General features: G+C 53.0%; 4 protein-coding genes and 1 pseudogene across 18 annotated transcripts; 3 read left to right on the top strand and 2 right to left on the bottom strand.

Annotated features, from left to right (window-relative positions):
* Positions 1–10,398: 10,398 nt before the first annotated feature.
* On the bottom strand, positions 10,399–15,180 carry LOC119517407 (annotated as a pseudogene).
* Positions 15,181–22,811: 7,631 nt separating this feature from the next.
* LOC119517198 (collagen alpha-1(I) chain-like) lies at positions 22,812–24,874 on the top strand. The gene is made up of 3 exons (XM_037813767.1): positions 22,812–22,957; positions 23,048–24,177; positions 24,288–24,874. Exons 1-3 carry the CDS (start codon positions 22,812–22,814, stop codon positions 24,872–24,874), a joined length of 1,863 nt encoding a protein of 620 aa, XP_037669695.1.
* On the top strand, positions 24,310–74,657 carry SUN1 (Sad1 and UNC84 domain containing 1). 9 transcript variants are annotated; one of them, XM_037814039.1, is made up of 23 exons: positions 24,312–24,404; positions 35,526–35,622; positions 40,916–41,104; positions 42,523–42,707; positions 43,785–43,811; positions 43,918–44,103; positions 47,769–47,966; positions 48,461–48,544; positions 48,796–48,906; positions 50,154–50,252; positions 50,792–50,885; positions 51,420–51,478; positions 51,602–51,747; positions 52,125–52,364; positions 56,506–56,592; positions 59,139–59,182; positions 60,493–60,604; positions 62,128–62,385; positions 62,902–62,986; positions 65,465–65,580; positions 70,789–70,956; positions 72,426–72,518; positions 72,857–74,657. In XM_037814039.1, the coding sequence occupies exons 2-23, from the start codon at positions 35,546–35,548 to the stop codon at positions 72,968–72,970; spliced, it is 2,772 nt and encodes a 923-aa protein (XP_037669967.1). In that variant the 5' UTR covers positions 24,312–24,404; positions 35,526–35,545; the 3' UTR covers positions 72,971–74,657. The 9 variants fall into 9 exon arrangements, with proteins under 9 accessions (XP_037669970.1, XP_037669969.1, XP_037669967.1 ...); XM_037814037.1 differs by having other exon boundaries at positions 24,313–24,404; positions 60,493–60,625; XM_037814038.1 differs by lacking the exon at positions 24,312–24,404 and adding an exon at positions 33,240–33,641 and having other exon boundaries at positions 60,493–60,625.
* A 2,626-nt stretch (positions 74,658–77,283) lies between these two features.
* GET4 (guided entry of tail-anchored proteins factor 4) lies at positions 77,284–91,767 on the top strand. Of its 5 annotated transcripts, XM_037814086.1 has the most exons (10): positions 81,828–82,018; positions 82,376–82,620; positions 84,138–84,216; positions 84,346–84,427; positions 84,998–85,147; positions 86,974–87,112; positions 88,372–88,512; positions 88,613–88,688; positions 88,776–88,848; positions 90,718–91,767. In XM_037814086.1, the coding sequence occupies exons 2-10, from the start codon at positions 82,517–82,519 to the stop codon at positions 90,804–90,806; spliced, it is 933 nt and encodes a 310-aa protein (XP_037670014.1). In that variant the 5' UTR covers positions 81,828–82,018; positions 82,376–82,516; the 3' UTR covers positions 90,807–91,767. The 5 variants fall into 5 exon arrangements, with proteins under 5 accessions (XP_037670012.1, XP_037670011.1, XP_037670015.1 ...); XM_037814084.1 differs by lacking the exons at positions 81,828–82,018; positions 82,376–82,620 and adding an exon at positions 77,284–77,503 and having other exon boundaries at positions 84,349–84,427; XM_037814083.1 differs by lacking the exons at positions 81,828–82,018; positions 82,376–82,620 and adding an exon at positions 77,284–77,503.
* A 1,450-nt stretch (positions 91,768–93,217) lies between these two features.
* ADAP1 (ArfGAP with dual PH domains 1) lies at positions 93,218–101,222 on the bottom strand. 3 transcript variants are annotated; one of them, XM_037814080.1, is made up of 7 exons: positions 99,638–101,222; positions 98,658–98,804; positions 94,847–94,930; positions 94,597–94,659; positions 94,342–94,413; positions 93,987–94,083; positions 93,218–93,921 (listed from the first exon to the last, which is right to left on the bottom strand). In XM_037814080.1, exons 1-7 carry the CDS (start codon positions 100,052–100,054, stop codon positions 93,893–93,895), a joined length of 909 nt encoding a protein of 302 aa, XP_037670008.1. In that variant the 5' UTR covers positions 100,055–101,222; the 3' UTR covers positions 93,218–93,892. The 3 variants fall into 3 exon arrangements, with proteins under 3 accessions (XP_037670008.1, XP_037670007.1, XP_037670006.1); XM_037814079.1 differs by having other exon boundaries at positions 93,987–94,215; positions 94,847–94,876; positions 99,638–101,211; XM_037814078.1 differs by having other exon boundaries at positions 93,987–94,215; positions 99,638–101,193.
* Between the last annotated feature and the right edge of the window lie 2,998 nt (positions 101,223–104,220).

Raw genomic sequence — 104,220 nt, 5'->3', positions numbered from 1 at the left:
CAAGTTGCGAGACCCCCTCCCCCAAAGCCCGAGCTGCAAAGCCTCGTGGTGCCAGAGAGAAGCTCCCTCCCAGCAGGCGAATACGGCTCAGCTGAGCTCCAACTGGGGTTTTAAGTAGCGAGTGTGAACTGCTCACTACAGGTACGCATCCCCAAAAAAACAGACAGAGGCTTTGGGTGACAACTGACCTGGGAGAGCCGGAGGGTTGCCTTGGACTGGGTCTGAAGGGGACTATCTGTTTCTTTTTTGGCTCAGTGGAGAAAGCCCCAGTCATTTTCAGTTTCCAGGGCTGTGACTCGGGGAAGGGTGGAGACAGCACAAGCAGAGAGCGAGACCATTGAAATGCTAATGACCTCCACCTGGGGGGTCTGTCTTCTCTAGGAGGAAAGGGGTGGGGCCCTTTCCATTCAGAACCAGACCCCAGAGCCTGGGGGAACACGGCCATACCTCCTCACACCAGTCAAGAATTATAGGCTAACAGGCATCACCTGCTGGGCAGAAAAGCACAGTGACCCGAGGCATCAAAGGCTGGAGCAATTTTCTAAGACACACCCACAGGGAAACCAGATACTGAATATGTCTTCCCTCTGGGACCTGAGCCTGTTCTGGTCTGGGAAAACCTGCTTTGGATAACCAAGGAAACCATGCCTAGACAACAGAAAATTACAACCTACACTAAGAAAAACAAAGTTATGGCCCAGTCAAAGGAACAAACATACACTTCAACTGAGATACAGGAATTTAAACAACTAATGCTAAATCAATTCAAAAAGTTTAGAGAAGATATTGCAAAAGAGATAGAGGCTGTAAAGGAAGCACTGGTCATGTATACGGCAGAAATCAAAAGTTCAAAAAACCTACTAGTAGAATCTATGGAAATGAAAGGCACAACACAAGAGATGAAAGACACAATGGAAACATACAACAGCAGATCTCAAGAGGCAGAAGAAAACACTCAGGAACTGGAGAACAAAACACCTGAAAGCCTACACGCAAAGGAGCAGATGGAGAAAAGAATGAAAAAATATGAGCAACGTCTCCGGGAACTCAAGGATGAAACAAAGTACACTAATGTACGTATCATTGGTGTCCCAGAAGGAAAAGAGAAGGGAAAGGGGGCAGAAGCAATAATAGAGGAAATAATTAATGAAAATTTCCCATCTCTTATGAAAGACATAAAATTACAGATCCAAGAAGCGCAGCGTACTCCAAACAGAAGAGATATGAAGAAGCCTACGCCAAGACACTTAATAATCAGATTATCAAATGTCAAAGACAAAGAGAGAATCCTGAAAGCAGCAAGAGAAAAGCGATCCATTACATACAAAGGAAGCTTCATAAGACTATGTGCGGATCTCTCAGCAGAAACCATGGAGGCAAGAAGGAAGTGGTGTGATATATTTAAGATACTGAAAGAGTAAAACCGCCAACCAAGAATCCTGTATCCAGCAAAGTTGTCCTTCAAATATGAGGGAGAGCTCAAAATATTTTCTGACAAACAGACAATGAGAGACTTTGTGAACAAGACAGCTGTCCTACAGGAAATACTAAAGGGAGCACTACAGGGTGATAGAAGACAGGAGTGTGTGGTTTGGAACACAATTTTGGGAGATGGTAGCACAACAATGTAAGTACACTGAACAAAGGTAACTATGAATACGGTTGAGAGAGGAAGGTGGGGAGCATGTGAGACACCACAAGAAAGGAGGAAAGATAAAGACTGGGACTGTGTAACTTGGTGAAATCTAGAGTATTCAACAATTGTGATAAAATGTACAAATATGTTCTTTTACGAGGGAGAACAAGCAAATGTCAACCTTGCAAGGTGTTAAAAATGGGGAGGCATTGGGGGAGGGATGCAATCAGCATAAACTAGACACTGTAACTAATAGAATCATTGTATTATGCTTCCTTTAATGTAACAAAGGTGATATACCAAGGTGAATGCAGATAAGGGGGGGGTAGGGGAGGCATGTTAGACACTTGACATTGGTGGTATTGTCTGATTCTTGATTCTACTTTGATTTAAGGTTATTTTTCCTTTTGCTGCTTCCTAGCTGTCATTTTTTTTTCCTCTTTCTTTTGCCTCTCTACCTTCTTTGACTCTCCCTCCTGCCTTGTGGAAGAAATGTAGATGCTCTTATATAGATAACGGTGAAGGTGGTGAACACATAAATGTATGACCATGCAGAGAACCATCGATTATTTACTTGGGATGGAATGTATGGTGAGTGAACAAAACCATATTAAAAAAAATGGGTTGATGACAAAACCTCGAGGGCAATATACTGAGTGAAATAAGCCAGACACATTAGGACAATTATTGCAGGGTCTCACTGATAGGAATTAATTACAATATGTAAACTCATAGACATGAAATATAAGGTACCAAGATATAGGACGAGGCTTAAGAATGGGGAGTGGTTGCTTAGTATGAGCAGAATGTTCAATTAGGATGAACCTAAATGTTTGGAAATGAACAGGGGTGTTGGTAGCAAGATGTGAGAATAACTAACAGCGCCGAATGGTGTGTGAATGAGGTGGAAAGGGGAAGCTCAGAGTCATATATGTCACCAGAAGGAAAGTTGGAGGTCAAAAGATGGGAATGTATAAAACTGAATCCTATGGTGGGCAATGTCCATGATCAGCTGTACAAATACTAGAAATCACATCATGAACCAGAACAAATGTATGACAATACAATTAGAAGTTAAAAATAGAGGGGCATATAAGGAAGAACTATATTTCTATTACAAACTATATACTACAGTTAGTAGTATTTCAACATTTTTTTCATAGACAGTAACAAATGTACTATATCAATACTACGAGTCAACAATTAAGGGGGGTGGTTAGGGATAGGGGATTAGAGTTTCCTTTTCTTTTTTTCTTTTTTCATTTTTCACTTTATTTCTTGTCTGGAGTAATGAAAAGTTTCTAAAAATTGAACAAAAATTAAGTGTGATGGATGCACAGCTGTATGAGGGTACCCAGGGGCAAGTGATTGTACACTTTAGATCTTTGGATAATTGTATGGTATCTGAACAATCGCAATAAAAATGAAAAAAAATAAATAAGACACTTAATCTAATAAAATAAGTGACAACACTGAAAAAAAAAACAAAACATAAAAGAGCATAAAGTCCTCGAGCTTTGGGCTCTCAAACGCCCACAGACCCGATCGCATCTACGGGATGAGCGTCACCAAGACCCGCGGGCGCTACGTCTCCCTCCCAGCACGGCTTTGGCGAGACGGAGGCCATTGTGGGGCTGGCCCCGATGCTGCGCTGGCTCCTGGCACTGGCCAGTCCTCCCCACGCCCTCTCCTGCCCCCACCGCGGGCCTTGGCCCAGGCCCCCCGGCTCATCGGGCCTCCTTGGTGCAAAGGAATCACCTTCCTTGGCAGTTGGCGTCTGTCCTTTCGTTGTCGGCTCACAGCTACTCAAACACTGTTCTGTGCCGACTCGCAGGCCTCAAAACCCCGAAGCCCTGCTCCCCACAAGCCCCACAGCCAGTGGACCCTCGGTAGGTGTGTGATATCCCCAAAGGTGAGCCTCAAAGTTAAACTTCAAAAATTTTAACTTCCATCGCCTCAGAACAGAGTCCGTACCCTCAGAGCTCGCCGGGCCGGGGAGCCACAGGCCGCCCCGTCCCTGCTGGTTTTCCGGAGGCTGGCATTTCCTCCCACTGGCCTGTCTGGGGGACACAGGCCGTCCTGTGCCAAGAGCCGTGAGACATTCCTTCCTCGGACCCAGCAGTCCCCCTTCCAGGAATTCATGTTAAGGAAACGGGAGGAGCCGAGGGCAAAGGTGAGCGCTGGAGGGTGTCTCGGCAGAGCCGGCCGGGAGCCTCTGGGGCGTCCGCGGGGTGACTGCCAGCCACACGGAAGCGGGAAGGGGCTGATTCACAGAACGCGGGGTGCAACTCCACAAACACGTCACAGTACTGGGGGGCCCTCCCTGCACCCCAGGACGAGGCAGCCTGCTCCTGAGCACTTGCAGGTCGCGAGGGGAGCAGCGTGTGACTGAGCAGCAACGTGAGAAAGGCCGAGGCCACCTCACCCTGATCACAAGAACTAGCCTGGACGTGGCAACCTACTTGGAGCTAAGACGGAAACACGGGCAGTCGCAGAAGAGACGGTCCCCGAGACGATCCCCCAGCCCCAGCAGCAGAGAAGCAGCGTCGAGGGGCCGTGCCAGCGTCGTGTGGAAGACACAGCACCATCTTCTCGGGCTCAGTTCAGTTGGACCCGCCAGAAGCCGGCCCGTCCCCTCCCGAAGACGAGACGCACAGGTTGTCGAGACGACCCCGTCACGCTTCCAGGCTGCCCCACAGCAGGAGCTGCAGAAACTTCTTCCTAATGCTCCTGAACACCCAGAAACAGGGCGAGAGCCGAGGAAAGAGGCCACCAGAAGCTGGAGATCCCACACGCCCCAGCTGGCCCGTCCCCGACCCCTGGCCCACTCTGCATGGAGCCGACCTGCGTTCCCAGTGAGGGTCCTGGTCCCGGTTCCGGAGGGGGTCGGACACCCTCGTGCACACACTGGGAGCTGGTACATCTGGCCCCACCTGTCTGGAGGTGCCCAAGGGACTCGCCTGCCCCCAGGGCTCTGGGAAGCTGCCAGGTGGAGCTGCCTGGGGCAGGGGTCGCAGCTGCAGGAAAAGCAGGGCCTGGGATAGCAAGGAGGCTGTGTCCTAGGCTACAGGGGACATTTGGAACCCTGTAAATGGGAAATTCTCAGCCAAAAGCACATGCCCAAGGCATGATTCCTGATCAGGAGGACCAGGGAGGCTCCTATGCTTTGGCCTGGAGCTATTCTCTAAACCCGTCGTATGGATAAGCTCCGACGGAGAGCCCCACTGGTGAGCTGCAAAGACTGGGAAAAGATGTGGGGTTTTGTGTTTTTTTTTCCTTTTTTTTTTTTTTTTTGTTAGCTTTTGGCATTCAAGGAAAGCTCTGTCACAACGCTAGCTGGATACAAGCTTAAGTAAAAATGCCTCAGAGTATAAATTCCAGCAATGTTCTAGTTTGCTAATGCTGCAGAATGCAAAACACCAGAGATGGACTGGCTTTTATAAAGGGGGTTTATTTGGTTACACAGTTACAGTCTTAAGGCCATAAAGTGTCCAAGGTAACACATCAGTAATCAGGTACCTTCACTGGAGGATGGCAAATGGCGTCCGGAAAACCTCTGTTAGCTGGGAAGGCATGTGGCTGGTGTCTGCTTCAAAGTTCTGGTTTCAAAATGGCTTTCTCCCACGACGTTCCTCTCTAGCAAGCTTGCTCCTCTTCAAAACGTCACTCACAGCTGCACTCCATTTTCTCTCCTTGAGCCAGCTCATCTATATGGCTCCACTGATCAAGGCCCACCCCTAATGGGTGGGGCCATGCATCCATGGGAGTATCCCACCAGAGTCACCACCCACAGCTGGGTGGGGCGCATCTCCATTCAAACAACCTAATCCAAACGGTCCAACTTAATCCCCACTATTATGCTTGCCCCACAAGATTGCATCAAAGAATATGGCTTTTTCTGGGGGACATAATACATTCAAACCGGCACAAGCAATAACACATTAAAATATCAGAAATTCCAGGTTTCAACAAAAGACTACAAAGCACACAAAGGAAGCAGAAAGCGATAGCTCAGGCGAGGGAGAATATTAAAGCTTCACAACCACTGGGGAGGCCCAGGCCTCGGACATTCCAGGCAAAGACTTTAAATAAATAGCCCTCAACAAGCCCAAAGAGCTAAAGGAAAATATGAACAAAGAATTGAAGGACATCAGGAAAACATAGATGAATACAAAGAGAATGTCGATAGAGAGATGGAAATTATGAAAAGGAACCAAACAGAGCTGAAGACCACAGTTACAGGAATTTACAAATTCCCTAGAGGGGTTCAAGAGCAGATTGAAGCTGGCAGAAGAGACTCAGTGACCGTGAAGATAAGACAATTGAAATTATCCAGGCCGAGGAGAAGGAAGAAAGAATGAAGAAAAGTGAACAGAGCCCGAGGGACCTGTGGGACACCACATCCAGTGCACCCGTGTGTGCAGGGAGTCCTGAAAGAAGAAAGAGAGCATGAATATACACGTCCATCATCCTCAACAGACTCCAAACAGGATAAACCCAAACAGACCCACACTGCAGCGTATTACAATAAACTACTGGCCACCAGAGGTAAAGAGGATTCTAAACGCTGCAGGAGAGAAGCAATGTGTCTCTTACAAGGGAGCCCCAATAAGATTAAATGCCAACTTCTCATCGGAAACTGTGGAGACAAGAAGGCAGTGGCAGGACATATTTAAAGTGCTGAAAGCAAAAAATTGCCAACCAAGAACTCTATATCCAGCAAAATTGTCTTTCAACAGTGAGGGTGGGATCAGGACATTCCCAAATAAACAGAAGCGGAGGGACTTTGTCACCACCAGACCAGCCCCACAAGAAATGCTAAAGGGAGCTCAGCAGGTTGAAAGGAAAGGACACTAGACAACAGATCGAAGCCGCATGAAGAAGTAAAGGTTTCCGGTAAAGACAATGACGGTGGCGTGCTGGAGCTCTCCGTATGGGGGTTGTACTATTTTTTGCAGCTGTCCCGTAAGTTCGAAATTATTTCAAAATAAAAAGTTAAAGACAGTTATAAAAATATAAAATATTAGAAAGTAAACAATTAAAGATGATTAGTGGTTATCTTTTATGGCTCACTAAGCGATGATTTAAATTTTTGTTAGGTTGTCGCCCTTTGATGCTGAGCCGTTTCACCTTTTTTTCCACACTGGCCTTGTTCTGCCTGTGAAATGGGAAGATCACGAAAGCCTAGGAGCAGCTGCTGCGGATCGTCTGCCCCCAGGACCTCCCAGCCCGAGATGGGCCCACCCTGACCCCTCGGCTTCCCCTCCCGAGCGCCCCGGCCTTTCCCGGGCTGGGTCCTGGTCCCAGCAGGCAGGCGACCCCGGGCCGGCGGCCACAGCCCAGGGCCCACCTTGCCCTCTCATCTCAGCCCAGGCACACACGGGGCCTCTGGATATTCTGACTTTTCAAGAGAAGCTGGAGATCCATAATTTCTAAAATATAAAATCTCAATCTCCACATATTGACAACTAATTCATATTTCCTTGAAACATGATGCAGGACCCAACAAAACACGCCCCGGCCCACGTCCAGTCCCAGCTGCTGGGCAGAAGCTCGGGGGTCAGCAGACGGCCCGAGGATCCAGCGGCCAGAAACCCCTTCCCTTCCCTCCAGGGGCTTCCAGGCTGGTGCTGGGAGGCGGAGAGGCGGGTCAGCCAGGCTGAGCTCCCGGGTTAGAGCCAGGCCGGGAGGGGCAAAAAGCCACCTGAGCTGACCTGGATTTTAAGGGCCCGGCTGCAGCCCCCTGATGGGGAGGGCCTGGGCCCCATGGGAGCAAGGGACCGTCGGGCTTTGGCCGGGCCGCTCGGAGGTGGTGCGTGGAGCCCCGATGCGGACGAGCAGGGGCCGCCGAGGTTCCGGCTGCGGGAGCTGCAGGAGGGTGGCTTCTGAGAGGGGGACACTGGGAGTCGCCAGCTCTGAGGCCCGGGTTAGAGGGGTGAGGGACCCACAGGGGATGCAAAGGAGCCTGGGGCCCGGGGGACCCAGGGACAGGCGGGCGGCAGGGCCAGCTGCGGGTCAAGGGGCGATGAGGCCAGGGGACGGACTGCAGCAAGCGGGCAGGATGGGTCCGGGGGGAAGGAGAGGAGAGGGGAAGGGCCAGGGGTCCCGACAATTCTTTCCAGCAGTTGTGCTGCCCAGAGGAGAAATGCAGTGGGCGGCAGCTGGAGACTGGGTTGAGGAGGGTTTTCTTTCTAGGGTGCACACTGTTTTACTTAGCCAAGAATGGGGAGGGAGGAGCTGTCTGCAGCAGGTCTGTCCAACAACCCAAAGAGGGGGCCCCAGGACCTGGCTCGATGTAGCTGAGGCAAGGCTGCCCCGGGTCAGGTGGGCCCCGAGCCCAGGGGGAGGCAGGGAGAGGCCACGTGGCCACACCAAGGAGCACCCGGGAGTGCCCAGGACACCTGGGAGCCCGGAGAAGCTGGAAGGAGCCCAGGGGCTCCCCACACACTGGCTGGGATCCTGCCCTGCAGAGCTGCTGCAGGACAGAGAACAGGTGCCTGCAGTTTGCAGCCCCCCGCCCCAGGCTCTGCTCAGCAACCTGTAGTTCAGCTGTGGGGTGAAGCACTCACGACCCGTCAAGGAGAAGGCCCCCTGGAGGGTGCAAAGCCTGAAGGGGAAGCAGGTGGAAGCAGGGGAGATGGCAGGCACCCCCCAAGCTGGCAGGCACCCCCCCGGCAGAGGGACACAGGACGGCCCCGTGGTCTCGTGCACATAGCACACATTCACATTTTAGCCACGTGCACCGTGCCACCGGAACCCTTTCTTGACCCCAGAAGGAACCAAGGAGGGGTCTGTTGCATGTGTGAGCTTTTTTTTTTTATTTTTTAAATTCAGTTTTATTGCGATATATTCACACACCATACAGTCATCCAAAGTGTACAATCAGTTGTTCACCATACCATCATGTAGTTGTGCATTCATCACCCTGATCTGTTTTTTGAACATTTTCCTTGTACCAGAAAAAGTGAAAATAAGAATAAAAAATAAAGAACACCCAAAACACCCCCCCACCCTATTTTTCATTTAGTTTTTTGTCCCCATTTTTCTCCTTATCCATCCATACATTGGATAAAGGGGGTGTTATCCACAGGGTTTTCACAATCACACTGTCACCCCTTGTAATCTACATTATTATATAATCGTCTTCAGGAGTCCAGACTGCTGGGTTGGAGTTTGGTGGTTTCAGGTATTTACTTCTAGCTATTCCAATACATTAAAGCCTAAGAGGTGTTATCTATATAGTGCATAAGAATGTCCTCCAGAGTGACCTCTCGACTCCATTTGAAATCTCTCAGCCACTGAAAGTATTTCGTCTCATTTTGCATCCCCCTTTTGGTCAAGAAGATACTCTCAATCCCACGATGCTGGGTCCAGATTCATCCCTGGGAGTCATATCCTGCATTACCAGGGAGATTTACACCCCTGGGAGTCGGGTCCCATGTAGGGGGGAGGGCAGTGAGTTCACCTGCTGAGGTGGCTCAGTTAGAGAGAGAGAGAGGGCCACATCTGAGCAACAAAGAGGTACTCAGGGAGACTCTCAGGCACAATTACCAGCAGGTTTAGCCTCTCCTTTGCAGCAACAAGCTTCACAGAGGGCTCAGCACATGAAACCGCCAGTTCTCAGTGTTCGTGAGAACATCAGCAACCATCCAGGTGAGGAAGCCCAACACCTCTGCATTTTCCCCCAGCTCCTCTGGGGGGCCCTGCATATATATTTTTATTCTCTGTCCAAATTACTTTGGGATGTGTCGCTATTTGACGCTAACCTAGGCAAACCTACCAGGTCACACTTCCTATTAAAAGTTTCATGTAATTATGGAATTTGAACGAACTGTGCAAGTTAAATTGTTTAGGAAATATAGATCTTGTACCAACTAAATATCTCTTCCCTTGGTCTCACATGGCATTTGAAGTTTTAAAGCACAGTCAGTATTGTCCTTTACCCTTTGGCCCGATTTGCCCTACTCCTAACCGCATCCGCTTCATCCATATCTCTATTTGAAATCTGGACTCTTTTTCAGCTTTTTATAACAGTTGCTGTATGTGCTAATACTGACTTTCATAGCTGCCGAGCTCTAGTTCTGAGTGTCAGGTGTCACACAGACACCCAAAGTTCCCAGGATCAATCAGGTCATACACAAAGGTATCAGCATCTCGGAATCTGGAGATAGCCGTTACAATTCAGGAATAGACGTGACTGCTGTAAGAGCTTACAATGTAGGGACCGTTACAATAATCGCTCCCCTGATAAGCTGTGCTCTAAGGTCCAATTCTGAGTTTACACGTTGTAGTTAGTCCATATTGGTGAGGCATTATAGTGTTTGCCTTTGTTTCTGGCGTAGTTCACTCAAAATGCTGTCTGAAGGTTCCATTCACCTTGTGTCTCACAGCTTCACTCCTTCTCACAGTAGCTCAGCATTTCCTTGTACACGCACACCACAGCTCACCGTTCTGTTCCTCAGTCAGTGCACCCTTAAGCCACCTCCACCCACTGCAAATGACGAATACGGCCGCCATGAACACCAGTGTGCAAATGTTTGTTCATGTCGCTGCTCTCAGATCCTCCAAGTAAATGCTCCTAATGAGGCTGCAGGACCTTATGGCCCCCACATGCTCAGCTTCGTGAGGAACCATGATGTATGGGTTTTTTTTTAAGGAATGGTTCTTAAAATTAAGAAAGGGCCTTGCAGAAGGTCACACACATTTTGGCAGTACCTTGATCAACACCACAGTTTATTTGCAAACACAATAATGAAATCAACTTGACAATGCTTTCATCCATTTTATTGTATAATGTTAACATCGTACCAGAAAACAATCCACTGCACTCACAGTTTGTGGACTTTAAAACCTTTAAATACAAATATTTGAAACACCGAACATAAAGCAGAAATGTGAATGGCAGAGGAAACTGAAAACAGTAACAGAAACCAACATTCCCCCAAAAAACAAATATAAAATCATCTAGTTACATATTTTTAAAGAATATACCCAGGAAATCAGATGACCATTTTTTAAACAAGTGACATAAAGTTGTATTTCTTTAGACCCACTTAGGAGGAAAATGGTACCACGCTACTATCCCTGTCGTTCCTGACGTTTGTCCTTCCTTCTCTCTGGTTTAAGCTACAGTAGAATGGGGACAGGTCAGCACAAAGCCAAATGGAATCACTTCCAATTTCACCCAAAAAATCGGACAAACATTTTTGAATGAATCTTCTTTGGCAAATAACAAGGTCTATATTTTAAATTTACCTTTTCGTTGAATTGAATCAACACTTCTAAGATGTAAGAGCTGCATCTCTACGTGAGTCAGTGTAAACCAACGGAAGCACCACGTGGGCAGCAGCGTTTCACGTTTGCGACCAGCTCTGAAGACGCAGAGCCCCTCCTCCGGGGTCTCCTGGGAACCAGACAGTTGATGTTTCCTCGTTCACACAAGAAACCAGAGTCTACTGCATGTTTTTTAGTACTTTCCCTAGAATTCATGATCATTATCAGTTTCTATTTTTTCCTCCTTTATCTCTGAAGGGAAATAAAGCAGCAAGTCGCTCCCATATTTTAAGCTTTAAATTCACTAGCAACTGGGCTCACTGCCAACAACCACAAATACTCAAGTCTGTATTAGCGCACTTGTCATTCCAGCGAGCTTGGATTAATGCGTGAATAAATAAAACAAGTACAACTAATTCAAACAAAGGAAATGCAGATGAGATTAAAGGGTCCTGATCAAATGAAGTACTTCACAACTTTCACTTGAAAGACTGTAAAAATTACATAACCCAATGGCGCTAGGAATGTACAATATCAATTATTGGAAAAATAAATGAATGACTCACAGCCATAGAAATTATTTTAATATTAGTATGTATTTTTCCTTTTGTAGTCAAACATTTATAACATATACTTGGTTTCTACCTCATATAAGACTAAGGAGAAAACTAGAAGTTTACTGCATTTACCCCCCGACACACACAGCACTGACTGTGCCACAGGCAACCGGGCCTGAAACACCAAACCCCACGGCCAGGCCACGGTACTGAAAGCCTGGTGACGGTCGTGGTTTTAAGGCGGCATATATTTCCAGAAAAATGTTAAATGCACAAATAGGTCTAAGAATAACAAAAAAGCATCAGCAAAAATGTTTAGGTTATAACATTCCCAAATTTTCTAATGCTTTAAGTGTTTTCAATATATGTTGTTTGACCAGTGTGTTTACAGTTTAAACCAGTAACTGATTACCCTCTAGAGGAGCTAAACTAAATTATAACACTTCACAAACTTCCTAAGGAAGGTAACTTTAAAAATCTAAAAAGTGATTCCAATTATTCTAATTAACATTTGAGATACCAAAAGAATCAATGACTTGAAATGCACTTTGAAATTATTCAATTTTTCGTGATCACTTTTCTCCAAAACTATTCACATACATTTAAGATGCAGAATGCTTAAGAATATATCTTCAAAGTTGGTTTATCACAGAGCCTTTAGATCAGAAGACATACCCTTAATGCTTCTAATATGCAATTCTAACCTAATATCAGAATCCTTGGTTTGAAAACATCAGATTCAATTTCAAAACAATTCATTGGTGCAGCTACTAAACAAAAAATAAAATCAGTGTGAAAATATGCAGCAGTGCAGATACTAGGGTGGAAAAACATTCTATTTTCCCATAAAGACTTGATGAAAATATAAAGCCGAAAGTGAGTGACAACCAAAGTCCATGTATTAACCTTGTTTAAAAATAGGATGTTTTCCAAAGCTTCTTAGGAGATGCCAGTGAATTGTTATAGTCTGAATTAAGACCTTATAACACCAGGTTAAGTGATCAATGACTGTGCTGATCTACATAATTTGCAATCCTCCACAGGGTACTTAATGCTCCATCACATCATCTCTCAGTCCTGGATTTTGTTGTTTTTACAGTTTTGCTACTTTCAGTATCAAGAAGCCTTTTTAGAGGAAGAGTTCCCTCTCTTCCCATGATCCCCTAAAGTATAGGTAACAAAATATAAAATTAAACAAGATTTACAGTTGGTAAACTAACATATAAAATTACCATTGCAGTCTTCATAGTGACTGCATGTAAACATAATAGTCATCATAAAGCCTGTAAAGGATATCCTCAGGTTTATGTGGATTGTCTAAAGGTAAAATAAAAATAAAAATAAAAATAAAAAAAAAATACAGGGCTGGCTGCTAAAAAGCTCTTTGTTGCATAAGGACTTGCAATAATGAGCAAAACTTCAGAAAACATTAACATGTTCCCCAAAGTTTTAACATCATTTAAACACGAACTGCACTGCCACAGAGGCTGGCACTGTAAAGCTAACGCTAAGAAAGAAAAAAGGCAGAACGTGTGGGCAACAAATGGCATAACCAAATTATTGCCAATGGAGATTAGCAATAAGAAATGGGGAGTGACTGTCCGCTCCGTTCTGCTATGATACCATCTTTAAAAATTAAATTCTTTGCAGGAATGGAGGTCCCATATGGGCACAAGATGACTGTGGCAGCAAACTGCAAAAGCTGGCCTCTTTGTGAACATCCAGTCTTGAAGCACCTCCTGGAACGAGTGAACACAGTTAAGGACTTGCAGAGAGTTTTCTACTGGAATGCAAGAGGCTCTGAAGGCTTGCTTTTCTGCAATGGCTACATGTAGTGATTTTCCTACGAACTTCCCGGTTTCATTCAGAACTAACAGTGGCTTCCAAAGCACAGTTCAAGAGGAGCCCGGTCTCCCTCTGCTGTGGAAACGGAGTTTCGCTTTGTTGTGAATCCAGAGTTGCTTCCTCAACGACGGTTTCAAATGACTCGGTGCTCCCATCGACAGCCGAGCCAGAAGCCAAGCCAGGTTCCCCTCCGGCGTCGAAGGCATCACTGGGTTTTCTGTTTCCAGGCTGACTAGAAGCATCCAACATGGCGATACATCCACAGAAAGGCTGCAAGGTCACTTTGTTCCTTAACATTTGCAATGCTTTATGAACACTGTATCAACGCGAGGGAACTTTCCTTGTCGTTCAGTTCCACCAAATGGAAACGGTCCCTGGACAGTTTCTCTACCCCACGCAGACCGTGCCCCTGGATTGGAACTGCAGAACGTGCTAAAACCTCGCGCAACATCGTGAGCACATGGGAAGCAGGAGCTGCCCAGGATCACGACCCCAAGACATTTAGTGACCGATGATAACCCTGGAATATATCTGGCAGTTCGTGAGGTCTTGTAACTTTGGACAGTGAGAGAGATGGTGGCCCATGTCCAGGGACATGATAAACGTACAGTTCAAACTGGGAAGAACTGACTTCCGGAGGGGCTGGTCCGATATGCTGCAGGCTGCAGCTGCCGATGGGCCGGAGCTCACTGGTGAGAGGAGCCACAGAAAGCAGCAGGGGGTAATTTTTGTTTAGAACTCCGCTGCAAGGTGCAGCGTCCAAACTAAGAAAGCTTTCACAGCGTAAGAGATCCAGAGGAAAACCGTAATTGGGTTGGTCTGGCTGTGCAGTTTGTGCAACTAGATCTTTACTATGACGCAGAAACAGTGTTGTTTCTCAGAGTAAGTGCGTGATCAAACCATCCGTGTGCTTCTCCCTGCCAGTGCTCCGAACCTTCCCTTAGGTCTACTAGGAACCTGTCCAGAGTCTGAGTTTGCCAACTTCAGACGTTGTGACTGATGACGTTTCAAGTTGGGGGAAAGATTTCCCATCATTAAAAAGGCAGTAAGAGTTGGGTCACGTAGGAACACAATACGCTTTGTATAGGCTGTAGGTAGACTTGAAGTGCTAATGCCGGCTGTGTCAGTTTTAGCAGCTGACGAAGCTCCTAGTACAGGACCCCTACTTCCGCCCCACCCCACAATAGGAGCCTCTTCTGTGGATCTAAAGTAATCTTTACTCTGTTTACTGAGGGAACATTCCTCCACGATGAGTGAAGTTGATCCAAATTTACTGCTTGTCCCTTCTTATGGGCAAAGTCCAACTGGCAATACATTGAAACAGCACTCCTAACCACAGCTAAGCCCATCTCGAGCACATCTGCAAGCTCTGCAGCATTAGTGTGCACATTGATTGAAACAAGTATTTTATACTTTCAAAATAATCACCTTGCACTCGATTCATCACAAAACCTTCACGAGGAGGAGGTGCTCTCCAACTGTCATCAGAAGCAAGTCCTTTGTTACGTGCACTATGTACTGCCTTGTAATCGAGTGGTCCAGAGAGCTGAGGCCTGGAATTGACAGTCTTATCAACAGCAAGTTTCTCAGGCAAAGTCACAGCTTCACATCATCTCCTGTAACACCCACCTACCTCTCCACCGGCTTTATTGATAAACCATCACGGGCTGTTTTCTGTCTGAAAAATCTTTTGACAATCTACGCTGATTCATAAGATCAATGTCCTGGTTTCTTCCTATGCCAAGTGCGGGACACTGATTACGTGCTTCAACTTGGCGGGCCTGGGCTGGGGGACCGGATCCACCCCTGGGGAGGGTAGTGGGCACGGGCGACAGCGCCCTCTACAGCCCCCCGGGCCTGGGAAAGTGAGGCCGGAGGCAGGCCCCATTTCCTCACCCAAAATACACCACTGTTAGGGGAGGCTTGCCGGAGGGAACCGCCTTTTCCCCACCCCCTTATCTTGCCCAGACACTCCCCGTTGCCGGTGCAACTCCCATTACCACCAGTGCGCATACATTGTTGCCAGACACCGTTACCGGAGCAACTCTCGCCCCTTTTCAATCAACCTCCGCGCTCTCTCAGAACCAATCCAAGCCTTTAACCCCTACAGCTACCCCGCCCTCTAAACCGCCCGATATAAGCTTGTACTCTCCCCTAATAAACTCTCTCTCTCTTGGTTTTCTTCATCCTAAAAGAAACATGTCCCGCCTGTTCCTTTCTCGCCGCCCTCCATACTTTGCACGCCTCCCGCCGGGGACCTGGCCAAGTCCCCCGCCTCGCCCTCGCCTCCGGGAAAGAGCCCCCGCCGCCGGTACCCTCGGAGCAATCCTGGGAGCCTAGGATTTAGCAACCGGCCGCCACCCTCCCCCAGACGAGTCAACTGCGACCGCAACTGGCGCCCAATGTGGGGCCCCTGGAATTAAAAGTCCTCTCCACGCAGCGGTCCAGTGAAACCACCCGCTCGCCCGGACGCCTCTCCAGCTCCCCTTCTCCTCGCCTGCAAGGTAAGGGCCGCCTCTCCCTCGCCGCCCCGCGGAGCCGCCTCTCCCTCGCCGCTCCACGTCCGGAGCCGCCTCTCCCACGCTGCTCCGCGCCCGGGCCGCTCTTCCCTTCCCGCGTTAACCTAACTCTTACCCCCGACTACCTTTCGTCTTCTCTTCCTATGTCCCCCCATTCCTCCTAACACTCTTCCTCCAGTAGCTTTCCCTCTTCCCCTCCATTACTTTGCTGTGGTCCTCTGTGTCTTTGTTTCTTTGTTTAGCGCGGTGTGCCTCTTTGCAACCGCCCCCCCCCCCCCGAACTGCTCTCGCTACTAGAGGGTCCTGCCTTCTATTCTCACCGTCTCCTTCGGCCTCGCGGCCACGGTTTACCTCATTTTCTTTACTCAATAATCAACCCCCCTTTTTCTTTTCTCACTCCGCTATGGGTAATCGTCTATCTGCACGCCAAGCACCCCAAGTTCGTGCTCTGGCTGGTCTTCTAGACACGCATCGCTGTAAGGTATCTGTCCGGCAGCTGCAAGTATACTGGGACCTCCTGCTGCCCTTTAACCCATGGCTCACCACTTGCCATCTTTGGGACCCTGTTACTTATGATCGCCTTATTGATCGGGTCACCAACGCCATGGAACATGAGAGCAAGCGCTTCCCTCCCGGCTTGCTCCCCACCTTAATAACCGTCCGCTCCTGCCTTCAAGGCTCCCTCCCCCCTGATCGAGGCCCCATTAAATCCAAGGAGGCCCTATCAACCCAGTCTACAGATTCAGACAGCGATACTAATGTAGACCACGATTCGGACACAGAGTCCTTAGTCGAGCAGATTAACAACGCGCTCGAAGTGACTCCCAAAAAGCAAAATAACACTGAGCCTCGCCAAGATGGCGAACTTCCTCCTCCTCCTCCTTCTTCCATCGAGGGGAGGAAGTGCTCCGGCGATGACGTCAGCCCTAAGCTGGGCCGGAAACCGCAAGCGCTTTACCCCGCCCTTCCACAGGGCGGAGCTAGTCCGCCATCTTATGCCTTAGGCCCCGCCCTTTCACAGGGCGGAGTTAGTCCACCATCTTATGCCTTAGGCCCCGCCCTTTCACAGGGCGGAGTTAGTCCGCCATCTTATGCCTTGGGCCCCACCCTTTCACAGGGCGGAGCTAGTCCATCATCTTATGCCGTAGCCACTCCCACCGCACCGCCATCTTGCGACGCTTGGGGCCTCCCATTTCCGCCTTCCCCTTCGACAAGCTCCCCCTCGGAGCCGCTACCGGCAGCTGCCGCCGCCCCTCCCACCCTGCCGACTAACGACCCCTGGCTGCCTTCAGCACCTCAAGGCAACCCTTGGGGCAACGCTGCCCCTACCCCCACTCCCGCGCCAAGCCCTCTGCAAGCGCGTCCTCCTTTCTCTCGTGCTTTTCGCTGCTTTCCTCTTAACCTTGCCCCCACACCACAGAAACCGTACGACTGGTATCCCATTGACTCTGATACTATCAAGCAGCTTCGCAAGGCCGTCAAGGAAGACGGGTTAGGTAGCCCATACGCTTCCCAATTACTACAGGATATCGCCATGAACTTTTGCCTCCCCCAAGACTGGGCCTCGCTTGCCCGTTCCATTCTTAACCCCGGCCAGTTTGTTGACTGGCGTGCTCACTTCCAGGCGGAAGCAGCTAAGCAAAGTGAGCAAGACGCAGCCACTGGAGTCTATCATCCCCCCGAAGCCTATTTAGGCACGGGAGCGTTTCTAAATGCGTCTGCTTATATTAATGTCCCTGCCACCTTCTGGACTATCCTCAGAGGCATCGCCTTACGCGCGTTTGCCAACTGCTCTGCCCGTCGACCTGACAACTTTACCAAGCTCCTCCAGGAGCCAAACGAACCTTTCGCCACCTTCGTATCCAGGGTCGAAGAAACCTGCGCTAGAAAAGTTAGCAACCCCCAAGCCCAGTTAGCTCTCACCTGGGAACTCATTCTAGAAGGGGCTAACCCCCCCTGTAAGCAAGCCATTCTCCCCTTGCGGGAAAAAAGTCTAGATGACTGGGTTCTCGCCTGCAGCGCCTTTGACCCAGCTGCCGCGTCCCTAGCCCAGGCTGTCTCTGGCGCTGTCACTGCCGCCTTAGCCGCCACCACTGGTTGTTTTAAGTGCAGGCAGAGCGGTCATTTTGCCCGGGAGTGCCCCAATGCAGAAGTCAACCGCCCGCCTTTCATGCAGCGTAATGGGCGCCCCCCTCCCACTCCTTGCCCACGCTGCCAGCGTGGCTATCACTGGGCGCGCGATTGCAAGAGCAGCCCCAGAGATCTTAGCAAGGATAGCTTAAAAAACCTCTGCTATCCCTTGTGCCCTGACGGCAGTCAGCGCCAGGGCACTGAGCAAGCTTTAAACTCCAAGCGGGGCAAGCCTCAGCCCCGCCCCTAAGAGGCAGCGTGCCGGCCGGTTCTAATAAAACTAATCACTTCACCGGCAGTAAAACGCTTCTCTGGACAGTCCCTATCACCCCAGAAAAGCCTACTCGTAAGTTAAGAATAGAGGGGCAATGGTACACGGGCACGCTCGATTCAGGGGCAGAGGTCTCTTGCATGCCCGCTCAGTATGCCACCATGTGCATGGTTCTCGATGGTCCCTCGGTAGTGGGAGCCACTGGTACCTCCACCTCTCTTCAGGCCATAGGGCCCATTAAGTGGGAGGATGAAGAGGGCCACTCAGGCACCTTCCGCCCATTATTTCTACACACCATAGACCAAATTTTATGGGGCCGTGACATCCTCGCCGCCTCTGGGGCAGTGCTTACCACGCAGCCCCCCCAATAATGTGCGCCACTGCTCGTTTAACACCTCCAGCGCCCGTTCCTCTGCAGTGGGATACTGAGGAACCTATATGGGTGGAGCAGTGGCCCCTTCCCACGCATATTCTCATAAAAAAAGAGGCTGCAAACCAACCAGGCCAAAATACTGCATTAAAAACACCCTCTGGCATAAGTCCCAACCAAATCATTAACCCCCTTTTTCCACAGCCCCCCAGCCGCACCTCGAGTACAAGCAGCACACCCGAAAACCATACCTCGGCTGCAAACAACGCATCGCCAGCCCCACCACCCCGACCTCCTCTACCCCCCTCTTGCTACTCCTCTCGCTACTCTTCTCCCCTCCTCGGCCTTATCCAAGCGGCCTTCACCTCAGTGAATTCCTCCAACCCTAATCTTACCTCCTCTTGTTGGCTTTGCCTCTCCACTTCCTCCCCCCTGTATGAACCAATTGCCTCCAACCTCTCCTTTTCAGAAAACACAGAGGACAGCCCCTCGGAATGCAATTGGAATACCTCTGCCGTCCCCCTAACCTTTCATTCAGTCTCCTTTACAGGAAAGTGCATCCGCCCTCGCTCAAGTAACTCTCCCAACCTCACAGCTTGCGCCGACTACTCATCTCCCAGCAGCTCTGCAAAATTTCTCATTCCTCATAACTCCTCCCAATGGCTCTGCTCCTCTACAGGGCTTACCCCCTGCCTTAATGTGCAAACCCTCAATACAACTAATGAAACTTGCCTCCTAATTGTCCTCATCCCTAGGGTCCTATACCACAGCGAGGAAGACTTCTTCCTCCGCCTGGAAACAACTGCAGCTTCTGCCCCACTGCAAAAGCGAGAGCCCATCACCGTCCTCACGATTGCCTCCCTCCTAGGTCTTGCAGGCGCTGGCACCGGAATCGCTGCATTAGCCAGTCAAGACTCCGCCCTAACTCACCTCCGGGCGGCTGTTGACGAGGACATTCGTCACCTACAAGACGCTATTTCCCATCTTAAAAATTCTGTCAATTCCCTCTCTGAGGTCGTGCTCCAAAACCGCCGAGGTCTCGACCTTCTCCTCCTCAAAGAAGGAGGCCTCTGCGCCGCCCTAGGAGAAGAGTGCTGTGTATATGCCAATTCCACAGGTCTCACCGAGGACAACCTAAAAAAGGTCCGAGAGGGACTGGAACAACGCAAAAAAGACCGTGAAGCCACCAGCTATTGGTCCCACATCTTTACCCCCCTCCTCCCATACCTTCTCCCTCTCCTCGGCCCCCTACTAATGATTATTCTAGCTCTCACCTTAGGACCCTACATTATCCGCAGAATTGTCCAGCTTGTAAGGAAACAAACGGATGCTATTTTTTCCTCGTTCGTGCAAGTCCAGTACCAGCGACTCGCCACCTCTGACGCTCCCTACTCCGAGATGACAACCAACCCTCCGCGACCTCACCGCCACCGGTCAACCCGCTGACCGCGAGGCCCTTCTCGATCGCCTGAACATCGCACCAACCTCGAGCTCCAGCTTCTCTGAACCTCCAACTTTAAACCCCCCACCCTCGTCCATCCCGCAAGCAGCAAGGCCCCTGTCGAGCGCCCGGGCGCCACACCAACGCCGAGCTCCAGCCTCACTGAACCACCGTCAACCCCTTTTCCCCTCCCCGGCCTCCCCCTTCCCTCATCCCTTAGCGGACCTCTCCGGTAAGCTTCTTCCTTTAATTAGAAAAGAAGGGGGAAATGCGGGACACTGATTACGTGCTTCAACTTGGCGGGCCTGGGCTGCGGGACCTGATCAGCCCCTGGGGAGGGTGGTGGGCACGGGCGACAGCGCCCTCCGCAGCCCCCCGGGCCTGGGAAAGTGAGGCCGGAGGCAGGCCCCGTTTCCTCACCCAAAATAACACTGTTAGGGGAGGCTTGCCGGAGGGAACCGCGTTTTCCCCACCCCCTTATCTTGCCCAGACACTCCCCGTTGCCGGTGCAACTCCCATTACCACCAGTGCGCATACATTGTTGCCAGACACCGTTACCGGAGCAACTCTCGCCCCTTTTCAATCAACCTCCGCGCTCTCTCAGAACCAATCCAAGCCTTTAACCCCTACAGCTACCCCGCCCTCTAAACCGCCCGATATAAGCTTGTACTCTCCCCTAATAAACTCTCTCTCTCTTGGTTTTCTTCATCCTAAAAGAAACGTGTCCCGCCTGTTCCTTTCTCGCCGCCCTCCATACTTTGCACGCCTCCCGCCGGGGACCTGGCCAAGTCCCCCGCCTCGCCCTCGCCTCCGGGAAAGAGCCCCCGCCGCCGGTACCCTCGGAGCAATCCTGGGAGCCTAGGATTTAGCAACCGGCCGCCACCCTCCCCCAGACGAGTCAACTGCGACCGCAGCCAAGAAGTCCTACACCATCAGCAGCAGTAAAACTGGGCGGTGAGTCCTAACTTTTCTCCCTATCCACGCCATCGGTAATCCCAGTGTAACGTGGCAATAGTGTTACCCCAGGCCCTTATCTGTAGTGTCCAACCTGTGGGAAGGCACAGCCTGGCTCCCCGCCCTGTGTCCCGGGGCCCCTCACAGCGTCTGGCTCCACTTCCCTGTTTAACCAGGTTGTTTCTGCTTTGTAACTGAAGGTGGATGGTGCCCAGCATAGCCTGCTTCTCCCATTCTCCCTGTGAACTGCCGAGACCCCAGGGCAGCCGTGTGGGTGTGGACCCCATGCCTTCGTTCCGCCGCCTCCCGTCTGCCCTTGTGCTGCCCTGGCCCGGGCTCCTGACTGCCCGGTGTGGCCCCGGCCACGAGGCCCGGAAGGAACAGAAGTCAGAGGCAGGGGTCCTCACCAGCTCCACGTCTCCTCTAGTTTGCAGGTGTGGACTTCAGGTCAGGAGATGGAGCACATGTTTCTGTGCCCATGGGAATGACCCGGTAGAGGGGGACACCAGTGATGCAGGAACAAGAGGGGAGACTGCTGGAGGCGCAGAGACGGCACCAGTTCACCATGGAGGGCACGGCCGGAGTGGAGGCAGGTCAGCTCGTCCCGGGCAGAGAGCTTGGCACACCAGGTCCCTGGCCGCTCCCTTTGCAATGCTTCTGGTTGTTTTCAGTGAAGGGAGCAAGCGAGGTCAACGGCTGAGGGTGGGAGAGAAGGTGTTGGGGTGTGAGGAGAAAGTGAAACGACTGTCCAGGAGGAAAGGGGAGTGGACAGGCCAGCAGTGTTGCCAGCCGCCACGGAAGCCGCCTCGGGGCCCGCTGCAGGCAGGGGCAGGGACGGTGTGAGGGCGGCGGCCGGCCCGGAGGGAGCCGAGGACTGTGCGGCCCGGTGGGTCAGTGGACGGGACTGAGAGCCCAATGGGCTGGGAGCTGAAGGGGACGGTCGGGGCAGGGTGCTCGGGGCCCGAGGCTGCGGAGGTTGTGGCCGTCCGGGGCTGGGCTCTGACAGCGGTGGCGGGAACGTGCCTGTTATTGTCTTCGGGTGAGTCTTTCTAAGGACACGGAGCAGGGGATCTTCAGGATGTGTGAGATTCTCAGGGCCCTGTGAGGAGGGAGCAGGGATTTATTCTCTCTTGGTTCTGGGGCCGGCACAGCCCTCGCCGCCTCCCCCCCCCCCCCCCCGGCTGCCCCACTGGCCACGCGGCCCCTCTGTGCCTTCTCGTCCAGGTGTTTCTCAGATCCCCCTCCACCACTCATCCTTGGGGTCAGAGCCCACCGGGGTATTCACAAAATGCGATACGTCCTCCTCTCAACCCTGTCACTGCCTGTGTCCTGTGAGGTGACAGTCACGGGTTCTGGGGACAAGGACACAGATGTTCAACTGACAACAGCACCCGGGTTTCTCGACTCAGGAGCCAACACTCCAAACCACACTCAATCCTAAGAGGCCAACCCACCCTCAGCCCCGGCTCACAGAGGAGCCGACCGAGACAGACAGGCCGGTGAACTGCCCCAGGTCACACAGCTCGAGGATGTGCCAAAGCAAGGATGTGAAAATCGGAGGGACCTCAGACGGGCAGAATGAAGCCTCAAGACTGAGCCCAGCGAGCAGGGACCTGGAAACGCCTGAGCCCGGGGCAGCCGGCCCCACGGCTCTCAGCTCAGCTGCCCCCAACGGCTGCCCCTCCAGCCTCTCCCCTGCCTCTCCCAGCAACTCCCTCAGCTGCTAGGTCTGGAGGTGGGTGGTGGGTGGACGGGAGGACAGAACCCCTCGTCCTCTGCAGGTGGATGTGGGGTTTTCCAAGTGTGAAGGGGAAGATGGCAGCCGTGGAAGGAGCTGACTCGCGGAGCCCTGCGGGACCCCGTGGGCCTCTCTGGCCTTGGGACGGGCACCAGGCCGCACCTGCTTCTCCGTGGGGGCAGCCCGAGGAGAGCCCCTCGCCCCGCTGGGCCTGGCCAGCGCCGTGGGAGTGGCTGCCCCAAGCGGGGACCGTCCAGCTCCCTGACGCGTCCCCTTCGCCCGCCGTGTGATCCACGGCCGTGAACCCCCACAGCCCGCGAGCCGCCCTCCGTGGCCGCCGTGCCCGCTGCGGGTCTGCCCCCAGCAGAGGAGCCCGAGCCCGTCTCCTTGCCTGCTCCTCTGCAGCCGGGACCCTGCACCCCGCCTGGAAGCCCAGCAAGAGGCCCGAGGCCTTGGGGCCTGGGTCCTTGGCGGGTCGTTCTTGCGCTCGCTCAGGAGCTGCGGAGGGAAGGCCACGGCCGCCCGGGGAGCTGGGCCCGCCCTCGGCGTTCGCGGCCTCCAAGGCGCCCTGCGGCCCCCAGACCCGCTGCTGGCTTCCGCCCGGGGGCCGGGAGGGGCAGTTACCCCGCGCCGGGCGGAGAGGGGGACCGCGGGCTCCCGTCGCCGAGGGGCCGGGGCGCAGCTCTGCCGCTGCCTCCACGTACCTTGTCACCTCGTTTGCCTCCGACCCTCCGAACCCTCCCGCCCCTCCCAGGGCCTGGCTGTCGGCGGCCCCGAGTCTCCCGCAGCCGGGGCGCCTGGGGCGCGGGGAGGGCCGGCACCCTCAGCACCGCACGGAAAGCGGGGCCCCAGCGCCGCCCCTCGCCCCTCGGCTGCTGACCACAGGAGGCCCCGCGAGCCCACGGCCGGGATGCGGGGCGCAGAGCGACCCAAAGGGCGTGAGGCCGGGAGGAGGCCGCGGGGCGCGGGGACGGCGCCTGCGCGCACCAGGGGACCCGCGGGCGGGGCTGGGCGGGGAGGGCGCGCGTGCGCAGAGCAGCGGCAGGCGCAGGCGGGGTCGGGGTTCGTCCTCGGAGCGCCGGGGCGCCAGCGGGGGTCTAGGCAGGGGGGAGGGAGGCCAGTGCCAGGCAGCTGGGCCCGCCGTGGAGGGCCGCCGTGTGCCCTGGGGGGTCGCAGGGGGAGGCGCCACGGAGGCGGCGGCCAGGTGGGGGTCGGGGGGGTCCTGGGAGGACGAGCGGCCCGCGGGCCTGAGCCGACCGGACTCGGGAGCCCCGCCCACCCCTTCCCGGGGGGCCCAGCCCCACCCCCACGCCCTCCGCGAGTTCCGAGAGCGGGATTGGCCGAGCCCTACGCAAGCTGCCTCGCCATTGGCTAAGAAGTGGAGGGTGTCGCTCTCCGGAATGATCGGAGGTCACGTTGGTCCCGCCCCCGAGCCCGGGAGCGGTGCGCGATTGGCCGAGTGCCCCTCCAGCAGGCCGCCTCGCTATTGGCCGGGGAGGCTTTGGGACGGTGCGCTCGGGAGTGGTCGGAAGCCACGTTGGTCCCGCCCCCAGCCCCGGCCCCGGCATGCGATTGGCTAGCGCCAGCACGGTCATCTCTGCAGGCTGGGCCTGGCGGTGCCGAGGAGGCCTCGGGCGGCGGCGGCGACGGCGGCGGCGGCGCGAGGGCAGGTGAGCTCCGAGGCGGGCCGGGGCCGGCCCTTGGTCCAGGCGGCTCCTCGCGGCGGGCTGCGGGCCGGGGGCTGCGCGGAGAAGCCGCGGGCGGCGGGGGAGCCGGGGACAGGCGGAACGGGCCCCCGGGCTTCCAACGGCCGCCGCCCCCGGCCCGCAGCCCGCGCGCTCGGCCCCTCAGAGGGCGGCTCGGGCCGGGGTCCCCCCACCTGGGCCCCGCGCCCCCGGCCCGTCCGTGTGTCCGGCCCCCGTGGGCGCGTCGGGCCTGCAGCCCTGTGGGTTGTGCGCGCTGCACCTGCGGGGGCGCTTGGCCCCTGCGGCCCCTCCCCAGCGTCCGCGCTCCTGCAGGAGGCCGGGCGGACCCGGGCACCCCCGGAGACCCCTCGCGGATCCCCGGGGACGCCTCGCGGAGCCTTGCGCCCCCGGTCAGCACCCTTTCCTCGGTGCGACGCGCACCGGTTGCTCCCTAGCGGGGCCGACCGAACCGCGGCCGCCCCTAGCCCCCCGCGGCCCCCCGGATGGTGGCCGGCAGCGCGGCTGCTTCCAGAGCTGCGTCTGCACCTGAAAGTCCTGCTCTCGAGTACTCCGTACGCCGGGGTGTCCCCTTCGTAATTGCAAGAACCGGCACCCGCAGGTGGGCGGTGACTTCGCTGCTTGTTTGCGCGTAGTTCTGGAGCGCACGCACCGGGCGCGCCTGTCCGCGGAGGGAGTGGCGCGTCTGCTCCGACAGGCGCCCGTAAATGTTTTACCGCTCCCGCTTGAGAAGTTGGAGGGTGGTTTGCTGTGCACGTTTTACGTCCCGTTCGTGGCCCTCTTTCGGCGTTCAAGAAAGGGAGCATTTCCCTGGTGTGGTTCTGGCCACACTTCATCCTTTTTCGGGCGGAGGACTGGCTCCCAGCGTGGTCCCCAAGAGGCCCCCAGCAGGGCTGCTTTTGCAGCGTCTCACTGGTTCAGGCCTAATCCGCGTGGTCACCCAGGTACCCAGGGATGCAGGGTGGGGTCTGCAGTCTGACCTAGGGGGTCCCTTGGCTCCGAGTTTGAAGGGTCATCTTGACCCCGCATGTTCTAGCCTCAGAGAACCGAGTGACTCCCACGTTTTCTCCTGCTGTTCCAGCAGCCTTAGGCAGCTTTAGTGTCCGAAGCCCCTCGAATGGCTTTCCTGGTGCTTCTGAGCAGAGGTGCGCCTTTTAAAAAAAAATTTTTTTTTTTTTTACATTTTTTTATTGTGAAATATACACAGAAAAGTGATAACTTTCAAAGTACGATTTAACAAGTAGAGAGCAAATTTCAAAGAATGTTATGGGCTACAGTTCCAGCATTTCAGTTATTTGCTTATTGTGAAGTATAATATCTAGACAGAAATGTGGTAACTCTCAAAGTACAATTTAACCAGTAGCTATAGAGCAAATTTTGAAGCATGTTAACGTTACAGTTCCACCACATCAGTTATTTCTTTCTAGCTCTTCTAATACCCTAGTCGCTTAAAAAAAAAATTTATATAAAGATTCAGTATTTGTAATTCTTTGTTAAATCCTGTCTCATCAGTTGCTGAGAGGTGCACTGAGAGGTGCACCCTGAAGCTGTATGGTAGGGACCATCAGATGCTGTGCTGCTTCATCCTGGGCCTGTGTCAGAGGCCTGGGGTCTCGTGGGGTCTCAGCCTCTGGGTTACACGTGGAAGGATCTAAACCCATGTCGGGCAGGCCTTCCCTCCAGGCCTGTGGGAAAATTTGAGATCCTTGCACGTGTTAACGTCTTCAGCTCTCTCTCACAATCAGGCGATAGGGGAGACGCTGTTGGCAGCTGGGAAAGCCCGTCTCTGTTGTCTTCCCAGCCCGAGGATGCTCTCTGGCTCTTCATCTCTAACCTCTGTGCTCCCTGAATCTTCAGTGTTCAGAAGTGTCTGTTTTCATCCACTTTGTTGGACACTCAGGATTTCCTCAATCTTTTCTTTCTACTCATCCAATTAGAATTTTATTTTGGGTGTCATATTTTAAATTTCTCAGGGTTCTATTTTTCTGTCCTCTAAAAATTTTAAGAGTAGCAACATGTTCTTGTTTCAGAAATGCAGTGTCTTCTCACTCTTCTGCCTTGTCAGGCCTCTGACTCCCCTCAGATGTCGGGTGACCAGTGGCTGGACACTGCAGACTCTCGTCTCCTCACTGGAGGATGACAGGGCTGGTTGGGTTTCCTTAAGGAACCCCCAGTGTCATTATCTGTAGGGCCTTTTTATTGGACTTTTTAGATTTATTGGGCTTTTTAGAGAAAAGCTTTCTGACCTCCCACCTTATTCTAGAAGTTGAGTGGAAGAGTGTGGCCGGCGCCCTGGGGAACAGTCAGGAAGCTCTCATCAGCCCTCCTTTCCAGGATGGCAGCCTGCAGCTGCGCCGTGCTCCCTCCTCTCTGCTCCCACCCTCCAGCCTTGCTTGGGGAGGCAGGAGTGGTGGTACTTGGTGGCTGGCTGCTTCCCTTTTTTTGTTGCTTTGTGTTTGTGGTAAAATACACGTAACATAAAAAAGTGTACTATTCAGTAGCATTCAGTACCTTCACACTGTTGTGCAGCCGTCACCACTGTCTACTTTCAGAACTTCATCATCATCCCAGACCAAAACCAGACTCATTTAGCAGTAACTCCCCATTCTCCCCAGTCCCCAGCCTCTGGCTACCACTGATCTGCTTTCTGTCTCTGGATTTGCCTGTTCTGGACATTTCATGTAAATTGCCTTTTGTGTCTGAATCCTTCACTTGACCTAGTGTTTTCAGGGGTTCCCCATGTTGTAGCCTGAATGTTCTCCATTGTACCCAATAGACCACATTTGTTTATCCCTGCATCTGTTGTCCCAGCACCATTCATTGAAAAAATTGCTCTCTCCTCAATGAATGGTCTTGACCCCCTGGTTGAAAATCAGTTGACCAAAAACATATGGGTTTATTTCTGGACCCTCAGTTCTGTTCCACTGATCTCTACCTCTATGTCTGTCCTTATGTTTTTGATTATTGTATCTTTGTAATAAGTTTTGAAATCGGGAAGTGTGAGTTCTCCAATGTCATTCTTCTTTTTCAAGATTGTTTTGACTATTTGGGGTCCCTTGCAATTCCATATGAATCTTAGGATTGGCTTTTCCATATCTATAAAAAGGCTGTTGGGATTTTGGTAAGTAATGCATTAAATCTGTATGTCTTTGGGTAGTATTGACATCTTAACAGTATAAGTCTTCCAATCCATGAACACGAGATGTCTTTCCATTTATTTAGGTTGTCTTTAACTTCTTTCATCAGAGTTTTGTAGTTTTCATTGTACAAGTCTTTCACCTCCTTGGTTAAATTGTTCCTAAGTATTTTATTCTTTTTGATGCTCTTGTAAATGGAATCGTTTCCTTAATTTCATTTTTGAGTTGTTCATGGCTTGTGTATAGAAATACAACAGATTTCTGCAGATTGACTTTATAACCTGCAACTTTGCTGAATTTGTTTATTTACTAAATTTTTTTTTTTTGGTGAATTTTTTAGGATTGTCTATATATAAGATCATGTCATCTGTGAATAGAGATAATTTTACTTCTTCTTTTCCAATTTGGATGCCTTTCTTTGGTTAGAACTTCTAGTACAGTGTTGAATAGCAGTGGCAAAAGTGGGCATTCTTGTCCTGTTCCTGATGTCGGGAGAAAGCTTTTAGTCCTTCACCACTGAATATGATGTTAGCTCTGGGTGTTTTATAGACACCCTTTATCGTGTTGAGGAATTTCCTTCTCTTCCTAGCTTGTGGAGTGTTTTTGTCATGAAAGAGTGTTGGGTTTGCTCAGCTGCTTTTTCTGTATGTGTTGAGATGATCCAGCGGTTTTGGCAAACTGCCTCTTAAACAGACTTTGAACACAGGTTCCTCCTGTATTTGGCTCCATTCTCCATGCTCACTTACAAAGGTAAATGGGCCCCACTAATTCTTGAGCCTTTTATGGTTCCATGAGGTTGCGTGATGAAAACTGGATTATTTCTCAGTGTTCCCCATTGTAAACTTAGGACTAAGCTTTTTCTGGTTTGGTGATTCAGTTTTCATGCATTTGTTTGCTTTGTAGTTTCCAAGATTTTCTTGCTTTGTCTTTTCTTCCTTTCTTCTCTTTTAATATGGGTGTCTGGAAGATAGTGGAAGCTAACATCTATGTCGAATACACCGTATTTAACCGGAAATTCCTGAATGACCTATTTCAAAAGAATGTTGATATTTAGTGGCGTGTGTTTTCAGCTCATAAGCAGTGTTTCCCCATCCTGAATTTATGATGATCAGATGGTTTCCTGATTACCCAGTTTTATGGTGTTTCCAGAAGTTGAAAATAAAGTCAATGTGAATTTACTTACAATAAATGCGAGATAGCATTTTCAGCAGTAGTAGAAGTGGTGACGGGATGAAACCGCCTTCAGGGTTGTAACTCTAGCCCTGACCTAAGCACTTCAAGGTGGGGCGAGAGCCAAGGAACTGCAGGACCGTTCAGGCGAGTGGCCCAGTGGCCAGGACTTGGGGAGGAGGGATTTCCCGGCCTGGGTTTGAGGGCAGGATGGGAGGGAGCTCCCGACCGACTGAAACACTGCTCCTTTTCGTCTCACTTCCTAAGTCGGGAACTCATTACTGATTTGGGCTGCTCTCCCCACTTGATTTACACATAGAGGAGACTAGACCTGTGTTAGCGACAGTTTGCTTTCCTTGGGCCAAAACTAAACTAGCAACTGGCAGGTGAAAAAAAGGAACATGCTGCTGCTTATCATTATTACTTAAATCAGATATTTAATTGAATCTACTTCATTAAGTCACTTGTTCATTTGTTGGTTCTGCAGTTCTAATCATGTCTGTAATTAAGCATGCTTGTCGTGTTGGGGCTTTGTGGTTCATTTTGTTGGCATAGAGCACACCGTGAATGGTCATAGACTGGATAGTTCAGGTTAGGAGATGAGATCTACGTGACGTTTGTGCAGAGTGAAACGGCAGGAACCAGCTTCAGTAGTGGCAATTCGGCAATCACGATTCTCAGTGGGGAGTGAGACAGCTCTCCCCAGGGGTATGTTTAGTTTGAAAACAAGGCAGTATTTTTCTGGTTGCTTTGTTTTGTTCTTAGTCATTCTGTTTATTTTTAATTAATATTGGAAGGTGTGAGCTACGCTAGAATATGAAAAACAGATCAATTTAGTAATTTCTTTCCTCGTTCTTTATGCTACAAACCTTGACAAACTTGGAAGCAGTCACCTTTAACCTGCTATTTGGGAGGACAGAGCACTAAAAGGAGGATGTAGAAAATGTATGGATTAACTGTTTATGTTTACAGTACCAGTAAAATCCTGTGATTGCTGTTCCTAACTGTTCCCAATTAGGAAATGAAACAGAGCTGACCTAGCTGTGATGATTAGATGAGGAAATACAAGAAGTGTTTTGTGTCCACGATGAGAAGGAATAAAGAAGGACCAAAGGCACATGACCTTACTGCCTTTGTGAATTCTTACTTCACTTTGGGCATGATTTTCCCGAGGTGCAGAGAGAGCTCAAAGTATTTTCAGCTTCATGCCCAGGCAAGTAAGGTGTAAAGGAATTAGCTCTCCTGCTTCTTTAGGGCTCTGCAGAGTGTTCGCTTGTCCACAGGTGAGTTCTAGATCCACACAGGAGCGAGCACAGCTCTGACCTCACCGAGTTCAGGCCTCTCTGGAGAGGACCTGTGTTAGCTGATGGATACGGGGACCCTGACCGGTCACAGTGGGGGAGTGGAGGTGGGTCCAAGAGACATCCCAGAGCAGAGCGGAACCTCAGAGTTTGGGGTGGAGTAGACCAGGTGGGTGGGGACGGGAGTGACCTGCAGGCCAGTGTCCTTCAGTGGGGTTCTGGGTTCTGGGTGGAAGGGGCTGGGGATGGAGGGGGAGGGCCACTGGACCTGGCCTGTGTGCTCAGAAGCTTGGCCTGCACCCCTCCGCAGGGAGCCGCTGGTCAGATGTCTTAGAGACGGATCATTCTGGTAATTTTCTAGAGGAGGGGCAGGCTGGAGAGAGAGAAATAGACTCCCTTGCAGGAGGCCAGCCAGAGGTGGCGTGGTGGGGGTGGCCGGGGTGGGGATGGCCCGGGCGGAGGGCTGGTGGCTTCCGTGAGCAGAATGACAAGGGCTTTGGGGCCCGTGGGGAGCGGCACCGCCCTCACTGAGAAACGGGGGAGGAGGGCAGGTCTCTGGGCTGAGAAAGCAGGTTCGGTTTGGGCACGTTGGGTATGAGTTGCCTGTGGGTGACCCAGGTGGAAATGTTCAGCGGGCAAGAAAATCGGTGCCTACTTCACTATAGACAAACATAAATTCCAGGTGAATCAAATAAACTGCAAAGAGCTTGAACTGTAGAAACCGAACAGTGAGGGGTGGAACACCGCCGCCTTCCGGTCTCGGTTCTGGAAGGCCTTTGTAAGCGAGGCCTGAAACTTGGGGCAAGACTGGACAGTGCAGCCAGAGTCTGCCCCAGCCTCGCTAGATGACAGATGGGGACGTGCCCCCAGCCTTAGGGTAACATCCTTCTGCGCTGTGGCCTGTGAAGCAATAATAAAAAACACCCCTCATGACTGAGACACTTGAAGGCATTGATCATTAAAGAAATGCAAATCACAGCAGTCGGCTCTTCACCTCTCAGACTTGCAGAGCTGAACAACCGCAGTGTGCAGTGCACCGGTGTTAGGGAGGGACACTGTGACAGGGACGGGGACAGCTTGATTGCCCTCGGCCAGTTCTTTCCGAAAGGCTTCCTGGAGGGCAGTCCTCCTAATTGCATTAGGGATCAGGAAATTCAGTGCACTCTAGATTTGAAGAAAATGCATTGAAATTATATAATCCATGCCTTCTCTGTTCTAATGAGAAAGACCTTTACCTTAATGCATACAGAATAAATACTGGCCTTGGGCTTTTACTGAAACACCAGGATAAATATCGCTGCGAGAGGAAGTGGGGTTTTGATGAGGGTGTGTCTTCACGTGGAAGTGAGGATTCTCCTAAAACCCAGAGCTGCTTTCCTGATGTAAACAGACTCACCCAGCCTACATCTCTTCCTGTTGTGTGGTCATTTCCAAGGCAAGCAAAGGACCGGGGCGGGACTGCCTCATCTGGGCTGGCTCTCGGTGTAGACGAGCTGCTGCGCCGAGGCCTTTGGAGAGTGTTTTCTGCAGGTGCCGGGCTCTGCACCTTCGGGACTGCACAGGCTCATCCAGCCAGGATCTGCACACTACACTGCTTCACAGTGACAACAACTTTCTTTTTGCTTGAAAATAATATTTATTGGGTTAGTATAAATTAAAAGCCAAATACCTGTTCTTTTAAAAAAAAATTTCAAACAGTACAGAATGAATTAAGTGAAAATTAGAAGTCCCATTTCCACAATTTGCTAGTAAGTGTACTGTGGTATTTTCTAGAAGTTTTTAAAAAGTGTATATTTAAGTATATATGTGTGTGTGTATGTATAAATATATATAAATATGTAGCATACTGGAAAGCCCTTTTCATACCTTTTTAGGTTATAGTCATTTATTTCTGATTTGCTGTTTTAAACAAACCACTAATTTTTTGGGTAAACTTTTCATTTTGACATCATTTCAAACTTACAAGACAGTTGCAAAAATAATACAAAACCCATACAGAGAACTCCAGCACACTCCTATGCCTCCAGATACACAGATCCACCCATTTTAACATTTGCTGCATTTGCTGTATCGTTCTACCTGTCAGTCCATCAATGTACATGTCTGTTTGTGTATGTGTTTATCACTTTTCTAAGCATTTGAGGGCATCATGCTCCTTGAACACATAATACTTTCAGGTCCATTTCCTAAGAACAAGGATATTTCCTTATGTTTCCACCTCAAGTGCAGTTATCAAGTTCAAGAACTCCGATATTGACATAAAACCTGCAGTCTGTATTCCCATTTTTCTGAAGTCCCAGTGATGTCCTTTTGGGCCTTTTCTCCTCCGTCATTAGATCCTGTCCGGCATCATGTATTGCATTTAATTGTCTTTTAGTTATTTTTTTAAAATTGTTAGTTCATTTTTAAGGAATTTCCAGTCACTGAGTCTAAATCCTCAGCATAACTAAACAAATACTTTGCTTTATCAAAATGAAGTTAGATTTGTAATAGCAATTCCTGTTTATTAGGTTGTAGAAGTAATTACATTGGGCTGGTCTTTGGAAAACATTTGTTTCTGACCCTATTAATGATTTTTTAAAAAAATCTATAGACAAAATAACTAATGAACGTGTCTCCATGTTATTTAGCCTTAAAAAGATAAAGATGTAGTGAAAGTAATCATGTTAGAATTTAGGATTAATTTCTAAAGGGGACGTGGGATTTGTTTTTAAAAGAGGTAATTCTTATTTGCAATGGAAAGATAAATGAAGTGCTAGATTGTAGTTTAGCTGCATTTGAAAATAACCCTCCCCTCCCTCCTGGTTAAAGGTCAGTGGAGACAGTTGCAGCTCAGCCAGCCTCACCTGGGCGGTTGGGTGGACGCCAGAGGGTTCATCGGGAGGGGGCGGGGCCTGTGGGAGGGGCGGGGCTTGTGGGAGGGGCCTTCCCAGATCCTTCCCCGCTGTCCTGGGAAAGGCTGTGCACCCGTTTTCTTAAGAATCATAGTTTTGTTTTGTCCTTTTGGTTTGAGCCATTTGCTTGAAGCGCTCCTGGTGTTTATCCCCATTTGACCTGTGATTTTTGAGATTTTTTAGATAATGTTTTCTAGATTATTACTAGATTAGTACAGTTGTTTTAAATAGTGAAGACTAAAGTTGTAAGTACTGGTAGGACTAAAATCCAGTATTTGACCAAAGTATTCAAGAACAAAAACTGCATTTTATATATTCATCATTTCCATATCATTAAACGTTACATCGTGTAGTGTAAACCCTAAATGGGATCACGGGAGAAACAGGCTAGGAGGTTTTCTTTCAGGTGTGCATATTTGTAAAGACACTTAATCCCTTAAGTTTGAAACCAGAGTTTGCAGCCTGAGCTGATGGCCTCTGCCTCTGCTGGCGCTCTCATTTGCCTGCTCCTTGGCATCGACAGACACCGGGTCGAAGGGCAAGCTTGGGGTGGCAGCGCCTTCTTTTTCCACCTGGAGGTGACACTCCTGTGCTCTGCGGTGCTGAAGGTCTCCCCGTCCATCCGTGCTCTCTCCGGGCAGCGCTAGGAGCAGCGAGCCGAGTCCTACAGCAGCACCCTGCCGTGGGGGCTCCCCTCCCCAGGTGGGTCTGCCTCCTGGGGTCTCCTGTTACCTCTGCGGGAGATGGCATGGCCTGAGCGTCAGGCCTCTAGCTCCTGCCCACCTTTGCCATGAGTCATCTCCGGGGCGCTCCTGACAGCACGGCTGCTTCCTGAGCTGGGAGGACATGTGTCTGCAAAGGGTTGGATTATAGATTCTTCCCAGGCTGTTCTGATGTCTTTGAAAACATTTCAGTCTGTTTTTTACTGCCTGTTTGAGTCCTCTTTGGATTACAGGTGCAGATCCTGTCTTCCTTGAGCACTGCGGCTGGTGCGTGGCGCTGGGGTCCCACGGGGCTCGAATACAGATAGGAAGGCTCTAGTATTCCGTGAGCCGCTGTCGTCAGTGATGACCCCGGTGGAGATAGAGAGCAGTGTTTCGGAAATGCTAAGTCCTGGTGGCACTGGAACCCGTGTCCTCGCGGTGTCCGAGTCGCATTTGACTTGTGGGCATCCTGACCCCCTTGAGTGGGGCCGAGGTGGGGCCTTGGCCTCCAGCCCCAAGTCTGACTGTGGATTTATGTCTTTATTTGGGGCAGGGGTGAGGAAATCTACCTCAGGGAATGCTAACACAGAAGAAAAAAACATTAACTTAAAACATGGGCTGTGTAGCTTCATTTTACAAAATACTTACATCTGGCCTTTGCATGTTTATCATCTGCGAGGCACTGCTTTCCATGCACCATTTCATATAGTCTGTTTGAAAACTATTTTACTCTATAATTTCATTTAACATTCACATTTTATAGAAGGAACCAAAGTCAACACACAAATCACATTATCAAAGTTAATTTTATTTGCAAAAAGAATGTAAGTCTATATTAATACAGAATACAAACAGACAGGAATCATACCTGCTGGATGGTGTTCCGAGTAGGGCTGGGGAGTTAGGTGTTCTTGAAAACAGTGGAAACGTTTTTAAATGATTTTTAAAATGTAAGAGTTCTGCATTTGTTGAAATTAGTAGGTGTGGTAAGTTTTCAGCTACAAACAATGTTCTCTTTCTAGTTGGTAGTTAATTTTTAAAATAACTTTTGCACTTTTTTTTTTTTTTAAAGTGAATTGAAGTACTCTTGGTTTAGTTTATACAGTTCCGTCATTTATACATAAGTATTTTGCCCTGGGAATCTTTTAATTTTAGTTTTATCTCCTTTCAGTTTTTCAGCAACTGCTTATGAGTCACATCACTACTGTGAGGACTTTTTTTTTTGGCTATATGTGTGAATATTTTTACCAGAGGAAAGTTTGAGTCAGTCCAAAGAAATCTAGATGTCATCCTGAGAAACAATATATGCAACATTTTTTAGTTGAAAAGAAAATCAGTGTTTTCTTCTGGGGAAAAGGGCAAGTGTCAACGGTGTTTTAAGCACGTTCATCCTGCAGCTTGTTTTCCGAGTCTGTGGTGTTGGTGAGCATTTGTGCCACCTGGCAGTCTTCTGTGCCTACTGACCATGGGGTAAGAATTCATAGTGTTTTGGTTGAGAAGAGCAGAAAACTTATTTCAGAAGAATGAGAGCATTTTGACATCTAAAGGAATTTTAACATTAATTTTGAATGGGCTTCGGAGTTACTTTTGGTGTGTGTTTTTGAAAGTGCCCCAGTGTTCACGATTCTGAGTCCGTCGCGCTGGGCCTTCCCGGTTGCTTTTGCATGGATGTGTTATTTGGAGACTGAGGACAACAGACATGCTCATGGACTTGTAACTATGAGGAAAGTCGTCTTGTTTTTAAAAAAAGAACTGCACTGGCTTTGTGGCTCAAAGCTTTGAATCCCGGCGTCGGGGTCTTCTCACGATGCAGCAGGCGGGGTGCCTCGGTGGGTGTGCTCTCTTCTAAAAGCCTGCATTGCTTTCTCTCCACCTTCTGCAGTATGATCTGAGGCCACGACCATGGACTTTTCTCGGCTGCACCTGTACACCCCTCCTCAGTGTGTGCCAGAGAACACTGGCTACACGTACGCACTCAGGTGAGTGGACACACAAGTGAGTGGGCACGGCACTGCCCACTGAGACCCGCCCGCCCCCGCTGGAAGGCCACGAGCTGGAGGGAGCGCGGCGCTGCGGCCGGAGCCCGCGGACGCGAGGACACTGCCCTGCCTGTCGCGGACGGGGCGGTGGCTGGTGATTAGTCATCGCAAACAGATTGCTCTTTCAGACTCCACCCAAGATGGCTGTGATTTCGAGAGTACATCTCTGTGGTTATGACTAGAGTTTTGTGATTTGTATTAATGGGTTGATGTTTTAAAGTTAACAGAAATAACCTGGAAAATGCTTTGCCTTTTGAGGACGCCCAAGATTTCCAGAACTTGACTTCTGTCAGATGCCAAGTTTTCTGTTTTTATTCATACTCTAACATACTGAAGCATGAAGCTTCAAGTTTGAGTTTGAAAAGTTGCTGATTTACACTTTACATTTGTGGTTTATCAAATAGATAGGGATGATTGAAATGAAACTGAAGTCTCATAACATTACAGGTTAATCCCAAAGGACAATGTACTGTTAGATTGGCTAGGATTCGATTGGCAGATAGGAAAAACATTGAGCAGGATCCTTGGCAAGTTAAGGCACACGAGGAAAACTTTGCCCATGTAATTTCTCACTTGGGTTATCATCTATAGGGTAAAAATGTTATTGAAACTGAGAAAATCGGAAGGTGTTTTACAAAAATGCTTTTAACAGCATTCATCAAATCTAACGTTGACTAGTTGGGTTTGTTTTTTTTTTAACATTGCTTATTGTGAAATATAACATATATGCAGAAAAGTGATAACTTTCAAAGTACAATTTAACAAGTAGTTATAGAGCAAATTTCAAACTATGGGTTATAATTCCATCATTTCAGTTGTTTCCTTCTAGCTGTTCTATTAACACTAGAGACTAAAAAGACATATCTATATAATGATTTATTAGTCATAATCATTTGTTGAATCTTAACTTCTCTGTTGCAACCCCTCCCTCTCATTTGATCATTTTCTCAGTCTTCAGGGATATTTGTGCAATGACCATTCTAACTTCTGCATGTTGAGAAGGGGTGTCAGCGTTATGGGGAAGGGAGATGCAAGTGGTTGATGTTCTGGGAGAGACAGGTACCTGTGGGTTTCAGGGCTTATCTGGCATAGGAACAATCTGGAGGTTTTAAGTTTCTGAAAAATAAACTTAGTGAGTGAAACTTCCATCGAGTCTCAGATGTATCCCTGGGTATTCTTTAGGGTTTTCAGGAGTGTGGTGCATGACATACCATGGCAATTTGGAATATCTAGCTTAAACTTGCATAAGAGGAACCTCCATAACAGCGTCTCGACTCTATTTGAAATCTCTTAGCCACTGAAACCTTATTTTGTTTCATTTCTTTTCCCCCATTTGCTCAAGAAGGCTTTGTTGCTCCCACAGTGCCAGGGCCAGGCACATCCCTGGGAGTCATGTCCCAGGTAGGGGGAGGGTAGTGAGTTTATTTGCAGGTTGGGCTTAGAGAGAGGCCACATTTGAGCAACAAAACAGGTTCTCTGGGGGTGACTCTTAGGCCTAATCATAGGTAGGTTTAGCTTCCCCATTGCGGAAATAGGTTTCGTAAGGGCAAGTCCCAAGATTGAGGCCTTGGCTTATTCAGTTGGGGGTCCCTAATGCTTAACAAAGTATCATGAATTTCCCAGGTGGGGATGTTTAAAAGTTCCGTATTTTTTCATGATTGAGTTTTTGTTCCTGCTTCTGATACTGTCGCTCTTTGTGCAGTGGCACACTTGTTAGAGTCCTTTGGTGGTGTGGTGTGGAGTGGACCCACTCACGTAAAACTGTTCCTCTGTCTGTATTGTGAGCATAAGAACAGTTATTCTTAGTAATTTATTTTTACCTTTTATAACCTCTTTGAATATAATTTTAGCAAAATGCATATACCTGGGTCTCTACATTGGGAAAGCAACTCTGCTAATTGCAGGACAGTCGCCCCTTCCTTCCTTCAGTTGGAGGGTGGGCAGGGCCAGGCTGGGCCTGGCATCTCAGTGGCCATGGGAGTTTAAGGGCTGTGGTCACCCACGGGGGAGGTGAGGTGACCGGGTTTGTTCAAAGTTCTGCGCTAAGAGGATGGGGGAGAGTGCAGAGGAGCCGGGCCCTGCCTGGGAGGTAGTCGAAGAGGCAGAGGATGAGTAGCCTGGACGGGGCAGAGCTGGGGCCAGGGGTGCCCACATCCCTTCCTGGTCACTGAGCTGCACCACAGCTGCACGCGGGGCAGGGCGCTATTCCTGCGTGTTTGTCTGCAGGCCACAGACTGCACTCCTGCCCAAGCTTTACTGCCACCTGCGTTGGTGTTGGTTCTGGTTTTCAATTGTGGGGATTTTTTTTATTGTTTTATAAAAGTGCGTCTAAATAGCAATTTTTTTAAAAAAAGAGCAATGGATTGTAATAACTATGCAAAACTAATAGGAAATAAACTAAAACCTCACACTCTTAAGAATTAGAGCTTACAGTTTGCCTTTAGGGTCTTTTGTCTGCTTTCTTAATGGTTCTCTCTAATCCTGGATCGAGTGGCCACCTCAGTTTTTAATTTTGTGCCTCCCTCCCCAAACATTTTATAGAGAAAGGGGGAGAGCGATTGGATCCTAGCACTCGCAGAGGCTCGTGGTCCTCCTGTGCTGTGCCCGGCAGGCCCTGGTGTCCTCTGAGGATCTGTCGGCTCCTGGCTGGGAAGGTGGCTGTTCCCTGCTGAGGGCACAGAGAAGGCGCTTGTGTCGTGCTGCCGAGAAGCCACACGGTGCCGTTTTGGCAGCTCCTTTGCGAGTGGCCGACACCAAGCAGAGTTACTTCCCAAGTCAGGCAGTTATTTCCTGGCAGAACGAGGACCAGAATTCAGGACTTGGAGCCCAGCCGGGAGCTGGGTCCCTTCCCCTCTCTTCTTTGCCTCCCTCGTCTCCGTGGTAACAAGCCCAGTGCTGTCCCCCAAAAGTCCAGGTGTCATCCCCCCTTCCAGTCCCAGCTTAGCCACTGTTAACAGTTTAAAGAGAGCCATCCAGGTATTTTCTATACTTTCCCTTATCTAGTATGTTTAAGAATATGTGGCTTTATTTTGAAGTTTGTTTTAACATAAATAGGTTGAGACTAATGTACTTTTTCCCTATTTAATAGTCTATCTTGGCAGGCTTCCTGTGATGATATAAAGAAATCTCTATTTTTTAAGTTATATGTGATGCATCAAATGCATATGATGACTTGAAGTTATTTTTAACTTACTAATGATTGACCATATTTTTTAGTGTCGTGGATCTAATAAGTTTATGAAGAATATGATTCTGAAAATAGTTTATAATATGAAGTATGTGGAAGTGTTCTGAAGCCCATTTAATTTTCTCAGATGCTTGTGGTTTACTGTCGGTTTCTGAATCTGCGGCCCAGTCCTTTCTCCAGAGGAGTGGGCTGTTCCCCTGCCCCGGGCAGGTGCCTCCCAGGGTCCCCACGGCATCTCCACCTCCCCATCCCTCAGCGCTGGCGTTCCCTAGCAGACAGACGCACCGTCTGCGCCGAGGCTGCAACTTTTGTTTCCAGCCGCCTCGGCATCCCACCTACCCCCACTGCCACCCCCAAAGTGCTGCAGACATTCCTTTGGCTTCACTCCTGCCGTGGGTGCGTACCTTTGTCTGCCTCGTGCTCCCTCTCTCGTCCCAGGGACACGCTCAGCTGTCTCCTCTCCAGCACCCTTGGCACCTGCCTCCCAAAGGCAGAGTTGGTAACTCCTTCTTCTCCTGTAGTGCTTTGTACTTAGCTTTATCATAGCACTCATCTTTTTTTTTTTTTTTTGATCTTCATTTTATTGAGATATATTCACATACCACGCAGTCATACAAAACAAATCGTACTTTCGATTGTTTACAGTACCATTACATGGTGGTACATTCATCACCCAAATCAATCCCTGGCACCTTCATTAGCACACACACAAAAATAACAAGAATAATAATTAGAGTGAAAAAGAGCAATTGAAGTAAAAAAGAACACTGGGTACCTTTGTCTGTTTGTTTCCTTCCCCTGTTTTTCTACTCATCCATCCATAAACTAGACAAAGTGGAGTGTGGTCCTTATGGCTTTCCCAATCCCATTGTCACCCCTCATAAGCTACATTTTTATACAACTGTCTTCAAGATTCATGGGTTCTGGGTTGTAGTTTGATAGTTTCAGGTATCCACCACCAGCTACCCCAATTCTTTAGAACCTAGAAAGGGTTGTCTAAAGTGTGCATAAGAGTGCCCACCAGAGTGACCTCTCGGCTCCTTTTGGAATCTCTCTGCCACTGAAGCTTATTTCATTTCCTTTCACATCCCCCTTTTGGTCAAGAAGATGTTCTCCGTCCCACGGTGCCAGGTCTACATTCCTTCTCGGGAGTCGTATTCCACGTTGCCAGGGAGATTCACTCCCCTGGGTGTCTGATCCCACGTAGGGGGGAGGGCAGCATAGCACTCATCTTATACCTACTTCTCTTTCTTCCTAGCTTGTGAGTTCATTTACATCTGTACATGTAGAGTCCTCCTTGGTGGGGAGAAGGTGTCACCCATGTCCAGGCCAGGAGCTCTTGTGTGGATGGGCCATGTGCTGCTGGCACTTACGCTGGGGCGGCCCAGCTCCTGGGGACTCAGAGAGCGGCCACCCCTACCCCAGCGGAGGTCCCAAGCTGGTGCTCTGGAAAAAAACTGCTAGCAGCACAAAAGGATGCATCTTTTGTGTTTGAGATAATTACACAGAAGGGTATGGGCAGTGACTTCTCTTTGTCACAAACTCAGAGTAGCTTGTCTTCTACACAAAGCAGTCTGGGTAGTTAAGTCACTTCATTCCTCCCCACCCTGCACCACCACCCCACCCCACCCCCTGCCACTGATTCCTTCAAAAACCTGCTGGTATATTGGATTGAATTTCACGGAGCAGTCACTGTCTTAACTGCTTTATCAGGGCTGGTGTCCACTAGTGTTTCCTGATTTGTCTACACTATTGGTGAGGTCCCCTGTAGGTGGGGATTCTTATGAATTTAGCCGGTCCTAAAGCAGTTCTTGTTAGGGTAAGTTCTAGACTTAAATATCCAGGTACCTGGTAAGTTCATTATTTTGCATATATGCATGAAAGGCAAATAGCTAGAACAGACTCGGGGCGCTTCCTCGGGTCTCGACTGCTGTGCGCAGCTGGCCTTGGCCTCTGGTGGGACTGTCACAGGCCTCCGGGAGGGAGCTGCGTTTGGGGAGTGGTGCTGGGAGCGTCCTCTCTTTGACCAGCTCTTTTTCCTTCTAGTTCAAGCTATTCTTCAGATGCTCTGGATTTTGAGACTGAGCACAAATTGGATCCTGTGTTTGATTCTCCAAGAATGTCTCGCCGTAGTTTGCGCCTGGTCTCTGCAACCTACTCCACCGTGGACAGCCAGCCTGCAGATGCTCACACCTGTGCCCAGAGCACGGTGGCCACCAAGGACAAGGCTTCCAGGTGGGCGCTGCTCTGTTTGTTTTCCTGTGACTTCTGGTGTTAACTAAAGCCGCCCACACACACCGTTCTGGTTTGTGAACCACGTTCTCTCACTCGGGAGGGGGCGTGTGTGCTTGGGCACACTCAGTCACGGCTCTGGGCGTCCAGCCTTCAGAGAGAGAACTGACAGCCCGAAACACAGACACAGCTGTGTGTGCAGCACCAGCATTCACGGCTAGATGCTTTATTCCGCCGCAGGAACTGGACTTCAGCTGTCCTGCCACGATTTGTTGAGGGGGTGGAGTCTCAGCAAAGCCATCACTGGCACTGTCGGCGATTTATGTCTGTTTATTAAAACGTGCACATTAACAGGTACCCACACAAAGTCTAGCTGTTTCCACGTATGTGTGATTCTCATGTTTATTTAATCTCTGAATCCTCCATGTACTTTCTTACCACTTCTGTCCCTAAAAAGGAACAAAAGTGTGGCAGGATCTTTATACCATGTAGACAGATATAAAGAATAAGAGTAGCAACTTTCATTTATGTTGTTGAGAACACTGCTTCAGGAATGGGGTGGGCCGCTGGTACGAGGGATGGTAGAATTGCTCCCGTCAGAGCCCCCCAAGACTGAGCTGGGGTGCCAGCGTGCTCACCCACGCATCACTGTCATCCGAGGAATGTGACATCTTAAAAAGCTGGGTCCTGGACCTCACGCTTGGAGATGCTGGTTCTGTCGGTTTGTGGATGGTGGCTGAGGGTTTCTCATTGATTCACACACACAGAGCTGTCGGGAACCACACGCTGTAATAAGAGAAGGCAAGAGCCTTGGTTTTCCGTCACCTGGTGATATCCTGACCCAATTTAAGACTAGTCTGCACTCGCGTGGTCGCTTCCGTCATGCTTTTCTGTGTTGTTGCTGCCCGCCCTCACCCACAGTGGGGCGAGGTCCCCGCTCGACTGGCCCTTGTGTCCCTGTGACTTAGCTCAGTATGGACTGTTCATAAAGCACTGATTTTATAATGTGTGGTGATACATACGCAGAAATCAGCTTTAGTTACAACCTGTCCTTGCTTGTATCCACACAGTTCCATCTTTACTAACAATTGCGAGATAGTATGGGCTGTGTGTGTGTGCAGTTATTTGAAAAAAGTGGGAGCCAAATTGATAAATCATATGCTTTTTTATTTTTAAGTTAGTTCTTAACCACTTTTGGGTCATGGGGTCCAAAACATTCTGAAAACTCTTAGTATAATTTTAGGGGGACTTCTTAGACTCCAATCCTGTTTTTAGATTAACAGAAATTTCATTACAACAGAGAAGACATAAGAAAATGCTCTGCCTTAAAAATGGCTACGTTTATTCTCAAAGATTTTATGTTAGTAAGAGCTGTATTTACTAGAAAAAATTTATGAATTTGTTTCTTGTTCTCTTTTTAGAACGGCAAAACAGCGCAGAAGTGCAAGCAAACCGGCTTTTAATATAAATCACGTGTCAAGAAAAGTCACGTCCTCAGTCCTCGGCCAGAACAGCTGCCACAGGCTGCAGGCCGGCTCGTACTTGCGGCCCCCCGTGCTGGACGAGTCTCTGATTTGTGAGCAGACCAAGGTGGACCATTTCTGGGGTGAGTTCAGAGCCTTCACTGGAGTCGAGAACCTCAGAGGACGTTACTCCATTGTTGGGGCTCCTCAGATTGTTCCAGGGGCAGCTGGTTGGGACCAGGTGGCCCCTTCAGCATTTGCCAGCTGGGTGGGTGGTGGGCACCAGCGAGCTCAAGGCTTAAAGTAGAGAAGGCGTTGGGGGCGGCTTCAGGTGGTTATGCTAATGATAATTCATTGTCTGGGAGTTTCGGTGGACTTTCACATTTTTATTTTGTTTTAATGTGAAAGATTAAATAATCAGATAATAATCTGATCATTCTTTTTCTAAATGCATTACTTTGTAAGATACATTTAAACAAAAGTCAGCGTTAAAATTCACCAGTACAGTTTCAAGTTCCAGAAAGCTTTAAGCAACAGGGCAGGCAGACAAGGTGTTTCTGATTCGCGAGAACGGTGTGGTTTGTTAGTTGACCAAATTGACGGAGGTGGACAGCAGTGGGATCTGTGTCCCAGTCACTGAAAATCTGTCACATCACCGAGGCTCTGCTGAGGGGTGGGAAAGGCTGTGACATGGGTGCAGAGCTGCCGCTGGGGTTCAGTTATGTTCTCGCTGGCCTTGGGAGGGGGTTAGAAAATTCAGATGCATGCTAATGTTTGGCATGTGCTAATTTGGGGAAGCTCTGGAATTCATGTTTATTTCATTTTGCTCAGGTACTGAGAGTAGTTCCGAAACAACAGAAGCAGCTTCTGCTGCTGCTTGGGAAGCTCCTGCCTCATTGTATGGGAGCAGTGAGAAAACAGACTTTTATCTAGCTCATTTCCCTGTGTTCTTTTCTTCTTCTGCCTGCCTCTCTAGCTCAGTGTGTGTGTGTGTGGGTCTGTGTAGGCACTTGCCTCAAAGACATGCTTTCACCTTGAAGCAGAGAGTGTTGTCGTCGTGAGCTGGGGAAGTTTCCATTACTTCTAGGCATTTTATGAAGTAAATCTTGACCAATGCTGTAATGTTGATTTACTAACAATTTTAACTTTTGTGTTTTTCTGAGGGTTTGTTCTGCTTTGATAAGTTGAACTCAACAATAAAAACGTGTTTTTTTTTTTAGGTCTTGACGATGACAGTGATCTTAAAGGTAATTATTTCAGCCCTTTTTCTTCCCTGTGCTCTTCAAAACGTAAGCCTTAGCTGGGTGTCTGCAGATTGCGGTAAACCAGCTCCCTCTGTTTTGGGAACTTTAGGTGGCGGCAGGACCGTTGCACAGGGGAATGGCGAGCGCGCCCCAGGAGGAGCGGAGGCCGCCGCGCGCAACGGCTACACGTGTGACGCCTGCAGCCTGCTCTCTGAGCGCAGGGCTGTCCTCACGGCGCAGTCCCCCCACCACGGGCCCTCCTCGAGGGTTTACTCCAGGGACAGGGCTCAGAAACGTAAGTCGCAGTCTGCTAACGGGAAAAGATTTACCATCCAGATGTTTCATTTTCTTGTTGTAAACTTGGTTTCATAGGCCTCAGTGTCACCACCATTTCAGTCATAAGCTTCAAGTCGGAATTATCTTTTAAAAGTTTAAGAAGTGTACCAAAGAGTATCTTTGTTCCTATTCAGCCTCTTTCAACTTGTATACTTATGAGTTTAGTGTTTTTGTTCCTAGAAGTATTCGAAATTCTGTAGATTTGGAGTATGGGTGAACAAAAGAAAACTTCCACTTCAGCTGCCTGGAGGTGAGCGGGGCGGCCACTTCCCTGTGCCTGACAGGAACGCACGCTGCTCAGGTGTGCTTGGAGAGGGCAGGCCTGCCTGGCCTCTGCCGCGGGGGGCTTACTCCAGTAAGAGCCAGGTGGTGCCTCAGGTTGGAGGGCACTCAGCAGGTGTGTGCTGTGGGGAGAGGAGGGTCCCCGAGGGCAGGTCCTGGGCAGGGGCACGCGTAGTCCTGGTTTTGTGTTTGTGATGGTAGCGGCCGTCACTAAGAGTCCATGAGGTGAGGCCACTGCCCAGCTCAGCAGGAATGTCCAGTTCCAGAGGACTGGCTCCACTCAGCTCTAGGGAGGCACCGCCCGGGGCCTTTCAGGGCAGGCCTGGGGGCTTCCTCGCCGGCATCCTCCCAGGCCACTGAGCCCCTGCTCTGAGGGCAGCAGGAGCTTTGCCTGGACAGTGACGGGCTGAGCTCTGCAGGTCCTGGTTCCCTTCCCGGGTATCATTTCCTGGCCAGGTGCCCCTGCCGGCTTGGGGTTGCCAAGATCAGGGAACCAGCCGAGAGGGATGCGACCCTCTGCCCGGTCCAGGCCACAGTCTGCTCGGAGCACGGAGGAAACACACGGTCAGGCGGGCAAGGCCAGGGCCGGCCCCTGCTGCGCTCACCCTTGTGCCTGTGCACGGTGCGAGGGTTTCAGGTGACTGGATTTGGTGAAGGGTAGAAGGAGAGCTGTGAACGGTTCCCAGTTTAGCCTCTTTTCCTTGAGCTTCTGGTTGTGTCTTCTGCAGAGTTGCAGACACTCTTAGTGTTAAAATAACAAAATAGGAAAGCAGAAAAGGGGAAGAGACTGGTGGTGGGGTCAGAATGTGAGGCGGAGGTCCTCTGCCACTTCCTGGTTTGCCCCTGTGCCTCTGTGGGGTCGGTGCTCCCAGCCCTGAGCTCCTGCCACTTGCCGTTCGCAGCGGAGCACGCACTGCCTGCCAGGCGGCGGGGATCTTGGAAGGGAGCCGGGCATCCACCCTGGGCCTCCGCTGTGGTAGGCGGCCTCTCGGGGCTGCGCCAGAAGCTGTTGCTGAGTTGAACGTGCTGTTTTGTTAGGGTGAGAAACGGTGACCTGGCCAGGGAAGGGGCTCACAAGTAACAGGCATCTGTAGACATATCTGCCCCTCTCTCTGGTACCAGGGTAAAGGCCGGGCCCCTGGCTGTGGCTCTCAGCTCGGCCGTGTGGCTGGGCCTCAGGGTCCACTGCTGGCCCGACCACCCCTCCCTGCTCACGGCCACTGGGCCCTGAAGGGTTCTGCGGAGAAACCAGTGAGGTCTCTGTTTGCTCTGGGGTCTGATTCTCACGCCTCCCTGCCTCTTTAGACGGTATGTGATTGGAAGAGCCAGCGCTGATTTATTACTCAATCTTTTTCTAATGATAGGAGAGTAAAATATGTTTATCAAAGAACATTTGAAAGTGACAGATGCACAAGGCAGAAAATTACAGGCACGCATGAACCCACCCCCGGAGACAGCCACCCGTGGTGCCTGTGTGTCCCTTCCTGATGGCTCCGTCCGCTGCAGTGGCCACACTGCATGAGCTGCTGTGTAACATGGATATTAAAACACGTGTGACTGTTTTCACAAGCATGGGTGTAACTCCCTCCGCCCCTGACGTCTCTCTTGTTTTTACTTGTATAAATAATACCCGAATACATTCTCATTGTAAAATCCTTAAAGGATACGATGGAGTAAGGCCTGGCTCCTGTTCTCTGCCCTCAGTCCAGTTTCCCTTCTAGAGGGAGCCTCTGTGTAGTGTGAATTCTGCTTTTCTTCTTGAATGATGTAAAATTCACATAACATGAAATTATCCACAGACCACTGTAACACGCGCAGCTCAGCGCCTCCAGGCCAGCGAGGTGTCCAGCAGCTGCCTCCGGAACCTTCTGCTCCCCTGCAGCGGGGGAGTGTGCAGTTCCGCTTTTGTCTTCACTTGAATGTTATCATTTAACATTTTTATGGCTAATGTTACATCTGTGGTCATATCAATTTATTTAATCAGTTTCTAGATGAACATCCTGGCTTTTGGTATTGGTGTGCTGTTAAAACAGTGTTTCTTTAAGTGCCTTTCCTTGCATTCATGTACCTGTGCACATGTGCACCTCTTTCTCTAGGGTGGACAGACTCGCAGTGAAAGTCATGTGCTAAAGATGCTGTGTAGTTACACTTTCAGTAGATTCTTACAGTTTGACTTCCCAAGTGGCTCACGCAAACTGCTCTCCCACTGTAGCAGCACAAGTGTCCCATTTCTCTCTGCCCTTGATTCTTCATATTATCATTCTTTTTCATTTTTGCCAGTCCGATGGATGAAAAATAGAATTTCAGTGTCTGTGATTATCAGTGAGGCTGACCCATACATAACCTCTCAATGGCATATTCTGCTGTTTTACCAGCCTCTGTGCGGCCGATGTACGTGCTGCCTATGATGTAAGTCAGGCATAGGAGACACACACACATTGATGCCCTGAGGCGAATTACCCAGTTATCGGGTTTTTTTTGATAGAGGGTCCATATTCACAAATAGCTACTACTTTACTCAGGATATTTGAAAACAAGGCTCCAATTTTATTTCTTTAAAAAATCTCTCCTCCTCACGTTTCAGCAATTCAAGCCAGCCTCGTCCCATATGCTCGAGTTTAATAAGGTCCCACAGGACTGGCCGAGCAGGTGGGAGAGCTGCATTTTAAGGCACTTACTGGGACAAATAGATGCAGCCTCACGTTTCCACGTCTTACAGAGTTCCTGTTGGAGCTGACAGTAGATGCGCAAGCTTGCTTTTCCTTTATGGTCCACTCAGTTAAGAAAAAGGTTCTCCAGGCATTAAAATTTCTAGAAACCGTGACTCGTGTGCTGTCACCCCCCATGCTGAGGTTAGCAGGGAAGCATGTCAGGCCCGCGCTGACCTGAAGCTGCGGGTGCCCTCCGGAGGGAAACCTGGGTGCTTTCGCACACCCCCTCGCGCGTCACAGCACGGCGGCCGAAGGCCTCGAAGGCACTTGGGTGCTCTGAGGCGTGGGATAAAGTCTCCGGTCGAAGGTCACGGAAGGAAGTGGCTCCCTGGCGCTGTGCCGACATTGGTTAGCGTGCACCTGTCCACCTCTAGCTGGTGTCTCGTGGGACGGCTGGGGAGAGAAAGGCTGCGGGGAGCCTCCGTGGAGGCCTGTTCCAGGTCGTCCCTCCTCTGCCCGGCCTGTGGCCTCGGGCAGGGCCTCATTTACTCCTGGCCGCTCCCAGCCTGCTCTCGCTGGGGCCCTTTAAAACGTCTTCAGCTTTGTCTGTTTAATGATTTGACTCCCTGAGTTTTCAGGGGAAATGTTGGCTTTGTGGGAAGAGTAACGTGTGCTCACGGTTTTCCGATAGGCGGTGCGTCTTTCTCCACGGCCAGGATTCTGTCGCTGGCCAGATGCTCGGCGTCATCCTTTTCGTCATTCTTAGTTCATCTTTTCCAAGTGGTTCTAATGAAGCTCAATTATGAACCAGAAAATTACAAATTGAAAAGTTTCGAATCAAAAGATTGTGAATCAAAGAGCTATGAGTCAAAAAGCTATGAATCAAAAGGTATTTAAATAATTTTTTCCCTCCTTTTTCTACCAAATAATGCTGTCAAGGCAGAGAAAGCACTGCCCTCGTTCTCGCGCGGCGCACCCTCCCTCTCGCTGTCTCCCGTGGGCTCTCCTGGCTGGCGGCTTCTCTGGGTCTTTCTAGTAAGGGCGCTAACGAATGCGTTAATGTGTTCTGTGTGTAGTTCAGTTTTCTGAAAGTTGTTCAGTGTTTAAACATTTTTAAAGTCATGTTGTGAAATGAAAAGTTAATGTACTCAACTTCTGATACTTATTTTTCAAGCAAAAGCCGAGCTTGCGTGGTATTTAGAATCATGTTTCAGAAACTTTTTAAACGGGCCGACCTCTGACTGTGTGGTGGCCGCGGGGGCTCTGGCGCTGCTGCGTCACCCAGGCCCTGTCGCCTGTGCCCCCACCCGGAAGCCTCGGAGGGTCGGCCCGGCCCTGTCCTCGGCGCGGTGCGAGCTCCTCAGCCTCTTGCGTGCCTTGCAGCTCATGCCGGTCTCGGCTGGAGGAGGGACGGGAGAGTGACCCTTGGAGAGGATGGCCACCTCCATGTGAGCCGGGAGCCGCGGTGTAAGTATGGGTCTGTTTCCGCGGGTGAGATGTGTGCTTGCAGCGCAGACGGGCAGCCACTCAGCCTCGGGGCCTGGCGGATTCAGACGGGCTGGCAGGGCTGTCGCTGGCACCCGCAGGAAGCGGTGGCATGTGCCTGAGTGACTGCATGACTGAGCCGTGCTTGTCAGGCTGCTCTGTCCTAAACGGTTCAGATTCATGGCGCTTGCATATTAATGTGTCAGATTAACTCTTGTCACCACAACCCGCAGGTGATGGCTGTGAGGGGAAGGGACAGCGCGAGCCCCACACGGCCCTCCGCTCGCAGTCGCCAAGGTCAAAGGGGGTGCCCGGGACCATGTGGCACGTCCTTTCTCACGCAGGTCATCTCTTGCACCTTTTTTATTTTGTTTTTTTCATGTTATTTCACAAATGCTTATCGCTCCTTGCTTTAGTTTTTATTTGGAATTCAGGCGTTCTAAAGCCCTGCTCATTAAAAACTGGGGGGAATGATATTAATGTTGGTTAAAGTAGTCTTGAGAAGCTTCTTTGTAAATTTACTACAAATTAAATGTATGAAAAGCACGATGAGATTGAAGATGCAGAGAAGGATAACGGGAGTGCCGGCTTGCGCAAGCTGCGTGCCAGGACACGTGCAGCCCACAGTGGCAGCTGCACGTCCCTTAGCGGCCAGGGTCTGTGTCCCGAAAGTTCAAAACACGGGGCTCTATGTAACACGAGACATGTTCCAGTTTACAACTGTGAGTGTCTTGGTAAAGCGGTGTCTTTTTTAGACATTTTCCTTTGTTTAAGCTGAGCTTCAAAAATAATTGTCTCTTAATTGTATAAACATGAGGCAATTGTTTAAAAATCCTCCTAAACTATATTCTTCCATTTGTCACATTGGAGTGTGTTTTTCACAGTTACGGGGCCAACACACAAATGTTGAGTTGACATGAGTAGACAGCTTTCGGCAATTAACTCTTTAAAAATAAAACAAAACTGACTTGATAAGCAGTTTTTTGCTTTACACAATGTGTGATGTTTGATATGTTATTTATTGTCTTACTCTGCCATTGGGTGGTATACCATTTATCATTTAGAAATACTTTTTTGCTTTTTCAATAGTACCCTTTAAAATAATTTTCATTTTGGTCTTTCAGGAAGCATTATCTCAGAATGTGTTAACTGCTGGTACCTATGGAGCTTTACTTTGCTTTAAGATTTATTTTTATTTATTTGTTTTAAGATATGTATCTTTCTGGTACACATTCTAGCACCAACTGCCAGCATTTGTAGGGTAGCTTCCACGAGCACATACACCCTGCTCCCGGATTTTATAAGGGACGTCTGCATTTTATGTTTTAAGTATTGCGAGCAGATGTGGGTGAAAACCATCCTGACATATAGCAGGGCTTTTCATATGTTAATGTCAGTGAGCATCTGTTGTGAATATAGTTTTTTTTTTCTTTCTTCCCTGAGAAGAGACTGACTTACTAATATGAGGGAATTTTGCTAAAATTTTTAATGGTAGGAGTTTCTTATTCTGTTGAAAATAGGGAGAACCATTTTTTCCCTCCTGTTGTGCATGTTTGAGTGTGCCTTCTTGTACACATCTTATCTACTGCAGGTTGCTTTTTGATGCAGATGCTGCAGAGGATTGGCACTGCAGGATGGTTTGTGTCCACGTCGGTGTTATCGTGGCTTTGGTGGGCCATTGTTGCTCCAGGTGGTTATTCCTGCTTTCCATGTTAGATTCTCTCTGAGGCTCTTGACAGTCAAGCACCTGTGATAAGAATTTACCTAACCAAATAAAAATTTCATGTTTAGGTTCACATGCTGTGAGCCGTGCTGTGACCCACCTCATTCATTATAACCTAGAAATGCTGATATCCTCTGTGTCTGGCCGCATGGGTGTTCTTTGTTCTCTGGTGTATTGATTGGTTTTGTGTGAGTCTAGCTCTTGATTCTAATGTAATTTGAGAAGGCATGGATTTGGCATTTCCTCTTTTGTATCTGTCTTGTGTTTTTATCAGTTCTCTTTTGCTTTGCGGCTTATGTTCCTGTTGAGAGCATGGGGTGTCCCTGCTGTGGGGGCTAACAAGCATCTGTAGAGAGCATGCCCCTAACTTCGTCTTAATATGCTTTTGAAACATCTGATAGTAAATTTCCTGGTCCTTCTGGCTTGGCCTTTACAAAAACGGTCCGCTTATAAGTCTGGCTTTCCCGAGACCACTTCCTGAGAAGGTTTGGTGTTTTCTTTTCCAGGGAAGGTGGCGTCTGCAGTGTTCTGGTGGCTGGGGACCGGATGGTACCAGCTGGTTACTTTGATTTCTTGGCTGAACGTGTTCCTTCTTACAAGGTAAAGACACTGATGTGTCATGTCATCTTTGTGTGGTGAAGAACTGACCATGCTGGCTGAAGGATGTAACTCGATCGATTGTTTTACAGTGATTTAGATTATATTTATATAGTGTTTTGTGGTTTGTTATTAATCTTACATTTGTATACCACTTTATATCTCACAAATGCTTTTGCATGCTTATTTAATTTTCGTTCTTAAAGAAAATAGCTTGGTGCCGAGGTTAGGCGACTCGTTTTAGGTTGCACAGCGGGGAGGGCGTGTGGCCAGGGCTGCTGGGTCATCCCCTCCAGGGCAGGTTCCAAGCTGCCCCTGGGAACAGGGTGGTTCCGGAGGAGCGAGTCGGGGGCCTCGGGTGCTTTCCGACAGCACCGGCTCTCCAGGGGTGCAGACCGAGCCAGCTGCATTTCTAACACTGTGGATTTCCACTTCAAAATGGGAGGGCATGTGTCAGTTAAAATTATCTAGGGAGATATAGAAGTGAACCCTCCCTTTTACTTTTCCCAAGTTAAATGTTTGCATTTTTATTCCTAGGTGCCTTCGAAATATTTGCAAGTTTTTATTCTTGCTCATCCCACTGGCGCTTCTTCTAGGTAAGTGCCGTTTTCCTGAGTTGTCTCTCACGATGTCTGTATCCTGAAAACGGTTGCGCCTTTGGGTGCACGCTCTTTTGGGAAGAAATGCGTGCCCGTCTGCAGCGCTGTCCTCCCCGACAGGTGCAGGCCTCTCGATGTGGGGCCAGGGCAGCATCTTCTCCCTCCTGCCCGTGTTCAACTGGACTCTCATGTCCAGAACACAGACGGCAGACGTCCCAAAGGACACGCTCCGACCCGAAGCGTCTCACCTGAGCCGGCCTCTAGAGGTAAAGCAGGTGCTCATACAGGGCACCGCACACATGTTCCTCGTGGTACATTTTCCTGGGACTGGCGGATAGGGTAGTTCAGGAGGGGGCCTATTTTTAAATGTATAGTTCCAATAATGCATAATTAAAGTAATCTCATTATTCAGTTAGTTTAGATTTTTCAAAAAAGCTATGATTGCATTCATTACTTTGGAAAGTACACAAAGTGCGAAGAAGAAACTAAAAAGCACCAGAGTCGTACCGTGTTAGGATGACGCGTGTCCTCTGGGTATTTGCACCACTGTCCTGCCGTCCCGCGCTGCCGACCCCCTCGCGGAGCCATGCTGACGCTGTGTGACTCCTCCCCACCCCACCTGGGGCTTCTTCTCGCCTCCCAGGGTGGTGGAGGGGATTCCCCCTGGCCTCCCATGAGCGAGGTGGAGAGGCAGGGGGCCTCTCTGTCTGGAAGATGTCACAGCCCCGAGGAAAAGTTCAGAGACCTGGCAGCCTCCCTCCAGAGCCTGCAGGCCCGGGTGGACCAGATGGGCGACGCGAGTGGAGCTGTGCTGCCGCTGGTGAGGACCGTGCTGAGGCAGCACCTGCAGGAGACGGGCGCCGACAGGCTGCCGTGCTCCAAGGTACTGTGCACAGGTCCTCGGGGTTGGCTCTCCCTTGGGGGCCTGGCGGGAGAGGGGCCCTGCCTTCAGGTCTCCCACGTCGGGAGCAGCCGTTGGGGGCCGGGGTGCGTGGGTCCTGAGGTGTGCCACAGCCGCGGGGCAGCGGGGGCAGCCAGATGAGGAGGGGTCTGTTGACAACTCAGAGAGTCACAGTCACCCCTTGGCCCTGTTCTACGTGTCCTGCCTGGCCTGGGTTTTAATTTCTGTAAATGTGCTGAACATAATTCAGCAAAAGCTCTTTCTGCCTGTTCTAGTTTTTTAATGCTTCCGGGATGCAAAACACCAGAAATGTATTGGCTTTTATAAAAGGGGGTTTATTTGGTTGCACAGTTACAGTCTTAAGGCCATAAAGTGTCCGTCAACAAAGGGTACCTTCACTGGAGAAAGGCCAGTGGAGTCTGGAAAACCTCTGTTAGCTGGGAAGGCACGCGGCTGGCGTCTGCTTGCTCTCAAATTGCGTTTCAAAATGGTGTTATCCAAAATGTCTGCATCAGCTTCCAACAGCTGTCTTCAAGATGTCTGTCTCGGCTCCAGCTGGCTGTGAGCTCCTGCTGTCTGAGTTATATAGTGCCCCAGTAAACTAGACAAGGCCCACGCTGAGTGGGCAGGGCCACACCTCTGTGGAAATTATCCAATCAGAGTCATCACCTACAGTTGAGTGGGTGGCATCTGCATGGACCCTGAACCAATAGGTTCCAACCCAATCCACACTAATACGTCTGCCCCCACAAGAGTGCATTAAAGAATGTGGCTTTTTCTGGGAGGCATAAATATACAAACCGGCACACTGTCCTCCTGACGCTGTCCACATTGATTTGATTTGCATTTCCCTGTCCACATTGATTTGACACATTCACCTCTGTGGTCTAAAACTATCACAAGGTTGTGAACTTGTCGGTTCCCTGTGGAACCACATGCCTGGACGGAAATGTCCCATTTATTTGGCATTCTCGAGGGCAGATTTGCCAGGTATTTTCCTCAAAACTGATGTTTGTTTCTTAAGTTCTGAGATGATTTAATTTAGATACTTTGGATTGAAATCTTCAAGCTTGCCACAAGCCCTTGTCTCCCCGCAGGTCATGACCCTCGACCCCTCTGTGCCCTTCCCCAGGATCTGGGCCGCCGTCCTGTGGGTGGGCCCTTCCTTGCAGCTGTCCCCACTCTGGGCTGGGCAGGCACCTGGAGGACACCAGGCTGGTGGGAACCTTGGCAGGGCCCCCATGCCCACGGCCTGGGCCTCCTCCCGGGCCTCCCCCTCCTCTGCCCGCTTGACCCACCCTCTGGCCGCACCGGCCCTCCTCGCTCACTCCGCCCTGTCCTCTGTCTCGGGTGGAATGTCACTGCGTTCCCACCGTCTTATACTTCCTACTTCCCCTAAAATCGTATTAGCATTTACCACTGTTCATAGTTGCTGTTTGTTTAATTCACTGCCTTCTTGCCCCTGGTGGGTGCTAAAGTTAACACTTGTCAAATGAGTGAGTAAATGAGCGTTTTCTGGATTTTGGCGTTGACATGGCACACACAGGTTGTTACGTTCTGTTGTGCTGTGCTGGTGGCATCCAGGCTTCTGAGGAATAGGGGATGCCGTGCCTTCTATGCCTGGCTAGAAGGGCTGCTGCGGGCAGGTTGGCTCTGACCGTGCGCGGTGCCTCCGGCAGCCCAGCGGGCAGGCATGTCCTCTCCTGTCGGAGGTCCTGCCTCTTGAGGACTGGGAAGTGGGGTCATCGTGCTTGTGCAAACTGCGTCTGAAGCAAGAGTTAGTGGGCTTTAAGGGATGCTTTTCAGTGATGAGACTGAGCTTGGTGAATAAATTCTCACACCTACTTGGGTTCTCAGAGGACTTTTGTTCTCAGCCACGTTGAACACTCCATCAGCTAAAGGAACAGTGACACAACCTTGGCTTTCTGGCACGTACGGTAATGGGTGATGTTTTTTTCTTTCCTGTCCAGTTGCTTATTTTCTCAATCATAAAGTTGAGACGATTTAATTGAGAACCAGTTAATATAATTTGTTATCATTCTGTTTCTATTGCTCATTTAAAGCTTTGTAAATGGAAAGGGGGAATAAAGGCATAAATCTGAACTTTGCTGTTTCTTAGCATATGTGGCAAAACAGTGAAAGGGTTGAAACTAGTCCATTTCAAAAACACATAGTGGTGAGCTAAGCTGTGAAGGTTTTTTGCCTTGTCTTGTAAAGAAAACAGTTTAAAAAACAAGAATCCGTTTAGTGTGCCATAAATGAAATTTTATGGAGCCTGGACACATTTAAAAATTTGATGGACAGGTTGATTAACAGGATGCTGTAAGAAATGTGGGAAAATGTTAAAATTGCTGGATCTGGGTATCTGGGTCGCATGTGGATCCTGTATGGGTTTTGTATTATTTTTGTAGCTGTCATGTACGTTTGAAATTATTTCAAAGTAAAAAGTTTAAGAAAAAGCATAGATTCCAGTGCAGAGCTAGCCCGTTCTCACCCCGTCTTCCCACACTTACCTGTCACAGGTGGAGTCATGGTGGAGACTAAGGGGAAGGGGTTCCCAGCCCCCCGGCCGAGGCAGCCCCTGCTGCTGCTTCCGTGCTGAAGACCTCACGGTGGCACCATTGTCTTTCCTCCCCCATTCACCTTGTATCTGCTCTGTCCGGTAGGATAGCCACTAGGCACAGGGCGGTTTAAATGCAGATTAGTTACAATTAAATGAAATGGAAAGCTCCATCCTCCCTTGTGTCAGCCACGTTTCAAGTGCTCAGGTAGCCACATGCGGTGCAGCCAAGAGGTAGGGCTGGTCCACTCGTGGCAGTGAGCTGGGGGCTGCGCAGGGCTCGGGAGGGGGCTCGGGAGGGGGCCGGGGGGCTGCAAGGGGCTTGGGAGGGGCCCGGGGGCTGCAAGGGGCTCGGAGGGGGCCTGGGGGCTGTGTGGGGCTCGGGAGGGGGCTGGGGGGCTCGGGAGGGGGCTTGGGAGGGGGCCAGGGGCTGCGCGGGGCTCAGGAGGGGGCTGGGGGGCTCGGGATGGAGCTCGGGAGGGGGCTGGGGGCTGCGCGGGCTCGGGAGGGGGCTGGGGGGCTTGGGAGGGGGCTTGGGAGGGGGCCGGGGGCTGCACGGGGCTCGGGAGGGAGCTCAGGAGGGGCCCAGGGGCTGCGCTTCGGTGGGCTGGGCATTGCCTTCCAATCAAGGGCTCTGGTTCACCTTCCCAGCCCGCCTTCACCCCCTTCTTGGGTCATCTTATTTTCAATTCTGTTTTTCTAGGTGGATTTTGTAAACCGTTTTGACTATGTTTTGGAATGAGATGGGTATAAATTAGCAGATAAAACTCCCCATAGCCAGACCATTGTGTCTTCCTTTTCCGATCTGGATTTCGGTTGTCGGCCCCTTTCTTTGCCCCCACTGTACTCCTGGACCGTGTAATTGGGGGTGGTTTTTCTTTACCTTCCCAGGGAGAGATCTGATGGTCTTACTGTGGTAAGAATTGCTAAAGAAATTGTTTGAAATTGGTTGAAATATGTTGAGTGATTATTATCTATCAACATTTAGTTGCAAAAAACACCTTTGTGCTTTCCTAGTTTGTTGCTTTCGTTGATTACTTCTGTCTTCCAGCCAAAAAAGCACCTTGCCCAGTCAATTACTTATAGATTACTTTCATCTCTTAATGAGAATTCTTTTCTAAATGATATTACCAAGCTTCCTGGGAAAATATTCCAATGAGCTTATTCCTAATAAATGTTTGTATGTCAAATGAATGTGCAGTGACTGAGGGGAAATAACTTATAGTAAATATGATGGCATTGTGTGTTAAATCATCAGATACAGTGGGTGCTTAATGAATAGTTGTGGAATAGGCAGCAGTTGATGTACTTTCTAGAGGGACTGTTTCTGGTAATTACTAGAATTCTTTAATAGTCTTATGTAACGGGAAAAGCTATGTGCGAATTTTAGCTCAGGTTTAAAATCTCAAAAGTTAAAGGTGCAGATGGTGGCGCCCACAAGCCGGGGCCAGGCCATCTCTGTTTGCTGATGTTCTGTGTAGAATAACTTGTCCTAACGTGCTAGGATTTCATTTGTTTGTTGCTTAATGTTTATACTGTCTGTTCATTCATTTTCTTTTTAAGACTGACTTTATGACATTTCACCAAGAACATGAGTCACGAATCGCAAACTTAGAAGATATTCTTGGAAAACTGACAGAAAAATCTGAGGTATTCTTTCTTGACCTTACAATTGTAGCTCCCCACAAAGTAATTTTTTAAATAAAGGAAAAAAGAACTATAGTTGGTGCTTTAAAGTTTCTTAGCCATCTATTTGGAGTCTTTTTTAAAGGATGTTTTTGCCATTGTCTGTTTTGTAAGGGTCCCGTCTTCTAGAAGATACATTTTATAGCTAATAGGTTAGCTCAGTCTCGGTCCCAGCTGCCGTGGCTCCGTTAGCTCCTGTGGGCCGGTGCCCCGCTCCCCGCCCCCACCCCTGCACACCCGCACAGGTGCCTGAGCCAGTCCCGGGACCCAGGCCCTGGGGGGGCAGGGGCAGGGCCTGCGGGGAGGCCAGACCGGGCCACGGGAGCGGGGGCAGAGGGGCCGCTGTGCCGGTTCCAGGTGCTCCTGGCCACCAGCCCTGGTCCTGGTGACTGGTGCAGGGTTGACCTGGGTGGAGGTGGGAGAGGACTGCTGGGCTGGTGCCAGCGCTGTGCCAAGCACTGCGTGAGGGGCGTCTGTGAACCCCCGGGAAGGGGCTCAGGAGAGCCGCGAGGCTGACGGGCCAGGTTTGGGGTGGCACAGCCGCCTCCCCGTGTCTTCTGACAGGCACAGTTAACTTTGTGGTAGGAGAGTCCAGTGCTGTCACATGGTTGAAGCCAGGCTGTGAGCCTTTGTTTCCGTCCCCCTGGGGCACGGGCTGCAGAGTGGGCGGTGTGGCCAGGCTCCTTGCATTTCTGGTGCTTCACACGCAGCCTCGTCACACGCAGCGGCTCGTTCCTCTGTTAAGCAACTGCAGGGGCTAGCCTAAGGGTTAGATGTGGGACAGCCCTTTGGGGATTTCGGGACCAGGTCACCAGCAGTGTCAGAGTCAGGCACGCTCAGCTTCTGAGTGGGAAGGCAGCTCTCAGCACTGCGAGGAAGAGGAGGGCTTCCTCAGGAGCCGGGCCGAGGCCAGGAGGCTCTCCTCGAGGTGACTCTAGGCTCAGATTCTTCTCCTAGTTGTGTCATCCTGCTCTCACCTTCGGAAGGTCCAGACCCAGCCAGGCCAGGCTCTGCACAGCCCCTCTACCGGCCGACCGTACTAATAGGTCCTGTCTTCACGTATGATCTCCTTATTCCCTTTCTCATCCTTCCACATTTAAACACGTTCCCCAGAGTGGCAGCCTGCGTGCCAGTTGCAAGAGCCTGTTCATTTTGAAAATTCTTCAGGCCTTATCCTTGTGATTTATTTACCTCTCTGAGTACTTGCTGTGTCTTTAAAAGTTTACTTTAATAGCACAAGTATAAAAATGTTCTTTCATGAATTATGATAAATGTACCACACTAATGCAAGGTCTTAATATAAGGGGTGTATATGGGGAAAAAATACTCCTAATGTAAACTATGAGCTACAGTTAATAGTACAATTTTAATATTGTTTTATCAGCTGTAGCAAAGGCACCATACTAATACAAACTATCAACAGTGGGAGGTTTTGTGGGAATGTTGTATTTTTACATGATTTTCAGTAAACCTACAACTTCTTTAATTTAAAAAAAAAAAAAAAAAAAAACCTGCCAGCCAACAGGCAGCTTTGGACTTTGAATTAAGTTAAAGTTAATCCCAGGTATTGTCACAAACATTGGAACTGGCAGTTTGATGTGCTGAGCCCTCGAGCATGGGACTTGCCGTTATGAAGCTCATTACCAAAAAGGAGAGTCTAAACTTGCATGTAATGGTGCCTAAGAGTCTCCCCCTGAGTACCTCTTTGTTGCTCAGATGTGGCCCTCTCTCCTAACTGAGCCATCTCGACAGGTGAACTCGCTGCCCTCCCCCCTACGTGGGACCCGACTCCCAGGGGTGTAAATCTCCCTGGCAGTGCAGAATATGACTCCCAGGGATGAATGTGGACCCGGCATCGTGGGACTGAGAGTATCTTCTTGACCAAAAGGGGGATGCAGAATGAGACGAAATAGTTTCAGTGGCTGAGAGATTCCAAATGGAGTCGAGACATTCTTATGCACTATATAGATAACACCTCTTAGGCTTTAATGTATTGGAATAGCTAGAAGTAAATACCTGAAACTACCAAACTCCAACCCAGCAGTCTGGACTCCTGAAGACAATTATATAGTAATGTAGATTACAAGGGGTGACAGTGTGATTGTGAAGACCTCGTGGATCACACCCCCTCTAGCGTATGGATGAGTAGAAAAATGGGGATAAAAACTAAAGGACAAATGGGGTGGGATGGGGGGGATGATTTGGGTGTTCTTTTTTCACTTTTATTTTTTATTCTTGTTCTGGTTCTTTCTGATGTAAGGAAAATGTTCAGAGATAGATTGTGGTGATGAACGCATAACTATGTTATCATAGTGTGCACAGTGGATTGTATACCATGGATGACTGTATGGTGTGTGAATGTATTTCAATAAAACTGAATTTAATAAAAAAAAAAAAGTTAATCCCAGGTAAATATATGGGGTTGAAAAAATTTAATCACGTGTGTGCTTTTTATGAAATGTTAGCATTTAACTTGTATATTTAAACAGATTATTTCTCATGCTTTTTAGATCATCCAGGAGGAACTGGAACAGACCAAGTTAAGAACAACGAGGTAGGATCATTTCAAATACAGTTAGTGTGTTGTCTGCTGTGTTTCTCATCTTGCTTTCCTGGAGCCGCAATAGTGATTAAAGACGGGTCTGCCGTCTGCCTCTGCCGGGGTCCCCGCGGATCTGGGTTTTGCAGGTGGGCTTGGCAGCGTCTGTCTCCGGGAGACCCCTGTGGAGCCCAGCTAGGAGGGAGGCACATTCTCGGATCAGGTGCGCCCTGTTATCCCGGGGTAGGGAGCAGGCCCCATGGTGCAGGGGGCTGGCCTGGGCCTGGGCGACGCACAGCGAGGCCCGGACCCTGCAGCAGCCCCTTGAGTGGTGTGGCCCCCTGGAGCTGGGCCCCTCCTCGGCCCCTGCCCTTCACACGCTGGGGCTGGGGCCCCTGGGCCTCCCCCGTCAGCCTGTTCCACACGGAGCACCCCGGTCCCTCACCATCCTGGCTGCCGTCTTCGTAGCGTGTCACACCAAGCCCCTTGCAGGTCCTGATTTCCTCCACACCCTTCCCCGTGTCCACGTATGACAGCTCAGCTCAGGACGGAGCACGGGGACAGGCCCACCTTACCAAAGCACAGCCTGTGTCTTCCTGTATGCTCCTACACACCGTTTGTCATGGTTTAAAGACTGAGAGAAGCATCACAGCACTTCTAACTTTCCCTTCACCACCTTTATTTCCATAAGAGTGTTTTGAATATGCTAATAGGTAGATCCTAAAATGTGTGTCCTGGAAAGTACTCTTTTGAGATGAGAATTGTTCGATATCAATAACCATACCTACCTATAAACAAATATAAATAAAGCATTGCAGTATTTTATAATTTCGAATAGCCCAGTAAAGATAGAATTACGTCAGCAAATTCTAAAGCCATACATTTCATCATAGTTGTGCTTCCATTAGCATGAAAAATTGAGATTCAACTTTATAATGGTTACTGTTAACTACCGTCTGACTCTGGAAGTCTTATTTGTGATATTAAGGAGATAGAAACAGTTTTTAGACATTACACAGTTTTCGGAGTGATCTTTCACCTTTCACTGAAAGATAACCCCTCTTACTAGCATTTTGGTAGATTTCCCACTTGTGTGGGTGTGCATATTTGTGTACACATATATAAATTGATGTGGGGAAAAATCCTTTGGGGTTTTGATTTGAAACTGGCATTAAATTTCAAGATTAATGTAGGCCAAGCCAGCATCTGTGTGACACTGGGCATGTCGTCGGTCGATCTTCAGAGTCTTTTGGGGTGTGGTTGGCCCCGGCCGAGGCCCTTGTGACTTGAGGTTCATCCACCCCGTCCCCCCACTCTCTGTCCAGCGGGATCGCAGACCAGGAGCTCCTCACCATGGTTAAGCATCTGCAGCTGGAGCTGGGCCACCTGAAGTCAGAAATGTCAAGTTGGCAGAATTTGAAGACCAACTGTGAGAAGGTAGATACAATACATGAAAAAGTAAGTTTCCTCATTTTTACATTGTTTTATAATAGAAAGTAAAAGAAACCTTGACTGAGACTTAGATTAAGTTAATTTTACCATTACATTTGAATTTTTTTATTGATTTATAACAAGTACAACCCTCCTTTAATCCCCCAGTCCAGTAACACAGCCTGCCACCCCCGGCGTGTGCCTGTCCAGACGTGTACGTGCAGGTGCGGGTGTCTGCACTGAGGCGGGGGGTCAGCTGCGCTCTTTCACCAAAGTGGGGTTATCCTGCCCTCTGAAGCTTTCTTTTTCTCATGTCATGATACATGGTGGATATGTCAGGTCCACAGATCCTTAAGTGAAAGAGAAAATACAGACCTTTATAGCCGGACATTTGAATGGCAAAGATCTCTGTAAGTCAGTCAGACAGTAGACTGGGAAAATTTGCAAATGTTGCTAATCTGCACAGAGCTCCGAAAATTGACAGGAAAAGCAGGAGAAACCCGGTCCCCCGGCTGCTCGTGGGGGTGTGTGGGCCAGAACGCCTCCCACACTTCAGTCTCCACCCGGGCAGGATGGCCGCGCTGGGAGCTGGTGGTCATGGCTGGCGGGATTGGGGCAGCTGCGACCTTTCTGGAGGAAACTCTGCGATGTTAATCCGTTGAAAAGACACATACTCTGAAGCTAGCCGGTCACACTCTTGGGAACAAAAGCACCAGTAGAGAAGGCTGTAAGGAAAGAATGTTTACTGCTGTAAAGTTAGTGTTGGGGACGGGGGTGCTGGGAATAGCCAGGATGTCCATCTTTAGGGCAGTGGCTGATTAAGTAACAGGACGTCCGTCCGTGGTTCCCGAGGAGTGCGTGCTCCTGCAGTCATTGTTACAGAGAGTTGGGCCTTTTCTTGTGCTTCTCCCCCCGTCTCCATGAGGAGATAGTGTACATAACTGTATGTGTGCCTGTGTGTGCGAATGATGCCCAAGAACAGATGAAGCATGTGTAAGTTGCGGGTTAGGTCTGCCGATGCAGCTCCTTCCCTTACCAGACTGAGTTTCTTCCAGGCAGAGCTGTTTTGTGCATCTCTGCCTGACCCGCAGGGGTGCTTAGGAAACCTGGCCGAGCAGAGTGGCCGCGTCCTCCCCCGTGCTTCACTCCCCCGGGCACAGGCTGCCTCTGCCACACTCTTCTCAGCCTGCTTCTTTAAAGTATTTTGACATTTTTGGAGAGGTTCTTAAATGTAATATGAAGGAAAAACATTGTGCTACATTACATGACAAATTTTTTAATGCAATTTTATTGAGATATATTCACATTACAGATAATCACCCAAAGTGTAAAAAAAAAAAAAAAATAGAGCACCCAAAACATCATACCTCTTGTCCCCCCCATTGTTTACTTATGTTTTGTCTTTGTTTTCTTCCTTGTCTGTACGTGACAGATGTGGAAGTGGTGTGTGATACTCCTGAGTATCTGCGGAGTTGGAACGATGCAGTGAAAACGGTGACTCACGCTGTGCTCACCAATGATTTCACTAGGTGGAGGCCCGCGTCAGAGACACCGTCCGACTCCTGCTTGCCGACGACGGCCAGCAAGGCGGCGCTCTGGAGTGGCTGCTGCAGAAGTTCTCTTCTCAGTTTGTGAGCAAGGACGACCTGCACAGTTTGTTACGAGATTTAGAACTGCGGATACTGAGGAACATCACCCACCACGTTTCTGTGACAAAACAGATGCCAACCTCCGAAACGGTGGCGTCTGCCGTGAGCGAGGCGGGGGTTTCTGGAATAACAGAGGCGGTGAGTGGGCAATGCGGCTGCACCAGGGACTCAGATCAAAGCCTGTGGGTTTGGATTTCTTGTTCTGAGAACGGCCTTGGGGTTGTGGGCGGGCAGCTTATGTGACAAGATGCGAGAGGGCCTGCCCGGCGCTGACCCACGGCAAGGCGGCCGTGCAGCAGGTTCTAGTGGCTGCTGCTGCTGGGCGACTTCTTGGGCATCCCTAAGCCTTGCGGATCTGCCCGTCTGTCCCTAAGACCCCTTCTGAAACCACGTGCCGTTTTCCCAGTGACGCGGCATCACATTACAGGCCCTCATCCACGATCTGAGGCTCCGAGACTCGCCACCCTCGCATGCCCTGTGATGGCCCGGCCGTCAGGAGTGTGTGGCCGAGCTAGGAGTGAACATTTGCCCCCAAATACAGTCAACCAAGAAGTGTTCTTAACATACATTCCTGGTTTTAATTCCTGTGTTAACACACAAATCTCTGTCCTGGTCTGGCTTGCCGTCCTCCGCCTCGATGCGTGTCCCATCCAGGAAGCCCTTGTTCTCGTGAACAATGCTCTGAAGCTGTATTCCCAAGACAAAACAGGAATGGTGGACTTTGCCCTGGAATCTGGTGGTGAGTAAATGGACACTTTAATTGCTAAAATAAAGTGGTCACCTGTTCGTGCAGTTGTGAACTTGAGAAGCTGCTCCCTACCCTGGCCTAAGAGGAAGGAACTTGTAACTTTTTAAAAGCATTGTTCTAGACAGGTCTCTGGTGTTTTTTCCTTCCTCCTGAGTTGCTCTTTGGGCAGGCTGTCTCTGCCCTGGAAGGGCTAGTGGGGTGCGCTTACGACACACAGGTTGGTGTGGGCCTGAGCCCCCACGACTGTGAGCTGCTGCAGGGCCCCAGCATGGGGCGTATCCATCACTGTTGGGCAGCTTTAGCTATATCGGAGCTTATCACCACAAAAACATTGGTTGATTATTTATTTACGATCTGTGCATTTAACATGGAAATCCGCTAGAAAAGTACTAGCACAAGACTTCCCTGACTGTGTTCCACAAGGGAGCACTAGCCTTTGCTGAGAGCCTCTGCTGTTTGCTACTCGAGGATTTTTTAGTTTACGTGCCTGCCATGTGCTGAGGTAGGGACACACCCCTGCCTCCTAGGAGTGTACGTTCCTTTGGAGAGGTGGTTAAACAGAAAAGCAGGTGCCCCACCCCAAGGAGTCGTCAGCACCAGAAGAGAGACGGAGCAGCAAACTGAGAAAAATGGGGGGAGGCCATTTGGGTTCCTCAAAGAAATAAACAAGAGCCCTGTGATGAGCCAAGTTTGGGATGTGCTGCATTACTCTGGGTACACAATCTCTGCCCAAGGCTTTTGGGGCCTGCTGCATTTTAAAAGTCAAAAATGCAGTTCAGAAAGTGACATGGCACACGTACCACACTCCATGGCACCTGCAGTGAGGGGGGAAGGGCTGCACGTGACATTGTGTCAGTCCAGGCAGCTACCATGCCTGCTACAGAAAGTCTTGGTTTTCAGGATTTTTTGGATTTAGGGATTGCAGATGAGGGCTGGTGGATGGGTATCACCTCTTGAGAGAAGGGGAGGCTCCTGGTACATGATAGTGTCTGTGGGTCCTTGCAGTCCCGCAGGAGCTGTGAGAGCTCGGGGCCCCCGGTCTGGCTGCCGGCCTGTCTCAGACATGCAGGGAGGCTGGGGTGGGGTCCTCACTGGGTCCCACATCCAGGCCCCTGAGGACCGAGCTGCTGGGTTTGAGTCTAGTCATCACCCCATGTGGGTTCTTAGTCTGGAGTGTGGGGATTCTGATTACATAAAAGCCACCAGATTCTTCTAAATGTTAGAAGTCACCAAGGCCATTAACTGTTCTCAACGTGTATTTTCATTTAGAATGACGTTTTTAGATTAACTGATTTTAGTTACATGTTTTGAAATTCAGTGATTTCAATTTAGAGGCATCAAATAACATTTTAAGCATATAGCTTGGGCTGGCCATTGCCGTTTTTCCTTAGAGCCTTGATAAATCCTCACAGATTTATATTTCATTGACTCATAATTCTTATGGTTCTGATGAGCCTGACTTGAAGATTCTGTTACTAACAAAGCATCTCCGGCCTCTAAGTTAAGGAAGTGAGCTGCCACCTTTAGGGCGAGATCTGTTTCTAGAGTGTGAGTAGGGTATTCCTGAAGGATAGTTCACTGGTTCTGAAATTCATGTGTTCTGATCAGCTGCATCAAAATCGCCTTGTTTTCTTGTTTAAATTAGAAACACCCTCCCCTTCAGTCCCCTTGCCCAGTTATTAGCTGGGACAGCCGGAAGACGGGGCCTCGGAACCTGCATTTTCACAGGTGCTCTAAGTGATTTGGCTGTGAGCCGGGTTTAGGGGCCATTACTGTTAGAACAGGCTTCTCAGGAGGTCATATCCTTTATACTGTCTGCTGTTGGTGCCTCCCACGCTGACACCCTGTCCGCCCGTCTCCTGGAAAGGAGCAAAACTGGACTTTAAAAGGAACTGTTTAATTACTATTCTTGAGATACAATTTGTACAAAAACTTCTCTGTTTTAAAGTGTGCAGTTTAGTGGGTTTTGGTGCAGCCATCGCCACCACATGGGGCCCAAAGGACCCTGGGCCTGCTCGCAGCCACTCTCTGTCCTCCCCATATTTTTATTTTAATTGCTGATTGTCACAGTGGAGCGTTTTGGCCTGTTGGTCCACTGCTGCTTGGTGGGCCTGCGTAGGGCAAGTTCGTTTAGAACAGCAGCCACCAGAGCAGCTGCATCGTCAGAGTCAAGGGTCCTTCACGTACCTTTTTTGGGAGGATGAGGGTAGAGAGTCAGCATTTTAAGAATTTTCCAGTTTCAGCTGGTACAAATTGTATATTGTCCTAAAGCAATTGCAGACGATTAACACTGAATTTGAAAAAGTAAAATTAATTAAGAATAGGGCTGACCTTAAAGTATAGGCTCTTCATGCAAGTTAAAGACGTGAGCACTTCTAAAACACTCCAGATAAATCCCTGAGACATGCATAATTATTGCTTTCTAAATGGTTGATCAGATGCTGAAACAAATTTAAACTCTGCTTGCAGGTGGCAGTATCTTGAGCACTCGCTGTTCTGAAACTTACGAAACCAAAACTGCGCTCATAAGCCTGTTTGGGATCCCGCTGTGGTACTTCTCACAGTCGCCACGCGTCGTGATCCAGGTGCGTGGATCATCTGTCTGTGTACGCCCGTGCTCCTTGCGTGTGCTCCCTGCCTCTGCCGCAGCGTCACTGGGGCATGATCGGGGGTGGGCTTTGGGGTGTCAGGGTACGTTACACGTGCCGCCAAGTGCACAGGCCATGAGCGCAAGGCTCCCGGAGCCTCATTGGGAGAGAGAGAGCCAGCCCCTCACGTCACCATCCAAGTCACCCGTGTGCCACTCTTGCAGGACTCCCAGGCAAGGGAGAAAGACACTAGCTTGTTGTATAAAGCCAGCATCATCTTGACTCCAAACTCACAAAGAATTTTACAGGAAAGGAAAATTACAAACCAACATCCCTCAGGATCATGGGCACAGAACTCTGAAACAAGATCCAGTGGATCCAATGATACTCAGTCCAAGTGGTGTCCATTCCCAGAATGTAATCTGTCATGTTAACAAAATAAAGGAGAAAAAGCTCAATGATTATTTCAGTAGATTCAGGAAAAGCATTTGACAAGCCCCTTTCGTGATAAAAACTCAGCAGACTAGAAATGGGGAGAACCTGGTCTGGTGAAGAGCATCTGTGATCTGCTTATCAGAAGGCCCCATCGAGACAGGGAAAAGGCCGTGGGGGGGGGGGGGGGAGAAGAGACTCCAGGAAATACACCCCCCAGAGGAGTGGGCCCTGAAACGTACAGAATTCCTGCGAGTCAGTAGGAATGGAGAGACCACCTGCTCCGGTGTGCTAAAGCTGCCGGAGTGCAATATCCCAGAACTGGGTTGGCTTTTAACAATGCAGTTTATAAAGTTACAACTTAACAGTTCTAAGGCTGTGAAAATGTCCAAGTGAAGGCAGCAACCTTCACTGGAGAAAGGCTGCTGGCATCCGGGACACCTCTGTCACATGCAAGGCACCTGGCTGCCACTGCTCGTCCTGCACACCTGATTCCCGTGGCCTCTCTCAGCATCTCCAGGGCGTTTCTCTCTCTCCAAATGCCTCTGCCTTTTATCCTCTCATAAAGGACTCCAGTAAAGGATTAAGACCCACCGTGAAAGGGGTGGGCCACCTCTCAGTTGAAACAACCTAATCAAAAGCTCCCACCCACAGCAGGCCCACACCCACAGGAATGGACTAGAAGAACGTGGCCTTCTCTGGGTATGTGACAGCTCCACACCAGCACACCACCTGTTTGACAAATGGGGAAGAGACTTGAACAAGCACTTCACAGAAGGTGGATGTCCAAGCAGCCAGTAAACATCAAACACACGTGGAGATACCAGAGGCACACAAATCAAAAGCACGCCCTCGTTACACTAAGTACTGGCAGGGGTGCGGTTCGGCTGGGATCCTCGCACCACCTTGGAGAGAGCGCAGATCCGTGCCACCACCTGCAAAACTAGGAGATTCCACGCATGTGGTACACAACACAGCATGTGTCCAGCCCTGAACTACCAGACAGACGGATGAGAAGTGCTTGTGGAGGAGTATTCTTCGTGGGGTTTTTGTGATCGCCCTGAACTGGAAAGGCCCCCGATGTTTCTGGTGGTTAGGGAGCCTGAGTGTCTGCTGAGTCCTGTAAGGGCCGATCGTAAATACCCTGGTTCTGGGCACTGCACATTCTGTCCAGCTGTTCACCTCTGCTCTCGGGAGCGACAAGGCAGGTTTTGCTCTCGTGGGGTTGGTGCCATGAGCCAGTGGAGCTCCCTTTCTCTGACGGGCTCCAGCCACTGCGGTCAGTGCTGCTCCCGTTAGCACGCCCTCGACCGTGGGCCCCAGGCTGGAGCTGGCGTTTCTCCAGGGAGCCCTGCTCCTTGTGGCACTGGGGCGGCCTTCCAGGGGGCCGCAGGTGCATGGTGTGGGGGCGCTCAGAGAGAAGGGAGTCAGCTCATCCTGACACTTCCCATCCAAAGGACGGGTTAACGTTTCCGATTCTGTGAATTTTCCCTTGTCCCTCTTCCTCCACATTGGAAGTCACAAGGCCATCAACATGCAGCTTATTTGTTCCGTGTGTGTATAAAATACACTTTAGATGAATAATACTAATAGTGACTAATTGGTACTAATTGATGGTCATCAGTAAAGCTGCTTAATGGTGTTTAAGGTTCATATTTTGTTTCTTCCTTAGGGTGTATCCCATCAGGGGTGCGTGTTCAGATCACATGCTCCAGGTGATGCCTCTGGAGTCTGTGCCTCCAGCTCGGTGCATGGCAAAGGCTGCTTCTGTTTTCTATTTAAGGATTACTGTTTTCCTTAATTATAAAAAATATTTACATGATCCTAAAGTCCAAATAAAACAAGGAACATTCAGAGCTTCCCCACCCTTTGTTTGGATTATCCTTTGTGTCGTTATGCATTTATTGCCTGTAAGCTCCATGCGCTTGCCCTGCACCTCGGGGTTCTTTAGGTGCTTTTCCTGTGCCAGCTGCGCGGTGCTGAGCTTTGCCAGTGGAAGGTGCTGGAGAGACCCTGCAGGCGTGGCCTGTGGCTGCAGCCTTCCCTGAAACCCACTTCCACTCGCTGACCCTTGGGTAAGGACCCGTATGTTATGGTGGGAAGGGCTAAATGGAAGCCCCTGGAACTTCTCCCTTTTCCAAGTTAATAAACCAGAGCGAAGCTGCCTTCCAGGGAACTGCGGAACGTAATGCCCGCCAGACGCGAGAAGCCGGCGTGGGGCCTAGCACGTCCCTCCTTGCCCTCGCCAGTTTGTCCATGCAGGAGCCAGGTGGGCTCCTCTGGACTCGCCGCGGCTGCCCCCAGCTGCCCCTTGTGGCTGTGGCCACTGACCCGTCTCGTGCATTTTGCTCTAGACAGGTTTCCCAGAAGCAGCTTCACCTGCCAGGGCCAGCAGGCGCTTCCCGGCGCCACCTCAGGGCCCCGTCCGTTCTCCTGCCCTTTGCCGTTCTTGATGCTCCACAGAACTCTCACGCTGGCCCACGGCAGCGTCACCCTCGTGCTGACGGGGCCTGAAGAGCACAGAGCAGCACGTACTCGAGAGAGTGGGAGACAGACCCCGCTTCTGGAGCAGTCGGGCCTTTCAGGGGAAGCAGACAGTGACTTGGACGTGGGAAGTTGAACACAGAAAGCCGTAAACCGTAATGGGATCGGAGGATAGTGGTTGACCATAAAGAGTACAGAGGAGCAGCAGAGGCAGCCCCAGGGGCCTCCCGCTCCCGGCCCGGGCCTTGTTGCAGCTGCCGAGGCTCAGCAGTGGCAGAGCTCCCTGCAGCACCGCACTGGTGGGCTGGCCAGAAGGGCCCAGGAAGGTGCTCAAGGGGGTGCACCCAGGGGAGCGTGGAGCTCTGGGCTGCAGCGGCCTCACAGGTTTGCCTGAACCAGGACACAAAACCAAGTCTCCAGCACCCTCTGCTGACAAAGGTGAATAGTTGGGCCGGTAAAGAAGAATCTCAAAAGGGCCCAGATCCATTCTTACAGAGCAGGCAAGAAGAAAGAATTGGGAGCTCAGAGACAGTAAGCTGGTAACTGGCATAAACAACAAACGAGAAACACGTATCAGTGTACCGCTCAGCTTTTTCTTTATGAAAACCTGTGCTTGCTTCATCTGTCCTTACCCCTCCCTCTGTTTCACCAAAGGCGGCGCGTCTGCCCCTGGCCTCACTCAGGTTGCAGGGTGGCCACATGGCACTTGGTGTGTGCGGGGCCAGCTGCTGGACATGTGGGTGGTTTTCTGCTTTTATAAGTACTCTCGGAATCAATCTCCACATGTACCTGTCATCTCAGAGTCTTGCTGTCTTTCCTCTGGGGTAGAAGTGGGGTTGCAGGGGTGAAGGTGTTGGCAGTTACGCCCAGCGCCCCAAGTCCTGCCTCACAGGAGCCCACACTGAGCGGGAGTTGCCTGTGTCCCTGCAGCAGCGACGGATTTCCCGGACTTCTGGGTCATTGTCATCCAGCTGACAGGAAGAGGCAGTGCACTATCATTGTAGTTTGTATTTCTCCTATGATTAAATATGGTTGAATGTGTTTCATATGTTTGAGGCCCATTTAAATTTATTTTTCTTTGAAATGTGTTTTTATCCTTTGCCTTTCCTTTAAGGTTTTGGTTTATCTTAACTTCTATAAAAACTTACCTCTGTATTAGAGATGATAAACCTTTGGGAATAAATTGCAAATGCCTTTCCCCAGTTTGTCTTTTGATTTTGCTTATGATTTTTGCCATGCAAAAGTTCTTTTATTTCTATTTCAGTATTACCAGTGTTTTCCCTTATCACTTAATTTTTTTTGAGTGATTAAGAGCTTGTTCAAATGTTTTTTTTTTTTTAATTTATTTGTTAGAGCATTTGTAGATTTACAGAAACATGCAGGAAGTTCAAATTTTCCATATACCTCCCCCTCATGCAGTTTCCCTGTTACTAACTTTTTGCATGAGTGTAATAACTTTGTTACTAAGTCATAAAACAATATTAATATAATTATGCTATTAACTTGAGCCCCCTGTTTACATTGTGTTGTACAGTTCTGAGGGTTTGTGTTTGTGGGGGTAAGGAAATACAACCTAAAATTCTCCTTTTTTATCTTCTTGAATATACGATTCAGTTCTATTAATTATATACTCAAACTTCTGCCTCCATTTCCATCATCTGTTGCCAAATCTTTCCATTACCCCACCAGAAACCTCGTACTAGGTCAACAGTGACTGCCTGGTGCCCTCCCCTGCCTGGCCCTGGGTGCTGTGCTCTGGTTTCTGGCGCCATGACGGTGCTTATTCTTATTTCATCTAAGGGAGATCACACGACATTTGCCCTCTTGGGTCTGGCGCACGTCACTCAGCATGAGGAGGTCTCCAGAATTCTCCATCCCCTTTACAGCTGAGTAATGCTCCCATTGCGTGCTTACCACATTCTGTTTATCCGTCATCAGTTGATGGACACTGGGTTGCTTCCATCTTTCAGCAACCGAGAATAACGCCACTGTGAACATCAGTGTGCAGATGTCTGTCCACGTCCCACCTTTCAGTTCTCATGGGGGTATCCCCAGGAGTGGGGCTGCCGGCTCGCGTGTCATCCTGTACTTCACTTCCTGAGGAACCTCCCAACTGTTTCCACAGGGGCCGCTTTGCACCACCCCCAGCAGTGTCCAAGTGTTGCACGTCTCCTCGAGCTCGCCAGCACTTGTTATTTCCCATTTTTTAAATACCAGCCATCGTAGCTGGTGTGAGATGGTCTCACTCTGGTCCGCCTCTTCAGCGTTCCTTTGTTACTTTTTCCCCAGCCTGACATATACCCAGGAAACTGCTGGGCGTTTAAAGGCTCCCAGGGTTACCTGGTGGTGCGGTTGTCCATGACCGTCTATCCGACCACGTTCACTCTGGAGCACATTCCAAAGACGCTGTCCCCCACCGGCAACATCACCAGCGCACCCAAGGATTTCGCCGTCTATGTAAGTATCTCTGTTTCAGCTGAGCTGTTAGGACAGTTCTCTGCCTTCTTATCCCTTCTGGGAATTTCACAGAGCTGAATGATGAGAGCTCATGATTCAGCTGTATTTACTGGGTATTTTTTTTTGCATTTATAGTTGTCCTCTGCCCGTCTCCCTTCCCATCTCCCTTTAATGCTCTGAATGGGAAGGTGAACTGCCCGGGGGAGGTGGTGGGGCTGGCCCGGAGGAGGTCACGGGTGTGGAACGAGCAAGGAAGCGCCCAGGGGGCTTAGAGAGCCCAGCACTCATGCTTAGTCAGCCACAAAGATGTCCTGACACTGTGTTGTCGAAGAAACTGAATCATAAAAGAAAAAGTAAATTTTATTTTCTGATTTGTAGAGTTGTCAAAAACAGAATAAGGAAATAGGAAAAAAAAAAAACCATAATCCGAGCACCCACAGAAAGCCACAATTAATATTGTGTTATTTTTTTGGTCTCGCTTTTCCCCCCTTAAAAATACAGTTGAGACAGTGCTGTTCATATTTTGTTTCTCACTTTAAGAAATTTCTACCATAAATGTTTCTCCATGGTAATTAAACTCTTATACAAATCTTTAAATGACCAGACGAAATACCATCGAACTTCTGAGCCCTAATTCACCTTACCAATTCTCCTGATGTTGAATATTTAGATTTCCTATTTTTCAGTATGAGTGTAACATCTTCCCGTCTGTGTTAATTCCTTACGACTAGACATTCGGAAGTGGAATTACTGGCTCAGGGCATGCACATTTTTAAGCCAATTCTCTGCCATATCGTATTAGCATTTCCCCAGCAGCATATGAGAAGTGTTTATCTCGTGGAACCCTTTTCCAGAACACAGACCTCATTCTCAGTCTCTGCTATTCTATAGGTGAAAATTAGTATCATAAATTAATGTGCGTTTTTATGCATTTCCTGTCATACGCATAGTTTCTTTTTTATAGGTTCTGTTCTTGCCCATATAACTCTTGGGATCTTAGTTTCCTGATGTGTGTTTGAGCTTTTTAATACATAAATACGGATCATGTGTTGTACTGTTACAGATCTGTTTCCCACCGTCACTCTTAACTCGTGTCTAACTTATGTCTTCCAAGGCACCTTTCCCACTTACATCACGAGCATACGTTCACACGTGCACCTGTCTCCTACAAGGGTTTTTTTGATAATCTGGGTTTGCGTGCATGTGTTCAGCTCTTCCGCTCTGGAAACTGTGCAGGTGGAAGTGGGATTCGGACTCTGCTGGCTCGGCACCCGGCACAGAGCCCAGCGGGGAGCGTGCGAAGCCGGCCGAGGCTGTCCTGCCACCGGGGGCCCGTTTTCCTCGCTCCTGTAGGGTGCTCCGTGGTGGCCAGTGTGGAACTGTCCCTCAGAGCAGGAACCGCTGGGGCAGTGAGCGAAGGAGACGGGGCGCCTTCCCGTTACCTCATGGCTTCACGGTCTGGGTTTCAGGGCTTAGAGAACGAGTATCAGGAAGAAGGGCTGCTGCTGGGACAGTTCACCTACGACCAGGACGGGGAGTCGCTGCAGATGTTCCCCGCCCCGGTGAGTCCCCCGGCCCCGCTGCCGCTGCCCACGAACAGTCGGCCTTGGAGAACACTAATCTGAGCTTTGTGCTCTGTCTGTCCTTGAAGAGCCTCTTTAGTATATATTTTTACTACACACAGATGTCGAGTATTGCAATTATAAAAGTAAATCTGTGACTAATAATGAGTCTTCCTGGAATTTTACCTGAATTTTGTGTCTTGTGATAGATGATTTAGCTCAGATTGAAAATTTTCATTCTAACTCGGCTACTTCCTGTCAAATTGCATAGTTGAGGAAGTGATTGGGTTTGGGTTATTAATGTGAAATAACTGATTTGTTTTCCCCCTTGATTTCAGGAAAGACCTGAGAAAGCTTTCCAGATAGTGGAACTTCGGATTTTTTCTAACTGGGGCCATCCTGAATACACGTGTCTTTACCGGTTCAGAGTTCACGGAGAACCTGTCAAGTAAAGGTGCCACTCGCTGCTGCTGTACGCGTGTGTATACCGGGACAGCGTGAGACACTGGAGCCCTCATGGCTGAGGGCATTTGTGACAACAGGACCCGGCAAGGTCACCCCCCCGAATACTTGTTCTTAGACTGCAGCACGGAGAGGACACGTGGCTGGTGCCAGCTTGCTCTTGACACAACTTTATATTTGAAATGTCTGTGCTGGAAAAAAATGCATGTTTGCTGCTTTGGTTCATGAAGATCCTTTGGCAAGAGGTGATCTCGGGGGCTTTCATTTGAATGTATGGTTATCAAAGACACTTAACTTTGTTTGGGGGTTTGTTTTTGAACATAAAGCTCTTTATAGTTGTATTTTCTTGACCTTTTCCAGAACAAAGCAAATGAAGTTAAAAGGTTTGAAGTCTTTTTGAAGCTTTGATATTTAGCCTTTTCACTGAACATTTTAAAGGATTTTGGGGGGCAGATATATTTCATCTGTTAAATCCAACACACATTTCTTTCAGGGAAAAACAGTGTCACCAAATTTCAGAGTTTTAAACTCCTTTCCTTCGGGATGGGATTTTTCCTTTACTCAGCACCAGTAGGTATTTTAAGTCATCAGGTGGGGAAATAATTAAATTTGTTTCTCTGCTTAGTTTGCTCTGCTGAGAAAGATTGTCCAAGTCAGGACTCGGTGTGCTAACATCTGTCAAGGAGTAGGGGGTTTCCTTTCCTCCAGGTGGAGGGGAGTCAGATTCAGCAGGCAGTGGTCCAGCTCTGCCACAGCCAAACTCAAACCAGAACCCGAACCGGAACCAGAACCCCTTCTCAGGTTTCCGCCACAATGGCGTTTTTACTTCAGAGTATGAATAAGAACTAAGATACCTAATCTTCCGGACTTTTTCCAGGTTTTGTTTTGAATTTTGCTATAGAGAAAACACTAACATGCTCTGAATTTTCCAGAGGCTCTGTGTTTTTATTCCTCTGACAGTTATCAAAAGAGTATTGTCCTGTGGCAAATTCACGAGACCATCACATTGCACGATTGTAATTTTTCTCAGCAGCATTTTTTTCTAGCTCTAATTGGGGGATTTGCCTTTTTTGATGACTGCTGACCATGCTCGTGATTCTTTTGACTTGTTTTGGCTGATTAATATTTAATATTTAGACTATTTTACAGAACAGACTTTATAAATAAGATATCTGCGAGGCACTTAAAGTGTTACAGATGTTTTACCTTAAAGAATTATTTAAGTTTTATTGGGTTGAGACAGTTTTTCGGTGTACCATAAATGTTGTCTTTTCAGAAAAAGATAAAACGATGGTGCTGACAGGTTTTCTGAAGAGTTTTATGTATATTGCACAACAGTCCTCAAATAAATAAAAACTACATAAAATAGCATTTGTTTCCTTCTTCTCCGAATTGGAACTATAATGCCTGTGCAGCTAAGCTGGATACAATATGTACAGACATTTCATATATTACAGATTAGATGCATAAATCAAGATTTCCTATACAAAGCTAAATTGGGGTGTTGGGGTGAGAATATCTTGAATATTTATTTTTAAAGATGCAAGATAGGACTTTGTGCAATGTATTTTTGTAAATGCTTTTCAAAATATTCGTCTTTGGTAGTGTTTCTTTTGCCGCCACCAAATTGATAAGATGCTACTGAGATGTTTAAATAAAGAGTTTTAATTTTTAAAAGTGCATGTGATATTTCGAATGAATAATAAACTATATTTCTTTTCTCAGTTTGTTTTGTTTCTCCCCACTGGGGTTGGGGAAGAGGGAGGAATAAATTTTCATAACTGTATTGTATAAATAACTAAATTGCATATATGTTGCCACATAGTAAATATTTTTAGTTTTGTGGGCCATGTAAGGGCTGTGTAAGGACCATTGCAGTGGCTTCACTGATGTAGCACAAAAGCAGCCGTAGACAACACCTACAGCAATGGCTGTAGCTGTGTTCTGATAAAACTTTATTCACAAAAACAGGCAGCTGAATGTACTTGGCCTGTGGGCTGTGGGTTGCCAATCCCCAGCACATGCTGTCACTCCACAGATTTTTTGAGCATCTACCAAGAAGTGCGTTCAGAGCCATCGTCAACAGGGACTCAGGTTAAAGCATACGGAAGTGCCGTTTTTATAGGATACTAGCAATTTCCTATGGTTCAATCGAATAAACATGAAATAACCATAAGACGAAATACCAATTTCTAGAACCTCGCCATACGTTGAAGATACTGCCTCTGCCTAGGGCCGTCAGGTAAAGCTGGGGTGAGGAGCAGAGCTCAGAGTGGGGGTACTGAGCACCAGCTGACTGCTAGGGATCAGCAGACCTTCGTGTTTGTAGTAAAGATGTGATTTTTGACTTTGTGAGACAGAGGTCTCTGCGGCAACCACTCAGGCCATATGTAAATGAATGGCAAGGGTGAGGGCCCATGAAACTACCTCTGGACCTGAAAAGTGAAATTCATATCATTTTCACATATCACAAAATAATCTTTTGATCTACTTCCAGCCACTTAATAACGTAAAAACCAGTTTTCACTCATGATCCATTCAAAACTAGGAGGCAGGCCATAGTCTGCTGATCCTGGAAACCGTGTCCAGTACTTCATTATCCCCCTCTACTGGCCCCGTCAACTGCTGAGGGAATAGAGGCCTAGAGAGGGAAGTAACATGCTCCAGGTCCCACAGCTTGTCTCAGATCTAAGGGGTGAACCCGCACCAGTTTTGGAGAAAGGTAGATGTCACCCTCTTACTAGCGGCACGTTACTTGTGTGAGCCTCAACTTCCTCACCTGTCAACCGGGAGAAAGAACGAATGCCTGATGTCTTGCATTTAGAGGGTATCTATTAGAAAGTCCTCCCTGGGACTCAAGCAGGATGTGCGAGTGGGTGTGTTCAGGAGAGGCACACCTGTCAGGAAGCAGGGCCTGTTAAAGAATGGGCAGATAACGAAGGAGACAGCTGGGCTGAGGGAGGAGAACATGGGATAAACCAAGAGTCATCGTCGAGGCAGCAGGATTCGAGGAGCTGTGCCGGGGAGGGGCTAGGGCTCCAAGTCCCCTGGATTTGGCCTCCCCTGGGTTTCTTCCAGGCTCCCCCCTTACTTGGTATTACAATCTTCCCCCCTGTGCCTCAGTTTCCTCAGCTGAGAAGTGAGAATAACTAGTACCTCCTTCCTAGAACTGTAAAATAAGTCAATGTAAGGCCCTTGGGACACCCGGTAAGCACCCGGTGAACGGCAGGCATTACCTAGCAGAGATGTCTGCCCCGTGAACCCCGCAGGCACTGGCCAGCCTGTGGCCGCAGCTCTTGGGCCTGAGGACAGTGGGGACCAAGTACACGCAGGCTGAGGCCCGAACGGCCCGGGGGGAATCAGTAACACATGAGGCCGCTTAGGTGGGAGAAGAGACAGAGAGAGCAAGAGTGTTGCTAGGCAGCCGGGAAGCAGGCACGGAGGAAGTGGGAAGTGAAGGCAGAGCCCGATGCTCCGGGTGCAGGCAGGGAAGAAAGCTGAGGTCAGGCACACAGATGGTGGCTGTCTCTGGAAAGTGGTTCCTGCATGATTCTCTCCCCTCAGTTTTACTTGACCTTTTTCTTTTTTAAAACTAAGAAACAGTGCCTTCCTTCTGACGTGTGGCCACTGGAGAAGGAGCATTCGGTTAGTGGCTCAGTCAACTTGTCCCTGCTATTTTCTCTGAAGCTGAAAACCCACACCCTCCGGCGCTGGCACGGAGCCTCCCACTCTGCAGGGCTGGCCCGCCCGCCGCTCCAAGTTCAAAACAAGCCTCGAGTCTTCTGACACCAGAAACCCGGGAGCTTTCGAACCAAACACTGTAACTTCTACCGCTAAAGCCGCGCCCTGGATCCGGCGCCTAGTCGGGTCCCTACGCCCGTATTAACGACACGGCTCCCGCTCTCCAGCACCGTCTGCGCCGGGTAGCAGCTGAAGGTAGGCGGGGGTCGGTTAACGAAGGGGGCTCCCAGCGCGGCTAGCGAGCACCGGCCACGCTGCAAACCCGAGGGGCGTCCTTCCGTGACAATCGCCCCAAACCCCGCGCCGCGCGCCTAGGGCCGCCGGCGCGGACCCTCCTCCCGCCGTCAGGGAAGCCGCGAGTGCCGGGACCCGACGCCCTCCCCGCGCGCAGTGCCGCGGCCCCGCCGCCCCGAGCCGCAGTTTCCCTCCCGCCGCGCGCCGCCGCCATTGTGGCGTGAGCGCCGCACCCCCAGGCCACGTGGGCCGCCGTCCGGGTCACGTGGGCCACCGCCTCCCGCGGTCACGTGGGCCGCCTCGCGAGCCGCCGTAGCCGGCCCCGCGGGACGGAAGCCGGGAGGCGCCGCGGAGCGCCCGCGACAGCTCCGCGCTTGCTCGAGCCGGCCCATGGTGGCAGCGGCGGCGGCGATGGCCGAGCAGGAGAACTCCCGGAACGGCGCCCGCAACCGCGGCGGCGTCCAGCGGGTGGAGGGCAAGCTGCGCGCCAGCGTCGAGAAGGGCGACTACTACGAGGCCCACCAGATGTACCGGACGCTCTTCTTCAGGTAGCCGGGCCGCCGCCGGCCTTTCCGCCTCGTCGGCCGAGCCTGCGGCCCGCCCCCGCGCGCCTCCCATTGGCCGCGCCCCGCTCGCCCCGCGCTCCCATTGGCCCGCGCCGCTGCCTGTCCCCGGGGCCGAGGCGGAGTGAGTGGCCCGCGGGGCCGCCGGGCCGGGGTCGCGCTGGGTCTCTCGCCGGCTCGAGGGGCGCCGGGCCGGGGTCGGCTGCCCGCCCGGGCCGAGTCCGAAGCCCCCGGGGCCCCCGCGTCCCGCGGCCGCCGGCATCGCTTGGGCAGGGCCTGCGTGTCCCCGCGTCCCGGGGCGGGCTGGGGGCTTTCCCCGCCCGCGGCGGTCACGTTGGGAGCCGGGGGGACTCGAGCCCGCGTCCGGGGCGGTGGGGCGGAGGGGCCCTCACGCGGCGGCCTGCGCGGTCTCCCCCTTCCTGCGGAGGCGCCCGTTGCGTCGGCCTCTAGGTCCCGGCCCCGAGACCGCCCTCGGGAGCGTCTTGCGGCGTTGTCAGAGGACGCGTCTGTTCCGTGAAGCTCGTTTTCCTGCCGGAGCCGCAGAGTAGCGAATGTCGTACGGGTTCAAGGGCACGAGGGTCTGGCCTTTGCGCGCCTCCACCTCGGTTTAGGTTTTCGTTCAAGTGGTAGGTGGAATCGGTATTTCGGGCACTCCGGGCCACGTTCTGCTTCGGCGGTGGCTCACTCGCTTCTGCTGAGGCCCTCCCGGATTGTCGCCGGGGCGCCCAGAGGCCGAAGGTCTGGAATTACCAGTCCCCAAACCAGTCAGGTAATGGGTGCTGTCCCCTTGCTTCAAACACTTTCTGGTGCTAGGAAAAGAAAAAAGGAGCGTTCCCATCAGTTCTTCTCACTCCTGGCCGAGTTGGTAGTCTGGGCCCCGGTGTCTTTGTATTTGAAGATCTTGAGTGTTGCTTTCACAGCTTCCCCAGGTGCAGCCGGCAAATCTCCTTTCCAGAATATTGTATTTATTAATTTTTGACATTCTGTAAACACAAACCAGTCAAGCTACATCTTGTATCACTGTGTTGCACAATGCCTTTCTTTTTGAAAATCTGGCTGTTTGGTTTGGAAAGAGTGGCTTCTCCCTTTCATTGAGAATGATTTAATTTCACCTCTGGGAGAAACGAGCCCTCACTGCTTGATGTTTATAGTGATAAACTTCCAGTGCCAGTTGAGCTTGTCAGTGAATAGGAACCACTTCCACACGTCATGGGTCCTCGGGAGCCTGCCACAGATGCGAGTGGGCATTAGACCACAGAAGGGTGAGAGGCTCAGCAGGTGCTGCTGTTCTAGGGGTTTCTATATAAATCCTGGCCCCAGCAAAAGTGGATTTTCCAAAGCACAAACACATTATTCCTTGTTTTGAACCATCCTCTAGTGACTGCTGTCTTCAGGATTTCATGGTGAGCCTCGTTTTTAAACGACCGGGCCCTGCACCTGAAACTGAACGTGGTGCTGAGAAGGAATCCACCCAGTTCTGCCCATCCCAGCGTCGTGTGACTTTGCGCAGAAAGCACAGACGTCAGAGTCCGGTGGGCCGGGGCTCAAACTCTACCTCTTTTATGTAACCTGTGTCCTGTGACCTAGGACAAGTTTTTTAACGTCCTGGAGCTTCGGTTTCCTCACTGGTGCTTTGGGAAAACCCAGGCACCTCTTCCGGAGTCGTGGGAAGTAAACAGCGTGGAGTGGCCTGGGGGTGCTGCAGGCCGGGCGGGCAGTCCCTGCCTCACTGGGGCCATCAGGAGCCACTTGGGTCATCCCTGTCCTTCCAAGACAGAATTCCCTGTTCCCACCCTAGGTTAGAACACGTTAGGTTTCTAACATCTTTCTGTAAATATTTACACGTTTACGTTCAAGTGTTTACATAGAGTGTACAATCTGGTGAGTTTTGATGTGTGCACACTCATGAAACATCACCACAGTCCATGGGTGGAAAATATCACCACCCAGAGTTTCCTAGAGTCCCTTCAGAGTCCCTGTCTCCATCCCATCCCTGCCCCCAGGCAACCACTAATCTGCTTTCTGTCACATAGATGAATTTGTGTTTTCTGGAATTTTATATAAATGGAATCATACAGCATGTATTCTTGTCTGACATCTTGAATTCACTCAACGTAATTATTCTGAGATTCATCCGCGTATGTGTCTGTAGCTCATTTCTGTTGCTAAGTGGTATTCCACTGTGCGCACACACCACAGTCTTTCCATCCTTTGCTGCTGGATAAATTCACCACCTTCTGCTGTTTCACTTTACCTACACCGTAGGCCCCAGCAGCTTATCGTGGGAGATGGAAAAGAAATTGGGCACCCCAACCAGTTGCTTCTCAGGTGTGCTTGTTCTGCAGGAGGTTGGGAAGGGGTTTCCGGGTCAGCCGGTCAAGCTGGAGGCTGAGACTTCGTCTTGGAGACGGTACTGCTGGCCTCCCGCCTTCTCTCCTCCGGGATTGGGTGAGTCTGTGTTCCCGGCTGGTGGGTCCAGGAGCCTCCATGCAGAGGCCCGGCGTGCTACCTCCTCGCCTCAGAGACCTCAGTGTTGGCTGCCACACGGGCTTTCATGCACTTCTCGTGTGGCCAAGGAGCCAGGGCCAGGAGGCGTGTTCCCGGCGCCCGTGAGCTCACGCACACCAGCAGCCCTGCCGGCCTCGGCACCCACCCGGAGCGGGGCTGCCCTCCGTGGGCTTCCGGATCCTCGATCTGCCGGCAGCCTCCCTGGGTCCCAGCCCTGCGTGCAGTGTGAACTTCCCCAAAGGCGGTCTTCTTTCTGCGAATCTGTTGATTCCTTACTGTGGCCCACAACTGTATTTTGCCTCTTAGTAAATACAAGAAATTTTACAAAAGAGAAATTTAAAATAGCATTCTCTGCGCACCTCCATCGAGTGCCCACGGGTAATGTTTTCCTTAAAGGAGCTTTTGGAATTCCGGCAGCTGTGCTGTGTGTGTCCAGGTCTTGCCCTCTGAGATCTTTTTGACGCAAGCGCTGCTGAGTCCTCTGCAGCCCGGGAACGCCTGGTCGAAGGCAGGCGCAGCTGGCCGCCGTGTGCAGGCCGTGTGCAGGCCGTGTGTCAGCACATGTGCATGTGTGCGGTTGGCCCGACAGCTGGTCCACTGGCAGATGTTAGTGTGCAGTCCGATTTTTCCTTGCCTTTAGGCACAGTCTTTGATCTGTTTTCAGTGTTTCCCAGTCATTCCTGATTCCCCAGCTGAATTCTCAGTAAACCAACTTCGTTCCTGCGAGCGTCCGAGGCTGGGGTTCCCCGCTTGCACGTGTCTCATGAGTTCTCTCTCCATTTGACACCCACCCCATTTTTTTTTTTAATTATGAACTTTAACATATATACATAACAGTGATAATTTTCAAAGTACAATTCTACAAGTAGTTAGAGAACAAATTTCAAAGAATGCCACTGGTCACAGTTCCAAAATTTCAGCCATTTCCATTATTGTAAAATATAACATATATACAGAAAGGTGTTAACTTTCTGTGCACAGCTCGACAAGCAGTTACTCAAAAATTATGGGGTTCAGTTCCACAGCCTCAGTTCTTTCCCCGTTATGCAATGTAAGGTAGATACAGAAAGGCGAAGACTAACTCTCTAGAGCAAATTTCAAAGGATGTTATAGGTTAGCTCCACCACGACATTTACCTCCTTCCAGCTATTCCAATACCCCAGCATCTAAAAAAATAAAGTTTCACCATTCATAGATCTTTGTTAAATCTCACCTTGTTTGTTGCTATTCCTTCCTCTCGTTTAATCTCTTTCTCCATTTTCAGGGTGTCCAGGCAGTGAGCACCCTAAGTTGTCCATATTGAAAGAGGGAGCCAGCGGTATGGGGAAGGGGCTGCATCTGGTTGATGTTCTTGAAGAGGCTGTTGCCTCTGGGTTTTAAGATTTGTCTGGCATGAGAACACTCTGGTGGATTTAACTTTCTGAGAGATAAAACTTAGCGAGTAAATCTTTTGTAGAATCTCAGGTAGGGACCTAGGTATTTGGGGACTACTTTTGGTAAGGGCGTGGCGTACTGAGGCCATTTGGGATGTCTAGTTGGAGCTTGCATAAGAGAAACCTCTAGGACATCCTCTCGACTCTATTTGGGATCTTTCAGCCAGATACCCACCCCGTTTTTAATCACTAGTGTTGATGCTCCCATCTTTGTGTTCTGCTTTTTTTTTTTTCTTAAGTAAAATAGGAGAAAAATAAGCTAGACTAGATGCACAGAAAGCTTGTTCTGTGGATAAAGCTGCTGCTGCCCCAAGGCAGCAGCAGATGGCACCAGCACCCCCGACTCAGAATGCCCTTCCTCGGTGCAGGCCCGGAGCCCGATTTCCGCGTGTGAAAGGTGTGGGGGTGTTTCTAGGCAGTGTACGGGAATCCACTGGGTCCGGGCTGTCAGGACGAGCGGAAGAGGCTCAGCTGGCTCGGGCTGCCGCTGCACTTGGCTGTGGCAGGTGCCAGGCTCCATTTAGTCACCAGCTCCCGCGATTCTTCATTTGAAAAAGAAGTACGTTCGTTTTTCAGGGTTTCCTTTTGTTATTTTGTCACTTACCGCCTTTCTTGAGCTGGTAGTGGGCAGGGTCAGTGTATAAGGCAAGGCTGGTGGAAGGTTCTAGTTCCGTGTGCACACGTGGTGGAATCGGGCCCCTCTCCCCCTCCCGCCCTTGAGGGGGCTCAGCCGCCCAGGCTCGGGTGTCCGAGGGGGCTGCACTTTGTGAGCTGCCCTGGAGTGCGGCTCTCACGCCAGGAACTTGGGGCACCTCTCTTTCAGGGAGTTGTTTTTCCTTCTGGGTTTCTAAGAGGTAACCTTTTGCTGTACCTCAAATGGAAGCATCTAGATCGCTTTGTGGTTACTCGTAAGCAGAAACAAGTTGGTGTGGTTATCGTGGAGAGAGGCCTGCGGTGGTTTGTACGCCCGTGAAGGTGCAGCGTGAAGTTGTGCTTCCAGCACTTGCTTTTCCAAGGGGCCCACGGACATGCTGGGCCTGAAGTCACTTGGCACAGCATGAACTTGCTGAGTGTGAGTGACACGGCGACTCCTGGGGTGGCTGGCCCTGAAGTGATTGCTGTCATGGTGTTAAATTGGTGTAGGAGCGGCCACAGCCAGAGGTACAGGGCTTTGCGTGTGTGTGTGCAAGAGTGTGTCTCTGTGAGAGTGGGTGTGTGTGCTGTGGGTGTGAGGCCCCATGGGTGTGAGTCTCCACATGGGCGTGTATCCCCGTGGGTGTGAGGCCCCATGGGTGTGAGTCCCCACATGGGTGTGTATCCCTGTGGGTGTGAGGCCCCGTGGGTGTGAGTCCCTACATGGGTGTGAGTCCCCACATGGGCGTGTTTCCCCGTGGGTGTGAGTCCCCACATGGGTGTGTATCCCCGTGGGTGTGAGGCCCCGTGGGTGTGAGTCCCTACATGGGTGTGAGTCCCCACATGGGCGTGTATCCCCGTGGGTGTGAGTCCCCACATGGGCGTGTATCCCCACATGGGCGTGTATCCCCGTGGGTGTGAGGCCCCGTGGGTGTGAGTCCCTACATGGGTGTGTATCCCCATGGGTGTGAGTCCCCACATGGGCGTGTATCCCCATGGGTGTGAGTCCCCACATGGGCGTGTATCCCCGTGGGTGTGAGTCCCCACATGGGCGTGTATCCCCGTGGGTGTGAGGCCCCATGGGTGTGAGTCCCCACATGGGCGTGTATCCCCGTGGGTGTGAGTCCCCACATGGGTGTGTATCCCCATGGGTGTGAGGCCCCGTGGGTGTGAGTCCCTACATGGGTGTGAGTCCCCACATGGGCGTGTATCCCCGTGGGTGTGAGGCCCTGCGGGTGTGAGTCTCTGCAGGTGTGTCTCCACATGGCTGTGCACAGCCAGTCTCAGGCAGTGCTGCTGGACCTGCAGGCGGTGCTGACGCCTGTGGCTGACAGAAGCTCTTCCTGTGTGAGCTCGGCATCCTCCCCCAGCCCTGGCCAGAAGGGGTGCCATGGGGGGCGGCAATGCCTGGCCCGGGGCCTTGGGAAGAGGAGACCGTCTCTCTGCCCATGCGCTGTGGGAGTGACAGTGGAGCCTTGGGGACATGGCGTTCCAGGCGGTCCCAGTTAAGGGGAGCCCAAGGAGGGAAGGAGGGGGTGTGCCTAGCCGCATTGCTGCCCCCTAGTAGGGCCGAGACACCCTTCGTGCGGTGCAGACGGGCGCTGCTGGCCTCTCCTGCCCTTTGTGCTGGCACCTGCAGGGCCACACGCCCGTCCCCGGGCCTGAAGGAAGGGGGCGCTGCCCGGCTCCTCACCCGCTGGTCATGCTGCCCTCGGGCGGCACAGCCCTGGGGCTCCAGCTCACTGGGATCTGGGGGGCCCCACCTGGCGCAGGCCTCGGGGCAGCAGGAGGGCCACCCCGCCATGCCCCTTGGGGAGCAGAGCGGGTGCCACGATGTGGCTTTCAGGGCCGAGCCCGTCCATCCCCTGGAGCCCCCACCGCAGGAACGCTTCACTGGCTTCTCCGAAGCCCTCACGTGCCCTGGGAACCCTCGTCGTCCGCCCACAGCCCCAGAGCCGTGCCCACCCTGGCGAGCATTGGGAGGAGCAGGCACCTCGCTCTGGGGCGGGTCCCTGAGGGCCGTGCTCAGCCTCCTCCTCCCGCAGGTACATGTCGCAAGGCAAGCCCGCCGAGGCCCGCGAGCTCGTGTGCTCAGGAGCCCTGCTGTTCTTCAGCCACGGCCAGGTACGCGGCGCCGCTGCCTCCTGCCCGCTCCTCCCCGCTGGGCGCTGTCCTCCGAGGGCTGTCCCGGCTGCCCACTGACCAGCCCTGCCCCCCCCCGACTGGCTCTCGCCTGCTTGCCTGTGTCTGCAGCAGAACAGCGCTGCGGACTTGTCCATGCTGGTTCTGGAGGCGCTGGAGAAGGCGGAAGTGGACGTGGCCGATGAGCTGCTGGGTGAGGCATCCTCCCGGGGCCCCGCTGGGCAGTGCCTGCACCTGCACCCTCCCGGCTCTCCCTGCCGGACCCTCCAGCTGGTCCCCGTGGCGGCAGCTCGGGTGCCGGGGGCTGCCGCATTCAGGGCAGAGGCAGCGCGGCCCAGCACAGCCGGCACAGCTCCGGGCACACGGGGCAGACAGGCCTTGTGGCTGGGACCGGGCTCTGGCACTGGCCTGTCCTGCTGGCGCCATGATCGACCCGCCAGCCACTGCGATGTCCTCAGCAGCTGGCAGGACGAGCTGTCGTGTGTCCCAGAGGCCTGGCCGTCGGCCTGGCTGATGCGGTCAGTACTGCTGGGGAGGCCGCTCCATGGGCTGCCCAGTGGGAAGGACCCAGGAGGGCCCCGCTCCCAGCTCTGCCCTCAGAGGAGGGAGGGGGCCGCGTTCCAGCCCCCAGCTGGCGCCCCCCTCCCCAGCTGCCTCTCACAATTAGACGGTTGCTGTTTCTGGTTTGTTTCAGAGCCACCCTTCCCTCATCCGGACTGCTTGTATGTTCTCTGGGTGAGGATCTGTTTCTGTTGCTTTTTAGAAAACCTGGCAAAGCTCTTCAGTTTGATGGACCCCAATTCTCCCGAGCGCGTGGCCTTTGTGTCTCGAGCCCTGAAGTGGTCCAGCGGGGGGTCAGGGAAGCTGGGCCACCCCCGGCTGCACCAACTCCTGGCCCTCACCCTGTGGAGAGGTGAGCACTGGCTGCCAGGGGTGCACAGACGGGGGGGGGGCACACGGACATTGCGGGGCGTGCCCAGGTGTCAGGTGGGCCTGGAGCTGCTGAGTCTGGGAGTGTGAGAGTCGCCCTCTTTGCTCCGAGGGCTGTTGGGGCCTCAGCAGCCGCCCGAGAGCAAAAAGGGCCACGGGATCCTGGAGGGTCTTGGGCCCCTCTGTGCCCGGCTACCACGTGCACCCTGTAGCTCCACCTGCGCTTCCCCCTGGTCGGCTGGTGTTGTCGGCCAAGACGACGTGAGAGGACTTTGCTGTCTGTCCAGAAAGCCGCCTCTGGGTTAATCACTGGTGCTCAGAGCAGCCCCCAGGCAGGCGTCGGGCCCATGTGGGGCCTTCCTCACACAGCTCCTGGTGCCTCCTTTCTCCTGCCCCCACGAGGCTGTCGAACCCTGCCGGAGACCAGCCTGCCCAGCCCAGGGCCTTCCTTTGGGACCCTCCTTTGGGACCCGTCCAAGACCAGCTCGCTCGCCTCAGCACTGCCCTTCCTGACTGAGCGTGGGTGGGGGGCTCAGTCGGGAGCAGGGGTACTCGCGGTGGCTGGTGCGCTCAGCCCCAAGTCTGAGGCTTAGGGCCAGGAAAGGTCCTCGGATGCTCACAGTTCCAGTCACCAGGCTCCTAGGAAGCTCCCTCCGCGAGGTAGCCACAGGGTGTGCGGCTGACACTATGGGGAGCTCAGTCACGCGGTTACTGGGGGGAGGCAGGTGCCTCGGGGAGGTATGTGGTGGCCCGTGACAGCCGGGAGGCAGAGCCCCCAGCCTCAAGTGCTGGGGCCTGGAATTCTGGGCCCAAGTGGACGTTCCCCTCGAGATCCGGGAGAGGGTCCCTGGGGCCGCCCCGGGGGAGCAGCCGTGTGCTGACAAGGGACGCACCGGGAGGTGGAAACTTCGTCGGCTACACGACATCAGCCCCGGAGTCCTCTCTGCTGCCTTCTCTCCCCTCGTCCACTCAGCAAACAAGTGCTGCCCCCAACCCCCAGCCAGCCTGTTAGGTGCCAGGAGCTCACTGTGCGGGCGGCGGAGCCCCTGCCCTGGGGGGCCCGTGATGGGGGCAGCCTCAGGGGGAGGGGCTGGCTGCACCCCAGAGGGCCAAGCTGAGGTCCCAGGGTGGACGGTGGGCAGAGGGGCTGTTGGGAGGCTCTGGCCGGCCCGCCTCGTGTGGGAGGGTGGGGCCCCCACACACTCTGCCCTCGCCGACCGGCTGTGCGCCCTGCCCTGGCCTCCGGTGGTGGGAGACCCTCGGCCTCCTCCCGTCTTAGCCCCAGAGGGATGGTAATGGCCGATTAAGCTCCAAGCACAACTCGGAGGCTAAAGACAGGAAGAGGGGCTCCGGCTCCTCTCTGGCCCCACTGTCCTTCCCGCCGGATCCCTCTTTTTCTTAAAGGCTCTTAAGCCACCGCGACTCTTGGGCTGACTCGCTCATCCATCTGTCCTGCCCCCAGACGCCCTCCGACACTTGGCCCCTGTGTCCCCGTGCCCGTGGCGTGCCCTGTCCCCTGCAGACGGGAGGGCAGAGTGTGGTGTGGCTATGCAGCAGCGGGTGACGCTCAGCGGGCGGCCACAACGCGGGCGAGCGAGGCCTTTGGCTGCCGAGGGCCCTCCCCTTGGCGGCGCTTGGGTGGGTGCCGGCGCCATGAGCACGAGGACGTCGGCCAGCGTGTCTGGGTCACACGGGAGTGCTCAGCAGAGGGCTGCAGGGGCTCTCCGGTGCGCCCGGCCGCGTTGGGCCTCCGCTTCCTGGGCCGGCGTGTGCGGACCGTGTGCACCTGACATCTCCTTTCCCTTGCAGAGCAGAACTACTGTGAGTCCCGGTACCACTTCCTGCACTCCGCCGACGGGGAGGGCTGCGCCCACATGCTGGTGGAGTACTCCACCTCCCGGGGCCTCCGCGGCGAGGCCGACATGTTCGTGGCCCAGGCCGTCCTCCAGTACGTACCCGTGGCCGGGCTCTGTGAGGGGCGCGGGGTGGTCGGCTCGGACCTGACCGAGACTTCCGGAGGCTGAGCTCGGGGTTCACGCGGGAGGCCCCGGAGCTGACCCAGTGCTGGGTCAGGAAGCGGAGCCCTCCCTCCACGTCCTGAGCTGTCCAGAAGCTCCAGCACTGTCTGTGGTCTGGACTGAGCACTGAAAGGAGTACACTGTGAGATTGCATAGTTTAGGGAGTTGGTTTTTAATTTTTTTAGGGCAGCTTATCTTTTGTGGGGAACACATGTTTAATAAGTGTTAGTACACAGTGAGTGTGCCTTCAGAGGCTGTGTGTGTGCTCGTGTCTTTGAGATGCTTTTAGGCACTTAAAGATTTATTTCCCGAGTGGGGTTTCACTCTGCACTCGTCCGTGGCCAGCTTGCTCATTCCTGTGGGTCCCATTCCTGTCCCTCTGTCCCAGCTCGGCCTTCCTCACCCTTCCTGCTTGTCCTTCCAGCCCCGACCATTGGGCCGAGCACCTTCCTCACGGGTCAGCTCCCACTGCCGAGCGCACCGCCATGTCCAGACTTGAGCCTTTTCTCCTTTTCTTTGTCATGTTTATCACTTGATAAACATGACCAAGTTTATTTCTTCCCACAAAAAACCTTGGTTTGGTGGGCTGGGCATTGGAATGGCTTTTGTTTTGCAGAATTTGAAGCGGGACTTGGTGGGAGAATGCAGTGCTTTACCGCGGAGCTCCAGCCTCTGCCACAGGGCCGTCTGCTGCGGAGTCCGCGACTTTAAAAATGAAAAATTATTTAAAATTCGTCACTCACTGACCCTGACTCTATGGCATATGGTTCAGATGTCTTCCCTAACCGAACCGGGGTTGCTTAAATCCCTGAATCTAAGTCCCTCTCTCACTGATCCCTCTCTGGACCTTTGGGGAGGGCTTGGCTGGGGCAGCAGTGGGGCCGTGCACCACGGGGCAGGGGCAGGGCCCACAAGCCCACCCGGCCCTTCACCTCTAGGCCTGCTGTCACCTGCAGGCAGGTGCCCAACAGGTGGAGGCAGGTGTGCAGGGAAAACAGAGGTTTTAGCCTCACGAATCAGGCAGGTGTGGGTGCCGCAAGTGGCCCAGGCCCAGCTCTCCACCTGCGCACCTGGGCGCTCAGGTGAGACCGACTCCGTGAGCGCAGGCCTGGCAATGGCCGCAGCCCTGGGCTCACTGTGCCCGCTGTGCTGCAGCAGGTTCCACTCAGGAGGGCGTTCTCCTTGACAGGTTTCTCTGTTTGAAAAACAAAAGCAGCGCGTTGGTGGTGTTCACGACGTACACGCAGAAACACCCGTCCATTGAGAATGGGCCTCCGTTCATGCAGCCCCTGCTGAACTTCATCTGGTTTCTGCTGTTGGCTGTGGAGGGGTAAACTCTGTGTGTGTGTGTGGGCGTGTGTGGTTCTGCTGCTTTGATTTCTCTTGCATTTAATCAGAAACATTTCCTTCACCGTTCTGTTTTGTTTTAGAGGCAAGCTGACCGTGTTTACCGTCCTCTGCGAGCAGTACCAGCCGTCTCTCAGGAGAGACCCGATGTACAGCGAGGTGCGCGGGTGGGGGGTCAGGGTGGGGGCAGCACCCTCCGGCGTCGGGAGAGCCCCTGCTGAGCGGCGCTGCCCTTGCCTTCTCCAGTACCTTGACAGGATAGGACAGCTCTTCTTTGGGGTGCCGCCCAAGCAGACTTCTTCCTATGGAGGCTTGCTAGGTAAGCCTGGGGCAGGGGCCTCGCAACAGGGTGGGGTTGCTGCAGCCCTGTGAGCAGCCTCACACCTCCGTGACCCAGCCCGGCCCCTCCTGCCATCCCTTGTCACAGCCCCAAGTAGAGGGGCGGCCTTGGCACTCCATTGGTCCCCATCTCCAGGGCTCCCTCAGCAGGACACAGAATTGAGGGCAGCCCTCCCGAGCTCTCCGCCCCTGCCCCGCCCCTTCCCTGTGTAGGCTCCACCCTCTCTGCCAGGAGCAGGCCCCACCCCTTCCCGAACGAGCCCCACCCCCTTTCTCAGGAGCAAACTCCACCCCTTCCAGGACAAGCCCCACCCCTTTCCCAGGAGCAGGCCCCACCCCTTCCAGGACAAGCCCCACCCCCTTTCTCAGGAGCAAGCTCCACCCCTTCCAGGACAAGCCCCACCCCCTTTCCCAGGAGCAGACCCCACCCCACCGGGCCTGGTCCCTGTCGGTTCCTTGGGGTTCACGTTGGTCTGTTCTCATGATCAGCTTTTTTCCTCCACAGGACAGGGACCAGGATAGTCCTCGATTTAAAACTTTTTTAAAATATTTATTTTTTGATGTTTCAAATTTTATTTTCTGTACAGGTGAAGCATTCACAGTTCAAATTCACAAAGTCCCCATCCTGCCCTACCCCTGCCCCAGCCCTTCCCCTGGGCCGGCTGCGCAGATGTTGCTTCCTGTGCCAGCGTGCACAGACAGACAGAGCTCCCTGTGTGGTGCCCAGTGGAGCCGTGCTGAGCACATGGTTACACACTCGACTTTCTAGCTTGGTGGCTGTGGGGGTGTCCCCGGGCAGAGGCCCCCTCGCGGTCCAAGCTCCCAGCCACTATGGGCACCACCGGCTTAGCCAGCAGCCCGGGGGGTGCCGGCCACTCAGCTGCAGCAGGAGGCCACCATGCCAGGTGGGGTGCACCTGGGGGCTGCGGGTGAGACCCGTGGCACCGTCGGGGAGAGGGGTCAGCCCAGCCCAGCCCCCTGTGCCGTCTGGGAATTCTGCCTTAGGCTGGGGTTATCTCAGACGGTTTCCCCACCAAAGTTGTACTTTGTACTAGTCTATTTAATTGTCTGGAATTTAATTTTAGTGGAAGATGCGAGCAGGGCTCCCTCGGGTAGTTGTCTGGTTAGCCCCCTCCGCTGACTGCTGTACCTCCGTCCACTGCCCCAGGCCCAGCTCCTCCTAGGGTGCCCCACGCACACCTGGGCCTTCCAGGACTTGGGGTTGGGCTCGCTGTCGTGTTTGTAAAGTCATGGTGGCGTCTGATGCAGCCTGTTTTGTCGCGGTGTCCTGCCTCCATCCGAGCTCCAGGCTGGCTTTCCAGTCCTCCAGAAATGCTGTTAGCATGTTTAGGGTTAGGGTTAAACCACAGGGAGGGTTTACATCCGCCTGACCACGACAGCGTGGTCCGAACAGTGGCCTGCTTCCTTCCGCACGTTCTGATTTTCTCCTTTGTTTACATAACAGACACTCATTGGGTAAAAATTAGATCAAGGGAGAGGAGAATGTTAGTGGTGGCATCTGCGTTCACCGGGGACGACAGGGAACCATTTAGGTACAACCTTTGAAACAAAAGTAGAACGTGCCCTTGATGTCTAGCTTTTTCCTTTGGTCAGAAATGACCTTTTCCCAACATTATTTCAAAGCCCCTCTTGGATTTCCCTGTATGTCTGCACCGCATCCCCTGTTGGCATTTCTTTGTACCAGATCCACTTCGTTCAAAACCAGATCTGAGCTGTGGAGGTCCCAGGCCTGGGGTCTGGACACTGTAGAGAATTGGCGGCCTCGGAGCTGCTGGTGCAGGAGCTGGGGAGGGAGCCCCTGATGGCCGCCATGTGCCTTTCCTTCCAGGGAACCTTCTGAGCAGCCTCATGGGCTCCTCGGAGCAGGAGGATGGCGAGGAGAGCCCGGGCGACAGCAGCCCCATCGAGCTCGACTGAAGCCACATAGACGCGTGGGGTGCCCGGACTGCGGGGCGGTTTTGAGGCACGAGGCTGGTGGCCGGCTCCCACCCAGGGCCTCCTCACCGAGGCCACCTGCCCGGCATGCCCGCACCAGCCTCTGTTATTCATGTGGGGGCTGAGCTGCCGGCCACCTGTCACCTGCTGCCCAGGACTGTGGAGCGAGCCTGCCTTGGTGCCAGCAGCCTCACCCGTGTCCCCCACTAGATTGATGCAAAATAAAGCACAGGTCTTGCTGTGACAGCCCCTCTCCCATCCTTGTTTCTGGTCTCCTTCGGGCCGGGGTGAGGGCACCGCGACTGCCGTCCAGCGACTGGGAGGCTGTGCAGCTGCTCCGCCGGCGCCTGGCCTCGGACACGCCGCCCTGCAGACGCCAGTGGTGTTTGTTCATCTTGCTTCCGTTTTGGACAGGCTGGAGCATGCAGACAAGTGTCCAGGGAGTGGTGGCCGGCCCGTTGCAGCCACCCCGGGGGGCAGCTTCCTGCGCTGCAGTCGCTGAGCTGGGCCTGGCCCGTCCCCTGGGTGCCCACAGGGTGGCCCGCGCCGAGCCGAGCGTGCTGTGGCCTGCTGCTCGCAAGCATCACATTGCCACTTTCAAAATGTCGTTTTTGAGAAAGGGACGCTGGGACTTTACATTTCTTTCATAATGCAATATTTATTTTTATTGGGGATTGGTTCCTTCGACCTAACACTTTAGGTTTTAACCAAATAACCAATCCAGGAATGGGCAAGTCCACCATCACCAATGCCTGCCAGATGTTACCAGTATAATTATAAAGGGGAAACACTTTATTTTTTCACAGTTAAAATAAATGTTGTAGATTAATATACAGCGATCATGCATGGGAAAAGGGAAATACAGTTTTATTTACTGTAAAAATGGAATTTAAAGGAAGGTTTTGTGTTAATTGTGGAGTTTAAATAAATACTTTATACTGGACGCTGTGGCCCTGGGCCTTTGTGATTGAGCTCCTGGGCTGGACTGTCTGGTGTAGCACCCCAAACTTGGGTGGGGTGTGGCTGGGCCGTGGGTGGTGCGGTGCAACGCTGGGGAGGCTCTGCTGCTCTTGCCTGTACCTGCCCCAGGGAGCGAAGGCCGGGGGGGGCCCCGGTGCACCCTGAGCTGCAGCCCTGGGAGGCTGGGGGCGCATTTAGGAACCTCATGTCGCCAAAGGCTCCAAATTGTTTGGCTGAGGCTTTAGGTGCAGCATCTGTAATTTGGTTTAGATTTGGGGAAAAAATGACCAGGTCAGGAGCATCCCAGCTTCCAAAAGCAGGTCTGCGGGCTGAGCCCGGGTCAGCGGGGACGGGCCCGGGGGTTGCCTGTCCGTCTGTCCACCTGTCTGTCTGCCCACAGTCCTCCCTGGCGCCACCTGACCTCCCGAACTGCTCGTGTTCCTGAGAGGCCAGGAGCATGGGGCGGTTGAGGGTGGGGGTGCCCGGGGTCTCCTGCGAGCTCACTGGGCACCAGCCTCTGCCGAGGCAGCCCACGGGGTCCCCGGGGAAGGCAGCATCGCCCCGAGAGGGCCTGGCCTCTGGGGGTCAGTGCCCCACAGCCCCAGCAGAGTCGTGTCCCCCCCATGCCCACGTTCACTGTCCCGGTGCCTCCAGTTAGACGACGGCATCGGGCCACGTGGGCATCTGTGGGACGGCGTCGGCACTGCCTCCTGACCCTCGTAGTGGGGCAGCCGGACCCCCCCCCAAGTTGGGTGAGCAGCAGCCTCTCCCCGGTGACAGTTGCGGGGTCTTGGGGGGAAGCCCTGGGTGCGGTGGAGCGGGGGCTCCAGGCTGCAGGCCGGCCACCCCTGCACTGCCCTTAGCCCTAGGCCAGCTGTCCTGGGGCCCCCAGCCATGTCCTGCAAGCATCTGTCCCACCCCACCCAGGGTCTCCACACGGTGTCCCTGCCGTCCTTGCCCAAGACTCTACCCTCCATGGGGCCCAGACCTGCGCCAGGCACAGGTGGACAGCGGGGGCTCTGGACCCCCACAGGGCATACCCAGCCAGTCCCAAATGTGTGCAGGGAAGTGGGGGCATCTGGTGGACCCTACCCAGGGCCAGGCCCTTCTGATGGGGTGACTGCAGCTGTGGCCAGTGGGGGCAGGGGGGGCCCCACAGAGGAGGCCACGAAGAGACGCCCGGGGGCAGTGGAGCCCGGACGGGGAGGGGAAGGCACTGCCGTGGGCATCGCCGTGCGACACAAAAGCCCAGGGGCCCCAGAGACGGCGGCCGGCCCGGGACCCCACACCACCCCCCGCCTCCAGACCTGGGAGCCAGCTCCTTCCCGCCTCTCACAGGTGGGCTGCACCTGCCCTCATTGGCGTCGTGCCCCCCCAGAGGCACCCGGTGGCAGAGCCACCACTCAGCAGCCCCAGCACAGAGACAAGGCCACGCCAGAGCCACGGCTTTATTCAAGGACGTGACACGGGGGCGGCAGGACGTCCAGGGCTCCGGGGTGGGGGCCACCCCAGACCCCCGGCTCCAGGCCTGCTGCACCCCAGCCCGCAGCTCACAGGCTTCCGGGGAGACCCCCACCCAGCCCCGAGCACTTCGTGGTGGGGGGGGGGTCAGGGGAGAAATAAATACGGCGTCGCCTGCGCTGCCAGCAGCACGGGGCGGGGGGGCCGGGGCCGGGCGGCGTCTCCGGGGTCAGGCCGCCGGCGTGGGCAGCGTGGGCACCGTGCAGCAGGAGGGGTCCGCTCCTGGGGTCCGGGCCCGCTCTGCCCCCCTTTCTGCCCCTCTGACCCCAGTGATGCTGACCAGGGTTGTGGGGGGCAGGGAGGGGGCCGCCTGGGGGGGCCGGGGCACGTGGCGGCCGCCCCTCGGCAGCGCGGCCCTGCAGGGAGCTCCGCTCACCCCCTTCGGGACCGAGGGGCCACCCCGGGCTGAGGACGGGCCGGGGGTCACAGCGGCAGGGGCGGCGGGCGAGGCCAGCAGCAGAGCACGGGGTGCAGGGAGGTTCCGCCCGGCGGGTGGGCTCGGCGCCCCGGCAGCCCCGGCCCCCCAGGCCGACAGCGGCGTCCATCCGTCATGGCGGCTCCGCGTCCGGCCCCGGCACGGCCGCTCGTTAGGGCTTATGCTTGAAGTGCGCCTCCACTGTAAGGGGACAGGCGTGAGGCGCCGGGCGAGGGACCCCCGAGGCCCCCCGGGCCGGCCCTCACCTGCATACTCCTGGGGCAGCATGGGCCTGTCCATGACCTTCTGGAAGGCGGCCGCCCACTCCCGCTGCTCGGCCTCCGTCTCGCAGGCGAACAGGAACTTGCGGTCGGGCGTGACGATGGTCAGGCCGTGGGCCCAGTGGTGGCCCTGGGTGCCCGGCGGCAGCCGCGCCAGCACCCGGTAGCCCCCCTCCTTGCTGCCGATGAAGACCTCCCCGCGGGCGAAGGCGTCCTGGGGGGGCAGCGGGCTGGGACGAGGCCGGGCCGCACCCCTCACGGCCAGCCCACCCCCCCGTGCGCCCCGAAGCCCCCCAAGCCCCCATCAGCAGGGCCTCCCCAGCCCGGGCGCCCCGCTCACCAGGGGGTCTTTGAAGTACATGAGCCGCCGGTCGTCCATGGTGAACCAGCGCTTCCGGAAGCCCTCCGTTTGCTGCGGGCGTGCGGGCCGTGACCCCTGAGCACCTCCCGCACCCCCCGAGTGTCCCCCAAGCACCCCCCATGTCCCCAGAGTACCCCCCGCACCCCCGAGTGACCCCGGCACGCCTGCCCCCTGCCCCTGCCCCACCCCGGGGGGCCTCGGGGGAGTTGCGCCCACGGCTGCCATCAGACCCACCTTAGGCCCCGTCTTCTCCATGTACCCCTCCTTCAGGTAGTTCCGGGACAGCTTGGGCACCAGCTGGGGGCAGGGGCAGGAGGTTGGGGGGCGCAGCCGTCACAGGCGCACCCCCGTCCCTGCAGCCTAACCTTCGCCACAATCAAACAGGGGTGCTGGGGTCACGGGGCCCCACTGGCCTTGGGCAGCCCCCGACCCTGAGCAGGACCCGAGGCCGTCCCACCCCATGTCTCCCCCATGCTGCACTCACATCGGCAGCGCCAGCGCCTGGGAAAGCCACCTGCAGGTAGTGGAAGCGGGCAGCCCGCAGCGCGTTGAACCAGTCGGCCATCTCCTGGGGACACAGGAAGGGTGGGCCGCGGGGGCTCCCCAGGGGGCGACTCCCATGGGCCCTGGCGTCCTCAGACACCCTTAAGCCACCCCCATTCCCCTCAGCTCCGGGGACCCCAGGGTCGAGACCCGACCGCAGGAAGGTCTGGCCTGGCCATGGACGGAGGGCTGCCTGGAGGAGGTGGCCGAGGAGGGGGTGCGGGTGGCTCCGACTGGCCCCAGGCCCCCCACCCTGGTGCTGCCAGGGTCCCAGCCGGCCTCTTCCTGGTGGACCAGGTGAGTTTTACAATGACCTGGATTTGTGGCCCAGGCCCGCCTTGGCCACCGAGGGGGCACAGCGTGGTTTACCCATTCACAGAGCCCCTCGCAGCTGCCCCCGGCCCCCCCTCCACCCCCAAGGGCTCCCCTCAGGTCTCCACACTGGGCCACTCCTGCCCCGTCAGTGCCCACCCCCGTGCCCACTGGCTCCGCTTTCCCCGCGGCTGCTCCAGGGACCCATCCCCCCCCGGCCCCCTCCTCCCAGCCCCATGGCCTGTGGGTTGTCCCAGCATCCAGCATCCCCTGCGGCGGGCTAGCCTGTGCTCACCAGGGAGGGCTAGCCCCTGCTCCTTCCCACTCCCCAGCTGGCACCGCGGCCAACCAGGCCCACCCCCACCCCAACCCCCAAGGCCCACCTCGGCCTCACCTCTCACCTGCAGGGAAGCAAGTGACCACTCAGGCCCCCGCCCCAAGCCCTCAGCTGTTCCCAGTGCCGGCCCAGCCGGGCCAGCCCCTTGTCCACAGGGCTCCCCTCGCCGAGACCTCAGAGCGCTAGTGACCTCCTCGCTCCCTCACCCGCTGCAGCTCCCGCTCACCTGGCCCTGCACGTCCCGTCTCCTCAGGTCAGCCCTGACCCCACATCTCAGCCCACCTGCCCGCCACCGCACCCCGGCCCCTCCACTGGGGAGGCCCAAAGCCTGCCGCCGTGTCACCGTCATCAACACCTCCGCAGACGGGGGCCCCCCACCCCACCCCAATGTAGCCCCAGATCCTCTGGGTCCCTCCGCCCCAGGTCAGTTGCCTGCAGCCCCAGCTGCTCCCCACACCCACCCAGGCCCCTCCTGGAATCGCTGGAACCAGGACTGGCAAAGGACCTTCCGGAAGTTCAAATCAGCCCAGGGCATCCCCCCATCCCCCAGGCTTCCCACAGACCCTGGCAGGACCACCCCTTCCTTCTGGCCTCCTTTCACCTCAGGCCTTAGCACGTGCCACCCCCATCTCGGGGCTCCTAACACCCCACTCACCCTCACTGTGCCATGCATCTCCACCTCCCAGCACCCAGCACGTGTGATTTTACTTATTCCTGCGAATCTCCAGTTAACATCTGTCTCTTCTGCCAGACTGAGCTGCATGAGGGCACAGCCACATCAAATAGGCCCACCTGGGCTCACCTGCCTGCTCAGCTGCGTGCTTACCTGGGCTCACCTGTGCACTCACCTGCATGCTCACCCCGGGGTCCTGCACAGGGCCTGGCATGGGACCCGGCCTGCAACTCTCTCCCTCTGGAGGGAGGGAGGGCAGGGCCCTAAAAAAGAGCATCTGTCCCTCACTTCCAGAAAGTCCCCAAAGTCCAAGCTCCTGGCCTCAGTCTCCCCTCATGGGAAATGAACGGGGCTCTGGATACAGCTAAGTTTCTTCCTGAAATCTGCTACTAACCCAGTAAGGGATTTTTGAAAACAGGCCAAAACTCACGAGACCTGGGAGAACAGCTACAGAGTGTTGGAAGCTGGAAAGCAGGTGGCACATGTCACTGCCTTAGGAGAGCTGACAGGTGAACCTTCAACTGACAGGAAATCGAGACATGACCCAACTGATATCACCACCACCCCCAAAAAAAAGGGCTTGGGAGTGAAAGCTCTAGGGCCCCTGGATGAGGGGGTAGGAGCCTCGACACAGCAACTGGTTGAAACACTGGCTCCCCTATTCCCTGGCAGAAGATGGAGGTTCATTCTCTGGGGAGAGTGAGAAGGAGGGTTCTGGACCGGGCAGGATGGGGTTCCGAAGCGAGACACAGTGTGGGGGGACATTCCAGAAACAGAAATGTTATGTGAATACACCCACAGAATGCCCAGGCCCCACCTTTCTTTGCTCAGCCACCCCATTGCTGGGGCATTTTCTCTGAGAACCTGCTGGCCCAAGGCCCCAGGATATCTGAAGAAATCGCTCATTTGGAAGGCAGAGAACAGAGCAAACAAACAAGAAACAGCAAATCAGAAGAAACAAAGTTGTTCAAGGAAAAGAAAGCTTTTAAAATTGTCATTAATAATTAGAGCTGATACATCATAGTCATGAAACAAAAACAGCTTGCTTTGAAAAAGGAACATTCCAAGAACAAAAAGAAGCCCTGCAAAATAAAAAACCTGACAGCTGAAGCAAAATCCTCAGTAGAAGAGCTGGAAGACCGAGTTGGAGAGATTTCCCAGAAAGTAGCAAAGAAAGGGTGGAGAAGGACGAGTACAGGAAGCAGATGAAGCAGACGAGAGCAGCAGCCTGGAGAGCCAGCGTCCGAGTGACAGCCGTTTCCGAGAGAGCGAGTGGAGGAAACTGAAGGAGGAAGTTACTGGAGAAATAAGTCAGAAAAGAATTCCCTGACTCCTGGGCACGAGCTACTAGAGTGAAATGCCTTGGGTGCCCCACAGCGAGCTCCAGACACATCAGCAGAACATTTCAAAGCCCCAGGGATGAGCATCCAGAGGGAGAAACCAACCAAACCAAAGTGGGTCACAGAAAAGGCTCGGCAGCCGGCCTGGGCGTCTCCACGGCGGCCCTCAGGGCAGGGAACGTGAATTCCCAACCAGCCACTCTATGTCAAGCTCTAACCTACCCAAGGAAGGTAGAACTTTCAGACGTGCACGTCTCAGGAGCTTTGCAACTTTGCAGAGTAGCTCCTTGGGAAGCTACCAAAGGGTGTGCTCCAAAAAGACGAGTGTAGACCAAGAAAGACTTGAGGTCCAGAAAACCAGAAATCCACACAGAAGTGAGATGAGGCTCCAGGAAGGTGAAAGAGCAGCTGGCGTGCCTGATGGTGTCCAGAGGAGACTCAGACAATCAGTGGAGTTTGGGGGGGTTGGGGGGTGGGGAGAACTATTAGCTGGAAGGAAAATAAAACCTTGTGCCAGAAAGGAGAAGAAATTGTCATCTGCCCTAGGGCTCAGGTCTGATTAGTATTTCCAAGTCACATGACGTACATGCAGAATGCAAATACGAGCAAAAGACACACGAGGATAAGGGACCCCAGGAGCTGGACAGGCACATGTGGGGCTTCGGAAGGGTCCGCTGTGGGAACCATCGGGATGATGCCTAAAACGGCCAAACCCAGCGTGCCGCAAGCACGTTTCTGCGGGTGCGAGATAAACCCCCTCAGTTTCTCATGGGAAGCCTCGGGGACGCGTCACTCCTCACCCCGTGTGCGCTTCTGATAAAAATGGGGAATGAAACCAAAACAGCCGCCGCGGCTGGGGGCCTCTCTGGGCCTTCAATCTGTCACGAGGACACCAGGGCAGACTCTGGGGTCTCTCCAGGGGTGCCCTTGCTCCCGCCCCCCGAGATGCGGGGTGTAAGGCCAGAGGGCAGCTGCGGGGGCACAGGCGGGTGCTGAGGGCTGAGTTGCCCCTCTCCCACCCCAGCCCCTCCAGCCAGCCGCTGCCCCCACCCCCACCCCCTGTGCCCCCGAGTCCCGGCCCGCGCCCCACCTTCCCGTCCTCGTGGTAGACAAAGATGTTGCGTGTGCTGTTGTCCTTGAGGTACGTGACCTGCAGGCCATGGGGGTGCCCGACCTTGGCCGGCTGGAAGGTGGCATTGAGATGCTCAATCTTCATGACGGCCTTGGGCTCCTTGGCCTGGGGAGCAAGGCTGCGTGGGTGCCGGGCAGGGGCCAAGGCCTTCCTGCAGCCCAAGGAGCCAGGGGACAGGCTCTGCAGCCTGACAGGCCCCACAGGGGCAGCTGCGGTGCTGGGCGGCCCCGGGAAACGGCCCTGAGAGCCAGTGCCCTCCCGGGGACCAAGGCCTGCTTCTGGCCACCGGGCTGAGGCCCCCACTGCCGCCCAGCCCGCCCTGCCCACCCTGCCCCGGCCCCCGGCTCCCAGGCACCCCAGCCGAGGAGGTCGTTCGGCCACCAGTGGCCAGGATACCAGGCGTCTCCCTCCCAGCCCGTGCGCGTCACCCCACGGCCCCCACACCAGGCCTGGCACCCCGTCAGCTGGTCGTCCGGGAACACTGGGCAGATGGCGGCCCAAGCCCACAGCCTCAAGCCCTACCGCTGACCATCCCTGAGCACACTTCCTGGGTGTACCGGGGTGAGGACGCCGTTTTCCCCAGCTCCCACTCGGGGTCGGGGAGCCCTGAAGGACCCTCGGCTGCTCCCATCCCCCCAGGGACCCCCAGCCCAGGCCTGGCTCCCAGGGGGCCCCAAAGAGTGACTGTGGCCAAAGGTGTGGCTGGCGAATGTCCCCTTGGGGGTGCCCCCGTGGGTGGAGCAGGGTGTCCCCGTGGGGGTGGGGTGTCCCATGGGGGTGGGATGTCCCTGTGCAGATTGGAGTGTCTCCGTGGGGGTGAGGTTTCCCTGTGGGGATTGGGGTGTCCCATCGGGGTGGGGTGCCCCGTGGAGGGGCAGGCAGCTCCCAGGAACCCCCCCGGGGAGCTGAGGCCCCGCAGACCCGGCCGCCCGGCTCACGTCGTTCTTGTTGAAGTACTTGAGGACGCCCTCTCGCTCCGTCAGCACGAACTTCCGGCTCAGGAACTGCCCGTTGTCCCGGCCGCGCTTCCAGAGGACCCCTTCTCTATAGCCTGGGGGGAGGCAGGACAGACGGCCACGAGGCCGGGGCTTGGCCGGACCCTCCTTTCCCGGGGCAGCCAGGTGGGCTTGACCGCCAGGGGACACTGAGGCTGGCGCCGGGCTCTTCCTATTTGGGGCACGCACCCCTGGGACCCCCACCTGGGGCAGCCAGGTCCCAGCCCCAAGACGGCCTCGTGGGCAGGAACGTGCAGCTGGGGCCAGGCGTCCTGGGCGCCCCAGGGGCCCCAAGGCAGAGGCAGGTGCAGCCAGGGGCCCAGGAGCCCCCAGGGAGCCGGCCGTGCCCACCCTCGACATGTCGACGTGCACCCCAGACCACCCATCCGGACCCCACCCCCAGAACTGAGAGAAAAATCTGTGTGGCTCTGGGCCCCCAAGTTCATGGGAGATCGTTGTGGCAGCCACAGGAAAGCCCACCACTCAGAGGAACGGCGCTGCCGCTCCAGAAGGTTCCTGGTCCCCTCCTGCGCCCCCCACCCACCAGCACGAGGGGGAGCTTCTCCACCCAAGCCTCACCCGGAGCGGCACCTCCACACTCAGCCTCTTTCTCCGGGGTCCCCCCATGGCTGCGAGGGGCTCGTCCCTTTCTGTGGACGACTTGGGGGTTCACCTTTTTCTGTGGAAGACTTAGGGGTTCACCCCTTTCTGTGGATGAATTGGGGGTCACCCCTTTCCATGGATGAATTGGGGGGTCACCCCTTTCCATGGATGGGCCGAGAGCTTGCCCCTCCCCATGGCGAGCAGCCTTCCCTCGTATGGATGTCTCTCCCACATTTGTCTGTCCAGCCCCAGCTGATGGACACCGAGGTCCCTTTCCGTTGGGGCCATCTGGGGTGGGGTGGCTGGAAGTGCTCCGTCTGCATGACCCCGCAGCTCGGGCGCTGCCCGGTGACACTGAGCCCTCCCTCCCCAGCGGCCACGCAGACGGGGCCATCTCCTCTGCCCTCCAGAGAGCCGCCGCCACAAAAACGCGGAGCCGGTGTTGAGGAGGACAAGGCTGGTGGCCGGGCCCCACCTCGCAGAGCCTCGGGAGCCCCTGCACACGTCCCCCCGAGCACCCGGCCCCGGGAAAAGCCCACCGTCACTGCTGGTGAGCACCGGGGCGAGCCCTGTCCTGCGCCTGGCAGGCTGCAGGTGGACGCAGCGGTCCCGGGGGCCAGGTGGTGACAGCCCAGCTCCCCCTGCCCTCCGCACCTGAGCCGGCGCCGTCACAACCAGGCGCTCCTGCTGTTGTCATTGAGTCAGGTGGGGGTCCCGCAGGAGTCGGAGAAGCCACGCAGAAACCACCGCGCCCCCGCGCCCCCCTGCCGTGACGCTTCGCTTCGAATCACGTGGCCGCTCGTCACCGCCGGGGAGAGACTGAAGCGGCGCAGCCCCCGCAGCCCACGGGTGTGTCTTCCCCATTTACACCTATTGTTGACACCTTGTTTAGCGTCGCACATTTGTTAACATTAGGAGAGAACATTCTTGTGTTTGTACCACTCACCCCAGTCCCTCGTCCACCTCAGTCCCCCCTTCCATCGTCTCACTTTCACCCCAGCGGCACACGACCCCGAACTTCCCCTTGCAACCCCCACACGGAATTCGGGGCTGTCGGTGACACTCAGCACCCGCCCCCGGCTCCAGCGTCCCCTTCGACCTAAGGAAGGTGCACATGGAGCACCAGCCCGTTTCTCCCTCCCTGGGTCACGGCCTCCAGCTTCCAGCGCGGAGCGTCCGCTCGCCCTGGTTCCTCCCATGGGCGCCCACGCCCAGCCCTGCCATGCCCACACGGCCCCGCAGAGGCAGGAGCGCCCGGCCGGGGGTCAGTCCCATCCGGGGACTTGGGGGTCTCCACGCGGACGACCATCTCCATCTCCCCGCCCAGACCAGGATGTGAAGGCGCAGGACGGGGGAAGGGGCCGCGCTGAGGAAGCGGCTGGCCGGCACCCGGGCCTCTCGGCGCCTCGGGTCTGTGCCCCCCCTGCCCTCACCTGCTCCCTGGCTCTGTGCCCTCACAGCCACCAAGGCCCGTCTCGGGGAGGCTGGTGCCCGATGCACCTCCACCCCGAGCCCCTGCCCACCACGGCCCCAGGGCGCCCCAGGCCCGCGCGCACGGAGCTGGAGACCCTCAGCTGCCTCCCTGCCCCAGGTCACACCTGGCACGACAGAGGGGCTCCCAGGGCGGCGGGGCCTGCCCGCACCCTCCACCCCGACACGGCCCCGCTGGGCAGCCAGGGGCCTCCTGCAGCAGCCTCAGCCGACACACAGGGGAGGCACCGTTGCTCTCTAGAGGCCTGCGGGTCCAGGGGCAAAGGCCATTTCTTGAACACCTACTGTGCGCCGGGCCCATGTGCACCAGCACCTACTATGTGCTAGGTCCTCCTCCTGTGTGCCTGCACCTACTGCGTGCCGAGGCCTTCTGTGTGCCTGAGCCTACTGTGCGCCAGGTCCTTCTGTGTGCCTGCGCCTACTGTGCGCCAGGTCCTTCTGTGTGCACCTACTGTGTGCCTGAGCCTACTGTGTGCCAAGGCCTTCCGTGTGCCTGCACCTACTGTGTGCTGGGTTCCAGTGCATGCCAGGTCCTATACCACCTGCTGGGGTCCTGAGGGACCCAGCCCACGCCCGCCCAGCTGCCTCTCCTCAGAAACCACCAGCATGAAGTAGGTGCAAGATGCTCGGCATCACCAGTCACCGTGAGCCGCCCTCACAAACCCCCTCACCGGCCAACAAAACAAAACAAAACGGCAAAAACACAAAAGCCGACCATGCCCAGTGGTGCAAGGAGGCCGTGCAACTGGAAAGCTGCCACGATGCCAGTGGGGAGGCAAAATGGTGAAACCACCGGGGAACAGTGTGGCCTCGTATAAAGTCAAACGCGCACATCCCCTGCCACCCAGCAACCCACCCCCGGCCCGAGAGAAATGAGAACAACGTCGACGTGAACGCCTTACATGAACATTTAGAGCGGCTTCATTCATAACTGTCAAAAATTGGAAACAACCCAAATGTCCCTCAACTGTAACAAGTAAACAAACTGGTCCGGCCACAGCAGCACCGAAAAGGGAAGGCCCAGGGTCCCCACCGACCTCGCGCCCCGTGCTAGTGTGCGGCTCGTTTGCAGGACTCCCCGAAACAGGCAAAGCGACGGGTGAAAACCGAGCGGGGTGTCCCAGGCCGCCGGGCTCTGGGGAGCGGCAGTGGGGAGGCAGGCCAGAGACTCTCGCTGTCGGCTTCCCTGGGGCACACCCCCACAACCCGTGGGACCCCAGCAGGCCCCCCCCCTCTCCTGAGGGGCCCCCAACACCAGTCAGCAGGCTCTGACCCCAACCAGCCACCCCAGGGCCGCCTGCCCCGTCGACATGCTTCACACAACCGCAGCTCGTCCCCCCAACAGCCCTGTGCACCACATGGACGGGAAACTGAGGCACGGTGCCTCACTGCTGGTGCCGGAAGAGCCTGCGGCCACAGACTCAGCCTGAGCTCCCGGCCCCCTCCAGGCTCGGCCCAGCGTTTAGAACAAAAGATGAGGCCGGGCGGAGGGGACAGCTCGGGACAGACCCTGCCTGGCACGGTCATCCGAGGGAGGGAAGGCAGGGGCAGGGACACGGGGGCCAGGGCCTCCAGGAAGGAAGAAGTACTGTGTTGCGCCCGTGATGCCGGCGGCCTGGGGGCCCGTGGGGGTCTGGGGGGTCTGCTGGGTCTGTCGGGGGCTGTGGGGGCCGTGCAGGCCGGGTCCCCTGGACAACAGTGCCCATTGTCCGCCTGTGAAAGGCGTCCATTGAGGCTCGGCCGGGGGGGGGTTGGTTTGGGGCGGGAGGAGCAGTTTGCTACCCGGGCGGCAGGGCCCCTAGGGTCTGGGGGGCAGGAGCCCGCCATCATGGGCAAGATGCAGGTGCCCGCGGGAGGGAGAGGCCGGACGGCCCCTGCGTATAGCTGCCCCTCGGGCTGGCCCAGACCCTCGGCCCTTCATGACTCGGCCAACTGGGTGACCCGTCCCCGCCTCCTGCCACCTGCCTGCCCTCACCACCACTCGGGCATCTGTGGAGTCGTCTGCTCACCCTGGGCCCAGGCCAGGACCCAGCCCCACCCCAGGGCCACCTGCCCACTCCCACCTGCCCACCTGCTGGCCTGTCCACCTGCCTACCTGCCCACTGCCCACCTCCGCCCACCAGGGGCCTGGGGCAGCCGGAACCCGAGGGCTGCCCATGGGCACGTCCATCAGCAGGACCAGGGCCACCGAGTCCGCCCCACCCCCACCTGCCCCCACACCCAAGCAACACTGTATTTTGAACTAATTTTAGACTTACAGAAAAATTGCAAAAATAGACGCAAAGAATGACTCCGCAATAAAAAGAATGAAATGCTGCTAAACCCTGATGAACCTACGAGACACAACAGCAGGTGCGAAGCTGGACACGGCGACCGTTACGCCACCCGTGTCCCAAAACGGCAACCCAAGAGCCCGAACGCGGCTCCAGGGC

Source organism: Choloepus didactylus, chromosome 21, assembly GCF_015220235.1.
Source record: "Choloepus didactylus isolate mChoDid1 chromosome 21, mChoDid1.pri, whole genome shotgun sequence".
Classification (NCBI taxonomy): domain Eukaryota; kingdom Metazoa; phylum Chordata; class Mammalia; order Pilosa; family Megalonychidae; genus Choloepus; species Choloepus didactylus.
The sequence above is the reverse complement of the archived record's forward strand: the minus strand, read 5'-3'. Positions and strand labels throughout refer to the sequence as shown.

What these genes read in the sequence shown, in the direction of transcription:
- ADAP1 (XM_037814078.1), bottom strand. Translation starts at nt 100,054, where the DNA reads ATGTCGAGGGTGGGCACGGCCGGCTCCCTGGGGGCTCCTGGGCCCCTG. An exon ending in AGTACTTCAACAAGAACGAC is followed by an intron (nt 98,805 to 99,637) that starts GTGAGCCGGGCG and finishes CTTGCTCCCCAG; the next exon opens with GCCAAGGAGCCCAAGGCCGT. An exon ending in TGGAGAAGACGGGGCCTAAG is followed by an intron (nt 94,414 to 94,596) that starts GTGGGTCTGATG and finishes GCACGCCCGCAG; the next exon opens with CAAACGGAGGGCTTCCGGAA.
- GET4 (XM_037814083.1), top strand. Translation starts at nt 77,346, where the DNA reads ATGGTGGCAGCGGCGGCGGCGATGGCCGAGCAGGAGAACTCCCGGAAC. An exon ending in CGTGGCCGATGAGCTGCTGG is followed by an intron (nt 84,428 to 84,997) that starts GTGAGGCATCCT and finishes GTTGCTTTTTAG; the next exon opens with AAAACCTGGCAAAGCTCTTC. An exon ending in GGCCCTCACCCTGTGGAGAG is followed by an intron (nt 85,148 to 86,973) that starts GTGAGCACTGGC and finishes TTTCCCTTGCAG; the next exon opens with AGCAGAACTACTGTGAGTCC.
- SUN1 (XM_037814037.1), top strand. Translation starts at nt 35,546, where the DNA reads ATGGACTTTTCTCGGCTGCACCTGTACACCCCTCCTCAGTGTGTGCCA. An exon ending in CCAAGGATTTCGCCGTCTAT is followed by an intron (nt 70,957 to 72,425) that starts GTAAGTATCTCT and finishes TCTGGGTTTCAG; the next exon opens with GGCTTAGAGAACGAGTATCA. An exon ending in TGCAGATGTTCCCCGCCCCG is followed by an intron (nt 72,519 to 72,856) that starts GTGAGTCCCCCG and finishes CCTTGATTTCAG; the next exon opens with GAAAGACCTGAGAAAGCTTT.
- LOC119517198 (XM_037813767.1), top strand. Translation starts at nt 22,812, where the DNA reads ATGGCAGCCGTGGAAGGAGCTGACTCGCGGAGCCCTGCGGGACCCCGT. An exon ending in CGCTGGGCCTGGCCAGCGCC is followed by an intron (nt 22,958 to 23,047) that starts GTGGGAGTGGCT and finishes GAACCCCCACAG; the next exon opens with CCCGCGAGCCGCCCTCCGTG. An exon ending in CGCCCCCGAGCCCGGGAGCG is followed by an intron (nt 24,178 to 24,287) that starts GTGCGCGATTGG and finishes TCCCGCCCCCAG; the next exon opens with CCCCGGCCCCGGCATGCGAT.